General features: G+C 42.4%; 4 protein-coding genes and 1 long non-coding RNA gene across 5 annotated transcripts in view; 2 read left to right on the forward strand and 3 right to left on the reverse strand.

The window, feature by feature from the left end:
• The window catches only part of znf207b (zinc finger protein 207, b), a 6,060-nt gene extending 2,241 nt beyond the window's left edge, over nt 1-3,819 (forward strand). The window contains exons 5-10 of the mRNA XM_061089925.1: nt 25-97; nt 255-316; nt 571-710; nt 1,764-2,003; nt 2,320-2,476; nt 3,031-3,819. Of these exons, the coding sequence (XP_060945908.1) occupies nt 25-97; nt 255-316; nt 571-710; nt 1,764-2,003; nt 2,320-2,476; nt 3,031-3,182 (824 nt within the window). The 3' untranslated portion in view covers nt 3,183-3,819. The remainder of the gene's footprint in view (nt 1-24; nt 98-254; nt 317-570; nt 711-1,763; nt 2,004-2,319; nt 2,477-3,030) is intronic.
• Nucleotides 3,820-7,893: 4,074 nt separating this feature from the next.
• On the forward strand, nt 7,894-12,640 carry cd7al (cd7 antigen-like). The gene is made up of 5 exons (XM_061092154.1): nt 7,894-8,104; nt 8,998-9,351; nt 10,038-10,424; nt 11,355-11,464; nt 11,883-12,640. Exons 1-5 carry the CDS (start codon nt 8,044-8,046, stop codon nt 12,090-12,092), a joined length of 1,122 nt encoding a protein of 373 aa, XP_060948137.1. The 5' UTR covers nt 7,894-8,043; the 3' UTR covers nt 12,093-12,640.
• Nucleotides 12,641-17,707: 5,067 nt separating this feature from the next.
• Nucleotides 17,708-62,268, reverse strand: LOC133018052 (trinucleotide repeat-containing gene 6C protein-like). The gene is made up of 22 exons (XM_061084338.1): nt 61,509-62,268; nt 50,883-50,983; nt 50,484-50,505; nt 39,948-40,340; nt 30,549-33,014; nt 29,866-30,069; nt 28,904-29,070; nt 28,720-28,797; nt 28,387-28,444; nt 28,065-28,207; nt 27,689-27,838; nt 26,651-26,839; nt 26,066-26,185; nt 25,730-25,813; nt 24,963-25,242; nt 24,432-24,590; nt 23,625-23,816; nt 23,142-23,291; nt 22,672-22,887; nt 21,511-21,584; nt 20,990-21,129; nt 17,708-20,382 (listed from the first exon to the last, which is right to left on the reverse strand). Exons 2-22 carry the CDS (start codon nt 50,943-50,945, stop codon nt 20,040-20,042), a joined length of 5,691 nt encoding a protein of 1,896 aa, XP_060940321.1. The 5' UTR covers nt 50,946-50,983; nt 61,509-62,268; the 3' UTR covers nt 17,708-20,039.
• Nucleotides 62,269-68,631: 6,363 nt separating this feature from the next.
• On the reverse strand, nt 68,632-71,573 carry LOC133027056 (uncharacterized). The gene is made up of 6 exons (XM_061094063.1): nt 71,512-71,573; nt 70,886-71,141; nt 70,610-70,753; nt 70,124-70,258; nt 69,752-69,856; nt 68,632-68,977 (listed from the first exon to the last, which is right to left on the reverse strand). Exons 2-6 carry the CDS (start codon nt 71,139-71,141, stop codon nt 68,754-68,756), a joined length of 864 nt encoding a protein of 287 aa, XP_060950046.1. The 5' UTR covers nt 71,512-71,573; the 3' UTR covers nt 68,632-68,753.
• Nucleotides 71,574-80,464: 8,891 nt separating this feature from the next.
• LOC133027198 (uncharacterized) lies at nt 80,465-82,990 on the reverse strand. The gene is made up of 4 exons (XR_009683264.1): nt 82,191-82,990; nt 81,835-81,997; nt 81,513-81,705; nt 80,465-80,563 (listed from the first exon to the last, which is right to left on the reverse strand). It is a non-coding gene; the product is annotated as an uncharacterized LOC133027198 (long non-coding RNA).
• Between the last annotated feature and the right edge of the window lie 61,189 nt (nt 82,991-144,179).

Below are 144,179 nucleotides of genomic sequence, written 5' to 3' on the forward strand. Positions count from 1 at the left end.
ACAAAATGTCATTCATATCTACAGGAATGCCTCCTATGATGCAAGGTGTTCCACCCATGATGCACGGCATGCCTCCTATGCATGGAATGCCACCAGGGTAAGTGCTCACTCATTAACTCTGGAAATAATGTTTTTCAGGTTCAAAACTATTTTCTGCTTGATTATTTATTATGGCATAGGTTTTATTGATGATGGTCATATACACATTCATAGTTCCGGGTGAAATAGAGATTTTACTTTGATTTTTTTTCCAGGATGATGCAAATGGGAGGGATGATGCCTCCCATGATGCAGGGGATGCCAGGAATTCCTCCAGGTGAGTTTTGGCTATACATAAGAATACTGATTCCCAATTGTTGTAGCTAAAAGTGTAGCTCAGAGTGCTTACATTTATAGACTGTAAAATATACAAAGTGCTGAGGTCACGAGCAATTGCAGTTTAAAAATCTCATTAAGGGAGGGATTTCAGGAACCAGTGGCAGTCGTGTCTCCCTGGGCCCATTGCTGTTATACTCCTGTCTTTAAATGTTCTATTTGTACTGAAGGAAACAGTTTTGTTTAATTCCTCAGGAATGCCCCCCCACATGGCCCCTAGGCCAGGGATGCCCCACATGGCCCCAGCCCCTGCAGCTGGGCTCCTAGCCAGTCGACTAGCAGCACCAGCTGCCCAGCCTTCCATCACCAAACCTCTGTTCCCCAGTGCAGCACAGGTGGGAACCATGAACCTCTACAAAATACAGACACACAGAACACACACACACATACTGACCATCCATTTGTTTTTCTGAACCTTCGGGAGGTTGAGAATATTAAGACCGTTTGGATATCTCAGTAAACCCTTTCTTTACAAAATTGTTTACCTTTTGTGATTACATCTTCTATATGGTTTGATATTGACTTAGTCATTCACACTCAACAATTGTTTTATATCGGTGTCACTATTATATATTAGATTTTCTTCTCATAATTGAGTTTTGATAGATTCCTTGGACATGCTACATGCCAATGCTGTGATCTCCTTTCCACCATGCTGCAGATGGGCTCTGGTGTTCACAGCAGCACAGCAGCTGTTTCTTCTGCACCTGCAGACCCTCAGTCTGCCGCCTCCCTGCCTCCCTTTCCTAACACGCCACAAGTACGCTCACAGGCAGGACTTTGGCTTGGACTGTGGCAGCTGCATGTTGCTTTTTATTAACCTTTCAAAGCTTTAAACTGGGCTGATTACTAACAGTATTTGCCTCCTATCCCTATTCGAGCATCACAACAAGCACGTTGGCCCTAATGTTGGTGTGCGGATGATATTTCTTAAATTAACCGGCATAATTATTGTGTGGGAGCTTTTGTACTGTGCATGTGCCTTATTTGATTAATCCAGAATAAGGCATAACAAGTGATTTACAGCTTTTCAGTTTGCATCATCCACTCATCTAATCCTCCGGAGCATGAAGTCTAAAAAGATACTCATTCTGCTTTGAAAGACACTGTGCAGATTGGATAGATGTGAATCCAAGGAGTTGTTTTCTTTCTTTATTTGCTATTGTAGATTTTAAAGGAATTGCCTCATGAAATGATTTGAATTAGAAGCTCATATTGCTGTTATCATACAGGTTCATAGACTAAATATAAATAAATGTGTTAAAAAGGTGAACACGTAAAAACACCTGAGTAATATGTTCTATAATGGTCATTACACAATCAGACTGGTTTGTCTTTAACGCTTTTGTATTTTTTAATGGTTTTCTCTCTTCGTTGTCTTTGCACAGGCCCAGCAGAGCGCTTCAGGAGCCGTAGTTTCAAACGCCCTCAGTTCAGCCGCCTCCTCCGACCCTCCCAAAGCAACATTCCCTGCCTACACCCAGCCCTCTGTCTCCTCTTCTTCTTCCTCTAACCCCTCTAGCAGCACTGTGGCCAAACCCCCCGCCACAGTGGCCAGTAAGCCTGCCACCCTCACCACCACGAGTGCAACTAGTAAGTTGATCCACCCTGATGAGGATATCTCACTGGTAAGTTGCTTGAGCTTTCTGTTTTGCCCTTTCCACAGTAAGTAATGACTGATATATATATATATATATATAATGGTAGAGATAATCAACTCGACCATTTAGATTGTATATCTTTACTTTTACTTTGTAGTTTCTGTTTTGTGATTATATTTAAGGATGATTCTGAACTTGAATATCCTCAATCTGAAATCAGGGCACGTCACTATTGGTACCCAGTTTCTCGTCATATTTGTAAACATTAATCTTTGTTCTGTAAGGGGCATACCGGTGTTTCTTTAGTCTGAACGTTTGCACTGTGTTTTGTCCCTGGCAACAGGAGGAGATGAAGTCCACGTTGCCCCGTTACCAGCGTCTCTTACCCAGGCAGGGTCAGGCCCATGCGGCTGCTCCCTCAGTGGCAGCTGTGGGCAGCATAATGCCCCAACAGCAAGGGATGCCACCACAGCAGCCAGGCATGAGGCATCCCATGCATGGTAAGAACATGTGTATAAAGATAAGTTAGTCTGTCAAAAAGACCCATCCATCAGAATTTGTGGCCAGTTTGCTAAGCTTAGCAAAAAATAGCACCCCGAGGGTAACTCGCCTGTGAGCATCTTACAGGCAAACAGATGGAAGCACGATTAATTACATTTGGACTGAGCCAGAGTAGACGTTTCCCCCTGTTTCTGTTTTTTATGCTAAACCAAGGTAACTGTCAGTGAGTTTGTGGATTGTAACTAATTTTCACCAGAATCAGAAAATATCTAACTATCACTCAGTGCGTTATGATTTTATATTGGTGGGATTTGTGTTGATTAAATGCACAAAGTTTGTCCATAAGACAATATATAAAACAAAACCAACCGGTTTCTCACATGGAAAAAGGTAGAGGCGTGTGTGTCAAGGGTGTATATCCAAGCCAAAATGTTATGTTACTTTAAAATCCAACACATGAATTAACCTAAGCTGATTATCAAGGGACATCTTTTGAATCCGTTTAAAACCTGCAGCATTTTGACGTTCCGCTCGCCCTGTGTTCCTTCTGCAGGTCAGTATGGTGCTCCTCCTCAGGGCATGCCAAGCTACATGCCAGGAGGGATGCCTCCTTATGGGCAGGGTCCTCCTATGGTGCCCCCTTACCAGGGAGGCCCTCCCATGGGCATGAGGCCGCCCGTCATGTCTCCTGCTGGACGCTACTGAAGCAGCAACGCAGCCACCACATTAGGTTTGAGGTTAACACCTTTCTCTCATCCTTTTTCAAACCTAGCTGCGGGCAAAGAACAGTAAGACCAGTGGTGGTGAAGACAAACCTTATTTGTTAGAACACATGGACATTTAATGTAACATCTATATTGGAAAACAGAAAGACACCACACAGGTTCCTGACAGTTATTTTGTGCTCATTTGATTACATGTGTGGATTATCCATATTTTCCCCCATAGGTTTCACTCAGGTTTATAGAAGTGAAGTGTGGTAAAATTACTCATATTTCTTTTGAAGCTGCTGGAGTTACATGAACGTACCAACCCCTTACGAAGGCAAGTTTCTCTTGTAAACCGTTGATTCATTTTGTTGTTTATTTCTTTGGTAGAGTGATTGTGACCCTCACAGCACGTGTAGGTGCTGTTGGACTTGCGTCCCCAACCTTGGTTGGTGAGGGTCTCAATAATCGTGATATTCCAACTGAGTTAGGGTTACAAATCCATGACTCGTCAGTCTCTAGCTTTATTCTTATTTCAGATTTGTTTTTAATATTTCCTGGTTGAAAGGGTACCTGTATGCATTCTTTGTAATGTTTTATGAATCTGTTGTAATAAAATCCATCTTGAAATCCAATGCTGGTTTTTCCTGACGTACGTGGAGGTGAGTCATAAAGGTTTGTACTCGTGATGTATTTATTTACTGATGTCTTGCGGCTATCAGACTGCAGGATCTCAGCAGGTGTTCCGAGAAATTCTGGTATTTAATCACAAAGTTCGCCATCATCTGTTTTTGTGGAGGTCACGTAACATTATTTTAATAAAAGTTCAAAAGATTTCCCCACATTTCAGAAACGGTGACAAGTGTCCAAAATGTTTTGTGCTCAAAACCTCAGATGTTGGCCAACTTCTGGTTCCAAATGCATGATGTGAAGAAATTGTTACTTGGAAGATTGTAAAAAATCTCATCCCTATTTTTTTTTGTCTGTACGTGCATGTCAGTTCTTGAACATACATTGATGCTTTATGTTGACCATATGTCATAATTGTGCCCCAATACACTATAGGGGCAAGGAAAATAAACCCATCAATACAGCAGCTCTGTGTTAAATCCTAGTTTTGTGAAGATCCATTGTCAATGTTTCTGATTCTGAAGTTAATTCGGACATTTTAATTGAAGTACAAAGTTGGACATTTATTTGCTACTGCTTGGTTTATAGGCAAGTCAGCAGTCACCAAGTTTCATTGTGGCTGTCTGAGTAAATGTGTAATGGTAAATGTCTCATGGTTGTCTGATGCAGAGAAAAGCTGTAAACAGTGAAGATTCGAATTGCCTCTGAATGTGAGATACAGTAACAGATTCCTCAATTACCACTTCATCTGTCCCTGGATCCCTGACTTTTGGAAAGTGAACATTTGGGGATTTAGAGACAAAAGAAGAGAAACAGCAAAGGTCACAGAGCCCCCCACCCTCCACCAGCACTCAAAAAATACCTCCAAACACCCAAAACAAAGGGTCAACACCTGGGGCAGTTTTCAGAAGTTAGTGTATTGGTATTTAGTGCAGTGCTAGTTTGTATTGCTGGGAGCTTTTCTACTTGTTTCACAATCATCAACAAGTGTCATCTTCAAAGATAATATTACTGTGAGCTTATCGGTCATAAACCGCTGTTCCTCCAAAGGGGACATCTGCACAAAACCGTCTGTATCGCACACATGGATCAAATGGTGCAAGAATTACAAATGGGTATTTAGTTTTCCCTCTGCCCATAACACTTACTGCCTTGTTTGTTTTTGTTGTTTGTAGCACATCCATATTCAGCATTAAAACCCACTCAGCTGCCATGAAAGGTCAGTTAAACCCAGTAAGTACCTGATGTTTATTACAGTGTGCGTCTGTCCTCTTCAACTGGAAGAGTAAAGCCTTGTGTAACGTATTCATTAGTCGAAAGGTTCGAAGACTTTGTGCAGAATCATGTAAATGCTGAGTTTGTGAGTCTGATGTGAAATGGACTAACATGGTGAGTTGTCAGCAATGGGCCAAAAGCTTGTGTGTTTGGGTGTCATTTACATTAAAGGGTTTTTTCTCTAGAATCTCTTGAAGGTTCAGTGTGTAGAGTTTAGTGAGATCTGGGGGTGAGGCTGCATGTTTCAGCTAAATGCCACTGAAACATGAAAGCAAACCTGTGGTAACCTTCAGTTGTCAAAAAGTCAAGGTGTTAAGTTTGTCCGTTCTGTGCTACTGTAAAAAACATGCAGCCGCCGAAGAGAGGACCTGCTCCAGATGTAAATATAAAGTATTTAGATATAAAGGGCTCATTCAAGGGTAAAAACAAATTTAGATAAAAACAAGTGAAATATCACTAGGATAGGTTTATATTTAATTTCTGCCCTTTCACCTAAATCTTACACACTGAACCCTTAAAGGACAATCTATTCACCTGACTACAACTACGTTACAAATGCAACTATTTAATGTTAAACGAGCTGAAATAAAAAACAAAACATTTCCAGCTCACAAAAATTAAGAACTACATTTATGAAATTGAACTTCCACATTACGGCCCAGGAAGTGAGTCGGCAGTATTCTGTTATGTTGCCGTGGAGTTTTTCCAGTGAGCACCACGAATGAATATGCCGTCGCCTCAGTTGTATTTTTACTGAAGGTGTACAAATAAAACCAAAAGTAAAGTATTTATTATGCAGATTATCGGTTTACTCCATTTTTTAAATTTCTTTGACCCTTTAATTTTGGACCAACTACAAGCTGATTGGCACAAAGTTTGAATGTATTTGATTTTAATTGTGTTTTAATAAAGTAACTATATATTTTTTTGCCTCTTGACTTTTCTTCTGTAGTTGAGTAAAAACTTTTTTGATCCAGAATTTCTGAGGTGACCGTGTGTGCACATTCAGACACTAGTGCAGCACCCAGTGGCAAATGTTGAATGAATTAAAGTAGATTAAAAAATTGAAATTAAATATAAAATAACGTTTTTTTAAATAAAATAAAATAATTTTTTTAATTACAAATAAAAATAAAAATCTATTTAATTAAAAAATGTAATAAATGAAAACATTTTAAATACATATTTTCAAACCAACATGTAGGATTTTTCATCAACATTCCCTTTAGTTATATCTCACTGTTAAACCAATATTGTTTGTTTATCAGTCCTGAAACTATGACATTACGAGGAAGTACGCTTCATGAAAAGCATTTATAGATGTATATTTCTGGATGTGTTTAGAACTATTAGTCAGAGCGGATATGATAGTACTATGATAGGACTCAGGCCTAAGACACTTTCACTTCTGAGAATTTATGCCCACAAAGAATTCTGAATATTTCAAAAATGCATTCACCAACAGACACTGGTAAATCGAACTTGATCTAATCAAAAAGTACGGAACACCCTTGAGGCCTCTTTAATTGCAACGCACTCCTTAGACCTGAGCTTTGAGTAAACACTCAATATAAAGCTGGTTTCCTGTTGGACGAAAAAGAAAAGTGGCTCTGAAGAGCTGATTGTTTGTCACATGGCTCTGTGGAGACTGATGTTTGACACTGAGAAATAAAGATTTTCTGCATTGGGTCATTTTGCACCATGAAGTTTGAGCATCTTGTTTCCATTTCTTAATCTCTCCACTTTTATTGTCTTTGGTCACGACAACTGTCGATACCGCATCAATGACTATGGGGTCTATGGGCCTTGGTGGAGGTTTACAGTTTATTGATTCAGTGTAGACACATGAAACAAGGGAACTGCACAACAACAACACACTTTATCTTATGTCTTCATTCTTTGAGTAACTGTCAAAATGCCTGAACAGGCCCTATGAAGTAGATAGTGATATGTGAATATGGGCTGTACAGATCAAATGTGATTGATTGATTGCAGTCAGAAATAATGAATCATCCAAAAAAGACCCTGACTTTTATCCAGACTTTAAGATTACTCTCATGTCTCAAGTCTTCAGGTTTCAGGTCTAAATCAAGTCATAAATCTTGAAAAACAAATTAAAATGATCATAAAGTCAATGACCAATAAAATGAGAAGATATTTATGCATTTTTATTTAAAAATACATTAAATACAAAAAAAAAAGGTCAGACCATAATGACATTCACATGCACATAGAAACGGTTGTTTGCTCCAATCTATCCTCTGTGAGAAGTTAGCAGTTAAAGATGTTTAGTTTTTGCATTGATGAGACATTTTTTCAGTGAATAAAGTCAAATCAAATCAAATACAGAAGTTACACAAGCCCCATTGAATGGTGTTTCTGTATTTTTTTCAGTCAGGAATCGAGACTAAAACATATTCAGCCTGCCTCTATTTTTTTGCTGGTCACTGATGCACATTATTTCATCAAACAGACACATCCTGTTCCAAGTCAGACTTGCATCATCGCTTCCTCTGGAAAATGCAAAACATATTTTGTGCGACTTTCTTCAAGCATATAAAACACAATATATACAAAAGAAAATAGATCTTTGTGAATAAATCTGCAGCTCAGACTGAGCAGTTTAAGTCAAATTTCCTTTTAAAAAAATACAAACACATACTGGTTTACACTCAGATGTTTGTGCTGAGTCTTAGCTGAGCTGTGAGGTTACGTGTTAGACCCTTGACCACATGGTCTCAGAAGAAGCTGCTGGTGGAGCTGGGTGGTTGGTGCTTCCTCTTGTCGTTCGCCTTGAGGTTTGAAGGTGGAGCTTCATGGAGTTCCTCTTGCTTGCATTTACAGTTAACCAAGCTTTTGACATCCAGTTCTGAGTGCAGGCGTCTGTTCTGTCATGGTTTACATCACTGACTTCCCTCTGGATCTCAGCTGAAAGTCTCCTGCTGCTGTCAAAGATGACGGGGGTCCAGCTCCTGGCCTGTGTGTGGACTCTGGTCATCACACAACCTGTGTTGGGTGAGTGGAGCACTGTTGTTCAGGCTGGTGGTCTCAGCCCCTGCTTGTGTACATTAGGAGTAGAATTTGTACTAAAGAATAAGTGAAGTCTTTTCTTCTTGGGAATCATTGAGAGCCAATTTTTTAAACAGCTTGATAAGATCCCAGGAACCCTTCTGCATTACTATGATATTGGATTATTATATCAACTTAACTGGTCTCAGTTTGGTGTCATACTGGATTCTACTCTTAGGTTTTTCCTTCTCATCTTTAAATGGTTGGTTGGATGATTGATGCACAGAGTATTTCACAATGAATGTCCATCTAACTTCATTACATAAGTTCATAAATAAAGCGTCACATTTAATGAGGTGTTTTCTATCATGTTGAGTTTGTGTGAATAAATTAAATTGTCGGTTTAATTATTTAAATTATTATTATATTGTTTATTTATTTATTCACACTGACCCACACTACACATTGAGTTGCCATGTCATAAATGTTAAACGTTTTTTTTTTTCTTACTGAGCGTTAAGGGCAAAGGAGGTCGCACCTTGAGATGAATGAGATTTGTGAATATGGGCTGCACAAAATTTGGTTGATGATTTGAGAACATGGTGGTTGCAAATTACCCTGTTTTAGTTTTACTTTTTTTGTGAGAATTTGAATTTTCTTCCATGAACTTAAGTCTTTACTTGCTGGATTTATACAGTTTTTGTTTCCCTCTACATCAAGAATTAAACACAAAACTCTCAAACAACACCACAGCTGCAATTTGTCCTTTGAACCATTTGTACTTCTTTAAAGTAAGAATACAGTTATTATTTTCTCTCACCAGGCTAGAATTGAGATCTGTCTTCTAGTCCCATGCAGTGCTGTGTGTAAAACAACTTTCTGTATTTCTTTCTCTCCAGTGCTCAGTGAGATTCAGTTCCTGGAGAGGTATGAGGGCGAGTCTGTGGTTCTTCCGTGTGTCGTTCAGCAGAAACATCCCCCGCCCTTTGCCATGTACCTGAAACGCAGCGGTCTGCAGAAGAGCGAAGTGCTCTTCATGCACACGGAGGAGAACGCCTCTCTGACCAACAAAGACGACCATACCCGCATCAGTACCAGTGGTGACCCCAGCGTCCACTCCCTGAACGTGACCATCTCCCAGCTGAGGGTCAGCGACACGGACCGCTACCACTGTGAATTTATTGTTCATAACATATCATTTGAAGACGATAAGACACCTGGAGACACTGAATTCGTCCTCATTGTCACAGCTGGTGAGTGTTTCTATCTTTTTCTTCTCATTTCACCCCCCCCCCCCCACACACACATATCACCACTTTGTAGGTTCCACTTTCCAAACCCCAAAAGGTCAAGAGGATGTGTGAAGTGTTATCTGTAACGTCTCAGAGGGTTTCCACATGATCGGTGTTTTCCATACAGGAGGTCCATACAACAGATTATATTCCTGATGAATTAAATACTTCCCTCTGCTGGCACATATATGAGTCATTCATTGTGAGTCAGTCTAGTCACCACCACCCCCATGCATTTTGTAAATCTACAGGTTTTAATGCAAACCGTGTTCTGATTATTAAAACAAGTCTTAGAAAACAACTTTGTGGAGGAACACATAATCCCATATAAAATGAAACAGTTCTGGATGTACCTACACAGTATGAACCCACTGATAGAATAAGATCATCCTTTACTCATTCACAGTGGGGGTATTGCAGAATAGGGGAGAGCAAAAAGAAGCATCAATCAAAATTGTTATAAATACATAAACATGCAAGATAAAGAGGTATTTAAATTGCAACAGTATGTACAGTGTTACAGGATAAATAAAGTTTTATGGCATATGGGTATTTCAAACTCATGAAATTGCACCTGAGTGAATCTAAATTTATTATCTAGCCCTGCCCCAATTCGTTATATCAGTTTTTCCCTTTCCTCTCTGGAGCTGCTCCTGGCTCTCTGGACATAGGGTTGATAGAGACATGTGCCAGGGGCTCGGTCGTGCTCCCCTGTCTCCCCCCAAACGGGGACGGCCAGGCCGTGGAGGGTGTGAGTCTGAAGCGCCAGAGGGGCCGGGCTCCAGTGGAGATGTTGTACAACTCAAAGCGTCACCATGGCAGCAGCTCTTCTCCCACCTCGTCCTCCTCTCAGTTTTCCACTGGGAGGGTCCAGCTGTCGTCCGCGCCCGGCCCCGGCGGCCTCACCTACCAGCTCACCCTGCAGCAGCTGCAGCCGGAGGAGAGTGCCTTGTACAGCTGCCAGCTGCTGGTGCGAGGCAGGGCCGTCACCAGCTCCAGTCTGGGGAGACAAGTGTTCTTTGTTTCTGTGCAAGGTGGGTCACGTCACTGCAGGACTGGAACACAAGGCCACTTCGACTAAACAACACTTTTTCCCAGGCTTTTGAAAATAAAAATAAAGTTTCTTTTCATTATAACTTGAATCATCACCTCCACGATGAAGCCTGATGTTCTGTGCCAACCAGTGCAGTTTCCATCTACATGCTTTTATTTCAGTCTCATATGAGGTCACTGTGACCTTTACCTCTGATCACTGAAATCTAAGCAGTTAATCTTTGGGCCCAAGTGGTTCAAATAAGAAGACCGTTTCTAAAAGCTGACTTGAGAGTGTATTATTTTATGGCCCAAAACATTCTTGAAATTGACCCAATTCAAATCAGCTAGTCCTTGAGTCTAAGTGAACATTTGTGCCAAATCAAAAAGGATTCTCTCAAGTTTTTCTTGAAATAACGTGTTCACAAAGCCAATATGGGATGTGAGGTCCCAGTGCCAATTGACTCCCAAGTTCTAATCAGGTTCTCCCTGAGTCCAAGAGAATGTTTGTGCCAAATTGGAAGTTGTCGCTAAACCAGAGGAATAAAGATCTAAAATATTGAAATATAAAGAATTAGCCACAGATAAAATGTATGAGATGTAAAATGTTGGCCTTTCAACCCATCTTCTCATTTCACTTTGCTAACCAAACTGCTACCAATCAGAAGTGCTGTTTAAATACCCGTGCATGATTCGGTTCATGTCTTCATGTACAACACCATGACCATTACATTCACCAGAGAGTTCTCAGTGCAGCCTTGAACGAGGAAGGAAGTCGTGTACTTCTTTATTTCCAGCTATCGTTTCTCTCCTTCAGGATTTCATGAACATCACATGACAGATCCGATGTAAGAATACTTTGAGGCTGTTGAGATGTCGTGGCCCCTGAGTGTTTGTGCTCATCTCTCATCTCCCTCTCTGCTTGTCTGCAGGCGGTCACTGCAGCTGCTCCAGCTACTCCACCCTGCTGTACGCCCTGTCCTCAGCTGTAGCCGTCCTCTTCCTCCTCCTCCTCCTCATTGGATTTCTGGCGACTCGTAAAGTGAGTGGTCTCAGGGTCTCAGACATCTAATGCTCTGCTCTGACATGATACAATAATACAGGGGAAAGGTTGTGTATTAACAGCAACACCATCTGCTTGTTGAGAGCGTGCCAGAAAGTTCCTCTGCAAGCTCACCACAAAAACCACACCGGTTTCATAACCTGTTGCTGCCACTTGTCAGCATGTTTTTCTCTAACTTCTGGAGGAGAGGCAGAGAGACCCTCACTCTACTTCTTTCTTAGTCAAATTTTCAACTCATGTGTTTTCCACGTAACTGTACAACTTGTGAGACTGAAACTTCCGACTGCAGGTGCTGCTCTGAGAGAAAATGAGAAACTCTGATTTGACACCGGAAATCGAAAGTGTGCGTGCACTCTGTTTGTTGCCTTCACTGATTTTTTTCTTCCCCCCCCATCAGGGCAAAGCTCCCCGCAGTGTCAAGGCACGCCCTCAGGCCCCCATCTACGAGGAGATGACTGGGGTGAAGCCTCTCACCCGAAAAGTGGCCCCTCACCATCTGGAGGAAATGGAGTGCTCTGAGTACACAAACTGCTCTGTGAAGAAACTCGTCCCTGAGAACCATTATGAAAGTCCCAGCTCCTGTACCAGTGAGAAGTGTCAGGACTGAACTGGAATGGTACTGAAGAATGCTCTTATAACATTGTGAGACAGGGCATTTTCTCTGATTTCTCTGAGAATAAGTCATTGATCAATGTATAAAAAACAATCAAGCATATTTAGAGGAATGATATTTATTAGTTTTGGCAATTTGGTGTAGATCCAAATAACAATCTAGATCTAGTTAATTTGAATGTAATTTCAAAGGGAACACTGTAAAATAGTGAAACATATTCTTGGCTCTGTACCAATATTGAATGGGTTATTTTTGTGTCCGGGGCCCCACCCCTCCACAGTATGTTATAGAAATTCAGTAGTTTTTGAATCATCCAAGTGCTGCTAAAAACGAAACCTTTTTTGGTGGAGGTCAAAATGTAAACCCTGCTTAGCAGCATTATGAACTAAACCAACTCTCCAGCTCAGCTGCTTGAAGATTGTTTTTATTTTCTGTAAATTTGGTCAAAAGAGTGTTTGTACTTTGACTTAAGTTTATATTGCAATGTCAACATTTCTTGTGATGTGATGCTTTTAGAAGTTTGTATTAAAAAAAATTTCAAAATAAACATATTAATGCTTTTGGTATATTCAGCAAACTAAATGTGCCTTGTGTGGTTTTATCCAAAACAAATGACTTATGTTCATCATAAAGATTCCTTGTGTGTGCTCTTGAAGTCTAACAAAGATGTTGAAAACATTTTGTTCCCATTTATAAGAATTTGAAACCAACCTTGTTTACAACCCTGTTTCTTCTTTTGACACATTATTGCTACAATCGTTCATCAGGGTTACACAACAAGTTGTGTGTTGACGTCAAGGTGGCCTCACAAAGAATGTTGTTGTTTTTCTTGAACATGGTATCTTACGATCAGCTCGAGGAAATCTTTTCAAATTTGGTGCAAATGCTCACTTGGACTCAAAGATGCACTATTTAGAATTTTGTGCCTGGAGGTCGAAGGTCAAGGTCACACAATGAATGTCGAAATATTTACATGGAAATTGCTCCAGTTAGAGGCATACAACCGCAGTGCAGTTATTCTAGTTTAAAGATGCACCCGCTAATGATGTATGCATTAGAATAATACAATAACTTTGTAATAGTTCTAAGTCACAAAACAAAAAGCATGACACTAGGTAACAGCCAAGAAAATGTTGTACTTTATTAATATAGTCCGAAAGAAGCTCCATAATCAATGGAAACATTTTTTCCGGTGCATGTCCTTAACAATCACATTCTATGAGGAGAAAAAAGAACAACATTAAAAGCCACAACTTTGTATTTCAGTTACAGACATTTTTTCCTTAACGTTTTTTTGTCAAAATAAAGAGAAAGGCAAAGGCAAATTACACCCCCCACCCCAATTCCCTCACCCACCCTCCCTCCCTCCCTCTGCCCCTTAAAAAACAGCCTTTAAAAGTCATGGGCTTTGTTTACAGTACAACCCACAGTGCTTTAGCAGAAGGATAAGCGCTCATTGGTTAAGGATTACACAGCATGACGACGCAATGTAAAGTTTTGCTAAAAACATTGGATGATGGCGATGATAAAAGGAGGAAGGGGAAGGAACTCTGAGCAAGAGAGAAAAAGAAAAACAACCTTAACATCAAACCCTGAACCCCAGAGTCGAGTCGACAAACGCCCACGTCACAGTTGCAGGGGTTTGGACTCTTCCCTCCCACTTGTGCATAGATCATGATCCTTTAAAAAAACGAAACAAAAAGCTTCATTCCTCCACTTTCAACCTCTCCACTGCTGGAGATCTGTCACAGCAACAGACGTGTTAACAGAGATGATTCAAGAAAGAAAGAAATACTTCTTGCACGATGCTCCTGAACTACAAGATGGAAAAGTAAAAGTACAGCATCAAAACATACAAATGCATCTTCTGTCTTTTGACAATCAAAACATTGATCGTTGTTTAAATGTAAAGCAATTTCTACTTAGATTTCACATGTAAAGCACTCTACTTTTTTCAAAGTTGATTCTCAGTCTTATTTGGTAAATATGTAACTTGCTACGAACATCTTTTTGTTGTTGTTTTAAAGAAACAATGGTTCTCTATATTCTGTTAACCCTTCAGTGCTTTGCTTGGAGTTGAATTGTTTTCAGTTGCTTGTTTTTTTTTTTTTTTCATACAAACATTAAACTTATAAATGATGGGAGTTGGGATCTGGAACCCTGGCCTTCCTGAGACAAAATCCACATCTTTTTTAATGAGTGTGCAAGATCGTAAGCAAACGGCGTCGCTTACAGGAAACATAAAATTACAACTCAACACACAGAGATAGTCTGTCCACATCGAAAAAAAAAAAGAGAAATCAAAATCTGAAGTATGACACAACACTGATCAATCCCAGAGTTCTGAAAAGTAGCATAAATCTTCATTTTGCAAGGTTTCATGTCCATATTTGATGGTAGATGAAATTTGTCCTTTTTCTTTTTTCATTTGTTTTTCACACAACATTCCTGTTAATAAATTTCTATTTCCTTGAACTTCAGACACATGAAATGCTTGTAAACGACGAGTGGCTTTTGCAAAAAACGAGAACAGAAAAGATAGGCACCTCTGAAATGAGTCTTGTAACAAACTCACCTCCCACACTTTTATCCCTTTTCCATTTCCACATGAAGTTAACATAGGGATTACTAGTCCTTCTACAGCTATCTATGGCAACAGTTCTTTATTTTTCCCCCATTTTTTAAGTTTTTGTCTTTTTTTGTAGTTTTTTTTCCTCTTTTCGTTTTTTTTTCTTATTTTTATTGTATAACTGGAACAAAATGGTGCAATACTCAATGATAACCCTTGTACTGGATTATTCCACAATAAAAGCCACTATAAGGTAGATAAACTTTTTACAGATAGAATCAAAAAAATCCATTAAGTCCTTGAGTAAACATGTACACGTGAATTGTCACCATCTCCCCTCCGTACTTAGACTCGTTTACCTACGATTAGCTGAGTGAGGGGTAGAAGACACTCAGTGCAACGTTAGAAGATAACGTCTATCAGAATAGTTTTGGACAAAGTAACGACACAAATGAAAAGATAAAAACAGACAAAATATAACATACTGAGTGGAACATAACAGCAGGCCCTGTGCCCTGTGCGCACAGTCTTGTACGCACACATTCATACAAACATCTGACTTTCAAGCACACATCTAAGATGACTCTTGCATTTTTTTTTTCGGAGATTTTGTATTCGTAACTTAATGCAATACATTTTTGATATTCTCTAAAAAGCCCCGAAGTGTACCTGTCAGACGGAGAGAACAAAAAAATATAAAGAATTACTGACTTCACATTTCGTTATTGGCGCTCCATGATTCAAGTATTTGTGTTCGATGTTTTGTTTTGATATGTTTGTGATTTTTTTTTTCTCTCATCAACTGGGTAAAATATGCATCAAACCAGGGGATTCCGGTAGGCCTAACTAACAAACACATATATACAGTACGAGCACTTCAAAGTACTGTAATATGTAATCAAAACCAGAACGTGCATATCCAACTCCGTAGAACAACGACGCAGCTTTCAATCAATCAAGTATCTGTTTACACCCGACCCTAATTCTTTCCTTTGTGTCACTTATTTGCGGGGAAAATACATATTGCTCATTTTCAGGTGTATCAAACCAAGACCTTTTCAAACAAAAACGAAAAGTTTCAGAGGTTACGATCCAAGAAGTCAGAAGCGGTGATACTACACACCACACTCACAGTATATACATATACATATATGTAGTGTATACATACATTATATACTGTTATCTAGAACAGAGCTGTAGAGAGGAGACCCTCTCGATGCTGGTGCAGCATGGGAAACCCCCTTCACTGTCAGGGTTCTCCAGTTAGTACAGGATGCTGGGAGGTCCTCGGCTATTGGGTCTGTCTGAGCTTGGATCAAGGCAGTTACAGAAACAGGCAATAGTGATTTTTGCTTGTGTGCTGCAGGACTGCAAGTCCTGAAAGGTAGCCTTTTCCCGTTTTCTTGTTATTTTTTTTTTTTTTTAATTTTCAAACATTTTTTTCTTTAAATGATTTTTAAGACTTTGTACCTCTTGAAATGTGCCTCCTCCCCTCTTGCTGATGCAGAGTGAGCGGAGTTGAGGCTGATGCAGTGGGCCCAAGCCATCTGGGTCTGTGGAAATGTACAGTTCAGTGGGCCCCGCTTTGAGCAGGACACAAACATAAAAACGAGATAAATACAGCATCCACATAAAAGGCACCCCGGCCACGAGTCTACCCCTTTTAGATGGTGGTAGTAGAAGCTGATGGCCGGAGACGTTTCAGCTATAAGTGCAGAGCTTTAACATATTATAGATCTTTTTTTTTTTTTTCCATTTAGATTTTTTAGCATTTTTAAGATTTTTATGTCAAACTTCATAAAAATGACGTTAAAATGCGATTTCATTTTTGGTTTTAAAAAAATATGTACCCGGGATTACCCATCAGCAACTGTGCACTGTAGCAAACTGGAACCCCCAACTGAGTAGACTCTCTCCTTAGCATGGGGCGTTCCCCACAAAAGCATAAAAAAAAAAAAAAAATCTCAGTCATTTCAGGGTGTGATGCTGCCGCCCATTTGTTTGTTCCCTCCTGTCCCCCGCTGCACCCTCCGCAAAGGTTATCAAAGCTCCTCCGAGTAGGGAACAGAAGTGCTGTCTACAAAGACACGGTATGACACAGCAAATTTATATTGGCACGTTACATTGGCATCTTGTACATGCAATAATAGGCCTCCAAACAGCAGCTGTAGGCCACCTTTCGAGAAAAGGACTGAATACAAGCCTTTTCTCCTCCAATTAGGATTAAGTTCCAGGCATGAGGTCTGTACAGATTGTTGCGCCGATGGCCTTTAAATCTAAGACTTCGCTCTCACAGTAGAAAGGACAGATACGGAGAGCTGCATCTCGTGCTTGGTATCATCAACTCCCCAACCCTGAGATCAAGCTGGACAGAAGTGTCTTCAGCGCAGAGAGAAAGTGCGACCTTTTGATAAAAGTGTTCGGACTTTAAGTATATGACAGTGTTCTGGTGGCTTGGCCTGACTTTACAGAAACGGTGGCCATTCCGAAGTGCTAACAGGAGCGCACCGGGGACAAGTGTCAGGGTTTGCCAAGCTCATTCCAGAGTCAGGTTTGGCGTGCTGTAAAGGGCCCCAGCCTCTAGTCTTTTGCATAGAAACAGATACGAGGGCCTGTCGGTGCTTGGTCGGGGGGGAGGGCTACTGGGTCTGGTTGAGGTGGTGGAGGTGAGGAGGTTATAGCGTAGCAGCTAGGCAAAGGGTAAGGGGGGACAGCCTGCGGACAGGCGGAGCAGCTTGGAGCGACAAACACCCACACCCCTTTTTTTTTCTTTTTCTTTTTTTTACACATCTCAAGGTACTACCTGGAAGTACTACAGAATACTGTCCAACACAAAAGCATGATCAAAAAATTAATAGACAATCAATTACGGTCTGTAGTATTGATCCTCGTTTTGCATTCAATACACAGGATGAACATACAGAGGCACCTCTGACCAAAGTGTTTCTGCATATGAACAGTGAAGGGCTAGTCAGCAGCCAGTATATTGTAGACCACTGCATTTAGACAAAAAATAACAATAGAACACATTGGAAACAAATCATGTCAAATCATCCTTTTTTTTCAAACAAAAAAAAAGAAGAAGAGTACACTGGCAAAAACTCCAGAAATATGACTATTACATCTTCCAGCTAAAGTGATCTTTGTGTCAAAGAACTGAGAGATGAGGGGGGAGGGCAGGATGACAGCAGGGTTGAGTGGTGGCGGGCCCCCCCATTGGAGATGCTGCACGTGTGTGGCAGAGAGCCGTGATTGGCCGAGTCTTGGAGGAGCCGCTTTCTTGCCGGACTGAGGGATGGTCAAGTGGAGCCCGGGAGGAAGTGGGGCTGCCGCTTGACACCCAGAGGACCACAACATAGAGGCACTCAGTGGACCCTCCACCTCCCCACCCCACTCGGACTCATCCACCGACCGGCTGGCTTGACGGGCCAGCAGGCGTCGAGAGACAGCTGACGTTGCATGTCTTGTGCCTCCAAACAGAACAAGGCGAAAACATTTGGAGTGACAGTGATATTCACTTTGATAAAGTTCAAAGAGGGGAGGGGGGAAAAAATCGTAGACTGCAGTTCCCCCCCCCACCGAAAGTCCAATGGTACATTTCAGTTCTGTTTCCCTTCATCCTGCTACCAGAAGATCAAAGCCAGACACATTTCCAAGAAGTTGATACAGTACATAAAAGAGCAGAGTTTTTTTTTGTTGTTTTCTATGTTTTTGCTGCTCCTTTTTTTGATTTATTGGATTGCAGTTGAAGCGATTTGCTCTTCATAAGTGCTATGATAAAACCCTTTGAATTTATAAAAGTCTTAGCCTCTTCTGTTTATACAGTACCAAACGCAAGGAACACTCGTAGGTTTACTGCATTAGGAGAAACCCCTCTTATTTGGTATTGTGCCAGATACCCAGAACTATCCAATCCCACTGTAGATTCAGTCTCTGTTGGGTGTGGCTGTGGCATGCAGAGAGGAAGAATGCATGTGTGTACCCAGTTTCACTCTTCAGTACAGTTGGCTGTATGCACAGTTCAAAAGTTGCTTCTTCCTCTTTGCAGAGTGTACCCAACAGTATCAGGGGGATTAGCGGCCTGGAGGGAATCCAAGTTGTGAAAAGGGGGTAAGGTGTTAATTTCTTTTTGAGTTCCAAAGTCTTTTGCTGCAATCAGCAACAATCAAAAAAAGAAAATAAAAATATAAGAGAAACCAGCTCTGGTGGACATCGAGTATGGACGGAAGAAAAGTCTATCATGTATATTGCACAATGAACTGTCATGAAGGTGAAATTGTATATTTTTCCCCCCAAAAAACTTGCTGATCATTCAGACCACTGGGCTTCATAACAAACTGGATAATTGAAAATTCAACAAAGAACCAGTGAGTTCCCAGTTGAAGGTGACCAGAAGGATCTGGACTCGCAGACGCAATCAGTGATTGGGCACCACCGGACATACACAGGTCATGTATGAAAACAGAGACAAGGTTGACGAATAATCTTCTCTCAGCTTATATGTTGGGACAGATATCAAAAATGCGCTCGGGTCTTAACCTAATAAAAAAAAGAACATTTAATAGCTGAGCAATTCCTTTGAGAAGACAAATTAAAACATTAAGCTGATGATTGGTAGGGCCAGTCACATGGCCAGGCCTTCTAACTGCCCAGTGACAGAGTTGGTCACCAATTGTGTCCTGTACCACTTGCTGGCTCAGAGGTGAAACTGTGCAAGATTTCAGCTATTTCTTCAGCTACAAAACAAACATGGGACCTGGGCCAGAGAGCACTTAAGGCTAATATTAGTGCTGAGAAAACAACGTTAACATAACTAGTAAAGGTCTTCGAACCGCATCATTGGCCATGGACATGCTGGGAATGGTCGTTTTAAGTCTTATTTTGGGATGATTCGTTTTCTTTTTTTTGGAGGGAAAAGGAAAGTCTCAGATGGCAGCTTTGATTGCTTCTCCTAAAAACACTTCGCACAGAATGTCATGTACACTTATGGAAAAACTAAAAATACTTAAAAGGTTTCTTTGTGTTGTGTCTCGTTTCAGTTTGTTTTTTATATGACGCATTTCAAAAATACTAAAAGGAAAACAACTTGCCGCTTTTCCATAAAAAAATGAAAGAAATAAAAAAAGAAGGATAAAAGTAAAACAGAAGGAGTGGAGTCTGCAGTCTGTGGTAGGGACCCCCCTTCCTTCTGAATCACAATTCACAGTTCAAAACAGTTCAAATTGATACTGATTATCGCCACATGATTTGCTTGGGTTTTGCTCCTGTTCACTTAAATCTTTTTGTTTGTTTTGTATTTTTTGCCACCTCACCAACCACCGATTGGCTTACATGAGCCGGTGGTCGATCGGTTAGTGTATCGTGGCATCATCCTACATGGACTCCCCACTCAGTAGATCTCCAGGCAGCAGGGTGTTGATGGAGGTAGGGCTCCCGATCACGCGGGTGTCCTCTCCGCCCGGCGGTCCCCAAAGGCTGGAGTAGTGAGGCACTCCGCCCCACAGCAGATCGTTGCCGCTGTTCTTGCTGCCACCGCTGCTCCACTGGCCAATGGAGTGGGACTGCGGCGCTCCGCCCATTCGGTTTTGATTGGTTCCCGGGTTGGCCTGCCAGCTAGAGGTGTTTGCCGCTAGTGACTGACCTTGTGCAAAGAAGCGGTTCACCTCCTCCTCGCCGGCAAACTCCGCAAGGATAGTGGTGTTTCCAAGCACGCACCTTACATGGGACAAAAGAGGAAACAATAAGTCTTACGGTGAAAAGCAAAACAGAAATAAGGAACTAATAATATTTCATGTTTGGAAATGTCATCTTGGTTTAAAAATGGGCCAGGATACACCTGACAATTTTTTTTAACAAACTGTAGTGCTCATTTAGGGCTTGATTGTGCCATTATGCTTTTTTCGTGCACTGCTGTAACCACATTTGCGTGCAGCTGGTAATGAGTAAAAGTAGGTGACACATCTTGTATTTTGTTTCCATAGATTCCAGTGCAAACACTGAATTTTGTTTTCATCAGGGTTTTGTCACTTCTCCTATTTCACTTGCATGACTACAAAAATCGCTGTAATCTTACAATACAGCTGACTGCAGTGTGACTCCCAACCTAATTTCCTCGTGACTACACAGATATCAAATTGTGTGCTTCTCCAAAAAGTTGTACTCTGCCACCAACAAGAAAGAAGGAACTATGGGTTTCCTCTGTTAAACCTCAATCACTTTAATTTAAAAAGAAAGGGGTAAGTGAAAATCAAAGGAAGTGCAAAAAAACATTTAATTTCAGCCTAACTAAACTAAAGATGAGAGAGAACTTGCTGTGTCTTACATGTGCAGAGACTTCTGGGCCTTGGCGGCCTCATCCTTGGAGCTGTAGCGTACCACAGCGTTTCCCTGGGTCAGGTTGAGGTGGAATGTGATCAGGGGGCCGTGCTGCATGCACAGGGTCCGCAGAGTTGAACCATCAATCTTGAGCACAGGAGAAACAATTATGTAAGTAAAAAAATTCAGTACCAACAACAGAGTTTATTCATCAATTTTACACTCTCTTAATCACTGTCCACCCCTCTATTGATCTCCCTTCAGTCACTTAATTTTTGTATTTTCTGGACTTCGGAAATCAATAACACAAGCCACTTAGTCAAAGGAACAACAGAAGCAGAAAATCATGTTTGTTTCACTTTCAAACAGCAATCAGATGAATCATCGATGAATCATTGTTCTGTTGTTGTTTAAATACGACATTGATTCATGACTAGATATATCTTTGAATTAATCATAATCACATGCCAATTCTGCTTATCACACAATTGATAAATGAAACAAGAATGAGAATCACAGAGTACATACTTGTGGAGTGAGATTCCTCAGCACCAGCCAGCTGCTTGTCCTGTTGGGGCTGTCAGTACTCCAGGTGGTTCCCTCTGTAAGAGAAATGAAGACTCAGTTCAATAAAATGTAAAGCAAACAGAACGAAAAGTGTCACTGTTAGCTATTATTTTTACAGGACAATCATCTGTTCAGAAGCATTGAGACAAGAAGCCGATTTCATGTGATAGTGGCCTTATAATGTAATCTAATTCTAAGGGAAACTCGTGTATTAAAAATGTAATTTACCTTCAAATTATGTGAATTAAATCTTTATAAGCCACTGCCACGCTCTCTTTAGCGGGGGCGTGGACCTCTGCGCATGAGGTCAGAGAGTTTGACATCAGAGGGAACCACGATACCTTCTACCCACGTATTTAAGTGAACACACAATTACTATCTACATTTCTCAAAGTTCTCCATCTCCTGCGAATATAGGTGTCAAAATAAGGTCACACATATGATGTTTAAAATGTGGCTTTTTACGCAGAGCCGGTAAACCTCAAGATGCCAGTTTAGCAGGGTGTGTTCAGCAAACGCTGACAGAGCGAGTGACATTCGCAGCTGTGAACTACACCACACCTACGCATCAACAGTTATATCAATGTGTGCTGAGAGTAAAGAGCATCAAAACAAGACTGTAGTGCTTTTACTTTGGTGGAATCTGCCTTATATGAAATAATAATTTGTTGAAAATCTTAACTTTTTCGCAGCCTCTGCAGAAGAGCATTCTGCAAATGGAATGACTAAGAAAACATCCACCAGAGCTCATCTTGGCAGTTGCACAAGCAGAAATAATATACATGATGAGAGATAATAAAAAGTATAGTATAATGGTATAATTTTTCCATTAGAGTAAAAAAAAACAACTTCAATTTAGCAAAAATTTTACTCACTAAATAGTTATTTCTTCATACGTTAATGTACTTATATTGTTACGATAATCAATATTCTAGAAAAGGTTTGTCTATATAAGGAGACACACCTCAAAATGAAACCAGAGACTTTGATACAATTTATGGATATTATGCTTTTAATTGCAGTTTAAAATCTGAAGGAATGGTGCAAGAGTTTGTAACTGAAACAGTGTCCAGACAGTTCAACTAGAAGAATTCTAAGAGAGAAAAATAAATAAGTGCTCACCGGAGGTGTAAGAGCTGCTCCAGCCTTGGGCCAGGCCCAGCGAGTTGCCGCCCCAGGTAGAGGAGGACTTGCTGTTAGTGAGGCCTGGTGGGGGTCTGGAAGGAGCTACAGAGCTGCGTGGCCCCTGGGGGACTTTCCACAGCTCATGGGACAGTGAGCCTTGGCTCTGTGAGATGGGCCCTTGGGACCAGGTGGACTTCATGTCAGAGAGTTTACCTTCACACAGAGAGAGAGGATGCAAGGACAGAACAGGTCAGAGGACAAAGTTACAGATGAATATGTAGAGCTAGAACTAAGATGTTATTGCATATATTCGAAAAATATGTCACTACATGATGGGTAGGGTTCAAAAGTCCCTGATATGAACAGTAGAAAATAAGCAGCTTTTATTGTGGTGTACTTAAACTATCCCAGATCTGCGATGCGTCAAAATGTCTTAATATCGTGAATAGCTTTCTTGTTATCCATACCTCCATTCCGGTCCCGCAGCAGGTATCGGTTGACATCATGGATGTTGGTGTTGATGGTGGGACCGCTGTGGACGCTGCCGGGAGTCATGTTGGGGTCATTTTCAGGGTCGATGTTCTGAAGGCCCTTCCATGGGACACCTGGGCAGAACTCTAAGGGCAAAAATTTAAAAAGTTTGAAAAAAAGAAAAGAAAAACAATATTTAAGGGTCAAAAGACTGCCATCAAATGACTTATTTACAGTTTCACACAATCCCAAACAAGCCTCTAAGCCATTGCTTGATTCAACATGATAGTTTCTTTGCTTGTTAATTCCACTTCTAGTGTTCAATGTTGATTGCAACTTGACAATCACAAATAATTCTACAACTGTGGGAAGAACTGACAAATGCAGGAAAAGAACGAAGGCTGAGAAGAAAGTAGAACTGACTGTAAACCTATTTGACTTCTTAATATGTAGAGTATTTTTTTATTTTATCTTCTCACCTGGGGGCCAGTTAATGTTGGTTCCGTTGGTGATCTTTTCATTGGGGCTCTTGCCCTGGCCCCAACTGTCAGGGGGTACCAGGGGGCTGGTGGGGGAGTCAGAGCTGGACATAAGATTGTAAGGGCTGTAGGAGTCGTCTAGATGGGGGGGCTTCCCTGGGGGGCCCAGATTGGAGGCAGCAGATATGGCACCTAGAACAAAAACAAATAACGGACTTAGTTGCATTCAGTTTAAGTTAATATACTTTTACAAAGACAATAGACAATAGTTCATGTTTTTGCACAGGTTTCACAGATTGTTATGCAAGACTCTTAAATGAAAGACTCATAAACTCAAGACAACTTAAGAATTAGAAGCCACTGGTGTGATTTCTATAGTAAGATGATGCTCTGGTGCCTTTTAAGGCCATTCATAGAAATATGACAATGAAAACGATTAGTGGTTGAATATTATAGAAGAGATGGTGACTTAAATGTCAAAATGGAAAGTGTAGGAGTCAATAAGTCAGAGTCATTTGCTCCTTTCAAGACATTCAAAATGTGTTTTTATGGACAAGTCAATTATAAAATTGCATTTTGTCTGGAAATTGTATTTTATAGATTATATAATCATGAGCACTTTACAATACTATAGATGTGCTTGGGACTGTATGAAATCCGTATAATGAGTTAAATGATCTAATATGGCATGGCAATTAGTTTATCTTTATTACATTTTGAATTAACTTCGATAGTCATGAACATTTTTCATATTAAACCATCTTTAATTGTTGTGTGCATGCGTGTCTTTGTTTTTCTGCAACATACCATGCTTATTGAGGTTGTGCTCCATGTTTGAGGAGTTGCCAGAGTCCATGGAGTTGGAGTGTGTCCACTGGGACAGGCGGGATTGGGGCTGAGGGGGCTCCTTCAGGGACAGACCCCCGACCTCCATGCAGTTTACATTCATGTTTGGATTCAGTCCAGCTGCGGGCACACACACACACACACACAAAACTGTCTTTTTACTTCATTCATAAAATGTAAGAGGAAGATATTATATTTTCACAAGAGGAAAGAACTTGTGAATCAGCAATTTTCACAAAAATATGGCTATATACTTTTCCGATGTTTGTTCGACACAACAATAAATTGTTCACATAATTTATGTATGGCTTGTGGTTGAGCACACTGTATGTTATGAGTACAGGCCTATACATTACAGAGTTGCTACCTCAAGGGTTTCAAAAGGAAAACCCTCAATAAGCAATCCACACTTCGTCAAATTCACATTTATTGAGCAGAAGTCACCACCAAAAGATTATTTTCAACCTGTTGCTGTCCCTATCCTAGACTTACAAAGGGAGTAGGAGCTGTAGGCGTTGGGCGAAGACGGCGGCTCTTTGGTGTGCATTGTGTCAACGAGGCCTGGAGCCTGGTGTGAGCCTGTGAAGGGGTCAAGGCTTGATTTGCCGGAGCCATGGCCTCCAGTGGGGCCACCAGGGTGATGCAGACCAGAGGAGGAGGAAGAGGAGGAGGAATGAGAGGGAAGTTGCTGCTGCTTCATCAGCAGCGCCTGGTACAGCTGACGCTGGTGCTGCTGGATCTGCTGCTGCATGTTGGTGATTGTACGTGCAACCTGGGGGAGGAAAGAGAGATTGTCACAACTGTGTATTAAGGAAGGAAGTGTTTGGCAATGAGGGACAGAAAAGCAGAACATAATTCAAATTATACAGAGACAAATGCAAGCTGGTGGAATAATAATTAAGGAAAAATAAAGGATGAAAAGGTTTTAGAGAAATGAAGAAAGGCAAAGAGCAAGGAGAAATAAGGTGGGAAATAGAATTATTTAAAAGGCAAAGCAGAAAAATATGAAGAGACAAACAAGAACTTCTATTAGGCCTCATTTTAAAAGTAGGACACTGAAAAGGAGAACAAACAGGTGGTTGGCTAATGAAAAAAGTTCCCATACAAATAGTTTGAGTAAGTTTTTTCAGAATGTGAAACTCACAATATTTGTTGAGAAACATGATGTTGTACCATAGTTTTGTCTGTTCTCACATGTTGACACACACAAAATGCATGACTTTTATGATCATACGCTGCATGGTGCTCTGTTGACTCACTTGCTGCTCTTGTTGTCTAATGGGCCCGGAAACATTGCGCTGCGCCTGCATCATCTGCTGCTGGATTTGTAAACGCTGGTACGCCTGAATGAAGGGAACCGAAAATACAACATATTAATTAAAATAGAAACACATGAATAGAGTGACAGATAAAACAGAGTAAGAGAGAGGGGTCAACGGTTTCTTTAGGATTAATCTTGTGTTATATTAAACCCATTTAGCTCAACTTTCAAATATTATGTGCTTGGTTTCAATTGCTTTACTGAACCTTCTTTAAAGTCCACAACACATCTCTGTGTACATGACATAACATACCCAGTGGGAATGTTGACTCACCATTTGCAGTTGCTGAAGTTGGTACAACAGGGTCATTTGTTGAGGGTTTATTGGTGAGGTTAAAAGTGCAGGGTTCAGACCTATGTTTTTTGCTGCAAACTGCAAGAGCTGTGCTTGGACCTGGAGGGAATGGAAGGGTGGGGAGGAAGGAACAGGAGAGGACAAGTTAGTCATTGCAAATCACAGCAACTCCAACCACAAAAGCAGCTTCTGGCAAGGTAAAGCTAGTCACCACTGCATGTCTGAGGAGGAAAAGGGAAGAGACAGGATCTGCAGATGGGGTTTTACACATCTAAGAGGTTTTAACAGCAACATTACTTTTTGCAGAAAATAAGATGTTTTTATCTTTACATATATTTACTCTGATTTACTTTTGTTTTGTTACTTATGTTAAACTAAAATTGGCTTTTTTTCAACTCAAGGTGAAAAATTTAAGGGTTAGGGATCTCGGACACGTTGTCTTATTACACAGTAAGTACACACTACAACCTACAGAAACTATTGTGTGGTCCCCAGTTGTAAGTGTCTTTTGACGGTCAAATGAGTAAATGTAATAAAATGAAATGATGAAATGTGTGTCTCTACCTGAGGGGTGAGAAACTGAGGCACTTGAGCACGTAGACTAGGCTGAGAGGAGCTGAGAGGTGGCACAGGTGGCTGAGGAGGCTGCTGCTGCTGCTGCTGCTGCTGCTGCTGCTGCTGCTGCTGCTGCTGCTGCTGCTGCATGGCCCGGGTTTGTGCTGCTCCACTACTGCCAAACATTCCACTTGGTATCTAAAAAAATAGGGCACAATTCATCACAACTTCTGTGTGCATTCACATAACTTAAACAATTGAACAGCAACATGACACCTCAGGATTAATGTCCAGAGTTGAGCCTCCAACTTCTTAGTACAAATTTGAGTGCACTTAAAAGGTGATAAGGTTAAAATGATATTGCCAGTCCACACAGCAATGTCTAAAAAAATTCTTTCAAAGCCTTTTCCCTCAAGGTGTAATGTATCACAACACATACTGAACACCAAGTGAGAGCAGCCAGTTGTTTAAAACATGAAACTGTAATTATTTGTGACTTTTCAAATGGCCCCAAACGATTCATCTGTCAAGGGTATCTTAATCCACATTTCAGATCAAATGATGGCAGTAGAGATTGTAAGATTCAGTGCAAACACAACAGGCGCACAGTGCCTTTGTTTGTGCTTCAAGGACGTGCTGCAAATTTTCTGGGCCATGGCGGCCTCTGGGGCTGATATTTGATAGAGCACAACTATCTCATTTCATTGTGCACTTCAGGCAAGGTCATATACACACATAAGTGAGCAATAGAACAGTTGAGATTTGGTAGCACATGCGAAAAGGTGTGTAAAACAAATTAAATGTATCATAGGAGTTATTAATAACACTGCATGTTATAAACTTAAATCCTGCAAGGCCAATGAAATGATAGCTTTAATATATAATGACAATGGTGTTTTGTAATAAACATTAAAACAGAGAGAAAGACAATTATTTCTTCTATATTATTAAAAACTCATACAGTCTTAACAGTTAAACTCAATATTAACAGAACATTAAAGGATTCACAGACACGTTTTTGTGTCATTTTGTGTATCACTGTGTTACCTGTTGTCTGTTGTTCAAGTTTTGCATGGCCAGCCCCGGGTTGCCCTGTCCCAGACCCTGCCCAGGAAGGCTACTATTGGCCAGGGGGAGCTTCAGGCTTGGGGAAGGCAGAAACGGTGATGGGGAGGCGTCGTCTGACAGCATTCCATCCTGGACCAGAGCAAAATAAGTGGTTAATGGGAGAATAAAGAGATTAGAAACTCAATTACATAAATGATTAGGTATGTGAAGAAATAATTTATTATTCAAATTTGGGATGGTGTAATCCATAACAACCTATCTTAAACTTTCTTTGTAACACATGTCAAAATAGTCACAATGTAAAAAAAACCAATGAATAAATACCCACATAAAGGTAAGCTGTTCATATTCTTACCTTGTCGAGAAAGCTGTTGCGGTCAGAGGGGTCTTTGGAGAGTGCTGAGGGCCGACAGACCATGGGCTTGTTCATGCCGTTGCTGTAGTCAGACATGCCCATACCTCTCTTGTCAAGGTCTGTCTTCTTCTCCAACAGGGCGCCTGGGAGCAGAGAGGAACATGTGAATTAATTTTTGGAAGTATTCATTTAAAAACTGATTCAAAAGCATTTTCCTTCAGATATATCAAATAGTATATTTCAACAGGGTATCATTCACAGCTACATCAAAGTTTAGATGTAGCAACAATGTTGAATCATGAATTCATGTTGATGAACTTACTCATGGCCTGGTCAAGGTTCATGTTGTTGCTCTTTAAAGCCTCCTCAGCAGGGTCTCTCTGGAACACATGAATAACAAGCTGATTAATTGTTTGTAATTGTTTCCACACAATTAAACAGTTTTGTCAAGTTTAGTCGTTAATATTGTTTGATGATTTATTGCCCTAAAAATGTATTTGTTGTTAGGTGATTCTACCATATACTTCAGACAATTCTCTATCTAAATAAAAGTATAATGTAGCACAACTTAAAGAGAGATCTTCCTAAATAAAAAAAGCTTGCCAGTGCTTTGTGTGTGTGTCAGTTCATCTTTGAAATTTTTTTTAAAACATACCGGAAAGCCCATGTCAGTGAGCTGCTTGATGAGACGATTCATGATCCAAGCCTCATCTGGCTTGTTGCCCATCTTCCCCTGACAAAACACAAGCAAAATATTTTTAATTCATTCAACCAACAATAAAGTTCCTCCAAATGACTCACAATGCACGACATTAACAGCCACTAAATGGTTTTCTGACCTTGCTTGGGAATTTCTTGGGTCCATTGCCCCAAGAGTTGCACGAGGAGCTGCTCTCCTGGGAGGTGGGGCTATTCCACATTTCCCCATCCTCAGTGTCCCATTGGCTGGTAGACATGCCCATCTCCTCTCCTCCATTTCCCCAGCCCTCTTGCATAGGTTTAGGGCCTAGGAAACAGAAATCAACCACAGAATAAAAAAGTGAGGAAAAAATAATAATACACATAGTTTCAGTATGTGTGTTGTTTTGAAATACACTTTGGGAAAGCACAATACACTATAACATGAGCAGCAGGTAATTTTCAACTTGACCACTTGGTGCCACTGTTGCCATTTGACACTGAATTTTTTCCCCCAGCAAACACATCCATCTGCCATGTCCAACATTTCAAAGAAGAGCGCAAATAACCAAGACCTGCTGAGGTGTGGAATTGCTTTAATCTCAGCAACACACTAGCACTATCAATGATCTTCAGAATTGGCACCTATAGTACAGGTCTGAAGAAAATCCCTGTTTTTGTCGCTTTAACTGAAAGGTGTTGGTGTGCACACACTGGGAGTGATCATCAGTCAGTCTTTTACATGAGTTGTTGTACCACTGAACACAATCTCAACCACAGATGCCAACAGTAACTATCATGCAAAGAGGCAGAAGCAGAAAAGGAACATTACACTGTATCAATCTTCTGAATGACATTTATCATAATGCAACAGTGGGGCGTACAATGCGTGTCTGTTATGTAGATTCTGAGAAATTGTCTTTTACAGTAGCACATATAAAACCAGAATAATCTGCTGTGTATGGCTATACTACGGTAATAAAGCAGCCAGAGCGGATCTGAGACCCAAGTTGTGATCACCAATGAATGTTTCTGCATCTTGCTATGCGGGCCATGCTTTTATCCTATGGTTGACATTATGCATTGCTGCATCAGCATAAATATACTCCTCTGTGGACATTACCTGGCTTGCAGGGCGTAGAACCTGGGGGCCCGTTGGCCCTGCCATAGGGTCCAGAGGACTCATGACTGCCATCTCCCCACATTCCTACTCCCCTCTGGGGCTTACCCCAGGCAGCGGTACCATTGTCCACGGTTGATGTTGGAGCTGCTGGCTCTCCCCAAGCAGGCTCAGACTTGGGCTGAACACTGGGAAGCTCTCCCCAGCCTGTAGGAAAGTGGGTAAAGTAGAAAAAAATATGATGAAATGACTCACGGTGCAATCAAATCTATATCCACTTGCAGTAATCATTCCCCCTTTATGTCCTGCACACTTTTTTAAACGTCTCTAATGCCAAGTTAGGCTTGCTATACAAAAAACCTTATTAATGCTTGCGTGACACCAATACCTGTGAGACCATCTGCTTAATAATCAAAGAGAATTATTTTGATGAATAACCAAAATAAAATAGGCATCATAGTCAACAATGCATTTATATATTTATATCATTCATTATTAATATCAGTTCTAAATCCTCTAATACAATTACATAAGCATGCTATATAAAATAAAAATCTGCCTCATACAGTGGGGTCCGGAAGAACCAATTTCCTTGACTTCCGAACCAGAATCTAGATATTGCATTTTTAAATATTCCATAGTATTTTTAAATATTCATATCATCAAATTCTATTGTAATTACATACCTGGGTTGGCGAGCGGGGGTCTGCCTTGGGGACCAGGACCTGGATGTGAGACGGCATTGTTGGGTGACCCATTGTTGTTTCCATGGTGTTGCAGGTGAGTTGGGGGTTGGCCATGATGGGGATGGTGGTGCACGTGGTGAGCATGATGGTGATTGTTGTTCCCAGGGCTGACAGAATGATTGTTGATGTTATTGTTGGGCATAATCATTCCACCATTCTTACTGGGAGTTGAGCCACTGTTGCCTGGGTCATTATTGGGATTGTTGCGATCCCACATGTTGGCAGACTTGTTGAAGGTAGTGGATTCACCCCAGGTCGATGTTCCATCATCGATCTCCATATTCCTACGGACGGAGGGAGGGGAGGGCTCCAACCAGCCACTGGTTTCCTTGACTTGGTCCTGTTTGCTGACATTGCTCCAGGTAGAGGTGTTTTGTTTCACAGAACCAGGACCACCCCAAGAACCAATGCTGCCGCCTCCTCCTCCTCCACTTCCAGTACTGCTGCTGCTGCTGCTTTCCTGGGGCTTGGATGATCCCCAGCCTCCCTGCACTGGGCCATTAGAACGTTCTACTGGGCCATTAGAACGTGGGTTCTCCCCCCAGCTGCTATTACTCACAGCAGGAGCAGGCTTGCTCCAGCCTCCTTCTCTATTTCCTCCTCTGGGACTATCCTTCCATCCACCATTTCCGGCATTACCACCTTCTCCTTCCCACATGCTGCTGGAAGAACCATTGTTTTTTACCTCTTTTTCTCCCCAGTCTGTGCTAGGGCCATTGGAACCACCATTACTCCTTCCCCGTCCATGGTTATTTTTGGGGCCTTCACCCCAGCTAGTAGGCTGGCTTTTCTTAGGGCCATCTTCCCAATTTGGTGACTTGTCCTCAGAACCCCAGGACGGTGTTCCCCCACTTTTATGACCATTGGTGGGCATAGGGTCTCCCCAGTTATTTGTAGTGCCATTTGGGGCTTTGCTAAGTGACTGTGGAGGTTCTCCCCATCCTGATCCAGTCTGGATTGGCTGAGGTGGAGGGGCTCCCCAACCAGAGGATGATGATTCTCCTTTGTCACTTTTTCCTCCAGACCCAGGCCGCTGACTAGAGCCAATGTTGGGATTAATGTTGGGATTAATGGTACCTCCATTGGTGGATGAAGGTCCACCATTAGAGCTGGAGCCTCCTACAGAGCTGCTGTTGCTCTTGCCATCATCACAACTGGCTTCCTCCATCTCCCATACAGTGTGCTGTCGAATGGGGGTCTGTCCCCAACCCGTGTTGCTCAGCACCCTAGGGTCCAGGTCTTGTCGGGGTGGCCCAGGGGTAAACTCCATGCTGGAGGACCTGTCTCTCTGCTGGGATCTACCTTCACTGCTGTCTCCACTACCATCACTTGCTGGTGCTGTTCCAGGCTGCTGGCCCCATGCACTAAGTGGCTGCTCTTGGCCTGAACCTGAACTACCAGCATCTACTGAGTCCCAGCCTTTAGATCCATCTCCACCCCCAGCAGATTTCCCCCAGTCACCCCAGCCACCACTTCCACTACTCCCTCCACCACTGCCTTGGCGGCCCCAGGCAGAATGACCTCTTGATGGATTTGAGTCCCAGCCTGAGTCCTTTGGAGAGTCAGCTGCCTTTGTTTCTCCACCACCCCATAAAGAGGTGCTTGTTGTGTCCCCATTGAGCTGGGATGATTCGGTGGGTGACTGGCCTCCCCAACCAGTTAAGCCGTGGATAGGGCTCATAGGCTCTTGAACTTGCTGTTGTTGCTTAGTGTGGTTTGGTCCATCAGTGTTAAGGTCCATATTGAAGGACAAGCTTGTGTTGCATGAAGGGCGCTGATCATTTTCATTGGGACTTAGCATGCCACCCCAACCTCCCCCACCATTATCAGTACCTCCTAGGCTCCCATTTCCCATGTTTCCATTGCCATTAATACCTGGTGGGAGAGATGCAGAGTTAGAGACTCCATTGGGGTCACCACCTTCATGGCCCAGCACAGGCCATGCTGATGGGTTGGCATTGGGATTAAGATTCAAGTTAAAATTGGGAGAGCCCCAGTTATTGGGTGCTCCTACTCGACCACCATTCATACTTTCTTGTTTCACATCAGAGCCCCAGCCTCTATTACCAGCTAGTGTGTTGGCGGACCCAGGTCCAGTCATCATATTATTGTTAGCTTTGAGAGAGGTGTAGTGGGCCTGCTGGCCGGCGGCACCTGTGGCCATACTCATTGATATACTGATAGCACTGGTGTCTAGGTTAGAGCTAGCTGAGCCTAAGAGGCATTCTGGTGCTGCAGAGTGGTTGGGGTCACTATTGTGGCTGATGTAGGTCCAAGCTTCTTTGTCACTTTCGTCAATAATCACTTTGTCCCAGCTGTTGGCACTGGTGGGGCTTTCAACTGGCAAAGAGGCTCCCCAACGAGAGGTCTCATACTTGGCACCAGAGCCACACTGGAGGGATATGTCTGAAGAGAAAAAAAAGAGGGGGAGAGGAAAGAGAGGTTAAGACAACTGAGAGTTGAAAAATACAACACAGAAGGTAGATTAGAGCAACATAATAAACAGAAATGCAAGAAATTTAGAAAAAAAATAGGAGTAGACACAAAAGATGAAATGGAGATCAGAAAACAGTATGGGTGGGGTGGCAGGGTGGAGTTATACAAAATACTTTAGACTAGACTACATCATGTAAAACAGCCCCTTTAAGTCCCATATAGACCAATTTTATATTCTTTGTTGGTAAGTGCTAGCAATCAGACTTGGGAGGATGAGATGGTCACACTAGCACATTCCACAATTCAACACATAATCAGAATGCACAGCCAAGCGTGCTACATGTCATATCAGCTATGACATATCCATATATCCTTGCCCTGGTGCAATCAGCCAAACAGAAACAGGAATAGGAACCCCTCTTTCCTTTCCTCATCTCTTTCACCTTCTCACATAACCATCCTTGCTGTGTTGTTTTGCCCCTTACTTCCTGGTCACTCTCCAACTGCCCTTATCTATTATTATAACTACCGCCTCCCTGCCTCCCTCTCGCTCTCTCTCTTCCAACCACCCATTTCTTCACCCTTTATTTCCTCCCCCTCTCCCCTAATACCAGTGAGAGGCCCATCCGTCTCCATTGTGGCTTCACTGGCTGGGGCTGCGAAGGGAAGCCCAAGTGGAACGCCGCTCATTTATTGGAATGAAACCAAGATGGCTTCCCATCCATCACTCCCTACGCTCCGCCGGGCATACTCCTCCTTCAACTGCACTGCTCTAAGAAACCACAAGACATTTCCTCCGAGCTTGTCTGAATGTGTGTGTTTACTGGCTTCTCTCTACGTGCATATAGATAACACTGCATGTGTATACAGTGTGCGAGAAATAAAGACTGCATGTAAATCTTGTTCTACTATCTGCCCACTTAATGTATGATCTGCAAATTCTGTATGATGCTACCAAAAACAATGCCTCTCCAACAATTATTTAATCAACATTGTATCACACAAAAGCAATTTCATTAGGCACGAAAGCATCCCATCAGAGAGGGAACTAATAATAGAATGAATCGATGCTGTAAAGGGGTATTCAATCAGTGGGAGGCAGTTAATCAATGATCTTATTAATGGTAGTGGTTGAGAGCCGGGTGGCTATCGATCCAGCATGCAAACATCCTAACCACTAGGCCAGCCTCATGTAATGGGCTAGAAAACCAATGAGAAGTACTGCTATGAATATCAACCACATGCTGGCAAACCGAGCATGTGAGGGAAGAAATGAATCCAGTAACTTCAGGAGAAGAAAGGAAAATAAATGTGTGTATGAAACCACCAAAGTATGAACATGAAAGCTTGATATTTATCTTTGTTGTTTTCCAACATTGAGCAAAAGTGGAAGAATCAATGGTAAAATACACTTCACTGAGTGCACACTCAAAGTTTTCAATAAGGCAATAAAACAAGAAATAAAAATCCAGTCTGCAATTCCAGAGGGTATAAATAACAAAAAGCCCTTTTCAAAATGATTTAAAACCTAATAGTCAAAAATACATTTCTGGTTATCCTCCTGAGCAGCTGCAGTAAGCAAGGCTCACTCACGTTTAATTACAAAGATGCAGGATGTGCTTAGGTTATTAGGCTGCTGTACCTACAATTACTCTGCCATTACCATCAGATTGTCTCAGAGATTCCAATAATAGCTAGAAGTTGTCCATCATGAGATAAAGACCCTGTGGTCAAAACAATTTAGTCAGATGAGGTAAATGTCCATTTGGTTGCGGTGTGTGGACTCACACACGAACTGGCAGATATGTGGCTTTAAGATAGTGAGCAACGTGCCACAGATTGGCTGTGGATGCAATTTTTGCCTTAAAACACTTATCTCCCTTCCCCAGGCAGCCTTATCACACAGGGTTGTCAAGCTGATGGCACATATAAAAACACTAGACTGCAGTCAATTTGTAATCAGTTGCACCCACAAAAATATTAAAACATCACAGGAAAAACAATCCTTTACAACGGCTGTACCAGTGCCAATTATTTTTAACTTAAGTTAGAAGTTGTTAAACTTAAAAACAAGCCAGATGTGAGCCTTCAATTGGAAATACTATAATTGGTCATTGAGGAATACTTTTGGAAGACATTCAAGAGGCATCTGTGTGTCATGACATACTGAGGGATGAGATGCATTGATGATTGTTAGATATGACAATAAACACTTAACTGTATTTCTATGTCCTGCCTCCGCATTTATATAACGTACTCAAACATTTTAAATGCGCCCTTGTGTATATTCCTCTCTCTTTGTCTCAGACTCATTTGCACATAATGTTTTCCTAAGGAGTGCAAAAGTAGGTTACATGGTAATCAGCCATATCATGACAATGGCACTATGATCAAACTTAAATTCAACAATAATAAAAATGTATAAAATGAAAGGGAAAAGATATCAGACAGACCCTTTTTTTCTACTGCAGGCAACACTGAGAGGGAGAGAGAGCGAAAAGATGCCTGCAGACAGGTGCACTAGGTCACTCAGGAGGATTACACAGATCCATGCAAGGATGTGAAACATCATATCCTCTTTGTATGTCTGCAATAAGCTACCTTCTTCTGTGAGCAGGAATAGATATAACTGTGTGTAACGGCAAAGGTAAATAGCAAGCGTGCATATCTGCCTCCACAAAAATAAAACGTTATAAGCTCAACAATAGGATCATTTATCAAAGGACTGTAGTACTGGATTACAAGGTACTGTATATGCATTAATCCCATTGTGCCTACCCTGGTAAATATGTACATTAGGAAAGTGCGGACTTATGCAGAACAGAATGTTTTCCTTTCACTTCAACATGCCTCGATTGTTCCCCTTTAAACCCCCTCTACCGACATTCCAACAGAAAAGGAAAGGTCTTGCTGATTCCTGGCAGAGCCGTAATTTGGCAGGCGAGGGAGACGAAAGGCGGCTGAACATAAAAAACAAAGGAAAGGGGGACAATCATTTCCATCCACTGTTCGCAGTCATGTGTCAGTAATGAGTTGCTGTTTTCATTCTGGTTGCAATTAGGAGGGCGGTATCTGACGGTGCTTTGTGAATGAAAAGGGTCAAAAAATATAAAACCAAGGGGCCCACGATAGCTCTTCATGCTTCCGAGTGGAAGTGGGGCTGCGTTTTTGTGTGCAAGCCAATGCAAGAAGGTAAAGGCCTGTTTCTCCACAGAACCTGGATAACAACTAAGTAATACCAAACATTTCCTAATGAGGAGAACACCAACAGCACTTGTGCTGAAAGAGTTTAATTAAACAGCAACAACAACACACTGAATTTGTGTGAAGCCAGCTGAAGCAGAAAAAAAGCTGGAGATGAGCTGATAATGAGGCGAGCTGCCATCATTGAAATGGGCAGGTAGCCAAGAATTAAATATATCTCCTACCCTTTGAATGAAATGAAAGGCAAGGAGACAGACTAAGAAGGAGATGGTGGTAGGGAGGGACAGAGGAAGGTCTGGGGGGAAGGGCTAGCACACGCATGGACAACGCAAAAGAAAGGGAAATGTGAACAGTTGCTTTAGTTTAACTGAGAGCCACAGACTTGGCTTTTTCGGGGCTAACTATGGGGGAACAACAGAACCAGAACAGGAGGGGACATTTAGTATTCTTTTGTCACCAAATAAACACTCTCAATCTCTCTGTGAGGGGAGCTTTAAGCCCACTTACATCAAAGAAGGCATGTACTTGTTTTTCCCGGAAGCATGGCGAATAAGAAAGACTGAGGGAATGGCCACAGGAGGATTTACTGAGCTCATCACTCATGTATGTTTACCTCTGCTGAGGGAAAAGAGAAAATAGGAGAGCGAGACCATGGTGACTCCTCTGGTTTCTCCGTCAGAGACTGGATTAATGAAGCCACTGGGGGCTTCTCTCACTTGTGTGTGTATGTGTCATAGCCTGAGCACATGGGGCAATCTATACCTTCCTGGGTTCATTACAGCAAAATAGCAATGTGATTATTCTAGGATTTTAAACCTTGCAAATACCCAAGATCTAAGTGGAGGTTATCTACATGTTAGGGAAACTGTTTGAAGATGCAGACCTGCTTTTTCACTAGTAAAAAAGTGTTACTTTAGGAACTCACCTCTTTGAAAATAAATAACCACTTATTGTAAACACCTTAGTTACTGACAAACTCATCTTACTGGAAGCCACACGCTGTTCCTCCTCCATAAGCCGCATTTGAACTTAAGTAAGAAATGCTCAAAAACCCAACTGCTTCACCTTAACATCAAAAAGGGCTCAAATGAAAGGGCCAAGTGTTTCACAGCACCCATCAGAGTGCCTTCTGGCTACATAGTCTGTCTGGGTGACCAGCAAACAGCTGTTGGCATGCAGTTCCCACAGTCTTAAGAGACCCCCACTTCAGCACCTGCTACTGGGGGAGCCTGTCTGGACGGCTGCTGGCTTCTCTCTGCACTATTTAATGGTTCCCAGTCAGCTGGAGAGACGGGATGGTGGATGTATAAAGAGGGAGGGAGGGAGGGAGGGAGAGACAACGGGGATTTCTGTCTGGTGTTTGGGACAATTAAATGGGGCTGGTAAAGTGAAGGTTATGTGGGAGTGGCGTGAATGCCCTTGAATATAGAGGGACTTGCCTTTCAGACTTTGGGGATGGGGTGGTGTGCGTGCGTGCGTGTTGGCCTTGTGGAATGTTATACATAAAACACACTTTGCACAAATTTTATATCAACTAAAAAATGGGTCAAAAAATGCATTTAACAACCTTAGGACATACTGCAGTTATGCTGGCTTATAAAAAAACTTGTGCATTTCGTGTGTGTGTGCGTGCGTGTGCATTCAAACTATGAGCCAGCTGGCCTGCAAGGCAGACGCATCTGAGAGGACACAACTAGGTCAGTGTTCTTGCTGCTGCACAGCAACTGCATCTAGGCACATGTGTTTGTGTTTGCATGTGCACAAATGCAAGTGTTTGAGTATCTGACGGAAGGAACTATCTCATCGCATTGCTCTAGGCCACAGTAACCTCACCAGAGAGTTCAGAGATGTGTCCTCAAATCAGAGTTCATCTCTCCCTTACAGTTACACTGAGGAGGAAACTTTGTTTCAGTACTAGCAGGCAGTGGCCATAACATTACACTGTATATGTTTATGTAATTTTGTGACTATATTTGGATTTGTTTGTTGGTTTGTTTATATGTTTAAGTGAGGCCAAACAGAGTTGTAAATGTGTAGTTTTGCAAAAAGGGAGGTTATGCATGAATAAGTTTGTTCTGTTGCTACTTCATACACAACTACTGCCACTGGAATGTTAACATATGACATTTATAGTTGTTTCTCAAGGTATTATAACACAAAAGTTATAATAAGCGTAAATAAAGCAAGAATACTACAGAGCAGTACGTTTAACTAGTGTCCACTCTTTAAATTATGTATGCCAGAATCACTGCAACAACAGGAACACTAGCTTAAGGCTATTAGCTGAGCAGGCAGGAAAAAACAGACAGTCCATCAGAGGCCCTCAGGACACAAACAAGAGATAAAGGAGGTAGAAACCCAGCCAATGGCTATTCTGCCAAAGGCTGTGTTGAACCGAAAGACCCCTGAGAACACTAAGGTGAGGTAAAGGCCAAACTTAACAACAACTGCCGGACTAGGACAATAATAAGGACACTGCAGGTAAATTACACCAAATAGGGATCTTAAGTTGTCTAGAGACCAAAGGAGAAACACACTCTTTATAGTTTAAGGCTTAGAGAAACTTGTACGCCCTTGTGAGTAAAGCCTGAAGCCAAAAACTGTTTGAAAAGCTGAAAGATGAGGCTAATTCACAACATTTAACAGCCAAAGCCTCATAAAGCTGGTGTGCTAGTATATGGGACAACTTGCAACTTTTCTTTTTTATGTCTGGCTAGAACATGCAAGGACCAGTTGCCTCTGTAGAGGGCTGTAGTTTGCCAACTATCAAGCCATGCACTAGAGCTGCTGCAGATTTGTTTACAGAGAGCCAGACAACAGCAAATGTTGAGTCAGTAATGAAAGGCAGCACAGCGCAGCAAAGGAGCATTGATGAAGAGAAGGAAAGAGAAAAAAAAGAGAGAAGAGAAAGATGCGAGCAGATGCTCATGCTAGCTCCTGCTCAAAGCCTTAAACATGAAAACACTGCGTGGTGTGCTACAGAGATAATCCTTGCATCTATGTCTTCAAAGTAAGAGTGAGTCATGTTAGAGGATATGAGGTGACACCATCTTTTGTTTCTGTGTACATAATTGAGCAGATAAATAATGCATTACAGGCAAAAAAAAACATAAAACCCTTAAGAGTATAATAAAACCCCTTTAGAAAATGATGACGAAAATATGACGAAAATCCAAAAATCTTTAGTGGCCTCATGAGAGACAGAATTCATCGATACTAATGGTTTCAATAACTCATGGCCATACTTTTATCAACACATTACTTGCAGACAAGTACACACAAGCCAACACACAATGAGCATCAGAAGGCAGGCTCAGCATTTATAAAGTTAAGAGCAACAAATTAGTTAATTATAGTGCTACCACTTGCTACAGAGGTCTAAGTGTGCTTATAGATTGTGAGTAAAAACAAAACAAAAAACAGTATGCAGTGTGCATTGGTCATCCTTCATTTTTCTCACAAAATGTATAAAAGTCTCACTGAAATGACCGCATATGTCGAAGGTTGATTTAAAGGATAATTTACGTCACACATCAATTGTAATTTCCCAAGAAATACAGCTAAAATAGAGCCAACGTGCACTTAAAGGTAAAAAGAAATAGAAAAATTTGCACACACCAGCCTTATAAAAGCTCTAATCTATTATAAAGAAGATCAGAACTCCATTTAATTCATTATTTTGACTGTACTGACACCAACCTGGGTGGCGTTTGCCCGCAGTGGACGTGGCAGAGTTTGGGGTAGTGCTGCTTGTACTCGTAGAAAAGAAGTAAGATGAGGAGGTGGAAGAGGAGGAGAGGGTCAGAGCGCTGAGGGCTCCTGCAGGCAGTGGCTGGCCTCTCTTCAGTAGCTGCTTGTGCTCCTGCTGGCGGAAGCGCGGGGGCACCTCTCTGGGCGGGTAGCGAGCACTGGCAGAGGACAACTGGCACTGCTGCAGAGGGGGAGTCTGAGTCGGGAGCTGGCTACTGGAGGAGGTGTGCTTGCCATTGCCAGAAGAAGAAGAGGAGGAAGAGGAGAGGGGCAGCGCGAGGCTGGCAGGGTGGAGGTGGTGGGGTGGGCCGGGGCTGGGCTTAGTGGGAGCAAGCTCTGGCACTGTATGGATACAATACACAGGCACACAAGCATACACACGCACACACAGACACACACACACAAAAAGACACATGCAGGTCTTCGTTAACTCACTATAAATAATTTATTTAACAGAAAGGATTTTTTAAGCAGTGATAGCATAGAGAGTATCAATCCTATCAAGTTATCTTCGAGCTGGAAGAATAGGTAATGATATTGAAAGTCTTATTTATGGGAGAGATCTTTAAAGAGAGTGACAAACATGCTTTACTTTCAACGCGGGTTCATTCAGTCTATCAGTGCTTTTTAGGAACTGTATTTTGTGTATCGTAAAGCATTTCATTTCATTGTCCTTTGCCTCTGCACTGCAATATGATGCGGACTATTCCTTTAAGTAGACTGCTTCATGCAGCCTGTTGTTGAACATATGTTACTGCCCCAGACGCACTCGATGAAAAGGTCATATCTTTTCTGCTGACTGAACACAGACACACAAACACATAAAGACACCTCCTTTCCTCTTCATTACACCCTTTCCTCTCGCTACTTTTCACACACATGCTCACACTCATGTGTGCGCGCACACAATCACACATGGTTATAAAGTCACTTTCAGGGAGGATACATAGATTTGCCATTGTCACCTAAATATGATCTTTTGCCCAATTGGGGACATGCATGTCTCTCATTGAACTGGCCTTTAGTCTGAAATGTGGCCCCACAGGTATAGCCAGTGACACACACACACATACACCCAAACACACAACCCTTTATATGCTGCCCTTTTTGAAGGTGTTAAAATTAGCAGGACCTGGACAGCTATCAACCAAACAGATCGGCCTGACTAAGGTTTCCTCTCCAAGGTGCTGACTGATGCTACTGACACACAGGCATGGAATAAGGAAGCTGAGTCTGCGGCTGTATGGACATATGAGATAAGGGAAAGTGAAGAGGGTGTGGTACTGCACTTCTCTACTTGAGAATATATAGAAACCTAGAGAGCTGCTGTGATTTACAGTTCATTGGTCCAAGGGTAAATGCATGATGAATAGTTGATGATGTTGTTTTCTGCTGTCCGTGGACAGAAACGACCATTTCACACAACAGCTGAGACTGCTTTCACTCAGGGGAGCAGAGACACACAAGGACAGAGGCAGTTTTGTTGCATCGATTGGTACGCGGAGGATGATTTTTGAATGACAGAAATAAATGGGATAGAAATAATTGTATTAAAGCTTCAGTCTGTCCAGCATGAGAGTCTGAACTACACCCACAGCAGCCCTGTACTGCAGTACTGGCTATGAACCACTGAGTGACACACACAGGCAAATGCTGCCACAGTGGAGGTTAAAGTGAATTCAGAGCGCAGAGGTATTCACGTTGCCTGCCAAGAGCCTGTCTAAGAGCACGGTGAAAAAACAGAGGCTCTCTCAGTGAGCACAACACAAATCCAGATGGCTGCCTCACTGCTGACACACAGAAAGAACACTGACATATAGGAAACTTAAAATCGCATGAACACGGACAAATTCAAAACAGAACTCTGCACAGAGTTTTTCCCTATTCATCTATTGGCCTTGTTCTCAGACACGTGCCTCTTGCATCTTTGTCGAAAACATAATAATGCAACGCACACACATTTTCACAGTGGTCTGCACCCCCCTTCTGTCAATGAGCCTGTAGTGGAACACATACAGAGAGAGGGAGGGAGGAAGGGAGCAACAGAGAACGAGCCAGCCCCCCTCCAGCATTATCTGACTGGCTGTTGGCGTGGTACTGCAGCTGGTGACGCACATCTCTGATTAAATTCAGCTCGGCCCGCCTGACGCTGCTTCGGCTAATCAGATACCAAGAAGGTACCCCCCCCCCCAAAAAAAATCCTGTCTGTCCTCCCCAGTGTGTTTCTAATCACCCCTCTTTCTCGGTCTGCCTATCAGTGGGTTGCTCCTTAACCCCCTCTCTCTCTCTTTTAGGTGTCTACCCGTCTTACAGCCTGGTGTTCTCTGCTTGCCATGTTATTCTCCCTCTGCGCCTATATCCATATTGATCCACCATCTCTTGTGTTTCTGTGTCTTTTCTCCCCTCGTCTTGTTTCTGTCTCCTTACCTTTCCATCTCACCGTTTCAAAACCTCCATCTCTACCTTCCAACCGACAAGGTTCTTTACCTCTCTACCTTATTTTCCATTTCTCCCTTCTAATCAAATGCTTTCTTCCCGGGGCGAGAGTGCAAAAAGCTTAACCTTAGTTTTTGTTATCATTATATCTACTGTTTCTACTTGTTCTGGTATAGTTTTGTACAAAACTCAAAAGGTGTTTAGTATGTCGAGCTTGAACTAGTGTAAAAAACATGGCTGCCTCCAAAGAGAGGACCCGCTCCCGATGTAAATATAAAGTATTTAAATAAAGGCTTATTCTAGGGTAAAGAGAACAACAAATTGTACAATTCAGATCATTACACACTAGTGAAAACATTGCCAGGATTATTTTATATTTCATTTCTGCCTCAAGATCCCTTTCACCTCAATCTTACACACTGAACCTTTGAAGGAACCTGAGACTTTTTAGTTCTTAGGTTAGGTCACTCAGTGCTCACTGCTAACTATGGTTACCACTCTGGTACAGGAAGAACACAAACCCAGACGACAGAGAAAGACGCAACCCCTTTAGCTCAAGCACTTCTCATACACACGCTGCTTCATACAGCCTGTGTTTGTGTTGCTGTATTAAAAATATTGTATCTATGCTTCGAACCTCTTATCACTAGGGATGGGTATCGTTTGGTTTTTATCCGATATCGGTTCCTAACCGATACTTTTAAAACGATACCGGTGCCTAAACGGTGCCTGAACCGATACTTTTTTCAAAAAAGTGCACAAAACGATGCTTGACTAAGAAAGGCTTTTTTTATTGCCAAATATATTAACTGTTTAAAGTAGATTATAAATATAAATAAATACAAAACCCTTTTTAACTCAAAACTATGAATAACTTACGAACTGTTAACAAAAGTTTACACTATACTTAAATAAATAAAAATAAATACAAAACACACACACTCAGACCCCCCCCCCCCCCCCCCCCCCGTGTCTCCGCGGCTGGGGCTGTCGCAGGCAGGCTTCGGCCCGCCTTCGTCCCCCTAAAATGCGGTCACTTTTATGAAACATTTCTCGGCGTGGTCTTCGTTCCTCCCGGTCCCGGAGCCCGGTCCCGGAGCCCGGTCCCGGCGCACCGCCACGGAGGAAATGCGCCCGGCGGGGGCCAGCCAGCGCCGGGGAGAGGTCTCACGAGGAGATCCTCCCCCCCCCCCACACCTGCACGGGAGCCCTGACGCACGCGGGGTGCGGGCAGCGCGGGGACAAGAGTCTGTCCACCGGCAGCCGCGGGGCCCGGCGGGAGCCGCCGCTTCCCGTGAAGGAAGGAGCGGAAGTGTGAGGAGGCGGGACGAGCGGAGACCTCAGTTTTCCATTGGCTCAGGCACCGAAATGAGGCACCGAAATCTCCGTTGCGTTTCGGTCCGGGTAGGTACCGGTTGTATTGGAACCGGTTCCATATTGGAACCGGTTCTCGGTACCCAACCCTACTTATCACACATCCATATCCAATTTCCTCCACACAAGCATGATGGGTTTATAACCAAACTGTCAAGAATTAATGTTCTTTTAAGAGTGTGTGTGTGTGTGTGTGTGTGTGTGTGTGTGTGTGTGTGTGTGTGTGTGTGTGTGTGTGTGTGTGTGTGTGTGTGTGTGTGCAAGCACACGACTGGAAAGAGACAGCATAAATCTGAGTGCATACAAGTGAGAAAAATGGTACACGAGAGAGACACGGTCCCATTCTACTGTGAACAGACATATATACATAAAGTGAGACACATCTTTCTCTTTGAGGAGGAAACATCTCTTATTAATCCATGATAGATGGGCAGGTGCCCATTGATCAATTTGTCTGTAAAGGATTAAATGAAGAAAGTCAAAATGCAATTTGAACTCATAGAAAGGTAATGAAATCCACTAAGTCAATTTGAGCCTCTTTTCAAATAAAAATCAACAAACTGACAAATTTTTGGTAAAGGAGAAATTCCGAAGGAAATGAAGGGGTCTTTATATTATGTCATCCTTTGCATCCACCTGAGTGATGAATTGCTACCAAGTTGATCATCAACAAGATATGAGCAAAACTTCTGTTTTTTTGACTGTCCAGCAACAACAGTCAATAACAGTGTGTATATTACATTGATAAGAAACAGGGACAGAGCTGTGGTGAAGGAAACAGAATGATGAAAATAATCTCTTAACAATGTGGTTAAATTTAGCAATACTTAAGTGAGTAGTGTTTGTGAAAGCTGAAGTATCTAGTAGTGACCTTGGTGCCTCTTACTGAAGTTGAAAGGGAGAGCCTATTAAATAAGCATTTGTATCAAGTGTACTGTAAATTCTATTAAACCCTCCAGCTGAGGCATTCGCTGCAACCTTGCACCAAACTTTTAATTACAGCCTGTCCTCCCACTAAATGGTTAATTACATAAAATGAGAGAGCAGGAGAAAGAGCAATAGCTTAAGAATAGAGAACAAATGAGCATTGAAGAGGAAGAAAACACACAAGGCAGAGAGGAAAACATAAAGGAGCCAAATAGAAGGTTTTAACTCCATGAAAACAGCATCATGGGCAAGAGGGTATGCAGTATCTGTTATTGTAAAGAACAACTGTGATTGGTTGCCTAAGCTTAGTGCCAGGCAGCGCAGGTTCCCACATCTCTTCTGTCTATTGTCTGCAGAGCCACTTTATTATGCAGCCATCTTTACAGAGAGGGGAGGGATGGAAACAACACAGGGGCCTATATGCCCGGCACAATGGTGCATGTCTTTATACAATAAGAAGTAGGGAAGGTGAATGCAGCACATTTTAAAGTGGGTTTGGACTGTTTACTACAATTTTATAAATGCTACTTATTCAAGTGTTCTTCTTGGTGTACAACTGATTGCATCATTATTTCCATGTGAAAACACAGAAAATAAGCATGTTCCATACTGAAAGTACTGGAACAGGTCAGACAAAGGATCAAAACAACTTGAAAACAGACGCATACACTGTAGATGGGATCACTAGGAGCATGAACTGAGTCATTTTTTAAAATCACACTTATTAATTTAATCCATTAGCAAGTGTAATAAGTGGCCGATGTTTGAAATACACATAGAAATTAGACTGTTGTTTTGTTATTAGTAACCAAGAGGACCCACATGCAGTGTACGTGCATGTCTTCATGCACACAAGACAGGGTCAAGTGGGTGCGTCTCGATAAGGTCCCATCTGTCAGTGTTAGTGGAGAAAAACAGAAACTCCCCTCACTCGCACAGAAAATAAAAGGCAAAAATTTCTCACCCCTCACCCTTCCTATACAGGGACGTTGCTATAGAGACTGACAGTTGCTTAACGCACCTCCATTCGCCTCTTGCGACCGCCTGTGCCTCCTGCGACCTCTTCCCATAGCACGCCTCTTTAACCCTCTCTCTCTAATTAGTGCCCCCAATCCCCCCCCCCATGCCATGCTCCCCGTTTCTCTGTCTGAAGTCACAGTTGCTCATTTCAGCTGTCTCTGTGTTCATTATGACAGAGTTGCACCAAGAATCCAGTTTTGCTTTAGTCTATGGATAAAGTGACTTAAAAGGACCCATGCAATACATCCATCTCAGGGCATAGGCTGAGGACAACAACAGCCTGAAGATGCATACCTTTTGAGATCGATACATTTGTAGCATTAATCAGAGTCTCAAACTTTTGAAGGCTGGCATCCAATTAGGGGACAATGTCATTAGCATATGGAACAAATTGGATATCAAGCAAACACTCCGAGATATCATCAACTTACACTAAATATAACAATACAATTTCATTAAGTTTAATTTATTGGAAGAATAAAAAATATTCTTTTTTTTGATCTTCTCTATGGGCTAACTGCCATTTGACAATGGCCTGAGGGATGAAGGAGAACAACCCCTTATACATTGATATAGGCATGGTCATTAAACCTTTTTATTTATATATATCCAGCCACGTTGCCCTGAAATCACAGGCTGAAGCGTCATTCATATCATTCGAGCTCCATCCTATTAATCTGCCTGATATTTGACACGAAGCAGCTCACTGCTGGGGGAGGAGATGATGGGGGAGGGGCAGGGGCCACTGAATACGCTCTTTTGTCAGCAGCTCATGAGTGATCACACAACAGAGGGGAAAGCATAGTTTAAGTTTGTTTCCTTTCTCCCTCTGCCCCCCTTCACATCCCCAGTCTCTTCTTCCATCCATCCCTCTCTCTCTCTCCTCCAGCACTTGACATGCACATGGGGCAAGCACACAGGGGGTAGAGGAAAAACAATTATGCTCTGCGGTCATAAATCCACAGGACGTAACTCACAAGCTATTCACTATTAATTCATTGAGTGTTTGTAAATGTGGTTAACATAAGAGAAGCAGCCCACACACTCAAGTAAATTAGCCTCTAATTATATTTTGATTCATGAAATTCCCTTTCAAAAGTGTTGACACAATTAATAACATGTGAAATTTCAGATTAACCCAAAGCAAAATTAGACGACGCACTCGTGTTTGTCTCTCGCCAGATTGACAAACATAATGCTGTTATCGCCGTAATGACACTGTGTCAAAACATTGTTGTTTCGCACATTGAGGGTGAAATGAAAAAGGTAGAGGAAATAGTGTGGCTAAGGAGGAGAGTAAGGCACAGGGCAATGACAGGTATTACTTAAAAATGTTCCAACAGTTAAAAGTGTGTGAACAGCAAAAATGAAGACTGCACATTTACTGATGATTGGGTGTGTGAATGATGCTTTGTGATATTTTTGTGCCTGCGTGTAGCTACCGGCTTCAAGCAATGAATTTATGTGACATCCTGTTTACTCATAGCTTCAATAATAATTGTGTTTGCGTGTGCTTACGCATGCAGATGCTGAGAGACATCATGGCTGGTATATTATTGTCTTGGTTGTTTAGCATATATACTAAATATTACTAATATTACTAAATTATATTGGAACACACACTCTGCAGCTTGATTGTGAATGTGGTGGCAGTAGAGATTGTGATGAAGCAGCATGTGTGCTGGAGGGGAATAATCAACATCCCTCTGAGGTAATGGGGACCAGGAGGGAGGCTCCTGCAGCAGAGGTCCAGTCTGAGTGTGGGTGTGTGTGTGTGTGTGGGGGGGGAGGTTAGTGCACTGCCTCCTGGAAACCTACGATTGCTGAAGCTCCATGCCTAATGGGGGGCAGAGGAGTTAATTCCACTGCGCCAAAGCTTTATCTCATTTTCATACATATGAACGCGCCGGGCTGAGATCGATTACTGCAAACAAATTGAAATGCCTGGGACCAAGGAGGCCCACGGAGAGAGAAAAGCAGAAAAGGACAGCAAAGGATGGGGGGAGGTGGTATCAATGCGTATGTGTCTATGAATTTCTGAGAGTGTATAAGGAAGAATTCATTGATATGGATGGAAAGGCACAAATCACTACTGCATACTGATTTTCTCCCATCCTGGATATACACACACACACCCCTCTATTATTTAGTGTCACGCATGAAAACTCAACTCATTCCAGTTCATGCTACCGTCCTTTTAAAAAGATATTGCAAATGGGACGTTTTGAGGAAACAGATGTCCTGATGGCTTGCTGAACAATTAGTGTTCAAACAAGTCCTCTTCCCCTGTACTTTCTTCACCTTTCTGTCTGCATGAGTACCTGCTACACACACACACACAATCAGATTCTCATTCTATGTCCACTTTTCTCTCTGTCATTAAACATAACATAAAATGAATGTCAATGTCATTAGTCCTCTTCTATATTAGCACTGGCATTGACTCCCAATGGTCAATTTTGGCACACAACTTAAGTGTTTGCTGCTTCATTACTTTTTTTTCTCCCTTTCCTTACTTCATTCTTGCTCTTATCTAGCACCAGACAAACGCCTTCGCCTCTCTTCCATGCAGACTTTACAATATTTCCTCACTGACTCTTAGCATTTCCTCTGCTGCTAATGCCAGTAACGCTTGGTGCTGCCCACACACACACGTCATTCCATGTAGTCAGAAAGTAAACAGGGCTGTTATTCTGTTGTCATTGTTTTGGCTCAAATCAAATCGGCTCATTGGATTAGAAATGAAACAACGAATATGGGAATTTAAGCATTTTGTAAAAAGGGCCTGCATTTTTTAATTTTAAAAGACCTGAACGCAACCTAAATAGCATGCCCCTAAAACAAGCATTGTTGTGAAGTACGGGTCAGTCATAGCATTACCAGGGAAGAGGTGAAATGTCTGTTATATACCGTATGTAACTTACATACCATAAGTTACATACTTGAGTTACATACCATACTCAAGTATGTAACTTGTTACTTCTCCACATAGTGCATTTGTTGTTGTAAAATATAAAAAGCTCAAGCTAAAGCTCACAGGCAGCACGTAACATGATTTGTTTCAAATCTTTCGTGCTGCCGTACAAAGCCAATCCAACAAAAATGTGCCACAAGAGACTGCACAGAGAAGCCCCAGCTCAGTGTGTGACCTTCATTGTTGCCCACATAATCCTTTGGCCCATGTGGACTGCCAAGACCTGACATAAACGTCTCCCAACTCCTGCTTCAGTCAATCATGCTAATCTTCTTTGTGCTACAAAAAATCCCACCACTTATTTTGTCAGCCAATCTAGCTCAACAAAGTAATCATGCTCAGAGAAAGTGCTCTATGTAAAAAATGGACCATCGGGGCACATTATAAAATCGGTTTGTTCTCACCTAGTGTTTCTGTTTCTTAAGTAGTCTTTGTTTATAGATTCTGTTATTCTACACATACAGATGTGATCAAATTTGGATTTAATTCCAATTAAGAATGGACGAGTCAGAAATGTAATGAAAGGCCTTCACTCACCCTACTGCAAGAAAAGTGCCATTAAATGTTTATTCAAATTAGTAGCAGTGAGCTTTGGAACTGTAACAGTACAAGCTCAGGGACAGGGCAATGAAACGCAGGGAGGGTAATTAAATAAGCTGGTCAGAGTTCAAGGCAAGCTGTGGTAACCTTTGTTAAAGCCCTACACTTACACCCAGATGGCCAAGCTGCTGCTCAACGTGGGGGAGGATGGGCACGTAAAGCCAGACACTGCCGCTCAGATTCTGTGCTCTGTTCACACGACAAGACCAATTTCTGAATTAATTACATCACCTCCTACTGTAAATGCAAGAGTCACACCAGAGAGGGTGCTAGGTGAAATAAAACAAGCTATGACGATATTTGTGACAAATAGCACTAGCAAAGAGAGAATACATTACACAGGACAAAGATGAAAGTACAAAATATGGAGGATATAGAGATGCTTAGCACATGGTTCACTTGCTAATGTTGTCATTCATCTATATGTGTATATATCTCAATACGAAACCTAACTGTAGGTCTAAAGCTATTCAAAAAGCAAAAGTTGACAAATCAAAAGGACCAAACAGATGTTTATACCACTCATGTTTCAGCAATTAACAGATGTAATTGAATTCAAGCTGGGAGAACAGCTGTAACATCACTATGTAATTCATTAACGTCTTGCCATGACAACTAATTTTCTTGCAGACGCACTCAAAATCAATTTTTGCTTCTTAAGAAGGCACCAAGGGCATATGAGGACACTTTTCCCCGTGCCACTCTCTGCAATTCAGCTGAACTCCATGCCCTCCTTTTATTCCACTTCTTCTCTCCCTCCCCTTCCCCCCTATCCTACCATCCCCCTACCACACCACACTCAGGGTGCTGTCTGGGTGCCCTCACGCTTCACTACCTAGTGCTGCGGGCGTACTGGGCGTCACTCCACATCATTGTCACACTCTGTATTTGCTACGCTGTGTGTGTGTGTGTGTCTGGGGGGAGTACGTGCGCATGAGAAACTGAGTTAAAAGGCACAATTGTGCTGTGCATGCATGTGCAAACTGTGTGTGTCCATCTGAGTACAAGAATGCTAAATTATACGAGTGTCTAATGCATGAATAATATGTGAATATGCCTTAACAGGTCATAATGTGTCAATTAGACCTGATTAATGTATATCAGTTGGTTGAAGGTTGATGAAAGGGTAAAGGGAACTTGATCATGACACTCACCTTTGGGTTTCTGATCAGCAGCCTGTAGAAGAAAAAAGAGAGACACACATTTTGATACTGAATACTCCCAGGATGACATTTAACACTCATCAAAACCATAAACAAATCTGAAGTGTTATGACGAACCCTAGAGTTTAGTTTCTTCTGCTGAATGAACATAAGAAGTTAGTGTCAGTGGGTGATTGTTTACTAGAGACTTGCCGACTAACTTCCAACAATGAAGTCATGGATATTTATTTCATTAAAGATTAGACAAAACTGAAGGTTAAAAAAAAGCACCAAATGTATAACAAACACATTCAGTTCTACCTTAAGTACCTGCTAGTTTCCTCAAAAACTATATGCAAGCTATTGACAAGTTGGTATGTTTGTGAACATGTGTGTGATCTTGACATTGACCTTTTTCTGAGCGGTGTCTTTCTTGGTCTTTTCTTCTTGTCTTTTCTTTTTCTTTTCTTCCATCAAATGGTTCTCTGTCTTCTGTCGCTAGCTTCTCTCAGCTGTCAAACAAAAAAGGGAAAGCGTAATGAGTGAAACATTAAGGATTCAGCTCTGATGCGTAGTGTGGTCCATCTTTTCATCATTAAAACTACATAACCCCCTGTGCATCACACACTGTCCACATTTAAGGCATTCATGCACAGTCACATTGCGATAGACAGATTCACCGAGAAATTATGTTGGTAAACACACACACACACATACACACACACACAAATGTACATTTGTATCCCATTCCCTTTAATGCATGAGTGAGACAGTGCCAAACTGTCTGGAAAAACTTCACAATCATCACTTCATGCAAAAATCATGGCAGGCACTTCTGAGGAGCACTTTCCCTAATGGTCAAAAACTGTAATGGAAAGGATGTGAAAAGGGGGAGGCGAGGGGTACGAAAAAGGAAAATGAAAAGAAGTTGGAGAGAGGGATAGAGACCAAGTGAGCTTGAGCAGTATGAATGAAGGCCAGTGTAAAAAGGGGGCTGGTTTAAAGATCATGCTTGTTTCAGAAAAAAAAGGCATGGAATTAAAAGGACTGAAAGTGGGACAACGTAAAGGCCAGCAGACTGACAAAATAAGCTCAGGTTATTTTACAAAGACCTGTTTAGAGTGTGTGAGTCAATCCAACTAGATCTCTAGCTGGAGGAAAGGGAAAGAGGCGAGGAAACTAAGTGCTTCTTTTCAGCCTGTTTCCTTTGGCTTGCCCTCAGTGACAGCCCCTGGAAACTAGTAGCGACCACAGGGACTGAATGTGTGTGTTTGGTCCCAGGGTTTTTCTTGTACAGAGAATTTCGAGGCGGAAACCTCCAATCAATTTCGTGCCACCTCCTCCTTCCGACAAAATTCTGGTACAGTGGAAATCGCTTATAGTGATCACCTTTGTCCCGGGCCAAATTCATCACTATAAGCATTTGGATATTATTTAAAAAATTGCACCGCTTCTGTATTGTAGTCCCAGAACTTGAGGGAAAGGTAACGACACTGAGGTTCTAGCTTCTCAAAGCCAAAATATGCTGATTCTTTCTGTTTTTATATATTGCTGTCAATCCAAACTGTGGATATTGCTGATCCAACAAAGACAGCAAAACAACCCTTTTGGGTCTGAGAAATTTAATGGAAGTATTTCACTAATTTCTGGCATTTTAAGTGGGACATTTTTTATTTGATTACCTGAAAGACAGAAATTGACTGATTGATAATGTAAATAATCTTAAGCCCTGCCACTGATCATGTATAGTGTCCCTGACAAATAAACAAAACACAACATACAAAATGTGTCCACACATGGCCTGGATACTAATCAGAATGTATGAAAGAATCATAACTCTCATGACAGAGAATGAAAGGTCGGCCTCCCACTGTGTTACCCACTAGCAGGGGGAGGGAGCCGTCAATCAAACAGAAGGCAGAGGCCTCACAGAGACTTACTGATGGGGGGGTAATGTCTCTATAGTAGTAAGGGAGAGGAAGAAAGAGAGTGAAGTTACACAGACATCTAGATGGAGAGAGAGAAAGATTAATAGAGTTGAACAGTGAGTTTGGAGACAAACCCTTAGGAAGAATTTGCCAAACTAGTGGCCACGACGGCAGGTTAAAATGTAAACTGATATCCCTAGATTACCTTTTACCACTGCAGCTGGATTTTATCTTCCTTGTTCCCTGTTTCTCCTTTCACTGCTGCCACAAGCTATCTTTTTCTCTAACATTCACACAGTCCTATTTTTCATACTAAGTAGTCCGTGTGTTTCATTGTGCCTTCTCAGCAGCAAGGGCCCTCAGGTAATGAACAGGAGCTTAATTCATGTGTGGATGTGGGTGCATGCGTATAGCTCATAGTGTGCTGTATGTGTAATATGTTTTGCTGTTAATTTCTCTGTCACGATGCTCTTTCACTAAACTTCTGCCTCCAATTACACCCCCTTTATCAAATTCCAAGCGTGCCATAAGAAACAGAAACAACAACAGATGACAAAAAGCATTAGCAGTGGGGAAATGGTGACACGTGAAAGGGAGAGTGTAAAGGGATATAAATGGTTTCACTCCCTATGCTGGTTTTCGATCCCCAAACAAGTTACAGAGCCACAGTTCACTGGGTCATTCTGCTATTCTCACCTTTTAGCCCCTGCATGAATGCAGATCTGCCCTATCTGGTTACTAATGCTGCCGTCACAGAAAAATAACAGGAAACAAGGGCTTGGGAAATTGGGTCAAAGGGTCAAATTTCCAATGTGTCAATACTCTATTGATGGCTTAATATGAATGACTTTTAATCATTATTTACTATAATGTTGGCCTTTTGGAAAAACAGTTGCTATGTGAAATGGGAGCAAGTGGACTGAGCTGACAAAGTCAGTCCTAAAGTTAGCTCCCCCCGTCCTCTGCTGCCCCCACATATCTCTTTACCTGCTTCTCTCTGCCCGCTCTAAGTACTGCTGACACCAGCACCTCCTCAGCACTGACCCTGGGGTGTCTCTGCACTGCCTTCTAATATCAGATTTACTCACTGCCAGTATGACACTGCAATTAGGAAAGATATGTCACGTTTTGAGGATAGCAACCTACAAGACGGCCGCATGTCATTCGATCTCCTCTCACATTAAGGGGCCTTAGATCATAACACAGCCAGTAACTATCAGCAAGCAGTAACTCTAACCACTACGTACCGTAAGTTAGGACTGCAGTCTCACCTATAGCTACCATCAACAACCAGTCTTAACTGCTAAAACAAAACGACTCAAATTAAAAACTAAATTAATACATGATTAATATATCGAAAATGTAAAATGTAAAATTCCATTCAGGGGAATTTGCTGACTAATCAAAGTTTAGATGAGAAGGTAAATAACATTGCAAAGACAGTCCCTTGGTATATTAAGCAAAAATTGCTGTATTTTACATGTTAGCTGGCAAGCTGTTCACCAACACAACAAACTTTTTCAGGGTTATGACTGTTTGTGAAGCTGGCAGATGTTTGCAGGCTAGTGTCAAGAATGACTTCAGATTTGCTTATCTACCTACAATGTCTCTTTTATATTTCTGCATTATTTAAATGCTTGTAGCTTTGGATTGGCTGGAAATGACTGTTGCCAAGACTTGGCTAGCCATTTCTGTCTGTTTTCAATTCAGCTATAAAGCTAAGCTCGGGATAGAGCTACCTTTGTATTGAATGAATACAAAGTCTTAGCAAACTGAGGCCACTGGGAAATTGTGAATGAATTGCATGCTGAGGCAGTATCCTCTCTTCCTCTGCTGCAAACGACCATGCCCTGGGACTGTAATGCTGCTAAGCTATAGAGAAGGAGACATGACAACAGGAACATGCTGTACAGGAATGAGGAGGCGAGGAGCTTCAAGCACACACAAACCAAATCACATAGAAACACACAGACACATATGGGGAAGCTTGATGTACACAGGCGGGAGGCAGTCTGTCTAAAGCCTGTCTTTTTCTGCCAGGGATGCAGAGGAGAGGGAGGTGGGAAGAGGATACGGAGAGATGAGGATGGGGGCAGGGGGGGAGAAAGCAGACGCAGAGTAACACCAATTAAGAACGACAGCCGCAGGAGAACCAGACAGGGAGCAGAGAGAAAGGGAGAGGCTGCGCTGGAGAGAGAAAGAATCCTCGATGAAGAGGCAGTTGGGGGAGAAAAACCTGAACGAAGCAGTATCGAGGCTGGCAGACACGGGGCGACCGAGGGGTGGGGGGATGTTGGCACTGAAATATCCATGCATCCTGATTGCTAGTATCTAGAGACCCAGGGAGAAAAATGAGGGGAAAGGGAAGGAAATTGTGCTAGGCTAAGAGAGGAGAATAAAAAGAGGGGAGTAAATAGATGCTGCCTCACTTGTGTGAAGACTGAGTGTAGCAGAGGTAAAGAAACAGAGATAACTTAAAGAGGGAAAAGAGCTGCAAGGAAAACTTGAATCTTCACGTGTTCTGTACGGCTGTCAGCTCGACCACGGACAACACCAATCACAAAGAAGGAGGAAGAAAAAGCAGAGATTTTCTTCTCTAAGCAATAGATGTAATAGGTCGTGGCCACAGAGTGTGGCAAATCCACTCCCCCACCACTGTTACCATTCAGCCAGCCACCCATTCCTGTGGCATTAGAGAAGCCACAGGACTCTCCTGAGCCTTATTACATGGAACATTATCATGGACAGCCCTGGGGAACAATTCTTCAGTACCTGCTACAGACCTCAACTACTCCCCAAAAACATGTGTGGGTGTGTATTTGTGTTTACTCGACCTGAATGGCTCGGGGAAAACAAGCCTGTAAATTCCACCGTTGAAATGCAGGAATAACAATGTTGTTGTCGGTGAGCATTTCCATCCCCTCTGTCACACACAACAGTCTCACTGACTGCTCGGTTTGTAAGCACTCTGTGCATACCAGCGTTGCTTTCACCAGGTGGAGAAAGTGGCTTGCGAAAATATACACAACACTTTATAGGTGCTAGACTGGACTTGTTCAATGAACTGTGGCAGAAATATTCTTGGTTGGCGGACTGGCTGAGGGCAAAGAGGTGGGTGGAGAGTGGTAATGAAAGAGGGGAATGCAAGATGGACAGAAAAAGTCAAAGAATCAGATAGTGAGAAAGTCTGAGCTATAAATAAAAGCTTTGAGGTTTGCCTCCAGAAAATTAGCTCTCAGTGTCTTGGCTGCTTCCTCTGCCAAGTCGATATGAAACTTTAACACAGTGGCAGCTCATTAAAAAGGAAAACAGCACAATGCAGGAGACCAAGGAAGCCTTTTTCCCTGCCAGCGCCACAGCTAAAGCTCATTGAATTCAAGAAGCTGTCATGAACACTGTGCTGGTATGTTCTCTGCTTATGACGGCTTGAGTTGATGCGAATGTGTGGATGTGCATGTTCAGCATACATCTGCATTTTTTGCATATTTGTTTAATCTGTATGCCCGACTGTCCGTTTAGAGGATTTGTGGGTATTTGTCTTAAGGTAGTTACAGTCTCAAATTGATCCGAAAAGTATTTCTGCACCACTGCTTCACTCTATAGCGATGAATGCAGCTATCTTCGCCTCTTTTTCCCTTCCCCTCGCTCCCTCTGGCACGCAAACACCTGTCCGTCATAGTCAGACTGAAAATTGGCACCAATGGGAGAAATTCAACTGTGTTGGTGGACCGTCAATAAACCCATGGTGTTTTTACCATTCTTGGCAGGCGTACAAAACTCGGCATAACATCTGCCCTCTTTTTCTACCTATCCTTTGGGGGGAGCATGGGAGCGTCTTCACTGGGAAATGACAATAATCAACCCTCATCTCAAATGCTAGTCAATAATTCCCTGTTCATCAACAGTGTAGGCAATAACACAGACATAAACAAAGAGGTGTGCTTGGTTGTGTGAACAAAGCCTGCTCTGATGTACGGAGGACAGAGAGAAAGAACAAAAAAAAGCTCTATTGATAAAGCCAAAAGGACGATGGTGAAGATGTTGAAACACAACTGCACAAGTTGTGAGGGAGAAGCAGAAATTCAGATTCTGTATAAAAATGTGCTCGTTTTATTTGTCACCCTCAGTTCTACACTTCCAATAAGTCAGAATATATCCTGCAAACATGCATTACAGATAGCATCATAAAACACTGAGAATACTACAAATAATAAAATTACTCAGCTGTTTCAGTATCAAAACATTAGCAAGGATACAAAATGATTTGTTGGGCTACAAGCTTACTTGCCCCCCTTATTTAGTATCTCAGATAATTCTTTCATCAAGTTGTAACAGATTTTGAAAGGGCAAACAATTTTGTTGACTATTTCTAACAGCTACAATGTGTTTGTTCAATCTAGGTTCCAAAAAATATACAGTTAAAATCAATATACATAGTAAAAGTAAATACTTGAAGCTCATTGACTGTATTTAAGTTGACAATAACGCGATAAAACAGTGCAGACCGCAAACAAACGGCCTGAGCTTCCAAGCCTAAGCCATGGCCCAATCACAGGGGCAGGCCATGCATGCTAGTGATATTTACACAGCCTTGAGTGAGAGCTTAGTAAGTGTTGCAGGCCCTAAGTCCTGTTACAAAAGCCATTTTCAGACATGACCTGCGGGTAAAATATGGAGAATTGGCTATGGAGTTTACCCGCAGTCTGCCTTCCACACAAGCACACCACAGGGGGAGGTTTTCTGCACAGACGCGTTCACAACAGCAACAAATCCTCCGCATTATTCAGGCAAGAGATGGAGCATTTTCTTGACAACACGCAGACACAGACTCTTAGCACCACAAACTGTATGTGTGTGAGAAGCGTCATCAACCCCCCCCACTTGCTGGCTGCGAATATAGCATGGGATCGACTGCTGTGTTCATACAACTTTTCCTGAATTTCTACGGACTTTATACAAGGAGGCCACGCAAATAAAATCCACAGAAACGGAGCATCTCACTCTGACATCTGCGTTCACACGTGCACTTCCTCCGGAGAAAATAGGGAGCAACTGCGGAGTCCAGTGCATGTCTGAAAGCAGCTATAAAGAGTAAGGCTTTCTAATGTTGGTTTGGAGCAGGAGAAAAGGGAATTTTGTAGGTTGGATGTCCTGCAGACTCACTGTCAGCTTCCATGTGATGCCCCTCTCCTTCTCTCCACGTCTCTCCAATTAGCCGACATGGAGCAGAGGGAGAGGAGGAGGAGGCCTCCACCGAACCTCGGCACATTGAACATTCCCCTGGACCACTGCCAAGACTCACAGGCAGCAGCTCGCCAGTCTCGGCTTCGCTTCCCCCATCCCCCTGCTTACATCATGGCCTGGGTTACCCTTGGTGGGGCCCCTCAGCCCCTGCCCCCTTCATTGGCACAAAATTGGACAAGATGGGGGGGGGGGGGGGGGGGGGGGGTTACACAGGCCACCAAACCTCCCCAACGTCCATAGGATTCTTATGTTACAAACCTCCAACAACTCTTTCACACAAAAGCCCTCTGTATGACATATTATAAAAAATTAACACAGGTTTAACCCATGTACAGAACCTACTGCTCAGTAGCAAATATCCACTCCCTCTCAAACAATACAAAAACTGTAGTTTAGTTCCTCTAATATGCATTAAATCACAATCTGAAAAGCAAGGGCAGCTTCCACTCTTACTAACCTGCAATCAGGAAGTGTCGAATTTGGGTCTGAGAGCACTAGAAGATAAGATAATGAGTACCATGACATGAGATAACGGTCTCATGGCAAAGCAGATCAGTGTCAGACCTGAGCTGAATCAGCTTGGATAAAAAAAAAAAAAAGAAGCTAAAATAACAGAGCCAGCGGCAGCACAGGTTTTCGCCTGAGGCGTTACTTCACAAGAAAACAAAAGATGCAAATCCATCTAGTACACAAACATTGACATACACAAAAACAACAACATAAAAAATTAAACCTGTTAATATTTATGTAATGTTGGACACTAGGAAATGTCGACTAATTGATACTGCAATCGTGGTTACCAATCATTACTATTGATAGCTCACAGTCAACAGTCACCCTATACCCGGTCCCAGGTTAACACACACACATACTGTACATACACACTGCTCATGTCGTACAATAGCCACACCAAACCCAATTGGCAAGCCTACATCCTGCAAAATAGCCAACCAAAGAGTAGAGCAAGAGGGTAATGGCTTTTAGCAGCATCCCATGGATTCAAGCTGATTCTACTGTCACCGCCAGAGCTCCCTCCCCTTACTGGAGCAGCACCCTGTGGTGGTGTTAAGTGCGTTATCTATCAGGGCTGTGCCAGTTGTTTGAAAAGCCTCATAATCACAGGCTCAGTAACTACCACCGTCAGGCCTGGGTTAAGGTCAAAGACAGGGGAGAAGGGATAGAAAACAGAAGACACTTTTCCCAAGAGCGACTAAGTGGGATTTACCCGGGTCAACTAAAAATGTCTGAAAACTTGTTTATTTGAAACTGCAAACCACTGTACAGACACAACAATTAGGAAACAGAAGAACCCAAAGTGTATATAGGGGTAACAGTTGGCATAGGACAAGCAGGCTCATTACAGTTACATTTGGAAACCAGGCTAATGATAGCACCCTGACGACTGGGCTAGTGTTCCAAGCTCTGTCTTTAAAGGGTCAGACAAGGGGAAGCAAGCCTTGGGTTTCCTTTTAAACAAATGATCCTGCCCCTTCAGTGATAAGGGGCTTCAGATAGAGTTACTGCCAGGGTTTGTCCTCATGGCTTTGTTACATTACACTCTTATCAAAACAGTGCCTGGATGCCAACAGCCTAGAGCCTGTTTGGATCCCCAGCCAACATGGGTTGAGGGTTTCCTGCAAGCACAGTGCCAAAATGACAAAAGTAGTAATATAATTCACTGAGGCCAGGCCCCTGTGAGAGAATGGATTTTCTCATATTTGGTCCTTTTGCAAAGGGAAATAACCAATTACGTGCCTCAAAATGGAGTTCCATATTTTCTGTGTCCAGATGCAGGCATAGATTCAAGATTTTTATTATCAAATGCACAACAATAACATTAAGCAGTCACTAGCAATGAAAAGCTTGAGTCACAGGCTCTCTTCTTGCAATGCTCTATAATTACAACCAAAAAAAAATAAAAAAAATAGAAAATAGTATAAAAGTAAAATAGAATTATTATAATAGTAATAGATTGATGGACTGTCCATGTTCTCCATAGACTACCAGGGCCATCAAAAATAACCAAGTTGAGCTTTGTAGCCTAAATATTTCCGAATGGTTCAAAAGGAAAAGCATGGATTGAATCTTTAGTGCAATATAACACATCTTGTATCAGGGGTAACCTTTGCTGTTGACCTAGGGACCACATACACCCCAAATATACCAGTGCCCCACAGATGACAGCCACCTGCTGTAGCAGTGGTACTGAAGCAGTTGTGTCTGGAAAGGTTAACCTAAACTAATTCAGTAAACTAGCAGACTCCCTCTTTCTCTTAACAAGCTTTAAGATGTTTTCTTCCAGAGTTTTACATACACACCAGAGGACCAACACGGCAACATCTTTTAACAGCCAATCACTGATTGCGTGCTTGCCAGCCTTTGGAAAGATGAGCGTGTCTGTAGAAGGGAGCACCCTTGATCCTGGATAGGAACAGGGCAGTGTGTGTCTGTGAGTCAGCTGGGTGTCTAGGGCATGCAGCTCACAACCTGATTGACAACTGCAGGACATTAACCAACTGCAAGAGCTGTGGGCTTGACATATATGGTTACACACTCGCACAGCCCTACACGCGTGTGTTCATCACTGGCCGATTCAGATACTAATATTTGCAGCCACGCACTTACATTCCAAGACACGGATGCAAATTTGTACAACGACACACACAAATAAATGAATCTGTGCGTACCACTGCTGCTCGTGCACATTTTTCATTTCATCACCTCACTGGTGTGTGACGATGGAGATAAGACAGCGATGACAGAGATGTCAGAGCGGGGGGGGAAAGGAAAAAGGGGTTTGAAATTGAACAGGAAATTATGTACTTCAATTAAGACATGCGTAGGAGATATTAAAAGCTATACTCCAGTGCCTGGGGACAGGATGCAGGAAGGGGGATGCAATGGAAAGCGACAGTTAAATCAGAATCCCTGGCTTTCGCACTGAGCGGGGGGGGAGGAAGAGAGACAGGACAGCTATGTTTAATAATGTAATTGGACTTAGTGTAGTGAAATGTACGATGGTGAGCAAGATACATGATGTGATACCGCTACGGAAAGAAACCAAAGAGGAAAGACAGGAGTGACAATCGGGATAAAATCTAAAGACGGTGCCCGTGTTGCACTGAAGAAAGCAGCAGCTACATTATGCAGACACAAAACTAAAATATTTAACAAAAGTCCTGCCGTCAACATACAGCTCCACTCGGTCAGCCACCATGCAATCAAAAAAACTAATCTCTTAAAATAAATTTGCACATCCTCACCTTCTAAAAACTGCACAGACTTTGAAAATAGAAAGCCAGTGTTTGCAGCCAGTTCAAGAAATCATCACATTACACGCTCACATGTACAGAGTGTGTTCCAGTCCACTCAGCCAATCGTGAAAGAGCGATGATATAACACTAGTTAAGTTCACAACATGTTCACATCAAGCACCCTCACGTAAACACGGGGAAAGGGAAAATACCTCTCATCAGTCGGTTCATGTGAGGGTTTACTCATTAATCCAACATCACATAAAACACTGAAAGGGGGTTTGGTTGCACAGTGAGAAGGCGGATACAGCCAGAAGCATGATTTATTTCTGGGGACGTGAGTAATGTGAAGAAATCACAACATCATGGCAACACAAATAGGCTTAAATCAGCGTTAGTAAGTGTGTTAATCATATGGCACTTGAACTTGAATGCTGTAGAGCTAAATCGAGATGCATCACAGGGGCAGAAAACAGTGAAGCTATAGAATCTATCAGTTGAATGTGGATTATGAAATGTGTCTCGATTATGATCTCCAATAAGACTGATCAGCAATCACACTCACACATGTATTATTTACCACAGGATGAGGGGGGGGGGGGGAAACTTACCTCGCGTTAACCACAGCTCTGGCAGCTTTCGGAGAGGAGTCGGTGCATGGCAGAAAAACAGACGCAGGAAAGCATCCTCCGATGTCTTCTCTGAAGTTACCCGTAAAAAAGATGGAGCATCGGAGATTCAGTCGCGATTCGTGTATTTTTTTAAGTCAGGACTTTGCCGGTATAAGCCGCCTGGTGACCAGAGACCGAGGTAAACAGCGGTGGTGCTCAATGCATGTGCTCTGAGCAGGGAAAATAAAAAATACGCAGGGAAACGACACTCGCAAGGAATCTGTAAAACGTCACGATATAAAGGGGGCGGGGAGGAGGTGGGGGGGACACGGCGCACCACTAATAACACAAACACAAAAATAAACCAACACGGATAAAAATGACGTAAAAGCAGCGAATTGAAGCTCACGTTTAGCTGGTGGACGCTGAGACTCGTCCACCGTAGCGAGGGTTTTTTTTGCAAACCGGAGAATTCAGGCGGTTCTCGGTATTAATGATAATAATAAAAAAAAAGAACGCCGCTGATTTCTCTCGTATTGGAGCGAGCCGCCGTCAGCTGACTTGTTTTAAAGTGCAAAAAAGAAATGTTTTTGTTTTGTTTTGTTTATGTCGCCAGCCGGACGAGTGGCGACGCGCTGGCTCCCGCGGGTGCGAAGTGAGAAGCGACTCCGGGGGAATACATTCTGCGAGGCTCCGGGCAGCGGAGCGGACGGTCCCGGTAGGGCGGATTCACTGAGCTCTCTTCGACAGTGGCGTCGCAGCCATTTTGTTCAAACTAACAACACCGCAGTCTCATCTCCTCCTCCCAGGCAGCGGGCGGACCCGGAAGTGGCTCCGGATACGTCACTCCCGACCAACCACGGCCGCACGGACGCTGGCTCCGCCCGCGGCGCTCCGGCCCCGCCCCCGGTCCGCCCCCTCTCCCTGCAGACACCGGAGGCTGGAGCAGCTCATGTGTCCGAGGTCACAGCTGAAGCACGCAGCCAGGACAGTGAGCTTCAAAAGGACACGAATGTGGCTCTGCTCCTGATCTGAGGAGGGTGAGGTTGTCAAGACTGGATGCATGTATCATCTCGTGTAAAATTTGGATTCTCATCTTGTTAAAAGCAACAAAGATGACACGGGCATTCTTTTGTATTGTTAACACCAAGTACAACGTTGTCACTATTTATTTTCTATAAAAGATTCAGTGTGTAGAATTTAGTGACATCTATTGGTGAAGTTTCATGTTGCAGCTGAATACCCTCCTCTTCGAAACATGAGAGAGAACCTGAAAACTCAGAAGGTGTTTAGTCGGACTACTGTAAAAAAACAAAACCATGGCGGCCTCCGTAGAGAGGACCCGCTCTCGATGTAAATATAAATTATTTAAATATAAAGGGGTCATTCTAGGGTAGAGGAAACAATTTGTATCGGAAAAATCTGTGAGAATTATCACACTGTTGGATTCATACTCCAAACAAATAGAGGGCAGCATTTTACCGTAAAGTTGGGGTGTCCACTGTTATAGCAAGAATTGAGGAAATGGACTCTTATGTGTCGCTGGATACGGCATCGGGCAAACAGAACAATTTCTGGTGGCCCGTCCCATTGGTGGGCCATCAAACAACCCTTCAAGTTAAGTCAATACGCTGAGTACTTGTCATTTGTAGTGCGCCATGACAGTGTGTTGCATGCTAGCAATAACTTGAGTTAAACTAAAGATGGTTATTTTTGTAGGTAACAATACTTCAGAATATAGGACAAGATGGTGAACATCACTTGTACGTGTGAATGTCTTCTGCACAGCTTAATTGACGTTAGTAGGTGTTATCGACTGCACCTTAGCATCATCAAGTGTTTTGGCCTTGTAATCAATGATACATTTTATGGCTACTGCCTCCTAGTGGCCCAAAAAGTTAAATGATATTTTAAAGAAATTAAAATAAAATGAATGAAAAATGCAATGTATATATCAAGTAAATTACAAGTACTCCAAATTGTACTAAAATAAATGTACTTAGTTTACTTTCATTCGCAGCTCTTAATGATACATACATACATAATATATTGTTAGAAATATAATACCATACTTCATGTGACTCATGATGAAAATAGTGCAAAAGAGTACAAAAATAGAGAAGACTCATAAAAGTCTGCAATTTGGAACTTGCATCATGAACTTTATTTAGCACTCTCAAATGCCTCTTAAAGGGCTCACCCCAAGTTTCTTTACCCAAGATGACCTTTGTCAAGAATCTCTCTCTCACATGATATCCAGAAACATGGGGCGATAATTCCAGGCTTTTCACAACATGATGGATGAGGTCGCCCCTGTGCCCTGAACCGCGTCTGCAGCCGCTTCATAGAAAAAATATGCGGCCCCTGTCCATTCTCTACACTCCCTTTCTCATGGAAATGACCGCTCCATGCACAGACAAACACATACACACTCACACTGTGCGGTGGGAACAGGTCAAGGCTGCGGTCCACAAAGGGGAAGACTGACCAGTGAGAACTCTTTCAGGAAATCTCTGGGCTTCTATAGGTTACCGGGAGAGACTGCTAATGAGAAAGACAGGGGCCCAGGCCAAACGTTTTTTTTCCTCCTTTTCAAGGCATGATGCCCAGAGCTATTAAAACGGCAAGCTCCATCTGAATGGAGAAAGCAGATGTTCCATACTTGGGGTTAAGAGAGGTGAGAGCAGAGGGGATTGGCTTCAGAAAATCCTTAAGGGAAATGTAGTTCACTGTGGATCACATACTATTTAACTCTATGCAGGAATTTGCTGATCATTCATACCACAATCTAAATTACTTGTTACTAGCAAATCTTTTTTCTCAGAGTAATGTGCTCACATGAAGCATCAATTCACTGACTTATTACATCATGCAGATTTAAGTGCGTCACTTGTACTGTAGTTTAAATCTCCTTCATTTACACTTGCATGAATTATCAGAGATGGAAATCTATGCATCACAAATTGAAATTTAGAAATAACAATATCAGTTTGACATGATGTTAGCCATCAATGGTTCATACTACTTAGGGCGAGTGTCTGTGTGTCTTCCTTGTTCATATCCGCTCTCCAACTCATCACAGCTTTTCTTTTAGGTGTCTCTGTTTCTTTGACTCTGCCAATTTCCCTAATTGCTTTCGCATTTAAGCAGACTGCTAACAGAAGCGAGCCAATGGGAAAGGTCTGCCTGACATTCTGATAAGAACCAACCCAGACACAAGCCGTAGGACTGCAGCAGAGGCAATCGCTCATTCCTTCCCCTCTCAGACAATACACTTCTCCTCCTCCTGCTTCTCTCGCCATTCTCTTCTTCCCCTCTCCTCTCTTTATTTTTTTTCCAGCATGCTCTTCTGCCTTTTGTTTTAATTCCAGTCCAATCATGAGATGCGTTCCGCATAAGGTTTTAATTTCAAGCCTGCCACTGGAGTCTGTCACACTCTCACATATATGCACAAATTCACACAGGAGTACATGTGCATACACCAAACCACAGATTATTTTACAAAGCGTGCACACACGCACACACACACACACACACACTAATGTGTTTCGTCTCTACATGCATATTTAATGCTAGTGCTCTGTGGCTACATTTTATCATTTAAACTCATTTCCCATGAGGGACAGTTTCTCCATCCAGAAACATTAAGAATCACAAACATTCATAAAAGGCATAGATATCACCAGACAAAATGTATGACGAGAATCCCTACAGACTATATTTCTTGCTTTGAAAGTCAAAGTAGTTTTTATAGTTTATGACAGACCAGCAAAATTCATAGAATCATCAAACACATTTTTCATTCAAACATATTTTTTCTCTTAAATACAAAACCCTCTCCAACTGTACCATCTTAACATTTAAGTCTGTGGAATTAACAACACAAACATGATCTGAGGGTTTGCCAAATATTTCATGGCAGCAGAGATCTTGGTCTTAAATCGTCATTCTCTAGACACTGCATTCTAAAAGAAGACATTCACAGCTTTGCCGTGTGATGCAGGACTGATGAGTTTGGGGGGTGTCAGTATTATGGTATTGATTGTGAATACGCAATCCTCCTCACCAGTCTGGACCTTATGCATCTGAGTAATAAAAATGCAGACAGTGAGCTGCTGCTTTGCTCAAAGTGACATTTCCAAAGGCATGACTTGACATATGAAAAAGGACCGTCATGAAGATAATTCTGACAGCGGAAGGAGCCAAATGACACCATCTCCTAACTGCAGATAAAAGAAAAGTGTTGGGCAGCGAGCGACCCCAGTCCTGCTGCTCTGGGGCAAAATTTGCAAGTGGTAGCTGCTCAGTTGAGCTGAAACATTCATGCCGAGTTTTTCCTCACTCTGATTACCAATGTGATTGAAGTGCCTATCCACTGAATAACAGAGTGGTACAGCTCCTCTAAGTCACTCATTGCTCATCTCCATGGTCTGCAGCATCGCAATGAATGATAAGTCAGACTGCGTGTATAGCTGAAGGAACGGAGGGCATGATAGTCCATAGGAGGGCTATCATTAACTTTACATTCACTTTAATTAACAGTTAATAATGAATTACCCTCAGCGGAAGATGCCCGACACATAGGTAAACATGTACAGTACATACACACACTCCCGTACTAAAGCACACATGCAAACATACATACAAACGTGCAGTTACTGTGGTACATACAAATATGCAGTGCAGACCATGGCAACAAAATGCATTTGATCCTCCACATACTGCTGTGTGTCTGTATGCTATATAATATATTATGGGGGAAGCACAATAGCCAGAGGAAACTGTGTATGAAGCGGCTGGGAAAGGAGCAATACAATGAATGAGGAAGGGGTCATACAGCCTCTGTGTGTGTGTGGTAGTGTTATTGTGTGCAAGAGTGCGTTTGCATGCTTGTGTGTGAGAGTGCATGTCCACAGTATATGTGTGTATTTGTGCATGTCCATATGTGTGTGCTGTCGGGGTGGAGGGAGGCAGAGCAGAGCCGAGCGTTGCAGTGCAGTAGGACAGTGTTTCTGAGCTCTGGTAATTTCCCCCGAGACAAGCGAGCAGGTAAAGGCCAGCGAGAGAGGGAGGGAGGCAGAGATGGATTGAGGAGGCTGGGAGGGAGGGAGGGAGGGAGAGAGGGAGAGATAGAGAGAGAGAGAGCGGCAGCAAGCAACTGTGTCAGTGAATAATGGGAAATGATACAGCAGTGGCGGAAAAGAGGCCGGCAGATTTGCCCAATCCAATGTGCGCACGCTGCATTGGCAGTATCTCCGGCTTCAATGTAGCAACCCGCACTGTCAACACATTAACGTTTCTATTTTCATTTCAAATGTCTTATCTTGTTAATGGGTGTTTCTGAATGGAGTCATTGTTTTTCTAATGAATTAATCTATTAATTACAAGTGCGCCTTTTCCTGATGACCTTGCTTTATTCTGTTACAAGCGGCAGACCTTAATATTAGCATACATTAAGCCCTGCTTATCTTTCATCCCCAAAAGCTAATACATCAAATTATCACCTGAAAAAAAACACATCAACCACAATAGTGGTTTGTACACAGTGATTTGTGTGTGTGCGTGCGTGTGTGTGTTTGTGGCTGAGCACCCTCACTTGTTAGCCCCCTCCCCCTCCCTTCTTGCAAACTCATTACCAGGGTATAAGACCTGCGTGGATTTTATGGTGTTTTGGGAACTGACTGGTTAATCAGATTTATTGCACACTTAAGCTTAATTGATTGCCTTTATGGATTCAAATGAATAATTAAGGGCTAACAAGCCTAGTTTCTGTTTCACCATTCTGAACTGATGATAATGACCCACACTGAGGGAAGGTTGTGGACGTGTCAATCAAAATATGCTAACATCACAGGATCCACTTATTGGCCTCATTCAAAACTGATTATACAAATGCCTTGTATGAATAGTTCCAGTCTCCTGTCGCTCAAAACGCTGACGCCAACACCTTAAAGTGAGTTGTTTATTTTTCCGTCTTTGCTCTGTATGGACCTTCTACTCTGACATTTCTATTAAATGTGAAGTAGTATACCAGCAGTGCATGGACGGAGTGAGACAGTGTATTAAGATCATGGCGGCACAAACACAGAAGACAACATATCCTGACCTTCACATGATCTTCACCAGATCAATACTATCATCACTGCAGAGAAGCGGTCACAGATTAACCCAGCCTCCCATAGCCATTCCCAACCCCCAAAACACACACACACACACACACACACACACACACACACACACACACACACACACATACTGGTTTCCATGGTCTGCGGGCCTCGAACTTGTTGTCATCATCTGTGGGGACCACCCTTTCTAGAGGTATTTGAGGTATGAAAAAAATCAGGGGCACTAAAAAAAATTCTGTTAGTACATACACAACTTAAAATATCTAAATTTATGAAGTAGTATTTTGACTGTGCAAAATGGGGACCGAAGAAAAAACGGGTAGGTATGGCTGATGGGGACCTTATTTACATATCATTTGCATGACTCACACAACTTGTCATAAGACTGATGGGGACCTTGCTTCAATAACGCATTATTACATATATATATATATTACTACTGATACTGTAAGTCCTTCCATTATTACATTTGTTAGAGCAGTTTGTTTAGTCTAAACCAAAGAAGAAAAATCAATCTTGGCTCAGTTGTTGATAGATAATGTAGCGATATAACATGAGGCCTTTAAATGGTGATAGGGATGCAAAGCATCACTTTGCACAGAACATCTTGCTGTTAATGAACTCTGCCTTACAATGAAGCAGAATTTGATAGGACTATTAGTGTTATGCGGTTGAAGTGAATATTAACATATCAAACAGTGACATCTATCTACATCCGTACAAAGAATAAATCTTATTCAGTCAAATTTGTAAGATATTTTTAATTACAGCCAACTGCAGAGCAACAGCTTACTGCTATTCAATCACTTTCAAAATATTTGGTCGAATGAAAGACAAAATTCAAGTTATCTGAGTTTTAGGGAAAGACAGGATTTTTTGTAAACAAATAAAATCTCAAGTTTTACTGATCCTTCCTTTTAACATAACTCTTTTAGTAAAAAAATATATATATATATATATATTTTAGAATTTAAAATAACAAAAATGTTGGCTATTATTGGCACTTCAGAACAGAACAATGAAATACATTTTTTTTAAATGCCTTAGTCATAGTAAATATACATTTTCAGTAGACCAAGTTAGTATCTGCCATACCAGATAGGTGGTAATCTTCCTATTATTTACTAAATTTCCTCTTGTTGGCTGTAATGCGGTTATATATGTAGAATTTCACATTCTGCCAGCTCCGGTCATTAAGAGCTTCTGGTTCAGCTCTTATACACTTCTCACAGTCAAACTTTGCTGGAACAATACAAGATGTGATGAATCGATTCATGTGGCTTTCCACTGCCTCCACCTCTGTCTGCTTCCAGGGTGTTTTCTTCTTTTGGGCAGTTGTACCTTTAAGTGGTCAGAAAAACAAATTTGTAATGACAAAGTGTGTAAGAGTTATAATCCAAAGTTACAAGTTCTGTACAGTATAAACTAGCTTCTACAGTATAAGAAAACTAATTTATACAATTACATTGCCAAGAAAACACTGATTTGTGCATTCTGCCTGAAATGGTCAGTGGGAAAGAGGATTTTGATTCCATTTTCTTATAAGCTGTACATGCTGTGTTATATTAAAAAATAAACTCTTAATTCTGGTCACTGACATGGACTCACATTTACTGACATCAATTTCTCAAAATTGTCATGAAGACAATAATGTATTTATAAAATGTTGGATCTGTTGGATAAATAAACACAATGTACCCATTCACTCATTAATCTAACTAAATATGGATTTGTGAGTACCCAGGACAGGTGGTTGGTATAGGGGCTAGTTGTTGTTTGTATGTTTATACTATTAAAACTGTTACTGTTATGAGTCCTACTTTAAGCACCTAATAGACTATAGAATCAGCCTAAAAACCCTTTATCAGACTATTGCAGGCCTGAATATACAGATAAAACTAAATTAAATGGGTGCAGCAACAGTTATGCGGCAAAGTATTGGTGGCAACATCTTAAATGGGCAACACCGAAAACAGACTCTGATCTGGTCTTTTTTTTATGACTGCTATCTAACAAATTTGGCAATTTCTATATATTTCTAATATCCATGAAAGAAGCAAACATAATAAATACTGACATTAAAAAGACAAGAGGTACTACATGTCAAACGTTTACCTTTTGAGGAAGGCCTCATCGTACTGACTGGTTTTGGTTTATTGGGTGGTTGTGGCTGCATTTCATTCCTCTCAGTGGGAGGAAGTGACTCCTCTGCTGGTGGTGCTATAAAAGAAAAAAAAAAGAAGTAAAACTTTAACAACATTTTCCAGGGACAATTTTTAAATGACAAAAATATTAATTAACAGCTTTAACATGGTCGGGGATTTGAAGGTGTGCTGTTTCTTTTTCTGTTCCCATATGGCTGCTATGACACATTTTAAAACATTTGGACATTTCTATAATTAAAACACTAACAATTCATATAAAGAAAGAAGCATACATAATCAATACTGACATACAAAAGATAAAAGAGAAGTGTCATGAGTTCACCTATTGAGGAAGGCCTCATTCTGCAGGATTCTGAAGGTACCTCATCACTTGATGAGTGTGGATTTTGTCTCTTGGGTGGTTGTGGCAGCATTTCATCCCTTTCGGTATGAGGAAATGTCTCCTCTGTATGTGGTTCTATGAAAAAACAAAAAAAGAATTTCACTTTAAAGACATATATGTACTACAGAATAATGATAATACAAAATTGAAAATTCAGTTTAATTAATAAAAGTGTATTCAACCATTCAAGTGTTGAATACACTTGTATTTAAACTACATATTATTAAAAAGATGAATAAATAATGTTTGTTAATTTTTATTTTCGATTGATTTCGAGATAAATGTGCGTGTCAATGGGTGAATGACAAAGCTGTACTGTAAAGCACTTAGTGGTCTTCAATTATATCACACAAACATCAGTGTAACCATGCGAAATGAATAAATGATAAACAAAAACAAACAAAAAAGTGAAATAAAATAACATACCATTTGGATCTATTCCAATTTCATCCAACCCTTTAGGCGGTCGTGGCACGAGTTTTCCCTTTCCGTACTCCATAACTGCTGCATTGTGAGCAAAGTTTCCTCTGTTGCCAATATAATCCAGGTGTCTTTTTTTCTCTTTGGAACCTTTTGGAAAGCTTAGAGCTTTAGCCACATCTGATTTATCTTCATGTGCACGCTCTAGATGCCTTGCAATTTTTGAAATAGGCTTACTGCAATACAAGCAATAATGTTTTTTGTCATACACACCCTTCCCACCTTTTTTTTTAAATGAACTGACAACGACGCTGTCGTTTATGGTCTGACTTGAACAGGGTTCTTCTACTGCTCTGGGGGCTTCAGGTGTAATGTTGTGACTGTCCAAAATCATGTTGTCTGGTGTTGTAGAATCGCAGACAGGGGGGCCTATTGAGCTATCCGGATCACTGTCACTTTTGGTACCTGGTACGTAGTCATCTGCACTATCTGATGACGAATCAAATAGCTCAGAATCTTCCAGATCTGTGTCTTTCATCTAAAAAAATTAATGAAAACATTATAAATATGTAGAGCTGTAATGGTTAGATTAGAAATTAGTCAGTAACCTAACAGAACCAAATTAAAATCAGTGTTGATGTATCAATTAAACCATCATCTCATTTGGCTGTTTTGCAAGTTTTGTTTCATAATTTGTTTATTTTAGCAGTTTATATTAATAATAAACAGGGTATTTTGACTGTTCTGAAAAAAATAAGATTATATCAACTTGCATCAACTTGAAAAAATTGATGTTCAACTTAAAGTGATTATTTTTTACAGACTACATTATATATATTGTTAAATTATAATCCACTGAATTATTGGAAGTTATTTGTGAATGATGTCAACTCACAGTAAGTACTTACCAGAATACTTTTAGTCCGTCTTAGTTTTGGTACAAAAGTCTCAGTTTCATTTTCGAACTCTGTAATCTGTAAATAAAGGCACATGCACAATAAATAATATAGTAAAGTACATATAAGAATATTTGAGACCAAAGTTGTGTCTGCTCTGCTAAACTAAGTCTGAATTCACAATCTACAAAAAATACATTTCATACATTTTACACACAACATTATAGTTCATTGTGGGGACCAGTTTTATCTAACTTTTCAAAAGTTACAACTTGCACACTGTCAGAAGGTGTTTTGTGGGGACCTCGTGACTCCAAACTGTAGAGTGATAATTTATCAAGAAAGAAACAACTGTGAAGTTTGAAATCTACCATGAATATACCTCTAACACTAACCTTCAAGATGTATGACTTGAAATGTGATTGTATACCAATTTACATTACTTCTGACCAGTGAAGCTCTTTCTCGTTCACACAACTTAACACAGGCTTTGTGGGGACATTTTACACACAACATTATAGTTCATTGTGGGGACCAGTTTTATCTAACTTTTCAACAGTTACAACTTGCACACTGTCAGAAGGTGTCTTGTGGGGACCTCGTGACTCCAAAATGTAGAGTGATAATTTATCAAGAAAGAAAATACTGTGAGGTTTGAAATCTAGCATGAATATAGCTCTAACACTAACCTTCAAGATGTATGACTTGAAATGTCATTGTATACCAATTTACATTACTTCTGACCAGTGAAGCTCTTTCTCGTTCACACAACTTAACACAGGCTTTGTGGGGACATTTTACACACAACATTATAGTTCATTGTGGGGACCAGTTTAATCTTACTTTTCAAAAACAGTTTGTACTTGCACACTGTCAGAAGGTGTTTTGTGGGGACCTCGTGACTCCAAAATGTAGAGTGATAATTTATCAAGAAAGAAAATACTGTGAGGTTTGAAATCTAGCATGAATATAGCTCTAACACTAACCTTCAAGATGTATGACTTGAAATGTCATTGTATACCAATTTACAATACTTCTGACCAGTGAAGCTCTTTCTCGTTCACACAACTTAACACAGGCTTTGTGGGGACATTTTACACACAACACTAAAGTTCCTTGTGGGGACCAGTTTTATCTTACTTTTCAAAAACAGTTTGTACTTGCACACTCTCAGAAGGTGTTTTGTGGTTGCACACTGTCAGAAGGTGTCTTGTGGGGACCTCGTGACTCCAAAATGTAGAGTGATAATTTAACAAGAAAGAAAATACTTTGAGGTTTGAAATCTAGCATGAATATAGCTCTAACACTAACCTCCAATATGTATGACTTGAAATGTCATTGTATACCAATTTACAATACTTCTGACCAGTGAAGCTCTTTCTCGTTCACACAACTTAACACAGGCTTTGTGGGGACATTTTACACACAACATTATAGTTCATTGTGGGGACCAGTTTTACCTAATTGTTCACACACAGTTTCTACACGAACTCTGAACATAGAGTAACAAAATAATGAAAAAATAGTGATGGACATGAACTTACCTCTTCAGGTGTGGTCTTTGGCGCAAAGGCACCATCTATCAGACTCTCTGAGTGGACAGGATCAGAGTCATCCTCCTCCATGGTGTCAACAGTGATGCTGGTCGTCTGTAACAACAAATTGTATGACTATTTCAAGAAATTTAAACATAAGAGACTAATGGTTCATTCAATGTATATAATACATTGACATTCAAAAAGACTGACCATTGAGATTTTACCTCTAAAATGAGAAACACCCTGTTATTAACATAAAACAAACTCCAGAGAAAAGAAGCTTGAATTAATTTTCAACTATTTCTTCCTGCCCAGCCAAGCTCTATCTCGTTCACACAATTTAAATAAAACAGGCTTTGTGGGGACATTTTACACACAACATTATAGTTCATTGTGGGGACCAGTTTTATCTAACTTTTGAAAAACAGTTTTTACTTGCACACTCTCAGAAAGTGTTTTGTGGTTGCACACTGTCAGAAGGTGTGTTGTGGGGACCTCGTGACTCCAAAATGTAGAGTGATAATTTAACAAGAAAGAAAATACTGTGAGGTTTGAAATCAGGCATGAATATAGCTCTAACACGAACCTTCAAGATGTATGACTTGAAATGTCATTGTATACCAATTTACATTACTTCTGACCAGTGAAGCTCTTTCTCGTTCACACAACTTAACACAGGCTTTGTGGGGACATTTTACACACAACATTAAAGTTCATTGTGGGGACCAGTTTTGTCTAACTTTTCAAAAACAGTTTTTACTTGCACACTCTCAGAAGGTGTTTTGTGGTTACACACTGTCAGAAGGTGTCTTGTGGGGACCTCGTGACTCCAAAATGTAGAGTGATAATTTATCAAGAAAGAAAATACTGTGAGGTTTGAAATCTAGCATGAATATAGCTCTAACACTAACCTTCAAGATGTATGACTTGAAATGTCATTGTATACCAAATTACATTACTTCTGAGCAGTGAAGCTCTTTCTCGTTCACACAACTTAACACAGGCTTTGTGGGGACATTTTACACACAACATTATAGTTCATTGTGGGGACCAGTTTTATCTAACTTTTCAAAAACAGTATGTACTTGCACACTGTCAGAAGGTGTTTTGTGGGGACCTCGTGACTCCAAAATGTAGAGTGATAATTTACTAAGAAAGAAAATACTGTGAGGTTTGAAATCTAGCATGAATATACCTCTAACACTAACCTTCAAGATGTATGACTTGAAATGTCATTGTATACCAATTTACATTACTTCTGACCAGTGAAGCTCTTTCTCGTTCACACAACTTAACACAGGCTTTGTGGGGACATTTTACACACAACATTAAAGTTCATTGTGGGGACCAGTTTTATCTAACTTTTCAAAAACAGTTTTTACTTGCACACTCTCAGAAGGTGTTTTGTGGTTACACACTGTCAGAAGGTGTCTTGTGGGGACCTCGTGACTCCAAAATGTAGAGTGATAATTTAACAAGAAAGAAAATACTGTGAGGTTTGAAATCTAGCATGAATATAGCTCTAACACCAACCTTCAAGATGTATGACTTGAAATGTCATTGTATACCAATTTACATTACTTCTGACCAGTGAAGCTCTTTCTCGTTCACACAACTTAACACAGGCTTTGTGGGGACATTTTACACACAACATTAAAGTTCATTGTGGGGTCCAGTTTTATCTAACTTTTCAAAAACAGTTTTTACTTGCACACTCTCAGAAGGTGTTTTGTGGTTACACACTGTCAGAAGGTGTCTTGTGGGGACCTCGTGACTCCAAAATGTAGAGTGATAATTTAACAAGAAAGAAAATACTGTGAGGTTTGAAATCTAGCATGAATATAGCTCTAACACCAACCTTCAAGATGTATGACTTGAAATGTCATTGTATACCAATTTACAATACTTCTGACCAGTGAAGCTCTTTCTCGTTCACACAACTTAACACAGGCTTTGTGGGGACATTTTACACACAACATTATAGTTCATTGTGGGGACCAGTTTTATCTAACTTTTCAAAAACAGTATGTACTTGCACACTGTCAGAAGGTGTTTTGTGGGGACCTCGTGACTCCAAAATGTAGAGTGATAATTTACTAAGAAAGAAAATACTGTGAGGTTTGAAATCTAGCATGAATATACCTCTAACACTAACCTTCAAGATGTATGACTTGAAATGTCATTGTATACCAATTTACATTACTTCTGACCAGTGAAGCTCTTTCTCGTTCACACAACTTAACACAGGCTTTGTGGGGACATTTTACACACAACATTAAAGTTCATTGTGGGGACCAGTTTTATCTAACTTTTCAAAAACAGTTTTTACTTGCACACTCTCAGAAGGTGTTTTGTGGTTACACACTGTCAGAAGGTGTCTTGTGGGGACCTCGTGACTCCAAAATGTAGAGTGATAATTTAACAAGAAAGAAAATACTGTGAGGTTTGAAATCTAGCATGAATATAGCTCTAACACCAACCTTCAAGATGTATGACTTGAAATGTCATTGTATACCAATTTACATTACTTCTGACCAGTGAAGCTCTTTCTTGTTCACACAACTTAACACAGGCTTTGTGGGGACATTTTACACACAACATTAAAGTTCATTGTGGGGACCAGTTTTGTCTAACTTTTCAAAAACAGTTTTTACTTGCACTCTCTCAGAAGGTGTTTTGTGGTTACACACTGTCAGAAGGTGTCTTGTGGGGACCTCGTGACTCCAAAATGTAGAGTGATAATTTAACAAGAAAGAAAATACTGTGAGGTTTGAAATCTAGCATGAATATAGCTCTAACACTAACCTTCAAGATGTATGACTTGAAATGTCATTGTATACCAATTTACAATACTTCTGACCAGTGAAGCTCTTTCTCGTTCACACAACTTAACACAGGCTTTGTGGGGACATTTTACACACAACATTATAGTTCATTGTGGGGACCAGTTTTACCTAATTTTTCACACACAGTTTGTACTTGCACACTGTCAGAAGGTGTCTTGTGGGGACCTCGTGACTCCAAAATGTAGAGTGATAATTTAACAAGAAAGAAAATACTTTGAGGTTTGAAATCTAGCATGAATATAGCTCTAACACCAACCTTCAAGATGTATGACTTGAAATGTCATTGTATACCAATTTACAATACTTCTGACCAGTGAAGCTCTTTCTCGTTCACACAACTTAACACAGGCTTTGTGGGGACATTTTACACACAACATTAAAGTTCATTGTGGGGACCAGTTTTGTCTAACTTTTCAAAAACAGTTTTTACTTGCACACTCTCAGAAGGTGTTTTGTGGTTACACACTGTCAGAAGGTGTCTTGTGGGGACCTCGTGACTCCAAAATGTAGAGTGATTATTTATCAAGAAAGAAAATACTGTGAGGTTTGAAATCTAGCATGAATATAGCTCTAACACTAACCTTCAAGATGTATGACTTGAAATGTCATTGTATACCAATTTACATTACTTCTGAGCAGTGAAGCTCTTTCTCGTTCACACAACTTAACACAGGCTTTGTGGGGACATTTTACACACAACATTATAGTTCATTGTGGGGACCAGTTTTACCTAATTGTTCACACACAGTTTCTACACGAACTCTGAACATAGAGTGACAAAATAATGAAAAAATAGTGATGGACGTGAACTTACCTCTTCAGGTGTGGTCTTTGGCGCAAAGGCACCATCTATCAGACTCTCTGAGTGGACAGGATCAGAGTCATCCTCCTCCATGGTGTCAACAGTGATGCTGGTCGTCTGTAACAACAAATTGTATGACTATTTCAAGAAATTTAAACATAAGAGACTAATGGTTCATTCAATGTATATAATACATTGACATTCAAAAAGACTGACCATTGAGATTTTACCTCTAAAATGAGAAACACCCTGTTATTAACATAAAACAAACTCCAGAGAAGAGAAGCTTGAATTAATTTTCAACTATTTCTTCCTGTCCAGCCAAGCTCTATCTCGTTCACACAATTTAAATAAAACAGGCTTTGTGGGGACATTTTACACACAACATTATAGTTCATTGTGGGGACCAGTTTTATCTAACTTTTCAAAAACAGTATGTACTTGCACACTGTCAGAAGGTGTTTTGTGGGGACCTTGTGACTCCAAAATGTAGAGTGATAATTTATCAAGAAAGAAAATACTGTGAGGTTTGAAATCTAGCATGAATATAGCTCTAACACTAACCTTCAAGATGTATGACTTGAAATGTCATTGTATACCAATTTACATTACTTCTGACCAGTGAAGCTCTTTCTCGTTCACACAACTTAACACAGGCTTTGTGGGGACATTTTACACACAACATTAAAGTTCATTGTGGGGACCAGTTTTATCTAACTTTTCAAAAACAGTTTTTACTTGCACACTCTCAGAAGGTGTTTTGTGGTTACACACTGTCAGAAGGTGTCTTGTGGGGACCTTGTGACTCCAAAATGTAGAGTGATAATTTAACAAGAAAGAAAATACTGTGAGGTTTGAAATCTAGCATGAATATAGCTCTAACACTAACCTTCAAGATGTATGACTTGAAATGTCATTGTATACCAATTTACAATACTTCTGACCTGTGAAGCTCTTTCTTGTTCACACAACTTAACACAGGCTTTGTGGGGACATTTTACACACAACATTATAGTTCATTGTGGGGACCAGTTTTACCTAATTTTTCACACACAGTTTGTACTTGCACACTGTCAGAAGGTGTCTTGTGGGGACCTCGTGACTCCAAAATGTAGAGTGATAATTTAACAAGAAAGAAAATACTTTGAGGTTTGAAATCTAGCATGAATATAGCTCTAACACTAACCTTCAAGATGTATGACTTGAAATGTCATTGTATACCAATTTACAATACTTCTGACCAGTGAAGCTCTTTCTCGTTCACACAACTTAACACAGGCTTTGTGGGGACATTTTACACACAACATTATAGTTCATTGTGGGGACCAGTTTTACCTAATTGTTCACACACAGTTTCTACACGAACTCTGAACATAGAGTGACAAAATAATGAAAAAATAGTGATGGACGTGAACTTACCTCTTCAGGTGTGGTCTTTGGCGCAAAGGCACCATCTATCAGACTCTCTGAGTGGACAGGATCAGAGTCATCCTCCTCCATGGTGTCAACAGTGATGCTGGTCGTCTGTAACAACAAATTGTATGACTATTTCAAGAAATTTAAACATAAGAGACTAATGGTTCATTCAATGTATATAATACATTGACATTCAAAAAGACTGACCATTGAGATTTTACCTCTAAAATGAGAAACACCCTGTTATTAACATAAAACAAAGTCCAGAGAAGAGAAGCTTGAATTAATTTTCAACTATTTCTTCCTGTCCAGCCAAGCTCTATCTCGTTCACACAATTTAAATAAAACAGGCTTTGTGGGGACATTTTACACACAACATTATAGTTCATTGTGGGGACCAGTTTTATCTAACTTTTCAAAAACAGTATGTACTTGCACACTGTCAGAAGGTGTTTTGTGGGGACCTCGTGACTCCAAAATGTAGAGTGATAATTTATCAAGAAAGAAAATACTGTGAGGTTTGAAATCTAGCATGAATATAGCTCTAACACTAACCTTCAAGATGTATGACTTGAAATGTCATTGTATACCAATTTACATTACTTCTGACCAGTGAAGCTCTTTCTCATTCACACAACTTAACACAGGCTTTGTGGGGACATTTTACACACAACATTAAAGTTCATTGTGGGGACCAGTTTTATCTAACTTTTCAAAAACAGTTTTTACTTGCACACTCTCAGAAGGTGTTTTGTGGTTACACACTGTCAGAAGGTGTCTTGTGGGGACCTTGTGACTCCAAAATGTAGAGTGATAATTTAACAAGAAAGAAAATACTGTGAGGTTTGAAATCTAGCATGAATATAGCTCTAACACTAACCTTCAAGATGTATGACTTGAAATGTCATTGTATACCAATTTACAATACTTCTGACCTGTGAAGCTCTTTCTTGTTCACACAACTTAACACATGCTTTGTGGGGACATTTTACACATAACATTATACTTCATTGTGGGGACCAGTTTTATCTAACTTTTCAAAAACAGTATGTACTTGCACACTGTCAGAAGGTGTTTTGTGGGGACCTCGTGACTCCAAAATGTAGAGTGATAATTTATCAAGAAAGAAAATACTGTGAGGTTTGAAATCTAGCATGAATATAGCTCTAACACTAACCTTCAAGATGTATGACTTGAAATGTCATTGTATACCAATTTACATTACTTCTGACCAGTGAAGCTCTTTCTCGTTCACACAACTTAACACAGGCTTTGTGGGGACATTTTACACACAACACTAAAGTTCATTGTGGGGACCAGTTTTATCTAACTTTTCAAAAACAGTTTTTACTTGCACACTATCAGAAAGTGTTTTGTGGTTACACACTGTCAGAAGGTGTCTTGTGGGGACCTCGTGACTCCAAAATGTAGAGTGATAATTTAACAAGAAAGAAAATACTGTGAGGTTAGAAATCTAGCATGAATATAGCTCTAACACTAACCTTCAAGATGTATGACTTGAAATGTCATTGTATACCAATTTACATTACTTCTGACCAGTGAAGCTCTTTCTCGTTCACACAACTTAACACAGGCTTTGTGGGGACATTTTACACACAACATTATAGTTCATTGTGGGGACCAGTTTTATCTTACTTTTCAAAAACAGTTTGTACTTGCACACTGTCAGAAGGTGTTTTGTGGGGACCTCGTGACTCCAAAATGTAGAGTGATAATTTATCAAGAAAGAAAATACTGTGAGGTTTGAAATCTAGCATGAATATAGCTCTAACACTAACCTTCAAGATGTATGACTTGAAATGTCATTGTATACCAATTTACAATACTTCTGACCAGTGAAGCTCTTTCTCGTTTACACAACTTAACACAGGCTTTGTGGGGACATTTTACACACTACATTAAAGTTCATTGTGGGGACCAGTTTCATCTAACTTTTCAAAAACAGTTTTTACTTGCACACTCTCAGAAGGTGTTTTGTGGTTACACACTGTCAGAAGGTGTCTTGTGGGGACCTCGTGACTCCAAAATGTAGAGTGATAATTTATCAAGAAAGAAAACACTGTGAGGTTTGAAATCTAGCATGAATATAGCTCTAACACTAACCTTCAAGATGTATGACTTGAAATGTCATTGTATACCAATTTACATTACTTCTGACCATTGAAGCTCTTTCTCATTCACATAACTTAACACAGGCTTTGTGGGGACATTTTACACCCAACATTATAGTTCATTGTGGGGACCAGTTTAACCTAATTGTTCACACACAGTTTCTACACGAACTCTGAACATAGAGTAACAAAATAATGAAAAAATAGTGATGGACATGAACTTACCTCTTCAGGTGTGGTCTTTGGCGCAAAGGCACCATCTATCAGACTCTCTGAGTGGACAGGATCAGAGTCATCCTCCTCCATGGTGTCAACAGTGATGCTGGTCGTCTGTAAACAAAAGTAAAACGTTCCAAACATTAACTTCTATTATATTGTAATATTTCTATTCAGACAAAGTTTTCAGATTACATCCATGTCATAAGCGAGACTGAATACATTTAGAATATGACCCTGATTCTTTACCATATAAAGTAATAGCATTTCAATGCTTTGTACTTATGCCCGAACCCATTTCGCCCCTTCTCCCTAACCCTATCCCTTGTTTTACAGGGTTATCTTGCCCCTTGAAACAGTTATAAGGGGTAGTGGTTGAAATCTTCCCCATCAAATTGGGACAGCCCTTCAAGAGCCATTACATAATCAGTGGTCATCGCAAAAACCCGCCACGTCATCAGTAGTATTCGATTTAAACAGAAGCGACAAAAGGTTTTCCTGGAGATGTCATTGTAAAAACATTGTTGAGATCCTAAATTAACCAAAGCTATTGCTTGCAGTCACTAAAGTGACAAACCTATAATATCATAATCTCATCTATGCTAATGCAGGTGAATCAATGACATTTCCATTCATCCAATGGAAATTGAAAAGCTTGGACACGCTGCACTATTTCACATATAAATCAAAAGCACAGTTTCAGGCTGCTAGCAGAGGTTTGTAGACAACCCTGCTAGGATGAAGTGTTAAAAGAGGATCATTCAGTGCAGTAACATAATATCTATAATAATCTAAACTGACCTTCAATAGCTCCTTAAAACTTTTGTAAATCAGATTCCTGTTTGTAATTACATGTTCCTGTTATTTTCACTATAATTAGTGGTCACTCATGCATTGCAGCTTAAAATCCAAACAAGTTGTGTCAATCCTGGTATTTTTTGTATATGTATAGTGTACATGGTTATTGCAAATATGAATACAGCCAAATTAGTTCCACATATTTCTCATTCTACTAAAATGTTGTCATACTTGACTCATTGTATTTACTGTGTTTGCAACATACTTGTGTTCGCCATGGGCAGTCTTCACCTCCATAATCATAGGTGATTTCTTCTCCTTCTTTGATGTCATCCAGGGCAAATACACAAAGGTGGGGTACTCCATTAACATACATTTTTTTCATTTTCGAGTTAGGACGTCTGTGTTCATCATTAACTAGTCGCCCAATTGAGCCATCTTCTCTGGAGGCATCAACACTTGAGAAATTGGAAAAATTGGAAAAGGAAAAATACAAATGTCACAATATATCACGATAAAATCAGAGACCCACGTAGTAGAGCTTAGTATAGTATATGGAGTCTAGTTTAGGTATTCTTAAGTCTTACCACCATGTTTTCCCTCTCCACTTGAAGGCAAACATGAATGCAGCACATGAGGGGTGGTAAAGTTTTCTCCTTCTCTGTGATTCTGCATCACTTATCATATCCCCCCTATATTGTACAACAAAGTCTCCTTTACAAATTGTACCCTTTGCAAATACGCCACGTCCTGTAAACAATAAAAACATTTTCAATAAAGATCCATTAATTATATTTGTTAACAATGAGTTTATGCTGATATATAATACAAAACAAACCAAAACTGACCAGCATTCTAGTCCATATTACATGTATTCTGGAGCTTTTCTTTAGATTTTAAATGATAATTATTTATTGATAATTTACAGCAGATACCACCTCACCTTTTACTGCATTAATATACTGGACCTCTAATTTGCAGATTTTGTCAGTCTGTGAAATAACATGTTGAATTGCATCCTGAAAGGGGCTGATGCATGGTGCCATTTCTGCAGGAAAAGATTAAAAAAAAATTGTTTACTTGCTTAGTAAGACTGGTGGTATTAAAAATTGCTGTTGTTGCCTCAATCCTCATGAGGGTTGTTTTTCTTGCAAAATTCAACTACAGAAACCTTCTCCTTTACTCTTTGTCATGAGTATAGTTTCTGCCTACAGGGTGATGCATACTCTTGTGCGTTGTTGCATAAACTTTACACACATACAAACATATGTACTGTATATCTGTCTTGTGCATGTGTGAAAGGTAAACTGGGTCAATACTGTAGCCAATTATTTGGATTTTACCTGCAGGTCATGCCTGAAAACAGCTTAAATGAGAAATGATAATGTCTGAATAATTGTGAAGGAGTATGGCTTTCACATATAAAGAAAACAGCAGGAGAATTCAGACAGGAGGACGTGCCTGGGTAGAGCAAGCCAGAGGCATGACATGATGTACACATTCAGTAGCAGAGAGCATAGTATTTTTGTTTACAGCACATCGAAGATGATGGCAAAATAATAGTCATTGTATTTTGTTTTGCATGTACACCAATGTTACAAGCATTTGGACATGTCCACATTATCCTGAATCCTCCTTCTATCATTTAATTCCAGATGTATGCCTCTGACCATGATGCTTTAATAACCTGCTCTGCCTCTTCCACATGAACGTGCCCATTGTTAAATAAGAAAAGTTTAAAGGGCCTGTTCATAACCAGCTTCTAAATAGAGGTTATCCAGAGCAGCCAGGTTACATTTCCTCTGCACATAAACTCCTTCACATATGCATCATGCTTGCAAGTAGTTAGAGAAACGCAGTAAAACATTTGAGGTCATACACTTAGCCTTTGTAGCTAATCAGAGCTATTAATCATGCTAGCTAGGTAATGGTAATTAATGTAATTTGAGGGTTCAACACTGCTTATACTTATTTAAGATACAACTGTGCTTACCTCATGTCTTACTTTTGCTCCTCTGCACAAGTTCTTATCTTCTTAGCTAGTTTCTCCAGCAAAAAGTCTTCTTTTACTGTTGATTGCTGAAAATGTCATCGCTGCTTTAATCATTACTAATGGGGACCAGGAAGTGGGTGGCACCCAACCATATTTGGAAGATGTGTGTGTGTGAAGCAGTGGGTGCAGTACTAGCTAGAAAAAGTAGGGACACTACTGAGCAATGCTCACACACTAACATTTACCAAAAAACATGTAATATGGGCCAATGCTTCAAACTTCACAGGCACCTTCAGAGTAGCTATAGTATTCATTTAAAAGGGTAATCCTCATGGGGACCGGCATTTTGGTCCCCACACCGCAACCGGTCCCCATGACGTGACTGTGTAAACAGTCACCGGTCCCCGCGGTGTGATGATTACCAGAACACACACACACACACACACACACACACACACACACACACACACACACACACACACACACACACACACACACACACACACACACACACACACACACACAGAGAGACCTTCTTCAGTAAGGGCCCTTGGTATATTGATTGGTCTGTATTGACGGACACACAGAACCACCACATGTACACACTTTCTTGTTGACTTTATTTTATCCTGCTTTATCTTTCGCTCATGGGGTGGTACAGCATAGTCGGGCGCAGGGAGTGTCAAAACAGTAAATTTCGGTCAGGGAACTTGCGTTGTGGCCGTAAGGATGTCCAAACAGTATAAAGGAAGAGGTGTGTCCAGATTTTGAAAGACTGAATTGCTTCTTTACTTTGCGGTGTTGCACAAATAATGATTGCCTCTGTATTTACATGTATGTTTGGCATTAGAGAAAAGGGCACGATAAAGGCCACATGAATAGGCCAATATCTGAGTTCTTGCGCTACCTGCATGTCATTTTTCACATTCCTTTGCACATATATTACATCAAATATCTCCATATCTGACTCCCCATCAGCCATTTCCACAAAATATGCACCAACGCAGCGAGCGAGAACGATCAAGTCGATATCTTAACGTCGGCGAGTGGCCAGAAGGCAACTAACTCAATCCCATATCCAATGTAAATGTTGGTGGCATATCCACGGGCAAGGGCTGATATTTAGAAGTCCATTAACATGGGGTGGAGCTGGGTTAATTCACTGTTTGTAGCAGGAGATCCAGGGAGGGTTTAGGGCACACAAAGAGGAGGATGGAGAGAGATGGATGATGGGGAAAGTGAGGGATGGAAAGAACGAGGACAAATAAGAGGGAAGGGGGTGATATGCAAAAAGCTACAGAGACCGAAAGAAAATCAGAAGAGGCCGGAGGAAGAATGCAAATGAATGTGCAGGGGAAATAAATGTGTGTGTGAGGAATCAGTGTGTGTGTGTATTGTGGGTGGAGGTGTGTGTGTGAGGGGGGGGGGGGGTTGTTGTTGTGGGCATTGCTGCCTGCTATCATCCGCCTCAGCCTGGGCGTCAGTTTGATTAATGCTGCTTTCCTCCAACTGACCTCCAAGGTCACTGGAATAGTGGGTACTCAGCTCCTCCCATACGCGGCTGCACCGGAGGGGAGTAACGGCCGTATAATACGCTCCCCCAGAGGTTCTTTCTCTCGGCTTTTCCTGTTTCTCCCTGTCTGTCTCTCGTTTAAACTCCCTCTGTCTGTCTGGTCGTCTCTCCCCTTGATCTGCCCTTCCTCTCTTACTACACCCTGTATCTCTCATCATCCTCATCCATCTCTTTCTCTCTGCCACCATTTCTCTTTCTCGCGTCCATCTGACACTTTTGCTCTCTCCACCACCGCTCCCTAATCTGAAATGCAATCAAAAGCCGCAATAATGGAATGTGTTTGAAGACGCTGGAGAGTGGAAGAGGGAACAGGCCTGCGAGGGGGCTATTAGAGCATCCAATGAGGTTTAGATCAACACACACATACACACACACACCGCCTTCTTCCTCCCCTCAGTCACAGACAGACTGCCAAGGTGAAGGCACATGAATAGAGTTGTCCTACACCAATAGACACTTGGCAATGACACACTTCCTCTGACTAAGAAGCTGTAACAAATGCTACTTACTGTGCCAGTCAGTGTTGCCTGGCATGGAGCTGGCAAGAAGGAGAGAGAGAGTGAGAGAGAGACGGGACGCTTGTGTGTCAGTCGCTTTCTTGGCAAAAAATCATTTTCAAGATGTTTTCTTTTTATTCTGCATTGTCATACTGTCCTATGCATGCAGCAGTTGTATCACTGTAAAATGCAGAGTTTAACTGCACACAGCTGTTAGCAAGACAACAGGGTGAGCAACGCTTGTAATCCATTGTCCGTGTTGTGTCCTACACTGGGAGCCGAGGCTAATTCCAGTTGTTTTTCGTCCGGAATTGATATAAATGAGCAAAAGTTATGTTATGACCAAAAAGACCCAATCAACACGTGGTTGTGAGCATCAAAATCACTGTTTTAGCGGTTCGAAAATTCTGGATACAAGGCGTATCCAAGGCAGAGTTTAGGAATTGTAAAACTAAAACATCTATACTGCACATCACCCACCATTAAATACTTATCATGTCTCTGCAGCAAGCTTCCCTCTACTTCACTAGTTTGTGAACATTAAATGATGACACAAGAAGCTATTAACTGACAGCGCGTGTATTTTTATGTTGTCAAGCTCTATCCAGACGACTGTTATTACATTAAAGAACACATCCTCCTCATTTATGCCGTTGAGGAGGCAGGACAGGACAGGAGTGCTGACTAACAGGGCTCTGGTAGGTGTGTTCTCTCCTGGTAGTTACTTCTTGATTCAGAGTATTGTACCTGTCAACGTGAACCTCTGGATTGTTTTTCATCTCAGCAGAACCCGAACCAATACACCCACACCAATGCAGACCTTTGCAGTTCTTATCAAGGTGCTATGTTTAGGCTATCGCCCACATATTTCTATGAAAAGTAACTCAAGGTTGGATTTACAAAGGCCAGCTTACTTGTATTTGTGCAGTGGCAGCTGCATATTGTTGTATATAATGTATCAGATCATGGAGCCCGTTGGTTGTGAGAAACCCTGCATGGGCTGAGTCTGAATACTTGTATCAGTGTATCAAGTAGAGTCCACTATCCGAGAGAATGCTAACGGATGTGAGGATACACCAGTTCATCAGCTCTGAACAGGTGGGGCGTCATTATCACCACCTGATGAATATATCAGGAAATCAGTAGCCTATGTAAGAGATTTACACTTAATTGTTTCGATTCACAAATATTTAAATGGTTACAATATCATCATCACTGTCTGTGTATCTGCCAATTGGGTTCAGATTAGTTTATTCTTGGTGCAGGAGTAATAAATGGTTTCAATAAAGCTGTTTCAAGCATGAAAACATCACAAAAGCTCTTGGATCTCATGAACCTTATAAGTTAATATGTTTGTTGACGTCTTCTAAGTGTGTGACACCTTTTTTTAATCCTGAGATATTTCTTCTGGTTATTCGATCGTCACTCACTCGCTGTGAATTTCCCAGAAATGAAATATCAACATTAACTCTTAAGGTAGCCCTTTATCATTATTTCACAGCTGTTTGACTGCAGTTGACCAGTTAATTGACGTGATTTTGCTCCTGATGTCCTCTCTCTGCTGTGTTCTTTTAAGGTCGACTGCATTTTGAATTGAGTTTATTATTCTCAGCTCAATCCAGACTTGATCTGACTTGGCTGCTCTTTGAATCGGGTCTCACTCTTTTGAAAAAGGTTTGAGTTGGTTTCCCATGAGTCCATTGTGTATTGTGAGGCCCTGCATGTGCCATCAATCAACGTATGAGCCTCAAATGTTTCGTTTTTCACTCGACACTTCTATTCCAAACTTTTGTCACTGATAATTCCTGTAAGGCAGACCTGACCATGATGGAGTCTGACAATGTGTGCAAAAAAGCCAGCAGTATAATAGCAACCTGGAGAGTTAGCCCTCGCTGTGCACCGTCAATTTGTCTCACACTCTGTACCCCTCCATCCCCCCACCCTCCTTCCTTTTCTTCTCCGTCTCTCCCTGTTCCCTTTTTCCAGTCAGTGCCTGAGCGTGAGCGACACACATACATACACACTCCGGAGCATCATGAATCTTTCATGCAAGCGGGCTGTATAATCCCTGAGGCGTGCTCTCGGAGACCCACACACACCCGCCTCCATCACCTTGCATCAGAAGAGAGGGAAAGAGAGAGAGAGAGAGGAGAGAGGGAGGGCGAGTGACAGAGAGAGACAGAAAGATAGATAGAGAGACCGAGACATGCAAAGGGAGGGAGGGGGGAGGCAGTGGAGGATAGAGAGGAGAGGGGAGGCGAAGAGGAGGGGGGAGTGAGTGAGGGCAGGGATGGGTGCAAAGACAAATTGAAGGTGTGAAGTAGGACCTGGCTGGAATTACCTTCCTGCTTTTGACCATAAGGGGAAGGATGAAAGAGGAGGAGGAGGAGGACGAGATAACAATGGAGAGGATTGTTCTTTTGCTGCTTGACTGCTGGAGTCTGCAGTTGAAAGTCAACTGGCTTCTCATTAGTAGCCCCTGTCTGGTGGAAACACACTAAACACTTTGTCCACTAACACCCCCTCAGCACCACCTATATATACCCTCCATTAAAGATGAAGAAAAACTGGAGGGCAGATCTACACCCTCCTATAAACTGTACACAGACACATAGATATCCATAGTAAGATAGCTAGACTAGATATTACTGTATACATTTCAGATGACTTTGAGGCTGGTGTTAAGAGACCAGTGGTGAACCGAAAAACCTAAAACTAAATTACAGACCAGTCAAATTAGCATCCATCCACTATATCACTTATCCTTATGAGGGCCACCGGGGGAGACAAACCCAGCTGACATTGGGCGAGAGGCGTGGTACATCCTGGACAGGTGCCGGCGTACAGTTAAACAATTAATTGAAAGTGGCTGTGAAGCTACAGCTAGAACGTCACTCAGCAGACTCCATTACTCTGCCAAGGCCCAACAGTTCCTTTATGAAATAACTTCACGTTCATTGACTGATAAATAGAATAAAATAATAATAAAATATCAAAAGAAATTTCATCAAGATGCAGGAATTTCTCATTCCTCATTAAATGTTGAAAAAATGCTTAAAGAGAGTGAAACAAAAAATTGGATCCACCCCCTGATCCAGATCTGCACCAACATTGAATGGGGTCTTTCCTGACCCTTGTCACACCCTTCCACTTATTTCCGTGCTAATCCGTGCAGTTATTGCGGTTCCCTGACAGCGACAAACAAAAGCTAATGAAAACATGACCTCTTTGGCGGAGGTAATAATCAATGTCACCTTTTTTCATCCTTCCCCTTGAACATGCTCAGACAAATACCACATATTGGTTCGTCCAATAGACTCCCAGCACACTTGATTAGTGTCAAACTGGCTTCTCTTTGGTGTGTGTCAACCTGAATGCAAGTTGTCTGGATGAGGTGCTAATGCAGTGACAAGGGAGGACTCGCAGGGGACTGGACAGCACAGTTGTGGCTGTTGCTTTAATTACCCGCAACCAGTCTACACAGCGGCAGGGTGAACCATCTCATCGGACAGATGAGCTTATTATGCTCCCCGCCCTCACACCCTGAGCCTCTGATTTATTACAACACTGATTAACAAGGCTGTCCAGGAGGAAAAACTTGTATATGTGTGTGAGTGTGAGTGTATGTAGACACGTTTGTATGTCTGAAATTATTTTGGCAGTATAAATGCACGTGAGGGGCAAAAATGTTATTAGCATTTTCATTGTCCTCACAGAGTTCCATATAGTCCTGACTGGGACATCTCAAGGTCCCCAGCTTACACAAACAGCCCAGGAAAGGTTGAATAAAGGAGAAGTGCTGCAATATATCCTTCATGCATCCATGAAAAAAAAGTAATGTGTGTACGTGTATGCAAAACGGGCAGTAGCTTGATACAGGCTACACAGAGGGTATTTTTGTGTGTGTCCCACCTTTAATGCTCATGTGGCAGCATTAGTGTATATTCATGAGCGTGTTTTCATGCTGGCTGGGGGTGAGTGTTTGAATGTGAGCGTACACGTGTCCAACCTAAATGCATATAATGTGTGTTTTCAGGGGCCAATAGGTCGATGGTTTCCCTCCTTCCAGTGCCTTGCCCTCACTCCCATTACTGCTCTCTCATGGTCTCAGCTACATCTCACCATGCACTCTACGTCTGAGCACCACCTACCAAATACAATTAAGTTGAGTTATGACCACTCCATAGGAGGGACAGGGAGGGTGTCGTGAAGTGTGTCTGTGAGTGTGTATATATATATATATATATATATATATATATATATATATATATATATATATATACATATATGAGAGTGAGAGGATGCATCATATGTAGCTTACTGGGGTACACATACACACACACACACACGTACACACCATAGCCAGTCTTCTCCATGGTGGAACGGCGTGGAGGGGGCAAGCAAACGGGTGGTAGGTTAAGATTGAGGAGGAGCTGTGGGTGGTGGACGGTGCAGTGCCAATTTCACGCCTCCGCTCATCTCTGCCTCTTCCAGCTGCACGCTGCATGCTCTCCCCCCCCTTCTCCCATGATGCCCCCCCCCCCCGTACACACATACAACCCTTTCTTCAATGACTGTACCTCCACACAAACACACACCACCTCCCTACACCGCCCCTCACCCCTTCCCACCCTCCCTTCATAGGTGACAATACGGTGGCATGGGGGGATCCATCTCCAAACAACAATCCGAAACACACAATAAACCACATCGAAAAGAAAAAAGGGGGACAAAAGACACAAAATAGCAACTCAGCAGCCGAGCAAAGCAACACAAACAGAAAACCTGTTCCTGCTCAGTCCTCCCTAGCACCCACATCCAGCTCAAGATGGATGCCTCGGTACGCTGACTCCTTATGCTCGGTGGCACAAGGACAAAAAGAGGGCACAGGAAAAAATAGCTGCGCGATTTGCATCCATAAAGGTAACATTTGTCTATAGCGCATGCGACACCCCTCTTAACGACCCCACCGCTGAGTGAAGCAAGCCTCCTAATTAAGCATTAATTACACAACAATAGAAGTGGCAATTAGGAGGAGGCGACGCAATTGTGACAAATTCCCACCTGGGATAATGTCAACACAGCATTATTACCATCACCGCCTGCTGTGGTTATGGCTATCTAAACAGTCATAAACGTCAGCTCCGGCATATTGTACCACAGTTGCTATACGACCAAGCAATATGTTTTGCATCTCTCTGCTTCTGTGTGTCTGCCTTCCTCGGTCCCTGCCAGTCTGTTTTCCACTGGTAAACACGTAGCAGACGGCACACGAGCGGTGAGTTTCTCCCCCGGTGTTAATTGGTAAAAGCGGTGGGATTTACTCAGGCAGGCAGGCGGCGAGGGTTCTCCCTTTGTAGTGTCACAGTGTTTACAGTCCTACTGCAGCGATGACTGGGGCCACATGGACGCTGCCTTTGTTTGCACCACATCACACAGAGATGGGAGATAAACCCTGCTGCTCTTCACAACACACACACACACACACACACATACACGTACAGATGAAAAAAACATCACACAAACTGAAACAGACCTGACAGACAAAGTATTAAGGGGATTAAAGAGGTACAGGGGACAGATGGGAAAACAAACGTGTGTGTGTGTTTGTTTGTGTGTGTGTGTGTGTGTGTGTGTGTGTGTGTGCGCGTGTGTGTTGGTTTGGGTGTGTGTATCTGGTGAGGTGGGTTGTGGGTGTATGTGTGGTGTTCCACCGAAACAGGAGATGTGCTTAGTGCTTGGTGGACAACAAATTTGGAGATGTACACAGCAAAAGACGTATTCAAACTAAACGATCTCTGAGCATTTTGGCTCTGATCAGTTTTAATCCCCGTCAAATATGAACACGCCTGCCAATCAAGTGACCAGTCAGATACACCTGAATAACCAAATGTGAATAATTTGTTGCAGAGTTGTCTGAGATTGCTTGTTAGCGAAGAAACCGGGCCACCAACGTGTGTAATTGATTATCCATGTTGTGTTCGATACACGAGGCTAATGCTGGTGGGTTTTTTTTCATGTGATAGGAGCCTGACGAATCAGCGAAGTTGATGTCATGACCGAAAAGATCCGAGTAGCAAGTGGTTGTGAATATCTACGTCATCATTTCCAAACAGATTGAAAGACTGCCGGGCAGTTTCCAAACTCAAACATGGCCAGCAGTGTTTCCAAACTTCTCTGTTTTAGTGGCTCTAAATCTCCGGAGTAGACTCCAGGCGTATCTGCAGTTGATTCATTTTGAAATGAAAACGTAGTAGTGTGGATGTAGCCTGAGAAGTTGAGAAAGAAAGTGACTGTGGAAAAGTTGTGAGAAACCTGCAATGCTCTATAAATACTGCAGGTTCTAAATAACATGAGTGACATCCGTTAGACACCAGGTTATAAGCACACACCCACTGCTCATCAATCTATACAATTAGCCTGCATGATACCAGGAGGAAACATTATTTATTAGGTCAATTGCGACTTTAATTAAGAATAATATGTCAGATTAGCAATCGTACTTCTGCTCGCACCTGTTCGGCATCATTGCATGTGCATCAACCCCATGTCATCCACACCAAAACTCAAAAGAAAAAACAAAGAGCAATAGGGAAATGTGATACCAGCAGATGTCCCTATGAGCAGTTTATAATTTCAAAATCAGCTTGCAAGTGTGTATCTAGTAAATCAAAAGAGTAACTGATCTCATATTTTCTTCTTTAAAAAGCCCTGGATGGGGATTTCACACATGAACAGATATTGCTTCTTTTTTTTTTGCCTGTGCCTGTGGGCGAACAAGCCGACAGGAGGATCATCTCACTCCTGATTCGTCGTACCCCTTCCCTCGGCCCATTTCCCCAACCCCTAAATTAGTGGAATTTTCACAAAGCTGGAATACATTAGGGAGGGAGCAGGGCAAATGGCACATTATGAACACTGTCAGAAGTGGCCTATTAAAGAAGAATCAGACATTATCGACGCCTGCGTATCTGGAGAACAATCTTAGCTAAGTTAATAATGTGCAATTAATCATAGGTCACTTAGCACAAGATGGGGTATAACATACTGCGGTGGAGCCAGACCTATAATGTGCTGTCCATCCGTCCAGAGGAAGAGAGAGATGGATGGAACTAGCTGACAATCTATCATCTATATGGGAAGTTGACTTTGGGTTCTGGAGTCGAATATGGGTCATTGTTTTTTTTTAGCATCACAAGGAACTTCACAGTCTGAAGTTGATTATCACTATGTGTGTGCATGTAAAAGAAATTAGCGTATCTGAATGTACACATTTGAAACAAATTCAAGTATGTGCTAAAAAAGTTTTGTTTGCCACAGATATAACTAAACTGTGCCACTCGGCTCCGACAGCTTTTAAAGATTGATGCAGCAGATGGAGGCAAGTTATTAAGAAACACGGAAGCATAGCTCAACGTCAAGTTAAATTCATAGAGAGATTTCACCAATGTTAAGTTTTATCATTATAAATGTGGATGAAGATTCTATAAAATGAAGCTGCCTTACAAGTCAGTTATGTGATACTGTTCATTGCTTGCAGTCATAAGCTGAACGTTTGTGCTGAATGTGACATACGTTGATGAGGAAAAATAGATCATATTTCTTATAAAATATCTTTCATAAAAGTTTGTCAATTGCATACATTTAAACACACATGCACAAAATATTTATACAGCTATGTACAGAGCTTCCAGATGCACATGTCTGAATTGGTTAGGTTTTTATTTGGTTTTACAAATTCACACATTCAGATTTGTGCAGGCAAATCTTTTTTTTCATGCTCACAAAAGGTGATGTACTACTGCAGGATTTTTGAAATCATCTCAAAGGGTCAGAATATAAATGATCCTTATCTGGCTCTATTGAAAGGTAGCCTGATTTATAAAGTCTGATTCTAACCACTCATAGCTTACAGCTTTACTTGGCACATTATTGGGGTAACAGCCATTAACTTGGGCTAGTAGAGACAACTTATTTTCGTGACATTCTGACCAATATATATATTTTTCTGATGCAGTGTATATACAGCCCTATGGGATTACTGGGCAGCTTCATGTTGCACAGCGGTGCAGTATCACCTCGCAGCAGAAAGGTCCTGAGATCAAACATAGAAGAGCCCTTTTCTTGTGGAGGTTGCATGTTTTCAAGAAGGGTTCAAGTTCCAATGCTCCAAAGGGTCAAGGCTAAAAGCAGTGACCTAATAACCCTGTGTGCTCACCTAGGACCTACTGCTCCTGAATTTAAATGTTGCAAAGGGAGAACTCTACTTTGTGCAGGATATTTCAATATTCAGATAGACACTTGGTTATGCTCATTCTCGGTCTGAAGCTCACACTCTGTCAGAGAAAAAGGTAGAGGGTTCTGGAGAGACTCTAATATATCCAGGCTGCAACTCCTTAATGGAGCTTAGCTGATGGATTTCACGCAGACTGAGTTCAATAAGGATGCAAAAACTACCTACTGCTGTTACAACATAGTGAAACTCAACTTGTGGAAAAACCAGGGACATTTTTGCTTTACTTTATATAATTAATAATCAGTATATAGCTGCTTTTAGACATGCATTATAATCTCCTGACATTATCCAGAGGGGCTGTAGGCTATGTGAGAACACCAGTGTTTGAGTGAGAGGCTCTGGACATTCTATGGAGTTTCTCCTGCCAGCCCCACAGTAAAAAAGAGCAGGAGTTTCTCTGGAGGATTCACCGTGATCGGTATTTGGGCATGTTGATGAAGTTTTACCTCGACAGACACACAAGTGAAAAATACAAAAATAGTCATAATCTAATGAGGATAAAGCAGTGCCATGCAGATAGAAACAACAATAAAGATTACAAGCTAGCTTTTGGTGATAAACTCTGTGCTGTAAACAAAAACGTGTGATCTCTGCAGCGGAATTCATAAATAACATCCTGCTCACCACATGTTGAGAATGTCCTGCTGCGTTGTACCAGGCAAACGCTGGAGAGAGTCCGCTCAACATTTTGTGGTCTGAAAATGCAGAAAAACAAAACCAGCCAAGAGTTGGTTAAAGCAATCAAGGCTTTTTCACCAATATAATCTATCAAATCCAGATTGATCACATTTTCCACAGACTAGAGGTCATAGATCAGTAGATTACTCACTTTTATATAGTTTGCAAAGTACTTAATGATAAAAACAGGGAACATAGTGACAATGGAGGGAAGTGTGGACATAAGAAGACAGACAGGTAGAGGATAAGGGAGGATAATCTGATATTGCAACAGCATTGGAAAGGAAACAGGAATGTAATCCGTTGCTCAGTGAGAGGTAAGAGACAGGAGGGACAGAGGAGATGAGGGAAAGGGGGAAAGTGCGAGTGAGAGACGGAGGAAGGGGATGACATGAGAGGAGACAAGCAGGGGGAAAAATTCACTTCCACAGTTGGCTGATCTAGGAAATCCTGCAATCTCGCAGGAGCCAGCAAGCAGAAGCAGATGAGCCATGTCTCTCCATCTCTCATCCTCCCTCCTCGCCATCCATATTCCTCCCTCCTTTTCTCTCCTCTCTCCCTCATTCTCCAGATGAGTTGGCCTCTCTTCCTCTTCTTCTGTCTCCCTCAATCCTTTGTTCTTCCCCCCTCTCGCTCACAATCTTTCACATCATCCGTTTCATTCTTTCGCCTCCACCTCACCGCACTCACTCTGCCCACCTCCCCAACTCCCTCATGATGTCCGGGGCTGTTTGACTAGAGCTCCAGCCAGACTATGGCCCCCGGTAGGCTCATTTCACACCTCCAGGCCTGATGCCAGTCTGTCGGCCAGCTACAACTGACAGAGACAGCATTCTGCACTCTGCTGGCTCTGATTAGGATGCATACAGTGGACTAGAAAAGGAGGGGAAATGAACGCAGGCATGTGGCAGGTTACTCCCCAGCTCCCTAGTTCAGATGGACCACATGAGACGATTTAGGAGATGGAGAAATGTATAGTATAGTTTTGTGAGTGTACATATATCTGCACTGAAGTCTTTGTGCTACAGAAACTGCATTTAGAGTTGTGAGTGTGTGTGTGTGTGTGTGTGTCTGCATGCATGCGTGTGTGTGTGTGCTACGCCGCAGAATACCAATTGCCAGCGATACAGCCAGAAGCCTTCAGGCTCCTTCATTGTACTTCACAGCAAAACCACCCGTCACCAGCGAAAGCCCACTTCTATTCTATAAAGACAATAAACACGACTCTCCATGCTTGCAGAATAATAACAGAAGGGGGGGGGGGTTTGGTGGTTGTGGTGTCACATATTACACAGCAGGTCAAGTATGAATGAGCATGTGTATTGTATAATGGCAGGAGTAAACGGCGCACAACAAGGACAAATTGAGACGCTCTAACAAAGCAATTACATCTTCTAATAAAGCTGTAATTGTGTTTCATTATGGCGAGACGACGCCTATTTGCATCATCTTTTATTCCCTTGCTCATCGAGTGGTGGCTGCTCGCTAACCTCTGACTGGCTCAAACAATGCTTACAGTGGTGAACACACACAAACACAGGCAAGGCATAAATGCATTCACATACACACACACACACACACACACACATACACACACACACACGTGCTGATAGCCAGACAATGAAGTGCGAGAAGCCTCCAGTGTCACAGCGTAGATCTCTCCATTGAGAACCTGTAATTATAGACCCTGTCTCAAGATAAATCAATTAACACCAACATATAGCTTTTAATTTAATCCGGAGCTAATTAAAGTGAGGAGACAAGTGGGAGCGAGCGAGGGAGGGAGAGGGAAGGAGGAGGAGGAGGAGGGGGCTGGTGGTAGCGGAGGTATGACAGTACAGGAGGTGTGTGTATATGCAGAGGCTGGGGGATTGTCTCAGTCCCCGGGTTCAGCCACGCACGGCGGAGATGATTGAAATGAATTCCGCCGGCGGTTGGGTTCGGGGGAGCTCTGATGTTGGCTCAACATTATAAAACATCACCTGGAGCTGTCTGACTGACAGGTGACACTTTAATTGAAATAATTTAGTTGCTCCTTATGGGAGAGAGAGACTAAGCCTCTGAAGAAGGCTGCGGAGAGATGACAAGAGTGCGAGTGTGTGTATCTTTGTGTAAAAAAAGTCAGACAGACAAAGAAAGTAATGGAGCAATTTGCCTGGAAGCCTTTTCCTGGTGCCTTGTGAATATAAGAACAGAAGGGAAACAATCCTAGCTGTTAACTAAGTTTACACAGTACTACGTTGTTGTTTGAAAAAGGCATAAACTCTGCTACGGAGTTTCCTGGAGTTCTCTCTACTGTTAAAACAGAGATGTTAGGAAACGATGATTAGTTTAGAAGTGCCGAAATAGATGAGGTTTTGAAACGATGATGTTGATTTTCCCAACTGCTTACTGATTTGGTATTTTCTGTCACTTATTCGTCTGGCCCCTATGACGTGACCCTCTTCTGGAAGAAAACACCCGGCATGAGCCTTGAAGAACAGTGTAGAACACATCATGGATGATCAATTACAAGCACTGCCGTCCTTGTTGTCTTTGCCAACAGCTGTTGTAGTGAGGATCTGTTTCCTGTGTTCGCTGTCACCGTATTCCTCGCCATATGCAAGCCCAGTGGATGCGAGTGGTCACGTGATATGTGTTTTCACGTGTCTTAGTATGGACACAACTGATATATAGCCTAGAAGCTTGAGTGGACAGAAACTGTTTCAATCGAAAACAACATTTCCAAACAAAAACGGAGTCTGGATGTAGCCTAGGCCCTTTTATTATACAGAATGGAAGAGGCGGACTCATTCCGAGGTCTACCTTCACCCCGCCAATGGCGTATTCATGAGATCTATTTACCTGATAATGAAACAGATGCATTTTTAACGACAAGAGCGGCTCGATACATGCAAGATGTGTGAGATAAGGAAAGAATTGTATGTATGTACATGCTGTCTCATCGAAGACACACACGCACACACACACACACACATCCCTGCACCTAATCATGGCTGGAATCTCTGCTGGTTGCGGTGCGAACCCCACTGCAGATAGAAATCTAACTGGTCTTTCATTTACCTATCGCTGCGGTTTATAAAGACATGGTTCGGGTCCCACTTATCACCTGACATGCTTTGTCAATCCAGCCACGCAACACAGCTATCAGTTTCCCCCTACTCTCCAGCTCAGCACAGTGAGGTTAGAAGTACTCCGCTATAACATCTCACTGTAATGGAGTTGGAAAATCTTTGTCCATTGTTTAAAGAGACGTGTAAAGGTCAACAAATGCAAGTTCAAATTAAGTTGATATTTGACCAAGTCAAATATGAGTAATGGTTCAGACATATTGCTCAGACAGTAAGGGGTTTTATTTTTCAATTTTGCAGAACATGGGTTATGTCATGTTTAGTAATGAGCAGTTGAATATACGTAGTGATGGAGAAACGTTTATGTGACGACAACATGGAAAAAATAGGCCCGTTTCATAGTAGACAGGGGTGTAACTAAAAACATTCACATCAGATGATACAGTGGTTTTAAGCTTGTTGCACAGGAAAAAAACTGCTCTGAAATGTACCTGGATGAGATTGACACCTTTAAAGACTGGTGTGACGGTCATCAACACATTTTTAACATCAAAAAGACGAAGGAGATGCTATTCGACCCCAGAGAGGTGAGAGTCTATGGCCCAGTCATAATCAGTGAGCAAGTTATCAAGCAGGTGAGCACTTACAGATGTCTGGGCATACAGCTGGACGGCAATCTGAAATGCATTGGCCATATATATATACATAGATATCTCACACTGCTTTGCTAGAAAGTATAATTAGATAAGAAATGGCATCTTGGTTTGGAGCTCTCACAGTCCAGTTAAAATTAAAAATACAGAACATGGTAAGAAGGTGTTCAAAACCATCCTTACCTTCAGACCATCTCCAAACGTTCTGTGGTCAGACTAGCACAAAGGATCCTTAATGACCTGTCACACATTCTGCTCTCTGAATTTGACCGGCAACCGCCTCAAGGTCTCATTCATCCCAACGTCTATCAAACTACTCATAAGGAGCTACATGTCTATTAGGCCACGTATCTCAATAACCTTTGCACATTTCACACTTTGGTTTTCATCTTTTACGTGTTATATCCTTTAAGTGTTTTATCTTTTTAAGAGTTTTTAGGGCAGGTGTAATATCCAACTCACTTCTATTCTGCATTATTATTCTGGATCTTACACGATATGACCTTGTGTACTTTTTTTAGCTTTTTGTCGCACAATGTACTGTTCTGCAGCTGCTGTAGCACATTGGCCCAAAAAAAAAGTCCCCATCCAGACAATAAAGTATATTTGATTTGATTAACAATCGCATTTTCTATATTTAAATGGAGCCTTTCACGTACATTTTTCAAATGCTTTAGCGTACAGTTTTTCATTCCCCCATTCACACACATTTGAACAGTGCATGTATGTGCAGCTCTTTCTCCATATTACTCAAACACTGTCAGCACGGGTATCAGGGGCAATTTGTGGTACAGTATCTTGCCTAAGGACACTTTGGCATGGGGGAGACTGGGATCAAACTGCAGACATTCTGGTAATTGGACGACCCGCTGTATCTCTGGAGCAAAAACTACATGGGTGCCTTTAGATGCATGTAACATGTGTAGACGTTGTACTGGAACACAATAAACACAGATTTTACAGAGAGCTTTATTAATTCCTTGTAATCCTACAGTCAACTTAAAGAGGGAGAAAACAATAGTTAAAAAAAAGTAAAAGGACAGTGAAAGATCTTCACTGTGCTCTCTCACTACCTGGCCCAGGGACACACTGTGAGACCCATAACATACACATATCTAAAAATGTACAATAGCATGTTTCCCACACTGGTCTTCATCACTCTTCGGGGTTTTGCCTTCACACTTGAAACTGGTTAGTGACTGGATGATTGTTGGAAAATGAGACAGGAGAGGAAGGAAAATTGGGTCCATTGCAAAGCGACAATTTCAATATAAAATTGCCAAAATTCACCAAAGCAATAGATAATATTGGACATTTCCATTGCGGGTAGCATGCAAAAATTTGTTGACTATGAACAATGAGACACACACACAACAGCAGAACTTTATGAATAAAATAACTCCAGGAGTGAGAGCTGTTCATCTATTTTCACAGAATTATAACACGGAGGTCTGAATGTGGCTGAAGGGAAATAGACTAACGCTCTGCCTGGTTATTTTTCTGAAGTTGCCTTTCAGACACACTGGGGTAATTAAAATCACGGTCAGAGGGACTTTAGTTGCTTTACATATTTAGAGAAAAAGAGAAAGAGTGAAATTAGAGAGAGAAAAAGAAAGGAGCCCGCAAAATGGAGATGAATATACAAAATACCATCTGTTCATCCGGATGTACTGCAGAGTAAACATCAACCAGCTATACTCTGCTCTCATGTTTTCAACAAAGCTTTGAAAATTCCCATTATATTTAATAGCTCTCTACATCTTAATCCATATAGACACAACATATTGAAGGATCATATGTGTGTACATAGAGCATATGACCATTCTCACCAACCCTTTGCACCCTGGGGCATCATAAAATGCTCATTAATTCCTTAAATTAGCTTAAATGCCCCTATTGAACGCCATTTCATGATTATTTTTTCACTTATTAACTATTCCCTAAGTGGCCAGCCGAGATTCCTGTCAGGTCAATGGAGTGGTGTGCGCACACAAATGTGTGTATTATGTGTGTGAGTGTGTGTTTCAGGGGAAAAAGGAGAAGCAGTGCAGAGGCAGACCTAACCCCCCCCCCCCCCCCAACTCCCCACCGCCCCACGTCTCTCTAGCCGAGCACAGGGGCCTATTGCAGTTGCCTTGGTGACGCTGGCTGGCAGCCGATAGGAAGAGAAGCTGGCAAATGGAAAATGTCAATTACAGCTAAAGATATGTAGATCTGAGCGCAAGCCTGCCGCAGAGAGAAAGAGCAGGAGCGAAGGAGGAGGAGAGGAAGATGAACGAAAAGGAGGGAAGGGTGTGAGGAAAATCCAAACAGTGAGAGGTGTGGTGTCAGGCTGCAGCAAGAAGAGAGAGAGAGAGAGAGAGAGAGAAGGAGACAGGGCAAAGGATAGATAGAGAGAGAGGGAGGGAGGGAGAGGTTGACGGCCAAAGATAGCAAGAGGTTATAGAGGACTGGTGAATGAGCAGGAGGAGGAGGAGGAGGATGGGGGTAGCAAGCGAAGGGGATGGTGTGAGGGCGTTAATGCAGGAGATGAGTGGCTGAATCGAGCGCAGGTAGCTGACAGAGGACGTCTGTCCACATCCATTAAAACACCTTTCCCTTTCTGAAGCCGAGTGGAGCTGAGCGGCCCTGTTCATTATTCCTCTCTTTCTCTCCACTCTCGCTCGCCCTCCCAGGCCGTATTCCATCCACAGCCTTCATCGCCAGCCTCTACCTCTAACTGGCAATTTGATTAAGCCCGGGAGATAAGGTCGCACAGGAGAGAGGAGTGAGTGTGTGTGTGTGTGTGTGTGTGTGTGTGTGTGTGTGTGTGTGTGAGTGTGTCTCAGTGGAGGCGGTGGTGGGGGGGAGACAATGTTAAACATAGCTAGAGACATTCAGGTGTAATCGCTGCATTGATCTCCTAAGCATGTGGCCAGTGTAGATTATGGGACTGAGTTAGGTCCATCATGGGCTTCGGAGTTTAAGATAAGCGTGCGTATATGTGTGTATATGGGTGAGTGGGTGCGTGTGTGTGTGTGTGTGTGTGGGCCTGTACATGACTGTGTATATACATTTGAAACCATTTCAGTTAATCATGCAAGCACATCTACATCCAACATGCTGCGTATGTATCCACTCTATTTGTATGTGTGCATATTTATTTCTGTGTGTGTGTGTGTGTGTGTGTGTGTGTGTGTGTGGGATTCAGAATGAGCATATCCTATTCAAGTGTGTTTCGTGAGACCTAAGTTGAATTAATGTGTCCCTTCCCCCATTCCAATTTCCATCGAAGGTCTCTTGACCCTCCCACTCTCCAAACACATAATGGTCCATTTGGGGTTTAGCAGCAGGCATTACCAGGGAGCACGGAGACAGTGAGCGAGACTGTATTTCCATAAGACTGGGACACAGAGGCCCTCCTATACATATATTACCCTCTTTGTGTCTGAGAAGTCTCATGTGGAGCTTGTCTACGGTCATGCATGTGCAGGCGGACACACACACATGCACTCACACACACACACACACAGAAGCAGATACACAAGACAGGATGCATTTGCAGCCTGACGTGGAAACACACGCATATATAAGTACTTCTATAGCAATATTATCACAAGTACTCTATATGCACACACACACACATAAATGCAGACGTGCACACACAGACATGACAGTTATAATGGGACCCTCACAGCAGCCTGACTGTGATTGACACTGATCAGCTCTGAGGGGACACATCCCACTTTTGCAGTTATAGTTGTGCAGTCTCACAAACATGTGTGCTCTCTAACGCATACGACCCTTCATGTTTAAAGTTTTAAAGGTAACCGTTTTTGTTTTTTTTACCTAAAAGTTACACACACACAGAAAACTGACATTTTGCAGGTTATGCACTACACACAAAATTTAAAACCATTGTTGCAACAAAGTTTTCAAGGTGACCTTAAGGACAATATATCTGCTGTAAAACCCAGCTCTAAATGTACGGTGGCCCTGAGAGCTCAATGCACTGCAACATAATAAAACGTTCAAAAAGACAAATTAATCGAAGAAAACATATTCATTGACTAGACAACCCATTTAAACCAAATATAAAAACGCACTGCAAACACTCACAACCAAACTGAAGACTCACAACACAACCGAATACTCACAATACATTCAAATCCCGTTTTGTGAGTATTTGGTTTTGTTGTAAGTATTCGCAGAACATTTTGTATTTGCCGTGAATGTATTATACATTTGATGATGTTTTCTCTAATTGCATATGTTGTGATCTGTGTGATGTGTGTCTTATCGTGTGCTGAGTTCTCAGGGCCACCACACTGAAGTGATCATATTAGCAACATAAAGGTTATAAATAAAATATGTTTCATAAAATTCCTCCTCTTGCCATAAATGTCTTTCTTTGTGGAATTTCACTTCATCACTTAAACTGTATTTGTCCCTTGTAGATTAAAGGGAAAAAGGAAATCTGGTGAAATATCTTCAAGCGGACAATTTCACTCAAATCAAAGGTTTAATTTGTGGGATGGGAAAAAATGTAATGTCAGTAGTATGTCTTCAGTTTTATGGAGTACCTCTAATAGACCCAAATTGTGGTTAAGAGCTTAAATTGCCATCAACTATTAGGGCTGGACTGTTATCATCAAATCATTTGATCATGAGCACGCAGGACCCTGAGAGCACCTTAATGAGCGACAGACCTACCCAGATCAGACATAATGTAAATCTCTCTCAGCCTCTAAAACACACACACACACACACACACACACGCACACACACACACACACACACACACACACACACACACACACACACACACACACACACACACACACACACACACACACACACACACACACACGCACACACACACACGGTACAATGCAAACTGCACATCACACTCTCACTCTACAAATATCAGCAAACAGCTGACATTGCTCTCTGTTGACCCACTTCCGATGGTATCATCTTCAAAGAGAGGAGGATGAACATCTAATGGGATGGGGGGGGAACGGACAAAAATGGATTAAATTGAAGAGAAGGGTGTAATTGCCTGGTGTTTCTTTATCTGAGGGAGTGTGAGGTGCTGGTGCTGTGTAGGTAGGTGTAGGTTGTGTTGCCCGGAGGCACAAACGCTACGCCGTTCATTTACAATTTACAGGCTGCTGCTGTTTGAAGCCAGCCACTCGTCTACATTTGGGATTCACACACGCCCGCCGTGGCAGATGGCTATTTCATCATCATCACACACACGCACACCCATACACACAAAAGTAACCGGCATGCTGGTGAAGTAAGATGGCATACGTGCACGTGAGGGTGTTATGTGTGTGTGTGTGTGTGTGTGTGTGTGTGTGTGTGTGTGTGTGTGTGTGTGTGTGTGTGTGTGTGTGTGTGTGTGTGTGTGTGTGTGTGTGTGTGTGTGTGTGTGTGTGTGTGTATGCATGCTGGTGGTTGGGGGTTTCCAAAGTATCATTATTTCAGCATAATTGGCTGACAGGAGCATTTGGAGTTAATTGGTTGGCTGACAGTGTAAACCCCAGGGCTTATGGGTATTGTAGTATGGATAATGCAGACATTCTGCTTGGTCACACAGTCCGACTGAGACGATTATCTGAGTGCTTGAACAAATTTATAAGTAGTGTTTTTTTCTTCTCTCCTTTGTGAGGAAGTGACTTATAAGTAGGGATGGGTATCGTTTGGTTTTTATCCGATACCGGTTCCTAACCGATACTTTTAAAACGATACCGGTGCCTGAACCGATACTTTTTTAAAAAAAAGTGCACAAAACGATACTTGACTAATAAAGGCTTTTTTTATTGCCAAATATATTAACTGTTTAAAGTAGATTATAAATATAAATAAATACAAAACCCTTTTTAACTTAAAACTATGAATAACATACGAACTGTTAACAAAAGTTTACACTATACTTAAATCAATACAAATAAATACAAAACACACACACTCTGACTCTGACTTCGGTGCCTGAGCAAAATGAAGACTGAGGGTCGCTTTTCCATCACTCGGAGACCCCCGTGTCTCCGCGGCTGGGGCTGTCGCAGGCAGGCTTCGGCCCCCCGCCTTCGGCCCCCTAAAATGCGATCGCTTTTATGAAACATTTCTCGGTGTGGTCTTCGTTCCTCCCGCCCCGACCCTTTCCAAGCCGACCCGGCCGCGGCGCACCGCCACGGAGGAAATGCGCCCGGAGGGGGGGAGAGGTCTCGCGAGGAGATTCCCCCCCCCCCCCACACACACCTGCACGCGGGGCGCGGGCAGCGCGGGGACAAGAGTCTGTCCACCGGCAGCCCGGCGGGGGCCACCGCTTCCCGTGAAGGAAGAAGCGGAAGTGTGAGGAGGCGGGACGAGCGGAGACCTCAGGCTTCGATTGGCTCAGGCACCGAAATGAGGCACCGAAATCTCCGTTGCATTTCGGTCCGGGTAGGTACCGGTTGTATTGGAACCGGTTCCATATTGGAACCGGTTCTCGGTACCCAACCCTACTTATAAGTTGCTTTAAGTTCTTTAGGTTTTAGACCCAAGAACCAAATTAACATTTAGTTTCCCTTCGGTTCCACAGAAGCAGGTTACAGGGTTAAATGTCCATAACCTTGACCTCTAGTTGCTCAAGTGCCTAAAGGAATCTTTTAAATTGTTCCTTCCTTCTCTCTGTCCAGTTAGGAATCATCATGTCAATTTCATCAGGGGTCAAGTAACTGTCCCAAGAATTAAATCAATGGCTCCCAACCTCAGGGTTTGAGTCACCAGTTACTTATAACACACAAAAAACACATACATTTGCATAAATACATCAAATAAATAAATGACGCTTCAAACAGTGAAACTGTTCTTCTTATAGTTACATTCATTTAAGTATATTAACTAGAATAGCACTCATTAGAGTGCATACCTCTACCGAGGCCCAACAGTTCCCTTATATTCAATCAAGCTGTACCAAATTCTTTTAATCAAGATAAATGACCTAGTCCCTCTGAAAACAGTGAAAATGTTCAAATGCACCCAGTCAGGTCAAAAGAAGTGCCTGGAGATGTCCCAAAATTGAGTGGGTTCTTCCTTGACCTCTGCCACATCGTTTCACCAAGTTCAGCGAAAATCCATTCCATTGTTTTTGTGTAATCTTGCTTAGAACTAAACAAACCAACCAACAAACAAACAGACAGGGGTGAAAACATAACCTACCTTGAGGAGGTAATTATACTTAGTCATGTAGGCATTACATATGAATAAACTGCTTAATGTGTTTGTGTATTACAATTAATCCTCCCCTCAGAAGATCTTTTGACTTTATTTTCGTAAGTATCATCAACAGATTGAAGTATTTGATCCGGCAGCTGGTGATTTGTCAGGTTAAATTGTTATTCTAAGCGTGTTTAGTGGTATTAAAAGTGCAGCCTCTTGAAGAATGATTGACGTTTAATGTGAGACATCTTTGATAGTGAGAGCAGCAGGTCTCGGTCAACAGCAGGGAAAATCGGCTCTTGGAAATCAAAGCAGAGAAAGTCTTACATTGAACGGTGCCCCGGAGGCAAAACTTCAACTTTTGGCAGGGAAGTAGCAACTGCATGAGAGAGATGCTGCCACCTACAGCAGAAATGTACCGAGCCTGCGCTTGGTAATGAATTCAGCTCGACATGGAGCAGCAGAGAAAGAGCCCCAGGCAAATACGAACAGAGGTGCCCAAATCTGCTGCAATAAACCTCAATCATACGCTACTTAGGCTGACTGACAGTCAGTCAAAACAGAGGCGTGAGTCACCAGATTAAGAGGGGAAATGGAGTTGAGGAAGGTGAAATTGGAAGAGTCACTTATTTAGTAGGTCTTTCCATATAAAATCCCAACAATTGTAAAAGTCCCTTCACCTCATACGTATACAGGATTATGGTACAAAGTTGGACTAATTCTGTGGATATTCACTAAGTGGATGTAAGAGAAGTAAATATTGCAGTCTGTAGTAATGAGGCCACGGTTTCCTGAGAGTTTATTAAGGAGAAACACTGATGTGAATATGATTGGATATGACTAAAGTTTGTCCAAACCCTGTGTGTGCCTTCTGATGGGTGTGTGTGTGTGCTGGTGTGTGTGCTGGTGTGTGTGTGTGTGTGTGTGTGTGTGTGTGTGTGTGTGTGTATGCGTGTGCGTGTGCGTGTGCGTGTGCATGTGCGTGCTTGTGCTTGTGCCCAGTGAGAGGGAAGGCGATAAATAAATCACCCAGCCCAAATGTAAGGTATTACCTCGGGGCGAAACAAAAGGACAAAGTAGACATGGCATCCGGAAAAAGGTCAAGGGGAAGCACGGCGGAGAGAGGCATTGGGAAAAGGTCGACTGGCACCAGTAAAAAAGAATTGGCTGGATGTGAACACAATAATGCGGTTGAGTTAAGGAACAGCGTGTTCTCTAACCTCAGTGGAAGAAGCTGGAACGCAGGGTTACTGACGCCTGATGAAAAGAGTGAACAAGCTCCAGGAAGGGCTGCAATAAAAGTGTGAAGTGTGTGTGTGTGTGTGTGTGTGTGTGTGTGTGTGTGTGTGTGTGTGTGTGTGTGTGTGTGTGTGTGTGTGTGTGTGTGTGTGTGTGTGTGTGTGTGTGTGTGTGTGTGTGTGTGTGTGTGGTTGACTGTGCCAATTCCTTTAATTTATATTCAAGTTTCAAGTTTTTTCACGTGCAAGTTAACACAGGGTCAACAGTACAATGAAAGATGCTGGACGAGACAAGACACAGGTTAGCTCAATTTTGAAATAATTAGATTACAATAAAAGCAATGTAGAAAGAGCTTACTATAAAAAAAAGTAACATACAATACAACTGTCATATTTATCCCTCTGCGAGCCGGACTGAGCTTTAGCTTTGTGCTTCTGTGTGTGAAAGAGCAGAGGAAAACACTCTTTTCTTATATTTAAGCGTGAGTAATGGGGAGTAATAGATAACCAGACAATCCCGAGACAGATAGCAATAATTCTCACAATAAAGCAGTGATACATAAATGAAAACCCACTGGATACACACAGGGCTCTAATGACATTAAATCATGAACACAACCTCAAATTAATCCATCACCTCCATGTTTTCCCGAACACACACGCGCATGACGATTAAAGTGCTAACTTGGAACATGATTTACATCATTATGATTATGACTGTCATAATTACGAGCGCCGTTATCACTCTCATTATTAATAGCAATGACACTATTATTAGCCTGTCTGCCGGCGTGCTACTTAGTCTGCGGGCTAATTACTGTGTCTGACTGTCCAGGCATGGTGCGGGTCCACAGCTCTGAGGTCAGAAACCTTCTCCTCCTGTTGTCGAGAGGCTCTCACACTTACTTAATTCTGCCACTCATAATCTCTTCTAATCTCATAAATGATAGTGAAAACGCTAATTCCTCTCCCGTGCAATTTATTAGTGTGTGTTTGTGCTACTGAGACCCAGCAGTGCATTACTGTCACGGCTAATCCAATTAGTGGGGGATGTATCTAGCCAGGCCTGAGGGGAAGAGGAGCGGAGGAGGGACGGGGAGCAGGTAAGGGGGAGGCAGGGGGGGGGGAGGGGAGGCGTGTGAGACGACGGCGCACCCCGCTGTGTGGAGAGCGCATTAGGGAGACTCCCCTCCTGCGCTCAGTGTCTTTTTATCACCGCTGTGATGGCCTGAAAATTGGTGTGTGATCACAGGAGAGAGAGACACAGTGAAAATATGGAACATTACTGTCTCTGTGTGTCTGCTGCTTTGTACATCTTGGAGAGTGCAACTTTACATGTGGGTGTGTGCATACAATCATTTGCATGCACTGTGTGTGTGTGTGTTTGATGGTGAGGTCCTTAAGGGGCGGCCCAATTTCACACATACACACACACACACTCACACACACACACACACGCACACGAGGAGTTGAACTTGGTCTCTTTTAGCATCACACTGTGGAATATGAATATAAGAGATGAAAGAGAGGGCTTGCTAAGTGACAGTTACTTCTGTATTCATTAGTCCTAACAAAAGTCCTGACTGCATTGAACTTTTTTTTCTTCTTCTTCTTCACATCCCATTGAAAATTAGCCCTGACAAGTAGTTCATAATGGACCATACAGAGGGAATATGCACTGAGCAGCTTTTACTGTGTTTTCTCAAGAGAGCTCATAATTGAATACATTAACACATGGATTCTATGTCACCGCACAAATAGAGACTGTTTGTGGCGCACATGTCATTTAAAATTCAATTTTCACCTTTATTTTAATTCAAAATGTACATTTGGAAAAGTTAAAGTAGACAAAATATGACACTTCAGGATTTATGCTGCACTACCAACTGGAAGGACGCAAAAGGCTTTAATCTTTCCATGATAATCAGTTTTATAAGGCTACGGCTCTATTAGTGAAAACAATGAATGGGTCCCATGTGTATTGTGATCTTTGCACAATGATTTACTCAATACTGTAGCAGTTGTAAAAAAGTGTTTCTACAAATTACAACAACAGCAACACTTGCGACACCAATTCTAAGCAAGGCTTTAATTAACAAAGTCAGGAATCATCCACGAGGGACAGAAACAACAGGTCGTCTGACTTTAAAAACCAACGCTTACGTCTCTCATCTCAGTGATCGTGATGGGAAGGCTCACTGATGAAGCTGTGCGAGGTGGTGAGTCATGTTTCAATAAATACTGTATACACAGTTTCTGATTTAATGGGAACCCAAATTCTATAATTTACCTTCTGGTATTTGATCAGATATATTTATCTGCTTTCGGTGAATAACACATTGAAAAGTGTCTTTACAAATGTACACACACCAACTCACACACACGTGTGCGCACGCACTCACCTCATCTGAAGACATTACGACTCACTTGCCAACTACAGATTTGTCCCCATGACTAGTCTTCCATCTAAAAAGGAAGGGTGAAGCTCTTGAGCCATTGTTAAGGCGGATTGATTGATAAGTGATAGAAGAGAATACACTTAGTTGAGAAAGTGGGATCTTTGTGATCTCTTCACTGATAGCGTCCAATTTGATTAATCAGAGCTTTTGTCCTTCTTTCCTTTGAGTGACTGTGTGCATGTGGATTATTTCCTCGTGCTTCATTAACTTGAGTCTTTGAAATTGCGAAGTTCGTATTTTTTGCAAAAAACAGTTCATCACAACTACTGCAGCTTCTTGCGAAGACGACAGGACCGACATTTACAGAATTCTCCTGCTATTTTATAACACTTAAAAACTACAACAAAATGAATAGCGATGGGCACGTCTCTGCTCCCAGACTCTAAGCGAAGAGCCAGAAAATCAAATTGAGCCTTTCATGGTCGTAGTTGACCCAAAAGATTACATTGTAGCCACAGCAGGGTTGCAATGATGTACTGGACCGATTCCAAATGTGCCATTCATTCATCCACATATATAAACACAGGGCCCGGGTTGAAAAATAACATAATTCTTCTTTAGGTTTGTCAGATGTTACCTGGATATGGATGGATTTATTGATTAAAGCTACGTTATAGGACTTTAACGTATAAATTGCACAAATTCCAAAATGATTGAATAGATCTATTATAGGAAGAACTTAACTTAAAACCAACTAAAAACAAATCATGCAAACACACTAATTTAAGTCCAAGAATGAATCAATTTCTTCAACTTGTTTTCCTCTGCATTGTGGGCGTCCTCATCCCAGTGACACACATATTGTGCAGTGAGGAAATGTAAAAGAATGCATCACACACTTTTGCTGTTTCCTTCTGCCGGTAATAAAAAGCACAATGAAAGAGGTTAAGATGTTTCTTGGCAGACAAGAGCTTTTTCAAAATCCATTAGTGACTCAATGCAGCATCATTATCGGCAGCTGCTTAAACATACAATATACTGGCTTTGACTTTTCTGACGTCTTGGCATTTTCTGAGATGAGTCTCGAAAATACCACACGAAGAGGAGGAGAGGGTTATTTAATGGAGAAAGTGGAGGAACGGTATTTTTTAAAAGCAATTTTCAGGCTTCTACCGGAATGACATGAAGTTCTTTCACTGGCAATCCTTTGTGGCAGGAGATATTTTAGCGCTTGTGGAGTATTTTGTGGCATGTTTCTGGTAGGTTGTAATTTAAAACCCCAAAGAAGAAAAGAGATTTGACAAGGCTGAAATTGGGGATACCAGGAGGTGGAAGATTCAGAAGCAGACATAACTTATAGAATACAAAAGAAAAAGTATATGAGAAGCTGACACTAAAAATAAATCATCGTTGAACAGTGTCAGATGTGTCTGATCTGGGTTTTCACCTCTCAGGAGTCTGAGCCACTTCTTGTCTCCTTTCCCTCCAGATGGGTCGGTATCCTTGAGATTTTTCATTTTTGTGTAAGGAGGTTGTGTGTCTCAGGACTAAGTAGTATCTGGTGGCACCTGAAGTTTCTTGACTTCACTCTGGGTTCATTTTTCTCGTAAAATAAATTCAACAAATACTGATATTCTGTTTCTCCAGTTTTGAATCCTGTAAACTGGTGAAGTTGCAGATTGCAAACAAACTAAATACCCTTCGCCTCGCCCTCCCCTTCGAGGCGAGTAGAAGAACCTATGATGGGCTTCTGGTTACGTAAAATTGGGAAAGCCCATCTCTCGAGCCTATGCTTGCTATGCTTGGTTTGTCCGTTACGGGCTACTGTATAAACATGGTGGTGCAACATGGTAATCTCTGTTGAATAGGACCCACTTTGAATGAATTCATGAGGAAGTTAACTGGTTTTTAGTCTGAAATTTACCCCCAACGGTAGCCACACACAAACACACACATTGAAACACATGCTTAGACGGATATGGCGCCGGGACAGGCTGTGGCGGTTTGAACTGGCGTATTTGTCTGATAGCTCATGCTGGAACTATTTGTTCTTTGTGAGTAAAGGCTTAATAAAGGTGCACCATGCTCCCCCAGGAACAAGTGAGATTGGTGTTGCATGGGGCTGACACCATACCACAGAAGATAGGCTTCTGATTCTCAAACACAAAAGGCACAGTATCAAACACATGCTCACACACATACACACACACACACTCGTACATACAGACACACTGCACCCTGTGATACTTAGGTAATCACAGAGGCACTATGTACTGTATTTCTGTGTAGCTGCCTCAAAGGAGTGTCCATGCTGGGCTTACAGTTCTCTAGTGAATGCCAGCCCAGTGTGGGCATGTGTATTGATCATTTCTTGATCACCAGGTTTTGTTACACAGAGGAAAAGTTATGATCAAGAAGCTACAGGAAAGGTCGGGTGAGAACAAATAACTGTAGGTAGAAGAAAAATAGAGTGGGAGAAGAATTTGCTTCCAGAAATAGAGAAGTAAACTAAAAAGAAAGAGGAGGAGAAGGAAACCTGAACAAAGACGTTGTTCAGTCTAGAAACTAAATAGGGAGGAACCACCTGTCAAATCAGCATGTGTCAGAAAGTCCACTTTCTTACCAAAAAACAATTATTTAGTTCCGACTGGATTAGGAAACAAGACAGAGGAAAATCACATAAGCCATTTAAAAAGAGACACATATGCACAGACACACTCATATCATACAACCTCCAGACACACCAAAAAGCAAACACACATGAACCTAATTTCACCGCCCTCTGACACAAAATGGGATTGTCGTGTTCGAGCAGAGGGGGTCCAATGGCTGCTACAGAGGGACACATCAAGAGGTGAGGGCTTTATAATCACTGATGCCAGACTGGATGTCAGATGCAGCATAAGTGACTATCAGCAGCAGGCTGCACGTGAAGAGGTCTCTCTTTACAGATGGCTAGACTTCAGACAGCAGAGGAAAAAGCCTCCTCCCTCCTGCCCACTCCACTGCCCTGCAGGGGGGACCGCCACACATGCACACAGAGGCCTGCATTTATATATACATGCACAAGTCACAAGATGCACACATGATGTTCACCCATGCTGCTGTAAACATTTATGCACATGGCAGGGAAACGTTTAAACACACACAGACACACACACACACACACACACACAGATTTGCATCCAAACCCACACGACTCCTCCTTCAGAGGACACATCACAGACGAAGCCTTGGGCCTCCTCTAAGCGCTCTCACAACCACACAACCACACACACACACCACAGTTTTTGGTTTTCTACTGGTGCATAGCAGCTCATTGTGTTGCTCACATTCACAGCAGCAACAGCGCTGCTGACAGCCATCCGTTTAGAGGAGGCTTAGAGTGTGTGTTTAGTATTTATTGATAAAACATGTGAGATTTACTTCAGATTCAAAATGTTTTTTATTTCTTTCCCACATAATTTTTAATATGAATGCAACCCCTTGAAAACGCACTTTTTCCTGGATATGAATGGGTTTGAATGAGTTTTGGGTGATTTCAGACCTATACCTTGTTTGGTCTGGAACTTTTTTTGATCAGTCCAACCCAAACCAAAGGTGTGAAAGGTTCCTTTGACCACGATCAAGACAAACAGATGAGGTGATCTCGGTCCAGATCAAACGAACCATGGTTCAGATCACTGACATTTTTACATTTTTAGAGTTTTTGACCAATCACAGGTTAAGACAGCATTACATAATGAAGAAGATAAAAAAGGGAAAGCGGTTTGAGGGATTTCTTACGGTCTTCGCCTCAGACAATATAATGTTTGAAAGAAAGACAAAGACGTTTATTTGGCTGGTTGTAATACCAGCTAAATGACACAATACAACAATTACTGTGGCAATTCAATTAACAGAGTGAACCGGTCATGTATTTTCTTTATTCAAGAAAGACTTTTTCCATGCATTTCAGCTAACACTATAGCTGAATTGTCAACAATAAATATTTGGTTTAGTCAGACGCAGCCCTCAGGTGATGATGACAAGAAGAGACACGTCATACAAAACCAAAAACTAACCGACTTTTCCGAGTCACAAAATCAAAAGAGAGTTCAAAAGCAGTGGAGATTGTTTTCATCAATGGGATACTTTGCTAAACCACATCATTTGCTCCACAACCTCAATTTGTACATTTACAAGTTGGCATATGTGTGATTATATGCTTATGCATAGTTTATGTTTGCAAGTGTCCACATGCACAGCGTGTGTGTGCTTGTGTGTCTGTCAGCGGTGGCACATGCTAATCTGGGCTCAGAATCATTATCTGTGTTTCCCGGGCAATTAGACTAATGCTAAAGGGATAACACAGAGAAGTGGATGAGACCTGACGCTAACAGGGGCTAATCATCAGGACCACCCTCTCACGATGAGTTCAGCTATGACACTAAATATCCCTCAGAAGGAGGAACCTCGGGCACTGGCAAACGAGATAATTACAGGAGCCCGGAGCATTTTATTAATACAATTTCAATAAATCGTCTCAAATATTTGAACTAGCTGAGGTGTGTGGGATTTGATTTGACACATGGACGGCCTCAGAAGTGCTGACAACCCCTTTGCCACTGTTATTAATTATGAATACTCTCAAATACTGATTCTGTTTCATTGCAGAGTAGTTTTCGGCTCTAATACGCAGCCTGAGAGAGTGAGGGGATTTTTTTCCCCATTTTGATTTTGAAAAAAAACTCTGGAGGAATATCAAAGCCTCCAAAGTCTGGCAAGTAGAAAGTGTTGCACAAAGCGTGCTGAAAGCGATACAGGTGTGTTGCTCACAGCTCACACTTCTCCTAACCCCCCTCCCCACATTTCCCCTAGCAACAACCATCTCAGAATATTCCCGGCATGTGGTGCTGGAGCTTTCTCTTTGCCAGGCGTTGGCACAGCACGGCAGCTCTAATCTGCATATCACCCGATCTGACCAATGAATCGCTTCCTGTTTAATCATTCCATTTGACCTAGCAACCAAGAGCGCCCGGTGAGCTTTTGACTGGAAAATAGTCAAATAGAATACATCCCCAGGACATCGGCAGATCAAATGTTGAAGAAAGTGCTAACGAGGCAGGTTCCTCTGCCCTTTTTCCCCCCACTTTTTAATGAGCCACAACCCGATGAGGGTGACCCAGCTGCTTCATGTTGTGCCGGGATTATTGAACGCGGTTTCATCAAGGCTACAACTCAATATTAAACAGTCACACAGACATATTTACCTGAGGTTAATTCACCATCTCTTCCCCATGAGAAATAATCTCGATTGCATGGTTAAATGGTTTACATTTATGGAGGCAGAGAGGAAGTAGGGGTGTGGATCAGATAACACATAAGTGTGTGAGTGTGTGTGTTTGGGTGTGCGCTTTTGCCAGCTTCAAACACAAATCCTTAAAAGCGAAGAAAACACTGTGTCTCTGTCTCCTGTCGTTCCTGCATGGCTGAAATCTGTCTGCAAGTCAAAGCCAACCTGACTGAGGCCGTGCCACAGAGACGGCGGCGGGAGGGCTGCATATCATTGAGGAGAGGCTGAAGAAATACAGTGCACACATTTCTCTACAGCAGCAGGCTCCACGCAGGGCCTGGCTACAAAGAGACCCTGTGGAAGCTGAGCAGACAAACAGAGGTGGCCCTGGGCTGGGAGAGATGATTGAACCGGCCGACTGGCCGACCCAGCGACAGGGGAGACAAACTTCAAATAAGCTCCTGGATGAAAAGATAAAAGAAGGATGAGCAGGAGGAGCAGGAGGCCACAGCTCCAGTTTAGCATACGAGCCCCTTCATTAGTCTTTGCAGGACAGGCTGGTGCAGACTTACAAAATGGATGGTTGGGAGAAGGAACTAGGAGAGGAAGAGAAAAGGAGGCGAGGAGAGGTAGGAGGGAGGGATGGAGGATCGAAGAGGGTCCCTATTAGCGAGGTCCGCCACCTTTTGGCCTTCCTGGATCCTCTCATCTCCATAATAGGCTGACCCCCTGTGTTTCGGGCTCATTAGAAAGGCAGACAGCAGGGCCGGGCAGACACACGCCTGTCACCTCCGCGCTCCCACCGGGGACCTCCACGAGACAGAGATAAAAAGGAAGATGAATGGAGAGGTGGTCGGAGAGAAAAGAGAAGGATGGGATGGAAGGTTGGGCCCCAGGTTTGATCAGGAGAATACAAAAGGAGCGGAAAAGAGCTGAACTGTGTCTTTTGGTGGAAAAACCGGAGGAGAGAGGGAACACAAAGGGTGGCCGTGTTGAACAGTAGATCTGCCTGGAAACAGTCATTTGATAGGAGTAGGGGGAGCACAGGAAAAATAGTAGGCTGTGATTTGTCATTCTAAGTTGAGCACACAGTCTGTGTCACTGAACACATAACTGAGTCCATGTAAACCCAGACTCACCTCTGTAGCGAAGACTGAACACAAGGGGCAGAGTTTCTACATTTTACAATTTATTATCGTCAGTTTCTCTAGATTTCTGAGTTTGTCAAAGCTACTGAAAAATAAACTTAACTTGTTTTAAGGAGCAATATATTGTTGATTTTACCCAGGGTTTTGCCTGCCAGGCAACTTGAAGGCAGCTGTCCTATTGGTCGAGGTTGTGGGGATTGTATTGAAACCTTAGAGAAGGACAGCAGCACTTTCACCGCTTTTGCATGATCGTAAATAATTTTCTCCAAAAAAGGACACTAGATTTGAAGTGAATATGCACATCACATGAATGAGGAGCCCATCAAGAAACCTAAAATCAATTTCGTTACATTAATTATACAACATTTTACATGACACTCTAGTTTTGTATAATTTTGTATAGTTTTTATAAGTTTTTGGGTTATACTTCAAGAAAATCATGACCAATTTCAACATAAAACCTCTGCCAATGAGGATATGTTCCCATCAGTGTTTGTTTGTTAGTTAGCAGCATTACACAAAAACTACTGGATGAATCATCACGGAACTTGGCGGAAAGATGCATTATGGGTCAGGGAAGAACAAATAAATCTTGACATGGATCGGAATTCAGGAATTCTTTAACATTATGATATAGGGCTATCTTCTTTTCTAATTAAGTAATAATGCAGAGATCTTTATGAAAAAAGTGCTATTATCTATGAACACATGACATTTGGTTTACATCCAGATTTTGTGAATCAAATAAGGAAATGTATTCAGTTACTGTACGGCAACAAATATTCCTTTCAACCAAAGCAGAGAAAGGATATTTTTCCTGTGTTCAAATGTGAGCAGGAAACGTCCATGCACGTGGTTTATGTATCTGATCTGAATATGTAATACAGTGATAAAGAGGTCAATCAGCCTTGGTGGAGTTATACAGTCTGCAAGTGCCCATATGGGTTTGTTTGTTTGTTGGAGGATGACTCAACAACATCTGACTCGCAGGACGGATGGAACATGAGCCAAGAAAGAGCCCCTGACACTTCGGCGAGGATCCAGACAGGAGGTGATGCAGGATTTCTTTCTTTAACATTGTGAGATATTTGAATTTGAGAAAACTGGTTGGCCCTGAGGGTATGTGCTGTACTGAGTTGCAACAGTGGCTCTTGTTTGTTATTTGTCAGATTAATATGTTTTTCTCTGTACAGTACAACAGAGGGACTATGAATAAACTGAAAGCCTTAACTTCATTCATTTAGATATGGAAATTATTCAAAATTGTGTTGCAACAATTCCACTTTGAATCGTCTGAGATTAAACCATGTCAATAGTAATTTCTAGTTGTAAAAATGATTCATTCATGATAACAAATTCTCAAGGACCCTCTCATGAAACATCAGTCAAACAGTAGGAGGACAAAACAGTGGCTGAGTTCCCTCCTGTCACAGATTTGTTCCCCTCAGTGTACCACTCCCTCCTCTGTCACTGCCAATAAAAACAAACAAGCTTGTAAGAAGCGTGATGCTGCACATGACTGACAGGCAGCCCGGCCATTCAGGACACTGATGGTTTGTCTGGAGTCCTCTCTTGGGAGCAGACTTTTACAAGCTGCCCCTGCTATCGATTAAACCGGCGTCTGGTCCGACGGGACGCTGCACCCAGAGGTCAGACGAGCAAGGTCAAGGGGGACAAGGTTGTCGACCTCATCTGGCCTCTTCACTATTGGATGGTGATCAGTTACCTCATGGCTGAGTGACCGGTGGGTTAAGTCGATTCTGCGTCTCGCTCCGCGGGGAAATCACGGCTGATGAAATCACAACTGTCCCACAAGGAGGATAAATTACAGATGATTGATCCTACGAGAACAATCAGAGGGGGTGTGATAAAAGGGCTTTCAGGTATTACATTAAAATGGAGCAGACCTTTCGTCCAATTCGTTTAAAAATGTGCTTCGTATCCTTCCCTCACAACTTGCCTCTCTCTATTTTTCAGTGTGTATAGCGTTTACATTTGTTGGCCTCCTCTCCTGCAGTTCTCCACACTCCTTCCTTTATCCATCAGCTCTCGTCTTTTCCATTGCCTGCTATTTCATCCCAATACATCCAGTGTGTACACACACACATGGGTGCGCACACACACACACAGCCACGCGCGCACACAGAGCAGCAGTGCACACACAGAACTAATTGAGAGGATTTCAGATTCCACTTCTTCACAACTGATACACTCGAGATCCCAAAACAAATTTGTCCAGCTTTAACAAAAAGCCCTCCTTGGCATCTTCGATCTGTGAACACCACCCCCACACCACCACCAGATTTCTCTCTCTCTTTCTGTCCCCGTGTCTCCCCCGTGTCTCCCTTCAGGCTCACAGGGGAGCTCCACCATTCACACGTACTGGCCTTGGCCTGTCACACACCCACAGACGGAGACAGAAGAGAGGTAAAGAAAAGGGTGAGTAAACAATACGTATGAATGTACGTGTGTGTATATGTCTCCCTCAATGACAACCCCGCCCCCTCACCCCCCAGTCTGCTGTTTGTTTTAATTTGCCCCGACTGCACGGCCGCGACCGTGAGCTCATGGTTTATTTTGATAAATCGCGGGGAAAGCCCTGCGAATAAATCAGGGCCTGTGATGAAGAAAAGCCTTAAATAGGATATTAAGATTTATATCAGAGTCTCCAGTTGTACACAATTGCTCCCCCTTCTCCCTGTCCTTCTTTTTCTCAAACCCCCTCGTTCCATCTTCCCCTTCTGCTCTCTCTCTCTCTCTCTCTCTCTCTCTCTCTCTCTCTCTCTCTCTCTCTCTCTCTCTCTCTTTAGTCAAATTGCCCTTGCTTCTTTCATGGCGACGGCAGTATGACTTCTCATCAGGGCTCACGGAAGGCAGGAGTGAGAAAGCAAGGGAAGAAGAAATTAGAAGTAAAAAAGAAAAGAAAAGGGTGAGGGTGGGGTGGGGAGAGAAAAGGGGAGCAGGAGAGCGGGGGGGGGGGGGGTCACAGCTGAAGGCTTTGTGTTATTGGCTCAGTGGCCAAGCGTGAATGCAACACACGGAGCTTCATTACTGGAGCGTGGGGGCTATCTGTGTGTGTGCGCGTGTGTGTGTGTGTGTGTGTGTGTGTGAGTGCGTGCGTGAGTATGTGTTTGTGGGTTCTGCATTTGTAGCAAGATGCAAGATTGAATTTTTGTCCCTGTTCCTGCTCCTGGGAGTTTGCGCATATGTGTGTGTGTGTGTGTGTGTGTGTGTGTGTGTGTGTGTGTGTGTGTGTGTGTGTGTGTGTGTGTGTGTGTGTGTGTGCTTTTGCATGTGTGCCTTCCTTAGATATGCAACGTGAGCACACACTCTCGCAGAGACTTATTTACTCCCGAGCCGAGGCTCCAGCCCCAGGTACAGAGCCCCGCACAAAATAATTCCTTCCTTTTTCTCCCCCCCGCATCCCGTCGCCTCTTTGTTCCTCACCGCTCGCATGCAAGAAGTGAAATCTATTTGTGAGTGAGAGTGTGTCTGCATGTATATATGAATAAATAAGAGTGTGTCTAGCTGCCTGTGAATATGTGTGCGTCTGCATGGATATAAGACCCAGAATGTGTTTGGAGAAATTTATTTATTCGCTGTCCTTCTGAGAATTAAAGGGTAACATAGACAAGAATTCATATTTTAACCTTTAGCTTAGCACAAAGACTGGAAGTAGAGGGAAAGGGCTAGCCTCTGTACCTCTGAATGCATTGTTATGAAATTGATATTAATCTCATCTGACTCTCAGTGAGGCACGACATGCTAAACTGCCCAACTGTTGGAATGTTCCTTTCAACTGTATTTGTTGTGTCTGTGTTTTCAAATACGCTCACATCCCCTTTGAAACCAAACCATGCAAATCAGCAGCCGCAGCCATGAGTAATTATCAGTTCAGCGTTCGGCCATCATTTCATTCAGTTCCAGAGAAAACAGCTCCAGTATCTTGGTCTATTAGACTGTTGAGTAATGCTTTTAGCTCCGTTCCCATAATTAAATCCAGTGTACAATTGAACACTCAAAGGCGGGTTACTTGCATTGCGTAATGATCGCAATTAAGGGTCGCACACAAAGCTGGGGCTGCTTTTCGGGGTTGCCGTGTGTGACGCCGGCAATTAATTGAAAATGCAAATACACAAGCTGATGAATGAGAAGAGTGCTGGGGTCTACACCGCGTGAAAAGACTATCTGCCACACTTCAGAGGGCTGGGGGAGTGTGTGTGGGGGGGGGGGGGGAATCAAACCAATTGGATATGAAGCATAGTCGTGCTGCTGGGCAGAGCGTGCTGTTTGCTGAGACAGTGTAACACTGCAGACCCCAGGCACAGGCACAATAAGATGCTGATTAGACAACAACAGGGTCACGGAGAAAAATAAATAAAAACACTGTTCTAATTTACATCGGCAACTTGTGAAAGAAGGAAGCTGGTATGTTCTATTCATAAATGCATGAGCATAAGCCTCAACATGTATTTTATCAGTCAGACGCAGGCTTCCTGTGATCAGTCACACTGCTACGGCTGACACCAAATATTTCTCCCAGTCTGCAAACAAATATAGACAGGCAGGCAAAGGCTGACAGACGAATGGACCGACAGACAGAGAGCCACTGTGTGCGGTTGTCTTGACAACAGAGGAGGAGCGGTACTCTGGAGAAATGAGACATGAGAAGGGGGGGACAAAAAGAGCACTGCGTAACCCCATCAACTCCAGCCTGCACAAGAACCAGAGCTACACAGCATCAGCGTTATTGTGGAACATTCACTTCTATTTTTCCCTTCTCAAGATGTGCGGACACAGCATGATGAGATGGAGACAAGCAATTTATTCCTCAAAACTGTTTGTACAGCCCATTAAGTCATCTTCACTGATTTCACCCGCGACTCCATTTCCTAAAGTTTTAAATGTGCTATTAGCAATGCACCAAAGAGTTTCCCATTATCTTGCCTATAATATCTTGATCGTCTAACTACCAACATGAACCCTGACATGAGTCTGGTCCAATTTGAATTACTACCCAGCAGTTGCAGGCTCCGAAAACCAGCAGTGTTTCAGTCACCCCGGGTGTTGCTGACATTGCACTGCATTCACATAATGTTAGGTCACTCTGACCTTTGACTACTGGACTCTTGTAAGTTTATCTTGTGTCTGAGCAACAAAAGGTCAAATTTCCCAAAGGCAGACTTTGGTAATGATGTTTAAGAGGTCAAAAACATGTTTTTGAGAGGCCATCATGACCTTGACCTCCGACCAATCACATCAAATCTGTTAATACTTGATTCCAAGTGAACATTTTAGACAAATTTGAAAGGATTCTCTTGAGGTGTTGTTAAGATAATGCATTCAAAACGCAAAGAAGCATTTTGTGAGGTCACAATGACATTGACCGTTGACCTTCAAACTCCTATCAGTATCTTTGAGTGCAAGTAAATATTTAATGAGAGGTTCTATGGGTGTTCCTCGTATATCATGTTCACAAGACAATTAGGACACTGTGACTTTGATGTTTCACCTTGAATCTGGTCCTCCTTGAGTTCAAGTGAATGTTTGAACCAAACCTCAGTGCTCTTGAGATGTCGTTTTCACAAGAACGGGACGGACACACGGACACACGGCCGTCACCGGCACATCTTTAAAAAATCTCAGTGTCTCTGAATGAATCTTATGCAATTGCTGAGTCTTGCTGTGCAGCATGTGTATTCGGTTGCTATGAATCCAGTGTCTGTGTCCAATTCAACACCTCTTGATACATTCATCTCATTGTCATGGCGCACCAGCAGTGTGACAGTAATGGTGAGCTGTCTGTATCGGTGCCAGTGATCTGTGTTCCACATCAGCAGCTGCTGGTTAACCGTAGTGCGCCGTGGCATGACACAGCTGGCACACTCTGGCAGGAAGAGCTGGATAGAAGCAGAGTCTAGACCGAAGATGCAAATTAGCTCAATGGCCAACTCCACCCCCATGTTTCTTATGCTTAGTTTACAGTACATGTAAGCCCAATTTTTCCAATTTAGGAATGCACCGACAAAGCCCATTATCAGAGCCAAATGTGTATCCGATCAGCAATTGGCAATGTGAGCGTTTCGAGGAGACACGATTCAAGAGGCTCGCCGACACACAGCCTCTTCTGACTAGATCTATAAAATGTTTTATATCTGTACGACTCTGCAGGAACCACAGCCAATCAGAGCACAGGACTGGGTGATAGCAGGTATAATAAGCTCTGTAGTCTTAGAGAAATCAATGGCCCTGATTTTTCCACGTGTTCAACACCCACTTGGTTTCTTGAAGATTCGCATAACATTTGTTCTGTATCAATGACACGTATCCCGGCCATTTATTTCTAATTTAATCAGCCTTTCTGTGTGGACTGGCCGGTGTCCAGCTGCCTGAACCTGGCACAGAGTGAAGGAAAAGCACCTGGCAACCAGACCCCTGGCAACTCCATGAGTGCAGAATGGTATTGACCAACTTCTGACCTAGACTCTGTTGAGCATCTGGTGATACACATCAAATAGGATGTGAACAGTTGAACTACAAAGCATTGGTGTATGATTTCAAATGACAGACTCCGGGGTTAATTTTGTGAATTTTGCCCCCTAATTTCAGTTAGTGATGTCTGCTTCCTTTACTACAAAATAAGAGATCCTCGACAATACCCGGAGTAGGCTTTGTGCAAAATGCAGTTTCTGTACGCGCTGCAAACTTCTCTGTGATATGACAAACTTATGTGGGTTACAGGGATAACCACATCTTTATTAATGCGTTAAAAAAAAAAAATTGGCTTCTGACCATGTTTTTATTTCAGCTTTGGTCAATTCTTGTGGTCTGAGTCCAGTTTATTAGTCAATATTGGAGTCATTCAATAAAATATTTTAAAAAATCCCCTCCAAAAACCCATGATGTGGAAACTCAACCACAGACAAACACATCCAAGAAATAGCCTGCCTCTTCTCAGCGTGGCACTGCACGGCACAGCATGACAGGTCCTGGCACAGAGCACCACACCACCTGGCTGATGCCAACAGTGATGTATGGCAATGACTCTTGTAGGGTCGCCCAGCACAGTGGCATGGGAGGGTTCCACCAGTCTCCTGAACAAAAGGCATTTAACTTAACCACTCCTCTTTAACCATGCCATTCTGCCCTGTGCAGGAAGAGGGTGGACAAGGACACACACACTCACATGGACACACACACACACTCACATGGACAAACACACACACACACACACACACACACACACACACACACACACAGACACAGCCACAGACAGGTGCACGTGGTGACAGATGGGGGATGAAGTTGTCAGACCCTCGGTGCTGTAGGCCCTTGTCGGCTGGCGGCTGCTCGTTAACGTGTTAATTAGCCTACTAGCACCTCCTGCTCAGTAATTACACTGAGCCGGGGCCAGGACACTCATCAGGGGCCACTGAATGCAAGATGGCCGGGCCAGGCGGGGTTGGCATGGGGACATACGGCTGAGAGGGCTCATGGCACGCCAACTCCACCACTTCATAAAATAAATCACTAAACAAAATGTGATGCAACTGTGACTTTACTAGTATTTTTGAAAGTTTTATCAACTTAACTACAAATAACTTATACTCAACCTTTCTGCTCTACAGCAAAATGAGCAGGAAAATGCAGGTGGACTCCTTTCAGAATCAGAATCAGAATCAGAAGGTATTTATTGCCAAGTAGGTTTACACCTACCTGGAATTTGCTCTGGTTATTGGTGCATACAATGAACATAGAAACATAAAAACACAATAAATACACCACACATAAGAAAAATAATAATAATAATAATAATAAAAAAACCAATATATATTTACTCACTATTTACTTATTATTTACTCACTTTTTCTAATATTTATACAAGGTAGCATTTATTTAGACATAAACATATCTATATAAAAATATATAAAAGACAAAAGATATAAAAAGTGAAGTAAAAAGTGAAATTCAAAATGCAAAAAGCAAAACAGTGAACTGTGTCAAATTGCAATACGCAATGTAATACAGTATTAATATAATAAAATATGTGTTAATGTAACACATCCTTGAGGTGTGGGGGCGGAATAAAAGTCCAAGTCAGGTGGGGGTCCCGGGCCTTGTTGATAAGGCCCACTGCAGTCGGGAAAAAGCTGGTCTTGTGGCGGAAGGTTTTAGTCCTGATGGCCCGCAGCCTCCTGCCCGAGGGAAGAACCTCAAAGAGTTGGTGACCCGGGTGGGAAGGGTCGGCCACAATCTTACCTGCACGCCTCAGAGTCCTCGAGGCAAACAGGTCCTGTAGAGATGGCAGATTGCAGCCAATCACCTTCTCAGCAGAGCGGATGATACGCTGCCTTTGTGGTTTGCAGTGGCAGCAGCGAACCAGATGGAGATGGAGGAGGTGAGGATGGACTCGATGATGCAGGTGTAGAAGTGCACCATCATTGCCTTTGGCAGGTTGAACTTCTTCAGATGCCGTAGGAAGTACATCCTCTGTTGAGCCTTTTTGGTGAGGGAGCTGATGTTCAGCTCCCATTTGAGGTCCTGGGAGATGATGGTGCCCAGGAAGTGGAAGGACTCCGCATTGACTACTGGGGAGTCTCTCAGGGTGATGGGGGTGGGTGGGGCTGGGTTCCTTCTAAAGTTTACAACCATCTCCACTGTTTTTAGAGCATTGAGCTCCAGGTTGTTCTGATCACACCAGGTCACCAGATGGTCAATCTCCCACCTATAGGCGGACTCATCCCCATCAGAGATGAGCCCAATGAGGGTGGTGTCGTCCGCAAACTTAAGGAGTTTGACGGACTGGTGACTGGAGGTGCAGCTGTTGGTGTACAGGGAGAAGAGTAGAGGGGAAAGAACACAGCCTTGGGGGGAACCGGTGCTTATGGTCCTGGCGTCGGAGACATGCTTCCCCAGCCTCACGTGTTGCCTCCTGTCAGACAGGAAGTCTGTGATCCACCTGCAGGTGGAGTCAGGCACACTCAGCAGGGAGAGCTTGTCCTGTAGCAGGTTGAAGTCCACAAACAGGATTCCCATCGAGGGGAGAGAAGTTGGGCTGCTCGTCACGTTTGACATTATTTGTCAATACCACACTTTCATTAAGTAGTAATGCAGTTTGTATGGAGATACTTAATAAAGTACTAAAGAGAATATAAGGACATTTCTAAAATACAGTATTATGGCATATGTGTAAATCTATTGGAATGGTCGTGTGGTAGAAATCGAGGAAAATAGCAAAACATACAAAACTTGCAACTTCTAGTCTAATTATTACGACAGGGGAAAATATTCAGTAGAATATGTAAATAAGATGTTTAAACACTAATGGAACCAGAAAAGAGCATTGCTTTAAAAGATATGACAAAAAAAACCTTTTTACCTTGAAAGAGGCAGACTGATAGATAAATAAATAACGAGAGAGAGAGAGAGAGAGAGAGCGAGAGAGAGAGAGAGAGAGAGAGAGAGAAACATGATGATAATGTATGTAGAAGAGTCTGAGTAATGTTGAAGGAGGTGAATGAAATGAAAATGCAGAGTGAAAAGACAAAAGCAGACTGGATAAAAGATGTTTTTAAGCACCTTGAGTGGAGGTCACATAAGTGCTATGAGAGGTGGAGTGGTGATGAAGGGGTGTCTCCATCTTTGCTGTTATCTCACCCCCCCCCCCCCCCCCGCACCTCCCCCTGCAGGAAGCAGCCAGCTCATATGCCCGTGATTGTCTTGACGGAGCCGATTAAGAGCAGTTTGTTTTATAGATGTGGGCTAATTGAGTTGGCCAGATTGCCGTCACTCGTTCCCGCTCTCTCCGTATTGAAGATTACATATTTCCTTTTCATATCTTGCCGCCGCAGCCGCCTGATCCATCTATCTCCATTCCTCCTCTCTCCCATTCCCCCTCCGCCGCCATGTAAAGTGAGAACAGGCTTTGGTCCGACGTCTAATTAGCGCTCCTCTCCATCACTCTCCCTGTGCCTCGCTCACCACTAGATCCTCTCGCCCCAGAGACCTCGCCTCGCCTCTCCTCTCTCCGTCTCTGACCCCTCCTTCTCATTATCTCCCCCTCTTCCTCTTCATCTTCCTCTTTGCGCCAATCTATCCCTCACCCTCTCCATCTCGCTGTCATTATTCACCAACCCCCTGCCTCTGTCCCTCTCTCTCTCTCTCTCTCTCTCTCTCTCTCTCTCTCTCTCTCTCTCTCTCTCTCTCTCTCCTCTCTCTCTCTCTCTCTCTCTCTCGCTCTCTCTCTCTACACCCCCGCCCCCCCACACACACTCCCTCCGTTGCTTTCCTCCTTCTCAACGAGTTAATTAGGCCCATCTCTGGCACCCTCTTGCCAAAGCCTGTGCCCACAGGGCCAGTCGCAGCACTCCGCTGATGATTGGGGTGGGGGGGGGGGTCTATTTTTAGAAGACAACAGAAAGAGGAGAAGAGGAGAGAGAGAGAGAGAGAGAGAGAGAGAGAGAGAGAGAGAGAGAGAGAGAGAGAGAGAGCTGAAGGTCATTTGGCACTTTCACTTTTAGCATATCTATAGCAGAATGTGTGAAACGACTGGGAAAACAAAAGAGAGAGAGACACATGGAGAGTGAAGCAAAAGCCTGACAAGTGGATTCCATAATTCAAGAATGTATACTCCAAGAAAGCAAACTCTGGATAATTCTTAACTAGTTTACTTCAAATCACATAACTGGAAACAAGTGCTGCTCCATATATCTCAGTGGTGGATGCCACACAGGGCCGGGTCTAGGCAGGGGCAAGAGGGGGCCTGGCCCCCTCAAATAAATGTTGTGCCCCCTCAAACTAAATCCCAATTTATAATAATAATAATATAATAAAGCACAATGCCCCCTCAAGATTTGTGGCTGCCCCCTCATACATGCCTGTCTAGACCCGGCCCTGATGCCACATGTTGGAGAAACAGACCATTATGTGTCATCACAAACTGAACTCTCTAATGAGCCAGGTCCTGTGAGAGCTCAGTATACATTCACACACTATAGCTCACCAGACAATACAGCGCTGACCCCAGGGCTCATTCCCAGGTAAGACATCCATACTGGAAACGCACATCCTCATGTGACGTCCTCTATTAAATCACCTCAGCAGCCCAGCTGGGCTCCATTGTTGTATGAGGACAACAGAAGCAGTTCAGAGGTTTTAAAAGGTGCAGTTCACTGGAAAAACAACCACCCACAGGACTGGGCCGCCAATTTCTGTATTGCACATTCATGCTCTCAGTGCTGCAGGGTCACAGGAGTCACACCTCATTTGTGCTGTACACCACGGAGACTGAAAGTACTGCAGGTCTCGCTCTTCTGTGAAGGAAAATAAAATCCCCTAACCTTGTAGCTCTGTTGGCAGAGAAAACGAAGAATTTAAATGTATGGGAGGATAAGACAAGGGACATGTGCATCCATGTGGTGTCGGAATAATCGAAAAATTTGTTCCAACTGGGAAAATGCATGTGAATGCCACCTCAAGCATATTTCTGGTAATGCTATTTTGGCCACGGTAATGACAATACCAGAGCATCTTGTTATTGAAAGAAACTGCATGTGCAATAAAGTATGGTGCTTTCAGATTTATTTACTGCGATGCCGATGAATTAGGATGAAATCTGACTGAAGACCAGCGGTAATATCTAGAATAATTGCATGTATGTTCGAACGCATTTCATTTCGATTCTGCCGTAATTTGAATTTCCACAACGTCTCAGGTCATATCATGCAATAACTGGAGGCGCATACCTGAGGAAAACTAGTTATGAGGTACACCACTGAGATACAAATTCTTTCTACTGTGCCTGACACTGTCAAGCTGACTGAAGATACGTCTCCCTATGCACTTTACTAATACACCAGAGGCCCACTGTATCTTAAAGGGACTCTCACCTTTGTTGCATTTTTACACTTTTTTTGGATAAGGTTAAATTGGTATTAATAAGGTAATGACACTCTAAAATGCAAGACACACCCACCAGGAGTAAAAACAAACAATTATTTCACTCTCATAATATTTAGTGAAAACTTCAACCAATAAAATTCTTTGGACCGAAGGACCTTATTGGCCGACAGACCTGTCTGTTTGCTGCATGGACATGCAGGTTTTCCATCTGCTTCTTGTGGCGCATTCGGGCCCGCGTCATCAAGGCGTATATATATATATATATATATATATATATATATATATATATATATATATATATATACGTATATCATATATATGTGAATGTAAATGTATATAACTTACCGGTGCTTCTGAATCCGAATCCATTGCTTTGGTAAACAAAAACTCACGTGCGTGTGCGGAGGCAGTAGGTTGTAAGTCTGCTTGTAAATAAAGTTTCTTCAAAAAAATAAAAACACCGGGATGGTTGTAAGTCTGCTTGTGTAAATAAAGTTTCTTAAATAAAAACACCGCGGATGGGAACGAGGGGGTGGGGCATTGGAGGAAGGCGGGATGATTTGAATGTGCTGTAATTCTCAAATGCAACAAAGGTGAGAGTCCCTTTAACTAGGGTTGCAAAGGGGCGGAAAGTTTCCGGTAAATTTGGGGAATTTTGAAAAAAAAATGCGCAAATTAAACGCTGAGCAATAAAAACATCATTCAAAATTTAATTTAAAGATGTATGGAATGCATCACACGCTGCACGTTGAATTTCAACCCTCCACTGTGAATTCTTCCATCACATGCACAGATAACTCCCAGCATCCTTCACACTACAGCAGGCCTATTGAAGCCTGCTGTAGTGTGCAGGACTAGTCAGGGAAGTTTCAATGATATTACTGGGAAAATATATTAGCATGCTTATTGAGGATTGTTCATCTGTTCATCTAGCCTATTTCCATTCATTTATCCATTAATTGTAAAATATGTTTACAGACGATTCCAATTGTTTGGCTAACTGTTTATATCTCTGGCATTGCATTAATGTTTTTTTACAAACTTTTTTCTCATCTTATTCTACAGAACAATGCCACGTGCACTATCTCATGTGTGGAAACATTTCACCCCATCCATGTAGAAGGAAAGGCTGTGTACATTTGCAAATACTGTCCAAAGACCTATGTTAAGAATGACACAACGATGCAGAAGCATATTAAGTCAAGTGCCCAAAGTTTCCTCAGGGCACAAATCAGCCTATGACAAAACAAAATGTTTATATTTATGTCTGTATATGACAAGGTAAATACAGTTAGTATAAATTACCCACAACATTTCCAGTTTATTCCCGTTTATTCCCGTTTATTCCCGTTAATTCCTGTTAATTCCCATGGAAAGTTTCCAACTTTGAATATTCCCAGAATTTTGCAACCCTAATCTTAACCAACACGACTACGAGGTGCACACACCTAATGACAGATGTCGACACCAGGAGCAGCAGAGCCGGTGTGAGTCAAAGCACCGGGAGTTCATTTAGCCCTCCACCTCTCATAAACAAAGCAATCACTGACAGTCAGAGACACAATTATCAAGTAATTACGCAAAAAATAACAGATTCTCCCCCTCCACCTATCACGCTTGTTTCACACTGGTACCCCCCCGCAGATCCCCCCAGCCCCCATCAAATCCTCGTCTCCTCTGAAACAGATTCTTGTTTACGTGTACTTAAACAACATGCGAGCAGGACGGGAAAAAAAACAAAAAAAACGCACACAGATTTATGCTAGGGTTATTCATGCGAGCGTGCCCTCCCTCACTCACACAGATACCCCCCCCCCTCCCCCTCCCAAAGCTCGTCTTAATTAGCAGCCGAGTCGTCTCATGGCAACACACTCGTCAATCTCCCTCCATGTAGCCGTGTAGTAATTAACAGATTTAAACAGGAGTGTGTAGCAGAGTGACACAGGCCACGGAGTCTAGTCCCTGAACCGCCCACCTATCGTAAAAACCCACCAGCTCCCTCATTGGACTTTTTTCTCAACAGTCATTATCCCGAGCACCAGAGGGAGAAGGAGGGATTACGCTTAACATGTGAATGAGAGCAATGACGCAAGTGCCATGCTGGAAGGAGGAGAGGTGGAAGTTGCAGAGAGAGAGAGCTGCAGGTTGTTTCTAAAACCGTTTTTCAAAGAAACTCTTGAAGGGGTTTTCAACTGTCATGTGCTAGAAACATCATGACCACGTGCTCGCACTGAGTTTTACTGACATTTTACCAGGGTGCTTGTGAGAAAAATTCCGGAAAATTCCCACAGCAACAAATTATGATATTTGCCGTTCTCACATACTGTTCATGAAAATGTCTGGAATCAAGTCTGAAAGCAGCTTATGTTAACAGATCAGTGAAGTAAAAAATGAAGAGTCTGGGATAAATCTCAGACTCAAAAAGAGTCAACATTCACAGGGCATTGGATATCTGCACAAATGAAATCGTATTTCCATAAAATGCAATGAAACACGATCTGTCTGCGTGACAATTTTTGGTCCGTAGACACTTCTGCCTCCAGCAGTTTCATACCCAGCTATTTATTTGCGTATTTGCAGGAAATGAACGAATCCCTTTAGGTTGCTGCATATCTAGAGGTAATGAAGTAGAAATCTAAACTTTGCTTGTCCCACTCACCCGCCAAATTTGATCATAATGCTTTCAATCAGTCCCAGGAGAGATGGACTTAGCAGCATTTGGAGGGTAAATGATGTCCAATTAAAGCAAGATGGGAAAGTAGATTCCCTACAATTCTCTGTTTAGTCAATGAGGCATCCTGGGAGGTCCTCGGTTGGTGCAGGAGTTTAGCTGCTGGCTCTTGCAAGCCGCCCTGAGGGTTTCTCCCTCTCCTACTGCTCAATTACAGCCTGGAATGATAAAGCACCTCATAGAAGCCAGGCTACAGAGCTGCAGGCTCCATGTCGGACCCTCATCAATATTTCAGCTTCTTTCCTTTATGCTGTATTTACCCTTATCTGTACAATGATGGGCCACATCACACCCCCAGCCTGGCTCCCCTCAGGCACTGGGTCATGTTTGGAAACGGGGTGTTACACCCGAATGAGAGCCAAAGCAAAACGAAACAGATGGGGTCTCACTGAAGTGTGTACGTCAATGTGTTTTATGTGTTTGGGGGGGGGGGGGGGGAGTGGCTGCACTGTCTCAAACTGTGCCATCCACGAGGGGCCCCCCCCAGGCTCTCGTCTTACCAGTCCATCGGCCTGGCTCGTTTCAGAACTCAGCTTTTTCTTGTCCCTCTGTCCAGTTAAAAGGATAAATTAGTTTTTTACGACTAATACTGTTGGTAGGAATAACACAGTGTTCTCATCAAGTTGATCGGTGAGACGTGGAAAGAGGAGAACTTAGGTAATAAGAAGTCAGAAGGGGACACATGCCGATGATCCAACAGGTTTTAAACAAATCACCTGGTTAGCAAAACTGTTTCACCATTGAGCTTCTGCACCAGGTGTGGTTGTGCGTGAAGGATTTTTTCAAGGCGAGGCAGGTGCCAGTGGAATGTCTCCTTAGTGGAACTGATTGCATTTTGTGGCCACAGAGCTGTTTCTCCATAACACACAAACACACACATACACACACGCACACGCACACGCACACACACACACACACACACACACACACACACACACACACACACACACACACACACACACACACACACACACACACACACACACACACACGAGGAGAGAGAGAGAATGAGGAACAAACTCCCCTAGGTCCTGCTTGCTCTACACCCCTCTCACCCCTCAGACCAGAGTATTGCCACTGATATTGCCTCGGTGTTACATCATCCAAAAGTCACACACATGCACAGAGCACACACACACACAAACACACAGCCTTCACTTTTCCTGCGTGCACAGTTTCTCATTCCACCACTCCATTACAAATGAGGCTCAGGTCTCCCCCCTCATGCCTCCTCCCTCTCCAAAACCACCCTCCTCACCCCTCCCAGCGTCAGTGATGTCAGTGCATAGGAGTCTGGTAATGCTGCTATACTAGGGCTGAACGATTATGGCCAAAATCATAATCACGATTATTTTGATCCATATTGCGATCACGATTATTTATCAAGATTATTCATTAATTTTAGGGACATCTTTTTCTTGCACTTTCACGTTTAAATGACCAAGAACACTGTTTCCACTTCCATTGTTGTGATACATTCCAGCTAATGTACACGTCTCTGCATCAAAATAAAACTTATACGGTTGTTATTAACCTGAAGCAAAATATAAATACAAATTTTACCCAAAACTAAAAATAAATATCCATCACAGACTGCAACCAAATTAAAACAATTCAGGCCTATGTAAAAAAGGCAATAAGTTATATTGTAATTGTTACAGTATAATTTATCACCCTTAAACTGACACATCATAATCTCACCTAAAGGCTTAATTTTAAAAGAAAGCTACAGTTATTGTTACATGGCAAATTATTTATTGGACACATGTCTTTGGCCAAATGAGATGTGATTGCATCCGTTATTTCAGTGTGTCTTTGGGAGGGTCGCTGTTATGGTTTTCTGGGTTGACGTTGGACATGGACGGAGATTCAGTGAGGTAACGTTAGCTTTGGCCTTAATGCATTCGTCGTACTGTGGTTTGTAGTGATTTTTCAGGTGGTTGAACAAGTAAGCTGTATTGCTATGCGGCGCAGACACAACTCTAACGCACTCGGTGCATATGATTTGTTCGTTAAATCCAAAAAACTTTCCTTTTTCGAGGGAGTAGCTCCTCGCCTTCTACTCCTGGCATTTGATTTACCTTTCACACGACACCCGAGACCGTCTGCTCTCTGTCTCTCTTCTTTTCTACTAATACCGGAGTCGACTGCAGACGGAACTTTTTTTGAGGCTGCCGCTGAAAGGGTGCGCGCATGACACCTCCCCTCTCGGTCTCCCCCTGGTGGTTGGCTGACTGTTAGTTCAGGAAGCGCTTGATTTGATATGTAGCAGGGCCCGCATTTTAAACGTCAATATCGCTGACGATCATGCTCATTTAATTGTGGCAGCCAAAATCGTGATTGCGATTCAAATTCGATTAATTGTGCAGCCCTATGCTATACCCCAACATGCATCACCGGGGTACTGTCTCCAGTTGTCATTTACCCTTAAAAAACACACGCACATGTACCGACAAGCCGACACACAATGCCGGGGGAGAGTGGACAGTGTTGAAAGCTAAATGCCACTAATAGGTTGGTCCTGCACACACAATGAATTCAAATTGCTTGCTGCTCAGCACATTGAGCTTAACGCACTGCACTTGAGCATTCCCCATCAAACCGGGGGCATTTCCCCTGATGCCTATCTGTGCTGTGGTAATGAAGATGTATGGTGCAGGTAGCGTGATGACATTTTCATGAGCCGCAGACAGCCTCCATCTGTCCTGAGGCGTGGCGTCATGCAACGGCTGTCTGCTCGGTGATTTGGCAAGTCCGTAGATTCGGACAGGACAAGAAGCAGGTAGCCAGAGATGGGGAATGAGCTCTCTGTGCTGTCAGATAGAAAACTGTGGTTATTGTTTTCTGGCATTGATGCACTGTGGCTTTGATTGATTGCATGGACTTGGAAACTTATGAGTATTTGCTGCTACATCGCTACAATAGAGTCTGAACTGATTGTTGCCAAGTATTTTGCCACTTTAACTGGATGTAAAATCAAAAATGCCAATAATCCTTTTTTTGCACAGGATGAGCACAACCACAGTGACTCACAGTTAAACCAGTTGGATGGAGTTTTTCCCCTGGCATTTCACCTTTATTGGCAGGACAGTAAGTGTGAAATGACGAGAGAGAGAATGGGAGAAGACACGCAGCAAAGGATCGGGTCGGAGAAGAACCCGTGGCCCCTGCACGGACCCAAGCCTCTGTATGCAAGGTGCCCGCTCTGCAAGCTGTGCTAGCAGGCGCCACAGTTGGTTGAATATTTTCGATGGACAAACACTTGATAAACAAGGGGAAATTGAGCATTTAGCCTGTTTTCCACTGGTCAGAAACTCACAAATACCCACAAACATCTGCCTTTTTGTCGGCAATGAGAATGGATACTATCTACATTCACTCCCAGGTCAAATAACTTGTAAGTTAGCACTCCGGCTCTGATGTGCAGTGATGGAAAGATGACACCTACGGGAACACGCTAATATGGCAGCAAGATGAGAGAGTTTCTTTTGGGTTTTAGGAGCATTAAAGACATCAAACATGACACATAAGAGAAAAAACAAAACCTCAAAAATTTCTACTGGCATTGGTAAACAATTCAATTTTAACCCTCGTTTAAAAAACCTGCACATACACTCAAGTTTGGTGTAAAACAGGTATCAGGTGACGACAAATACGTTTGTGGAGTGAATTCCAACCAGGGCCATGGATGACTTCATGGTCATTATTTTATACACCATGGTTTGTTGTATTACACTTTAAAGAATTCTTTAAAAGACAACACAACTGTGTCATTGTTGACATATTCTTAAGTTAGATTTCAGGCGATTGAGTTTCACCCTCTGCTACTTCCAATTCTTCACTTTCCCTCTCTCTCTCTCCCCTTTTCCTGTTTCTCCCCCTTTTCGCCATTCTAACCCATCCTTCACGTCTTCCCTTCTCCCAGTGTGTAGGTGTCTCTCTCTCTAGGTGGCTGTAGCTGGGGGGGCTGTGGGGCTCTGGCTGGCTGATGGATGCGGCTGAGTGTGTTGCCATGGTGCTACCTGGTGGGGAATGCTCTGTAATGGGAGGCTAAAGCCAGCAGCCAGCCAGGGGGAGCGGAGAGGGAGAGAGGGGGCTGGTGCTGGCAGTGTGTGTTTGTGTGTGAAGGAAGGGGGGGTTGTCTAATTTCACAAACACATAGACATACTAGCTCAAACAAAACCTTGAGGCATGCATGCATCTAAGCAAGTACACACACACATGCACGCATACTCACACACACTTTCAATTCTGGAGAATTAAATCTCGCCGCTCCCAGAGATGGTGCAGTTGAATTATTTATGGCTGCCCGTCTCCAGGCCAGGCCGTAATAAAGTTACGGCCGAGACTAATTTGCAGTTTGATGAGGTGGGCTTTTAGCAGTGGATCCTGGGCCAACATTAAGTACATATTGTTTTTACAGATTTGATTACCTTTTTATTGTTATTGTTATTAATGCACTGGGTGTGTGCACAAGGATATAAGGAAGTGCACCCCTCCTCGTGTGCTCCTGAAAAAGCCAAAACCTGACCAGAGGAGAGAGCTGAAACTGAATAAGCAGTGTGTGGGGAACCATTAGACATATACAGGATGTAATCTCCTCACTTTAAAAATCCAATAAAAGTGGCAGCTCAACACTTTTTATAGCAACCTGGAGGCAATCTGCTTCTAAATACATAAGCCTCAGCCGTGAATCAGCTGTGAATTGGACCTGAGCCATCTGCCTTCTCACACACACACACACACACACACATACAAACACGCGCACAGACACAAAGACACACAGACACACACCCAGCACACCTCCATAAGGGTCTATAGAAAAGTATCAGTGATGGAAGGCTGATGTCGACACTCAGAGATAGTACATTAAAGCAGGAGTGAGGAGCTTTACAGTAATGGGATGATGTTGTTGGGAATAACAGATTTTGATTTGCGATTTACCCAGGCTAAACAAAATTCAATTTTACACACTTTTCAAAGAACCCCACTTTGCCTTGCAAAGGTAGCACATTGTAAACCTGGTGGATAATTTGATGGAGTGTTGTTAGGCTATAAAATAGGGACTTTCACAAGCTATTAAAGGCCTGGAGCCTGTAAAAAACGTTATGGCCATTACAATACAAGGAGAAAAGTAGGGCTATACAACACCTTGTGGACACTTATAGCATCTCACAATGCAGAACAAGACCAAGACACAGTGCATCCGCCCTCCCCTGGACACGTGATAATCTTTTGATTAATGACACCCAGCATATTTAATGCTTAATATATAAAACGGGAACTGACAAGCCAAACAATTAGGTCAATTACCTCATGACAACTCTGTTGTGTTGGGTTAATTACAGGAATCCTCTATGGCGGTGCACATCCATTTGAGGGCCAATGGCACGTAATAGAGCACACATGCAAATGAGCTCACCTCCAGAACTGCTCGGGTGGGATGTGATCTGTTTTATGGATGAGGACCAGTGAGGTGCATGTGCTTTTGCATTTTGTTGCAGAGATAGATAAAGGCACAATTTATTTCTCTCTATCGCTCCCTTTGACTATAATTAATCAACATTTCACAGGTACAGAGGTTGGGCTTGATTGCGGCTCATGTGAAAATATATTGTCCTCCACTAATTTATGGGCTGATTTTTCTTATTTTTTACATTAAATGTCAACATTCCTCTTTTACTCAGAAATTAGTGGGTAAAAGACTAATACTAACTTGTCCGTGCAGGTTTTTTTTAAACGCAGGCAAACAGATTTAAAAAAGCCATTGACTCCTCTCCTGACTCCTCTAGTGCTAGTAGAGGAGTTTGCCTTTCTGTGCCTCATGTTCATCACCACAAGCGCAAATGACTCTCTTAAATTAACACGTTCATGTGGGTGTCATGATTCTATCACTGCCAATTGGAGCCGTGTCACTACAGCAGAGTCATTTGACCCCGGTGTGGAAGACGATTGATCCTATCGTCATTGCAGACAAAAGCCAGATGTGAGTTGGTGTTACTGGGTTTTTTGACCAGTTGAAAAGTGCATTTATTGGTGCATGTCATCAGACTTTGCAAGGCTTGTGTCAGCTGATATTGTCGGCCAACCGATAAATTGCCGGGCTCAAATTTTCAGTATTAGTTATAGTAGTCTCTTGTAGATAAAGCAAGTAGCTCCACCAGGAGGAGGGAGGGAGAGAGAGAGACAGAGAGAGAGAGTTGCCCTTTGTCTGTCAGTAGCATTCTAAGCATACTAATTCATCAAAACCAAGATACCTGAGCTGCTCCAAAACCAAGTCATCATCACACTCTCTCTCTCTCCCCTCATTACTTCCCCTTTCCTCTGCGACTCACCCACACTCCTCCCTCGTGTGTTCTAACTCTGGGGCTCTTCCCTCTGAACGCCTCGACCCCGGCACAGAAACAGGAACGGGACACACTCATCTCTGCTGCTCTGTGCGTTTGGACAGGTTGGCGTGGGAGCAGAAGAGGACGGCGGAGGTCATTTCCATATTCACTTAACAGAGTGTTGCCTCTCTCCTTTATGCACTGTGGCGCTTTAATCAAAGCAGGCGGCGCTGCCATCGCTCCTAAATGGGCCTGGAGCGCCTTTGAAACACACTGACACCGGTGTCGTGCTGAAAAGGACATGCTTTTTATCCCCTTAAATAGCTTGTAAAAGGGCCCCATTGACTCCACAAGCAGTCGGCACGTCCATGCCTCCTGGCTTTGGGCTCCATTGTGACGCCGAGTGAATGTGTCGACGATATTAAAACGAACACAGGCACCCAGTTCAACAATCTGAACTTTTTTTTCTCTTTCAAAAGGCTTGAAGTGTTAGTGCACAGCAAATATTTTCTATTGACCCTGGGTAGAAAATTAGGCTGCTTTGTTGCAAAATGAAAAAAAAAAAAACGAGAAATCTTATTTCCGAGGTGTGAATTGTCAAGGACATCGTTTTCACTTTTTCCTTCTGAGATTGGATACACAAACGTCGACAAAGACAGTAATGGCACGCAGACATGCACCTCAAACCAGAGTACACAGCCAGACTCGCACAAACGTAATCACACACCAGCATGTGTGCGTACACTGATGCTCCCCCCCCCAGCACACAGATGCTATAAGCACGGCAGCACAGCATGAAGGCTGTCATCCATCAAGAGGTATTGCATGTCCTCGTTAGAAAGTCCTAATCCACTTGTTTCTGCAGTCTGTTCTGATTCTAGTAGTCCTGCATGGACGCACACACGCCCACGCCCACACACACACTTCTTAGTGAGGACACTCATTAGCATAACACATTCCCTACCCTTACACCCTCTTAACCATCACAACTAAACACCCAACCCTCACCTGAACCTAATTCTACCTCAAATAACCCTCTACAAAAAGTGAGGAGCGACCACTCGAAAGTAGTTCCTTCAGACAACATCAACAGCAACATCAATTTATTTGTTTGAAGTTGTTTGTATGTAGCATTAAATAATGGGACACATCCTAAGTTGTTGTCATTCTCCTTTCATTGAGAAAAATATGCATACAGTACATTGATTGTTTACATATTCCCCCCCTGAAAACCTTAAGAAAAATCTGAGTAGATATAAATATCTTCACTTGTAAGTAGGACTACATGAATGAATGTGTCTAGATTGTTTTGCTGATGATGATACTGATGTAACTTGCGGTGAAAAACAAGTTCCTGTAAGACTCCATGTGAAGTTCCTCAGTGTGTACTGGTGAAGGAGAGTGGACTCAGACCCAACACAGCACTGTATCGACTATTTGGTTTAGCCTTCCTCGGCACTAAGACACTTCTCTGTGCTGCTAGATGAAGTGCAGTTGTCTCTTCATCAGATGTGATTGCCTTGTGTGTGTGTGTGTGTGTGTGTGTGTGTGTGTGTGTGCGTGTGAGAGAGTGTTGATGCTCATAATAGAGTGTGTACAGCGGCTCTACAGCAGCTCCATTACAGTTTGTAATGCTTTACACTTCGTCATGGGGCTGTGTGTGTGTGTGTGTTTTGGCGTTTTCTTGTGCGCGCATGAAAGTGCCGGCTGCGTCTGATGATGTGTGTGTTTGTAATTGTGCTGGAGTAGGCACGGCCCCATCACTCCTCTCTCTCTCTCTCTCTCTCTCTCTCTCTCTCTCTCTCTCTCTCTCTCTCTCTCTCTCTGTAGTCTCTCAATTAGGTGGAGAGCAGGCCCACGGGGAACCATTGTTTGAGCAGCAGTGGAAGACAAACAAGACTGCCACCGCACGCAGGAGCTCCCAGGGCAACACATGAGACTGCTGCAGTCTGTGTGAACGCACACACACACACACACACACTTACGCAGTACCTACCTCGCAAAATTTGCATCTACTTACTAATGCATATAGGCACAAACACAGGCACTTGCATACATGTATGTTTACTACCAAATTAGGATGCATGCATAGATGCTCAGGTGAGGGGCCTGGGAAAGAAGAACGGAAAATGCAACACACACACAAACACATTAATATAAAATTCAAACACAAAACATGAAGCATACACTCAAACATGTACAGCAGATTACAGTGCAGAGCCGGTCTTCTTGGTAAATGGACCAAAACCATAGATCCAGAGGGAAACAACGAGGGCACATGTTTACACACAAATTGCACCCTGTGGGATAACTCAGCCCCTTTTCTACGAGAGGCCACACAGAGTTAGACAATAATGGGCACATGGATATTCCCCCCCATGCCACTTTGCTGCACCTTAATAACAACAGCTTTGGTGGGATACAAAAAAAATTGGGTCCATTTACAGGAGAGCGTGAGCAACAGAGTCGCTCATTATGTTTTGCTCCATCCGTCTCCATTTCGCTTTCATCCCTTCATCCCTTAATCTCAGTTTTGTGAGAGAGAAATAGAGGATTTTCAAGTCATAAAAGTTTTATAGGAGCTGTAAAGGGTAAGCGTGTACAGTCGGCCCCTCTGAACTCTCACATGCTCTGTATGCCCGTCCGAGAGAGAATTGCTGTGATAGATAATCTAATGGCTACGAACCGTCTTTACAGCTTTCACGTTTTTCTTCTCCCCATTCTCTCTGTTTAGCTTTATTTGAGTTTTTTCTTGCTCCTCTGTATGTCAAGGATCTTGATTTTACCACATAATGATTGAACCTGCCAAGTGATGTGACTTGAGAGTGGTCTGAGGAAATGTCAGGTCACTGAAAGATCTCATTCAGTCCTTTAAGCCATCGACGGTACTGATATGACTTAATAACACAGTCTGACGTAAGGGGCTTTCAGCTCTGCATTAAAGTGCAGGTATATTTATTGTTATGTACGGTGGGGGATACACACCAGCATTTCTATTGTGGGGCGTCTATCTTTCACAAAATAGGGAAATTACTTTCAACATAGGCTCGCAAATGGGAGACGACAGTTATTCAGCCGGCTCTCTCCCCCACTCACCCGTGCGGGAAGCTGTAAAATGGCAAGCGAGCCCACAACAAGAGAAATAAATGACTTTCTGGACAAAGGCAGCTGCAAAGCAGAAAGCATTTCTCCTGAGGCGAAGAGGGAGAACGAGTGAGATGGAGGAGGAGGAGAAGGTGGTGGTGGGGGGGATACATCACCTTGTGCAGGGCTCCATATCATTTGCATGGTTTATACTCTCCGAGGCCCCCACCATGCAAATGACTCATAAAGTAGAAATAGAGAGACTTTGGAGCCGGTGTCAGGAGTGAATTTATATACGATTGCCAGGCGGGCCCGGTGTCCTAAATCATTTTCAATTAGATGACACTTTCAATATCGAGCCGCTGATTTAGAGATATTAAAACTTCTTCTCCCTTATCCTCCACAGAGTTGAAAGCAAGCAAGCTTATCAGCCACCACTCCTCCTTACCCCCTCCTCCTCTCTGCCTCCTCTACTCCATTTCATCCCCGATTTCTCATCTCCCTCTACTTAAAGGTACATGTCAAAAAGATCTTTAGCAGGAGGGCTCTTCAAGAGGGGGGTGGTGGGGGCGGGCGGGGGGGCTGAATATGAAACAAGGGTGATTTGCAATTTCGTTTTTTTTAAATTTAGCACGTCATTGTCTGGTTGGCAATATGCAGCAGTGGAACAAATAGGACATTTTTTTTCTTTTCTTCCATTGTTGAGCATTTGACTTTTGTTTGAATTTAAATGGGAGGGATTGTAAGTCAAAGTGTTTTCCATTTACAGCAGGTGAGAAAAGGGAATGAATCTCAGCTTTATGAGGAGAGCGTACTGAATTTCCTTTGCATTATTAACATGAAGAAATAATACCGACTTTATGTGCAATGAAAAGTTACGCCAGAGTGTTTGCATGTCTCGATCAGCTGAAACTTTCAATGCGTCATCCGCACAAACAGCCTGTGTGTCCTGTTCTTACTCGCATATGATCAAGGCGACTACTGAGTTTGATTGTCTTTATATAACCCCCTCACACACACACACACGCACACACACAAACACACACACACAGATTTCAACTGTATTTGTCCCATGTAGATTAAAGGGAAAAAGGAAATTTTAATTTGAAGGTTTAATTTGTAATAGGAAAAAATTTAATGTCAGTAGTATGTCTTCAGTTTTATGGAGTACCTCTAATAGAACCAAATTGTGGTTAAGAGCCTAAATTGCCATCAACTATTAGGGCTGGACTGTTATCATCAAATCATTTGATCATGAGCATGCAGGACCCTGAGAGCACCTTAATGAACACAGCGACAGACCTACACACACACACACACACACACACACACACAACCACACACACACACACACACACACACACACACACACACACACACACACACACACACACACACACACACACGCACACACACACTCCACTCAGGCCCTCTCTACCTTTCCCGAGGCTGCCTTTCAAACATTCATTGTACCACACTTAACAACTCTGTTGCATCTGCCTGCACTTTATTGTAAAGGCTCGTCTGAAAGGCTGCTATATTTAACCCCCCACCAAAAAAAAAATAAACGCATCAGAGCAGACTCCTGCTTCTTCCAACCTTTCTTTCGAAGCAATAAAGCTGACTTTAAATTGACAGAGTGGGGTCGTATCAAAAGCCTTGCTCCCGGAGAACCGCCGCCGTCACCTTATCTCGCCCCCCCCCGGCACTGCACTGAACATACAGCAACGCCAACCCATTCCGAGGCAATAAAAATCTATATCTTAATGCACATGCACTCTAACGGAACGTTCCAGAGTACGGCGTCCGAATGGCATCTCTCCACCTCTCGTCGCTGCAGTCAACATCTCACACTTTGCCTAAGTTATGTCTCCTCCCCCTCCTCCCTGCACCACCTCCACCCTCTCGGAGACAATAAAACCCGGGGCTCAGATGGACATCGCCCATATCTGCACTTCCCTCAGCGCGCTGCCCTCCACCTCATCTCCCTCCTCCACATCACACCCCCACCCATCTCGGCCTGCCACTTCTCCACCACCACCACCTCCTCCTCCTATCTGCTGTACCCCACCTCTTCGATCTCTCGCGACGTCCTATCATTCCCCCTCCTCCCTCCCCCTCCTCCCCCTCCTCTCCTCCCGGTGTGATTGTGTGTGGGGGCCGGTCCCGCTGACAGGCCTGGGCAGGGCCGATAACGCGGGGAGCTGAACAATGGGGGGAATATTGTAAAGCCTAATGGAAAGGAGCTGGAGGTGGATGGGGGATCAGGGACATAAATCACGGCGCCTGGCACTGATGGAGCTTTTCAACAGCAATAAGAGAGGCAATACCTCTCGGAGCGCCACACGGCAAAGGATCGGAGAGAGCACCTATACACAGTCCTCCCCTTGTCTCAGATTGAGAGAAGACACATATGAGACGACCTGACACCGACACACTCTGTACATACACTACACAATTTCATGCATACACAAACACTCATACATACGCTCAAGTCTCCCTTGAAAACATATACACATGAACAGTCGCTGTGGAAAAGGCAATTCTTATGCGCATACACACACGCACACACGTACACACACACACACACACACACACACACACACACACACACACACACACACACACACACACACACACACACACACACACACACACACACACACACAGAGGCATTCAATTTAAAGCACTTTCTGAAGGGCTATGTAAAAGCACTGTGTGTCAAACGGTGTGGGGATGGATGGGGGTAGGTGGGGGTGGGACCGGGCGGGGGGGTCCATCTCCCATAAGCCACCGAGTGTGATAACCAGCGGGGATGGATGAGTCACATTTTACCTTTATGGTGTTCTGCTATTCACTGTGTAAAGATAATGGACAGAGCCACTTAGTAATCAGAGGTAGAATTAAAGAGCTTCTCTCATCTCCATTCTGACTCACTACAAAGCCTTTCTTATTCCATCACTCCTTATTCTGTCTCTTTTTTTCAACCTGCCATCATTTCCAATTATCTAGAAATAAATGAATAGCCGCTGCGTTTAAAGAAGGTGCTGCGTGTGCGGTTTTATGCAGCCAAAACGTGAGTGAGAGCATTTTACAGCAGGCAGACTGACAGAGGATTTCTGTTGTTGTTGTTTGTTTTTCCCTTTCAGCGTAGGACAAAAACTATTATTTACACTTGTTGTTTCAGTATCTTAACAGACAGCACTTTCACTGTTAAATTGTCAGAGGTTGGTGTTGATGAAAACCTCGGGGTGAATACAGCTGAGGAGCGGCTGCATTGATCTGACACTGAAATGAGACCTGGCAGCAGCAGAGAAAAGAACCAGTTAAATTCAGGTTTGACAGCAGAGCAATGATTGGCCCTCAGAGGTTTTTGGCAAAGTGTGACTGGTTTCAGTGAAAAGTGTGAAGACTGTCAGCCAGTTGAGTTGAAAGAAGAGAAGGAAAACAAATCTGAAAAAAGAAACAGTAGGGCTGCAGGACAATCTTTTTGAATTGAATAACTAGGATGGCACTAAGGCTACATCAATATTTCTATTTTGAAAATGGCGTTTTCAAAATCTTTTACTTCTGTATCAGTAATTATCTTTGTCCATAAACTGTACAGATGGACGATGCGTCTCTACCATACAGAATTGAAGTCAAAATATCTCGGAGTCCATTTCCACCACCTTGCCGGAGAGGCCCTGCTAAACACATCCTCGACCAATCTCGAGGCAGGCTTAGCTGTCAATCATAACGTGACACCCTGTTTTCATATCATCAAATAACTAAAACCAAACTTACCAGAAAAACAAACACTCATCTAAAATGACAGAATCATCATTTCACATATTTATTTGGTCAACGTCCCATCCACAAACATGGAGAAGGCAGGATTTAGGACCTCTCCTGCAGCCCGCCACCAGGTGGCTATCAAGACAGTTTGGCTTCATTTTTGGAGTCACATCAGAAAGTTACCCAAGACCAAAAGACCCAGGTTGTAAATTCTGTAAACCAGAATTTCACATTGTCCTTAAAAAATAACTTGATCAGCAGCTTGGACAATTCTCGTGGTAAAATAACAAAAAAGCAACAGGCAGTGACACTTGCAGGTTGTCATTATATATAGACTTTATTGACCACATATATATCCATTATTAATAATCAAATGAAAAGCCTCTGTATGTGACAGAGGCTCACGTAAGACGCATCTAAATTAAAGGGCAATCCTATTTATATCTGTCTGTGGATGTAGAGAAGAGTAAAGTAATTTAAAAAACAAAAAAGACAGATACAGAATTATCTAAATACAGATGCAGGATTCCCATGCAGAGTTTCCCTCTCCTCTCACCTCTTGATCTTAAAATATATAATAAGTGTCATGGGCCGTCTTTGAGCATTCATCACTGTAATTGGCTTCATAACAGCAGCTGCCCAGTTGGAAACTTGGCCTACAGCAGTCAGTTTTGTTTAAGCAGTGAGGGAGGGAGAGACAGTGATTAGACATCCTTCATAGGTCTTAAATCTCCATTAATCATTGCCCCTCTGTTCACATCCTAGACTCTGACACAGATAAGAGCTGGGTGGAAGAGGAGGAACTGGGGAAGACAGAAAGAGGGAGGGAAAGAGCAGAGGAAGAGAAGGGAGATCACAGACTTGTTAAAAATAATAAGCTGCTACAGAGCCACGTGGAGAGGCCCTGGCGAGATGGGAATCGCTGATTAAATTAAAGGCTCATTAATCAGCCCTTGACCACGACTCCCTGTTCCTCTCGTTCAGCCCGCACCGCCGACATCCCCCACTTTCTTTTTCCCCCTCTTTCCTCTCGCTTTTCTTCCACCCTCCTGCCAAGAGAGGGGGGGGGATCTCCTGCTGAAGGGTTAGGGTTAAGAGTCA

The sequence above is a fragment of the Limanda limanda genome, chromosome 2, assembly GCF_963576545.1.
Source record: "Limanda limanda chromosome 2, fLimLim1.1, whole genome shotgun sequence".
Lineage (NCBI taxonomy): Eukaryota > Metazoa > Chordata > Actinopteri > Pleuronectiformes > Pleuronectidae > Limanda > Limanda limanda.

Coding starts and splice junctions, on each gene's coding strand:
- LOC133018052 (XM_061084338.1), bottom strand. CDS start 50,945: ATGGAAGAAAAGAAAAAGAAAAGACAAGAAGAAAAGACCAAGAAAGAC. Junction 50,506..50,882: donor AAGACACCGCTCAGAAAAAG/GTCAATGTCAAG, acceptor TTTCTTCTACAG/GCTGCTGATCAGAAACCCAA. Junction 28,208..28,386: donor GAACCTTGACCAGGCCATGA/GTAAGTTCATCA, acceptor CTCTGCTCCCAG/GCGCCCTGTTGGAGAAGAAG.
- LOC133027056 (XM_061094063.1), bottom strand. CDS start 71,141: ATGAAAGACACAGATCTGGAAGATTCTGAGCTATTTGATTCGTCATCA. Junction 70,259..70,609: donor AATTGGAATAGATCCAAATG/GTATGTTATTTT, acceptor GTTTTTTCATAG/AACCACATACAGAGGAGACA. Junction 68,978..69,751: donor GATGAGGCCTTCCTCAAAAG/GTAAACGTTTGA, acceptor GACCACTTAAAG/GTACAACTGCCCAAAAGAAG.
- cd7al (XM_061092154.1), top strand. CDS start 8,044: ATGACGGGGGTCCAGCTCCTGGCCTGTGTGTGGACTCTGGTCATCACA. Junction 8,105..8,997: donor CATCACACAACCTGTGTTGG/GTGAGTGGAGCA, acceptor CTTTCTCTCCAG/TGCTCAGTGAGATTCAGTTC. Junction 10,425..11,354: donor GTTCTTTGTTTCTGTGCAAG/GTGGGTCACGTC, acceptor GCTTGTCTGCAG/GCGGTCACTGCAGCTGCTCC.